General features: G+C 37.5%; 10 protein-coding genes and 1 long non-coding RNA gene across 19 annotated transcripts in view; 4 read left to right on the top strand and 7 right to left on the bottom strand.

Moving 5' to 3' along the window:
* LOC121324541 (protein sprouty homolog 4-like) overlaps positions 1–141 on the top strand; it is a 5,611-nt gene extending 5,470 nt beyond the window's left edge. Inside the window, exon 2 of the mRNA XM_041266559.1 lies at positions 1–141. This exon is cut by the window's left edge and continues 2,491 nt beyond it. The gene's annotated coding sequence lies outside the window, so the exon portion shown is untranslated.
* A 97-nt stretch (positions 142–238) lies between these two features.
* Positions 239–1,908, bottom strand: LOC121324542. The gene is made up of 3 exons (XR_005951246.1): positions 1,807–1,908; positions 1,621–1,668; positions 239–857 (listed from the first exon to the last, which is right to left on the bottom strand). It is a non-coding gene; the product is annotated as an uncharacterized LOC121324542 (long non-coding RNA).
* A 34,032-nt stretch (positions 1,909–35,940) lies between these two features.
* LOC121324302 (NEDD4 family-interacting protein 1-like) lies at positions 35,941–45,059 on the bottom strand. Its single transcript, XM_041266010.1, has 8 exons — positions 44,841–45,059; positions 41,846–41,933; positions 41,332–41,462; positions 39,534–39,621; positions 39,031–39,155; positions 38,853–38,919; positions 38,339–38,444; positions 35,941–37,809 (listed from the first exon to the last, which is right to left on the bottom strand). The coding sequence occupies exons 1-7, from the start codon at positions 44,868–44,870 to the stop codon at positions 38,341–38,343; spliced, it is 633 nt and encodes a 210-aa protein (XP_041121944.1). The 5' UTR covers positions 44,871–45,059; the 3' UTR covers positions 35,941–37,809; positions 38,339–38,340.
* A 5,400-nt stretch (positions 45,060–50,459) lies between these two features.
* On the bottom strand, positions 50,460–55,890 carry LOC121323850 (glucosamine-6-phosphate isomerase 1-like). 2 transcript variants are annotated; one of them, XM_041265130.1, is made up of 6 exons: positions 55,487–55,579; positions 52,782–52,883; positions 52,368–52,550; positions 52,059–52,243; positions 51,275–51,449; positions 50,460–50,677 (listed from the first exon to the last, which is right to left on the bottom strand). In XM_041265130.1, the coding sequence occupies exons 2-6, from the start codon at positions 52,795–52,797 to the stop codon at positions 50,577–50,579; spliced, it is 660 nt and encodes a 219-aa protein (XP_041121064.1). In that variant the 5' UTR covers positions 52,798–52,883; positions 55,487–55,579; the 3' UTR covers positions 50,460–50,576. The 2 variants fall into 2 exon arrangements, with proteins under 2 accessions (XP_041121064.1, XP_041121062.1); XM_041265128.1 differs by lacking the exon at positions 52,782–52,883 and having other exon boundaries at positions 55,487–55,890.
* Positions 55,891–57,372: 1,482 nt separating this feature from the next.
* LOC121325052 (E3 ubiquitin-protein ligase RNF14-like) lies at positions 57,373–62,995 on the bottom strand. Its single transcript, XM_041267365.1, has 8 exons — positions 62,577–62,995; positions 61,444–61,605; positions 60,778–60,929; positions 60,008–60,499; positions 59,236–59,464; positions 58,929–59,101; positions 58,406–58,536; positions 57,373–58,051 (listed from the first exon to the last, which is right to left on the bottom strand). The coding sequence occupies exons 2-8, from the start codon at positions 61,595–61,597 to the stop codon at positions 57,985–57,987; spliced, it is 1,398 nt and encodes a 465-aa protein (XP_041123299.1). The 5' UTR covers positions 61,598–61,605; positions 62,577–62,995; the 3' UTR covers positions 57,373–57,984.
* A 695-nt stretch (positions 62,996–63,690) lies between these two features.
* LOC121324400 (heat shock 70 kDa protein 4-like) lies at positions 63,691–75,468 on the bottom strand. Its single transcript, XM_041266230.1, has 19 exons — positions 75,168–75,468; positions 73,924–73,981; positions 73,307–73,447; positions 72,917–73,039; positions 72,526–72,625; positions 70,860–70,993; positions 70,470–70,714; positions 70,226–70,302; positions 69,951–70,102; positions 69,636–69,742; positions 69,407–69,540; positions 68,914–69,095; positions 67,276–67,371; positions 66,934–67,089; positions 66,506–66,631; positions 66,225–66,332; positions 65,966–66,085; positions 65,604–65,765; positions 63,691–65,226 (listed from the first exon to the last, which is right to left on the bottom strand). Exons 1-19 carry the CDS (start codon positions 75,272–75,274, stop codon positions 65,008–65,010), a joined length of 2,547 nt encoding a protein of 848 aa, XP_041122164.1. The 5' UTR covers positions 75,275–75,468; the 3' UTR covers positions 63,691–65,007.
* Positions 75,469–77,683: 2,215 nt separating this feature from the next.
* On the top strand, positions 77,684–80,912 carry LOC121324012 (zinc finger CCHC domain-containing protein 10-like). The gene is made up of 4 exons (XM_041265390.1): positions 77,684–77,764; positions 78,196–78,357; positions 79,540–79,590; positions 79,836–80,912. The coding sequence occupies exons 1-4, from the start codon at positions 77,694–77,696 to the stop codon at positions 80,044–80,046; spliced, it is 495 nt and encodes a 164-aa protein (XP_041121324.1). The 5' UTR covers positions 77,684–77,693; the 3' UTR covers positions 80,047–80,912.
* A 514-nt stretch (positions 80,913–81,426) lies between these two features.
* Positions 81,427–103,170, top strand: LOC121324011 (AF4/FMR2 family member 4-like). Of its 5 annotated transcripts, none has more exons than XM_041265387.1 (22): positions 81,427–82,173; positions 91,115–91,241; positions 93,912–94,643; positions 94,969–95,013; positions 95,168–95,254; positions 95,600–95,636; positions 95,731–95,779; positions 96,216–96,236; positions 96,544–96,598; positions 96,687–96,724; positions 96,819–96,993; positions 97,222–98,121; positions 98,356–98,441; positions 98,810–99,056; positions 99,364–99,461; positions 100,238–100,301; positions 100,547–100,683; positions 101,110–101,181; positions 101,393–101,486; positions 101,655–101,695; positions 101,821–102,038; positions 102,175–103,170. In XM_041265387.1, exons 2-22 carry the CDS (start codon positions 91,119–91,121, stop codon positions 102,300–102,302), a joined length of 3,447 nt encoding a protein of 1,148 aa, XP_041121321.1. In that variant the 5' UTR covers positions 81,427–82,173; positions 91,115–91,118; the 3' UTR covers positions 102,303–103,170. The 5 variants fall into 5 exon arrangements, with proteins under 5 accessions (XP_041121321.1, XP_041121323.1, XP_041121320.1 ...); XM_041265386.1 differs by lacking the exon at positions 81,427–82,173 and adding an exon at positions 85,962–86,148 and having other exon boundaries at positions 96,819–96,981; XM_041265385.1 differs by lacking the exon at positions 81,427–82,173 and adding an exon at positions 85,962–86,148.
* Positions 103,171–107,000: 3,830 nt separating this feature from the next.
* On the bottom strand, positions 107,001–108,807 carry LOC121324725 (cytochrome b-c1 complex subunit 8-like). The gene is made up of 3 exons (XM_041266864.1): positions 108,717–108,807; positions 107,813–107,986; positions 107,001–107,188 (listed from the first exon to the last, which is right to left on the bottom strand). The coding sequence occupies exons 2-3, from the start codon at positions 107,964–107,966 to the stop codon at positions 107,094–107,096; spliced, it is 249 nt and encodes an 82-aa protein (XP_041122798.1). The 5' UTR covers positions 107,967–107,986; positions 108,717–108,807; the 3' UTR covers positions 107,001–107,093.
* Positions 108,808–113,928: 5,121 nt separating this feature from the next.
* Positions 113,929–116,208, bottom strand: LOC121325032 (growth/differentiation factor 9-like). Its single transcript, XM_041267330.1, has 2 exons — positions 115,832–116,208; positions 113,929–114,855 (listed from the first exon to the last, which is right to left on the bottom strand). The coding sequence occupies exons 1-2, from the start codon at positions 116,199–116,201 to the stop codon at positions 114,008–114,010; spliced, it is 1,218 nt and encodes a 405-aa protein (XP_041123264.1). The 5' UTR covers positions 116,202–116,208; the 3' UTR covers positions 113,929–114,007.
* Positions 116,209–119,895: 3,687 nt separating this feature from the next.
* Positions 119,896–142,725, top strand: LOC121324452 (protein Shroom1-like). Of its 4 annotated transcripts, none has more exons than XM_041266347.1 (8): positions 119,896–120,062; positions 132,413–135,180; positions 135,447–135,499; positions 136,334–136,990; positions 137,438–138,037; positions 138,532–138,664; positions 139,484–139,753; positions 140,845–142,725. In XM_041266347.1, exons 2-8 carry the CDS (start codon positions 132,595–132,597, stop codon positions 141,100–141,102), a joined length of 4,557 nt encoding a protein of 1,518 aa, XP_041122281.1. In that variant the 5' UTR covers positions 119,896–120,062; positions 132,413–132,594; the 3' UTR covers positions 141,103–142,725. The 4 variants fall into 4 exon arrangements, with proteins under 4 accessions (XP_041122281.1, XP_041122278.1, XP_041122280.1 ...); XM_041266344.1 differs by having other exon boundaries at positions 139,481–139,753; XM_041266346.1 differs by lacking the exon at positions 119,896–120,062 and adding an exon at positions 124,517–124,615 and having other exon boundaries at positions 139,481–139,753.
* Positions 142,726–143,088: the final 363 nt, after the last annotated feature.

Genomic DNA, 143,088 nt, shown 5'->3' with positions numbered 1-143,088 from the left:
GTAGTGTTTTTGTTGTATATAATTTAAAGACAGATTTTTTTTTAAAAAATAAAATACTATAAGCTTATTTTTAACATAGTAATTTAATGTACTGTAAGATCGCATGGTACAGTGCAATGAGTATTTTGGCTCGGTGGTACGCTTTGGGGAAAAAACATTACCGGTCTTTCCCTCTCCAGCAGCACTTGCATAAAAACTGTGCTCGATCATAAAAATACTTAGTTGTTTATGTTTTCCATGCCTCATTACCTAGGAAGAAGCATGCCTAATCCCCTCCTCGGAAACCTAATATTCACGGAAACTGCTAAACAAATAAAAAATCAGCTTTCTCGGATCAACTGATTTCCAGACCTCTTTGCCTTTATTGTTGCATACTTTTCCAGTGCAGTTCAACAAGTACTTCAGGCTTGATTGACAAAACACAGCTGCATTAAATAACTTCTTAAAATCGGAAAAGTCTTAGGCTGACCCAAAAAAGGAAGAATCCATTAAAAGAGGTCCTTTCATCTTTTGTAATAGGAAGGTTGTGTATTCCCCTTCCTGGATTCAAAGGAAGCAACAGTGAACTTTGAGCTATCCCCACCCCTCCATTTTCCAAAGCAGTGGGTTTACAGGAGAGCACTGATGAGAGTACATATCTTCTGTGTACCAGTTAGTAACATGTTACAACGACTGTGACAAAAATACAGTTTGCATCACCCACCAGAATACTCTGTACTGTACGGCATTTCAGGTCTTTAAAAATCATTGTATAACACAGCTAATTCACACTACTCTAATTAGCAAGTGGCATATGATATTCCATGTGTGTCTTGGCAAATTAAATGTTGAGAAAGAAGCTATGCTGTGTTCTTGTCCTGTAATAAAAAAACAAAACAAACAAAAAAAACCTGTCACATAAAGTTTTCCTTTATAGATATATTTATTTTGAAGTTCTATTTTATATAGTATTTATTTAGAATTCTACTGTTGTTTGTTTGTGAAGAAAATCTAAAAAGCTAATGTCAAAAACAGAATGTACATTGAAATTATATATATATTGTTAAATATATATATATATATATATATTAAATATAAAAACGTGTGTTGTGTCTTTTTTCAATGAGTGATTAACTAAAGATATGCATTCTTCTATTGACTCAAACATTTATTTACCCAAACTTTATTTTTATTTGTAGTGTTTAATTTGTGTTCAGAAATTCACAAAACTGTATCACACATACATCAGCTTCTTCAGTCAAGTGAAAATGTTAGGTTAGAATATCATGTTTAACGTGACATTTCAGCTCAGTATTAAGTATGTGTCTTTTTGATGTTAGCCTCAGCATAAGGGATCACAGATTAAAAATCAATTTTCATATTCAGTCATAAAAGCTATGTAGATTGTGTACTCCCGATTCTGTACTGCCAAAAATATATTAGTCTCACTAGTAATTACAAAAACATAAGGTTGTTACGGACTTTTTGGCAGAAATGCTTTAGCTGCTTTTCTTCTGGGAGAACTTATGTAAGATTTGCTATAGAATATTTCTGGCAAATTCCTCAGAATCAGCTCTGGACAGTTCAATTCACTGGAGAAGCACTAACATATTTACAGAGCATCTTAAGTAAATAACACACCCCTTCAGTGGAGTCTGGAAATCATCCGGAATCATCTTGGGACTGGTACTGTATGTGAGAAACCAGCAGTTGTGAGATCAACTATTGTGGATTAACGAGACAAGGCTCAGAAATGAAGATGATATATATATATATATATATGCATATACACACACAAAACAGAGGTGAAATTCTGCCAGTACTTACCTGTACTATGTACTGGGTCTTATTTTGATGCCGGTACTGGGTACAAGGACTTATTTAATCTGCTTTTCATCTAATGCAGATGCATTCCATCCACTCACACAAAGTCCACTAGCACAACTTTTTTCAACAGTTCATGCTGCTTGCATTCTGTCTCCTCTTACTTCTTCTGTTAACAGCTATTGGCCACCATCAACGTCAGTATAATCACTGCCCGTTGATTGGCCGAGATTTCATTCTGATCATATTTCATTTTGGCATGAGTTACAAATCTCGCTTTTTGTCAGAGCTCATTTGTTGATCAATGAGAGAAGACCATAGCAGTGAAACGTGAAAACAGCGGTATGGAGTAATTTTGATTATGAAGTAATAATTATTTTTTTTAGTGTGAAAGAGAAACTATCTATCTAAAGAACATTGCTGCACATGAATTTGAATCAAAAAGCCATATCAGTGTTCTCCATAAATGACATAGTTAATAATTATTAGAAATAATTATCATAACGCGTTTTTCCTCGCACTGATTTACCACATTGCCAGCATTTGCATGAAAGTTTCTAAAATGGTAGGTAATGTGGGGGACAGTAGGGATTAACATTATAAAAAACAGGATTAAAGTACAGCTTCAGATTTTGGTAAGCGAGTCAGAATCAGGATACAGGTGTAGGTGTGCTTCACACTTTTCAAACACGGGCCCAACGTGCAAGGTACACGTTAAGTATAGCGATCAACGTTTTGTTTTGATCCTAGTATGAGTTATGAGGACTGTAATCAATGAAAACCAAAACAGTGAGGTGTTTTTTTTTCCCCTTTTTACAATGCCCCCTTTTCTTTTGAATAGTTTAAGTTACACAGGAGTTTTCACTTGCATGCAGGTACCACAATAATGGTATTACTTTATGAAAATGTGTCTTTTGCCACTTTGTTTATTGTGCAAGAAACACAATACCAGGGATACATTTTTTTTGTTTGTTTTATAAAGTCTACTTTTATACTGTTTCTGCCTGGAAAATATTTTAATGGAATAGATCATGGTAATTAATCTACGCAGACACACAGAATATATTATTGTAGGATAAGTAATAAGTAAAAAATGCATAAAACAAACAGGGATATATGTTCTAATCCAAGGCTGTTATTGTAGCAAGGCCAGGTCCTGCTGTAGGTGAGTACCCAGGGTCTGGAAAGTATGGGGATGATTGCTAAGAATACTACTGAGATTAAAATGGCCAAATCAAGTACATCATTAGTTATAGTCATACTTGTTACATAAAACATTTGACTTAAACCTTTCTGTATCATTTTTTTTTATAGCACTTTTTTTTTTTTATACCATTTTGTATAACATCCCTTTTTTTTTTTTAGGATATCTTGAAACAAAACTCCCTCTCTGCAGCATTTAGTACATAGTGTAATATTTCTTAATGCTTGTCATTTGAGGTTTAACTTAAGTGTTATATTACAGTACATGACTGAATGATACATGCAGAGGGTACAAAGCTTTCAGTAGTTTCAGCTTCTTTGTTTATGGTGAATTCGTTATATAAGAAATCTCAAAGAATTGACAGGCTAATGGTAGCATGATCATATTGTAACACTCTCAAGCTTGTAATTACAAGGTGCACGCATCGTAAGTGGTCTCAAAAGGGTATGCAGCTCCTCTTTGGTAATCTGTTCAAATAAATCAGATTTTCCTTTTGTTCCTATTATTCGTACAGAGCGGAACAGCATTAAAAAAAAAAGGGAAAAAGATTATCATCTTTCCTCGCCATTATTTTTGCATTTTCCCCTTTCAATATGTCCCCAAGTTATTACTGCATTCAACTGTCTCAATGAAAAATCTCTGAATACCACCAACATGTCAAATTGTCCCGCTCAATGGAAGCAGAGTAAACAGAACATTTCTTAGGATGGCCTTTTGTTCCAGTTTAATACACAACTCCAGTTGTTTTTAAAGGCAAGCCAAATACATTAGATTGGGTCTCTTATCAGAACTGTTTTTGTAATGGTTCAGAATATTGAACCCACACTGCACTAACCTGAGCTTCATTGGGTATACAGGGTCTAGACTGGGTTGGCCCGGCTCCAGATCTGAATCCACTATAGAACATTAACAGGATGACCTTGGGAAATGGGACCTCTCCCCACCCTCACACCAAGGAATAAACTTAAAAAGTGACAAGTTGTTAAAGAGAACGCTGTTCCCTGCAGGACCAGATGTACTTGCTAAATTTGGGAACAAAATGCAATGTTGTGGAACAGAAATGGAAACGCAACTACTGAATAAAACAAGTGAAGCTGTTTTTCTCAACTGATTTGATACTATTTGTTTCGGCTTGTTTATAGCCTTATGTCTAAAAGCCTTTGAAAAGGGAGTAAGGAAGAGATGTTACTATTTATTACTAAAAGAGAGATCTGCTTTAACCCACGGCAAGTCTCCCCTTATTTACCAGTTAACAAAACTGTAAAAACTGCATTTAAGGCTTCTATTGATTTCCGGTCATTGTAGGTTAGGGTATGAATATGCATGACAAGCCAATGCATTTGTTTTTCCTCTGTAGAGTGTGTTCGTGCAGAAATATCAGTACATTGCCCAATCACAGAGTAACTCATTTCCTCCCAACTTAACCCTTCCATTCCTGTATACATTTGCATGGCGATTCCTTTTTAATGTGCATGCCTATAATATAAATTTATCATGCTCTATTTTTTATTTTACTATATATGATTGTCTGTGATCCACTTTGCTATTACTATGCTTTACTACACTATCATGGTATACCGCTGTGTTTTTGTTTATCTGTCTAAGACTATAGCAAAAGAGTTTGTCTGTGCAACTTTCAGGGTACCATTTTAAAAACAACAAAAAAAATCAAAATATTCTTTTTAATGCACCTCATTCTTTAAATACTCTCATGGTTTAAAATAGGTTTAAGAATAGCATTCTCTAGGTGTGCACCACAGGAAGGACTTTGAAGTTGATCCATCTACACACACACACCACAACCTATATTTATATTATATATATATAATATAGATATCTATTATATATATAGATAATATATATATATATATATATGAACTTGCAGCTCGCCACACAGGCTCACATGGGTTCTTTTTCCTTCAAAGTAACAACCCAACACACAGGATTGAAAGGAACAGCACTCACAGGCACTTTTAATAAACAAAATGAAATAAACAAAAACAAACACATAGCTCCTATTTGGAGCACTAACTAAACATATGCAGGTACCTGACTAATGCACAGGACAGCTAAGCAGGTTACCTGACATATAGCACGAAAACAAACACTAATACAGATTTTTATAAAACCAAATATATATTTTACACAAACCTTTACTACTTCCAGTCGGGCTCTACACTCCACAGCAGCAGCCCAGAGCAGCCCGACTGCTTTCCTTTTATATCCTGCACCTGGCTCTAATTTTTAGTAATTGCCAAATGCAGGTGATAATTAGACAATTAAACAAAACAATTACCTTGGCAGGGAGGCTTTAACTCTGTCCCTGCCATAAACAAACCATTTTTCGGTTTGCAGGCCCCCTGTCCTGTTACATCCTGTTACTATATATAATCAATTAATCGGTATAATTAATCCCATACTGTGTGGATATATATATAAGATATATATATATAATATATATATATATAGATATATATATATATATATGCCTTCAAGCCTATTTTACAGCGGTTGTGGCAACTTTTTCAGAATGCTTACTGTAGACTTTAAACAGCCGGTGTGTTGCATTAAAATTTCATTAATAACTGACTCCACCTACTTAGTATATATATCCACACAGTATGGGATGAACTAAGTAGGTGGAGTCAATAATGAGATTTAAATGCAACACATGGCTGTTAAATTCTACAGCAGCATTCTGAAAAAGAAGCCACAACCGCTGTAAAATAGGCTTGAAGGCATGCGTGAAGAGCTGTATGATGGCGTTTCCCACAGAAAGTAACATTCCAAATGTCTTGAAGATTCTTCAGAGCTCTACCTGGTAGTAATGCAAGACTCTCCCTCCTTTATTTATTTTTCTTTAGCCCACCTGCACTTGTCGCCCCAAGGCAAGTTGTAATTGTAAATCCATCTGTAACTGTTAAATAGGAGATGATTGAACAAGTTAGCTTATTTCCTAATGTTATTAGAAGAATAGGCTTCTGGCACAGACTGCACAGGATTTTAATACAGGTGAGATTTGCAAGGACCTGCTTGCCTGCCTGCCTGCATGTCTGTTTTATTCTTGGAAATGGTGCTGTACAACACTCGATACAGATTCCCAAGTAATAGCAGGGTACCCGGGCACATTATCGTCTTGTTTTTCAAATGCCCATATCAGGGTACAGGAATACATGTCAGTGAGAAACCTAGTCAAACGCATTTTTTGATTAAGGGTGTTTGTTTTGGCGTTGGATGTATTGGAACACTTCCAGGCTTGACAGAGGCTTGTAAACTTTTCTTTTTTTAAAGACAAAGTACAAACATCATAAAAAATACAGTTAGGAATGGCAATTCACAGAACATCTGACTGAACATCTGAAGTTTGAAAAATGTATCTTGTGTTTTTTGTCTTCGTTCCGAGATCAAAATCCAGTTTGATTATGCTAACTCAACTCTCTCCCTCCCCTAAAGCTGGAAGACATATGGAATCAGACCAACTTGGCAGAAAATCACCTTTCAGTGATAAAGAAACTTCAGCCTGCTTAACTTTAGCACATTCCTGGTAATTGTGGAAGTAAATATTCCTCTTTTGTTTACTATATGCACTTTCTAATCTAATCTACCTGGGGATCTCTCTCTCTCTGGTGTTATCTGAGGTACAACTAATCAAAGGGCAGATCTTATACATAACACAGGGATAAACTGACAACTATTTTCTACCTAACTATGGAAGTAAATCTTAAGTTTAGAGTGTAAACCCTCCCAGTGCTTTTACCACAGTTCACAACATGGGTTTATCTTGTTTTGCCCCATGCTTTAATTCCATTTTACGAGACTGCTATACCACTGATGGTATATCGCAATGCACACTTAGACCATGAAGAAACAACATGAAGAAACAGAAAAGCCTTTACATTGTTTACTCCCCTCCCCCTTACCCCCCTCTTAGACACATGCTGCTCAGCTGCAAAGGGAAGTCCAGTAGGCACAAACAATTGCAGGAACCCAATTTTAACTACTCTGAGTAGCCTGTCTGGGTGGGAAGTGGGCAATAAATAGCAGCCTTGTTGTTATCAAGAGGATGTGATCTATTAATATAACACAGAACCGCCTTAAATGCCTTTTACAGACAGGCGTGCTTTGCTTCTGCCAGCACTAACTAGGCTCGATTTTCTACTAAATAACTAAAAGATGATATTTCTACTATATAATTTATATATATTATATATATATATATATATATATATATATATATATATATATATATATATATATATATATATATATATCTTCAGCAGTTGCTTGGTTACACAATATTTTGTAAAGCAGTACAAAGGTGAGGATTCTTGAGAGGAGAAAGGACTAAAGCATTACAGTTTCTTTTCTTGCTCTTAGGACTCAGGTTTATAAATTCAGCCCCTTACACTGTAGTGACAGAGTGCAAAGTATTTACATTTATCTGCTCTGCAGCTGTTCTGCTATAGTTTGACCAGCTAAGGCCTGGAATAAATCAAGCTGTTTATCAAAGCGTTTTACTTTTTAGTGACCATTTTATAAAACTAGTGAGAATAAAAACTGCAAAGGTTTAATTTAAAGAACTTTGAAATCAACAGTTTCTTCCTGTGTGTTTTCCATCCAATGGTTTAGATTGTATGGTCAATACAGACTCACACCAGTCAAACAGAAGAAAGAGTCAACTAACAGCTGTATTGCAAAATGTAAAACAATGTTAAACAGTAAATTATTTACCTGTTTCTTATTTATTTTTTGTAATCTTGGCCTGCCTCAGCATTATGGGTGGGGCCGTTTTATAAGATATTATTTATTAGGCCTTTGAATTGACCCAGCTGTAACAACAATTATGATTGGTTTAAAACAGCAGGGTTGTCTTGGAAACCCTAGAATTCGAAGCATCGGTCCATTTGATAAATGAGAATTGGAGCTGCTGCCATTACATGATTTTGTTTTAATGAAGTTTGCCTCCACTCAGTGAATGTTTTAGTTGGTTAGTTCATTGCACAGTATTGTCTTTGTTCTCATTCAAAAGCAAAGGTCATAGCTGATGAATTCCTTTTTCTTTTTTTTTTAATAATCTCTCACAGTGTTTCGAGGTTGTTGTGATTTCTTGGGTTTTCCCAAAGCTGCATTCCAGCGTGAGCACAAACAATATTGCTGGTAAGATCAAAGCTCGTTTAAACAGGAAAACCATGGACTTGTTACAAAATACTTTAAAGTCAATACTCCATCATATCAGGCACATACTCCAATATCCAAGAACAATGGTACAAAGGTACAACCTTTAGATGAGATAGAGGTCCCATGTATGCGCTGCAATGGACACACAATACAGATCCACAAAGTATGGGATGAACAGTACAAATAGTTAGATGGAGTTGATAATGAAGTTTAAATGCAACATGTGGCTGTTAAATTCTACACCAGAATTCGGTGTTACAAACAGATGGCAGGAATTGAACTGCAAATTCCAACCCGTATTCCTATAAACTGTGACGTGTGGACAAATGCATTTGTTTAAAAGAAGTCCAGCTGAATTAACCCTATGAAAAAGAAGCCACAACCACGGCAACCGATGAAAACAATATTACTGCTGCTTTTATACATTAATTAGTAAATGTTAATGAAAAGTAGCTGTATGCAAAGGGTTAAAAAAAGAACATTGGTCTATTTGTGGACTGGAATTTACACCCCATGAAAATAAAATACAATTCATCATAGAGGACCTTCTGAAGTATTATCTACTACTCCAGCTTCGTGCAAAATGATTCACCTTTAAAATATATAAAATACTCCAAAAGCAATAGATTAGTCAAAGCTGTAGAGATATGTAAGTGCTGGTTGCCACTTAAATAAAATGAGAGGAAGTATACCCTATAGACCAATTTCTAGGATGACCCCAGATTAACAGTGGGGTTCAAAACCTTAATAGGACCATCAAAGCAGTTTAATAAAGTCAGGTTCATTCGCACAGAGGATTTCCTTTTCTTATAAGGGCTGGATCAATACTGTCCTTCCTGGCTGCTGAATAAAAGGTTCCTCTCAGGGGAGACAGGGGCCAGCTGGGACAGAGTACACATCCGCTTGCATCCGCAGGTACTTCCTCCCCTCCACTCAGTACCGGAGCACGCGGCTGTCTGTAGAGAACAACACACCTGCCAGACCTCAGTGCTGGAACAAAGGCAGCTCTGTATTGCCACACAATGTTCTAATACTTGTCACCTGCTTAGATTGATTGGTTTATTTTTTTTTACATTCCAAGGATGTCTTATGTAACCTTAGTCTGCTATTAACTAGATTTTATTTGGCTTGAATTGATGTTTACATTTGATCTTCATCTAACCTAACCGGATGAGCAGTGTATATAAACCATGTAATAATTGCTCTGGACTGTTTACATTGAGTAAGGAACACGTTCATTGTCTTCAAAATAAAACACAATCACGCGTTAAACAATACACACATTTCTTACAATACATTACAAAGGCCCATGGCTTCAGGCCAGTACACATACATTTGTGATGTCACAGTTGCAATGAACAATGGGCCAAATTCCATCATCTTTAGTTGAATTCAGACTGTTGGAAAGCCCCTGGGTTCATAACCCACTTTAAGAAGCAGCTAGAGTTCTATTAAAGAACACCCTAAAAATATCCACTGCTGAGATTCAATTAAATCATTTGATAGAAGCTACACTAGGAATTGATTTCTTGCCATTGGATATGGTTCTTGACCTCTGTGTAATCTATATACCAGCAGTAGCTGCTAATAATGCATGAAGGAATTTTCACTCTGAAGAGGACTTCCACTCTGTCTGGTTCCTGTTTCAGGTTACAGTGACATTCCTCATGCCCCCCTGCCTGCCCCCTCTCTCTCGTCCTCTCTCGCCCTCTGCAAGAACTGGGCTGTAATGACACGATGAAGAATTCCTGCCTCATACATCTAGTACCTTTATAATCTTGTTAATAAATCTACTGTACAAACCAAAAAGCAATGTCAAATGTTATTCTCTTTTGTCTCCAAACCCCACATTTGCTTAGGGGTAGAAACATAGCTGTTCTTAGTCCAGTCATTATATCTACAGCCCTGTGTCTAATTAAGTAGATCAAATATTAATAAAGAAGACACATTAAATGGATGTCAGCTTTTATGATCCACAATAATTGATATAATGTCTTTATACATTTAAAGTGCTAGAAGCTTGCACAGCCAAATGCGACTGCTTTTTCTGAAACCAGCAGGAAATACAGTACTGCTTGCATGTGTATGGAAACAGTGGTTTCTATATGTAAAGCATTGACTGTCGGCATTGAATGTTCTAGCTCCTGAACACTGTAGCACATTTCTCAATGAGTGAATGGAATCACTTGTTTCACTTAGAGATCTAAATTAGAAAAGAATGGGGGGGTGGGGTCATTCAGGCAGAAAACAGTACAAAGGATCGTCTGTCTATCAAAACAATCCTCTGTTTTACAGTATAATTGTAAGTATTTAACCGGCACAGAGCTTAGTTCAATATTGATACAGGATGTTTTTATACTGACACAAATGATTAGGCTAGAAGGAAGCAAGTTCCAGCTTACAGGTGCAGAATTTATTTATTTTTTAACAGCATTTATGTACTGCGTATCAATTTTTGTTTTCAAGGGTGAAGTTTCCTACCTACCAACCTAGAACAATAGCCACGAATCCATATTCATTTCTTATGATATTCAATTGGATTTATCAGGAATGTTTGGCTGTCATTTTAAAGTCAAGGACATTCTCTTAAAATAAACATTAAAACATGTCTTTGATATCACCGTTGTTGTTTGATTTTATGGTTCAACTGAAAACTATGGATTCAACCCTTTTCATCGCTTAAGTCTGATTTATTCCATAATGTATGCATTGCACTGCTATTATTGCATACTGTATGTGTCCTTTCCTGGTATTGCCTTTCTGAGTGGGCCTAGTTTGCTTGCAGAATTCTGCAGACCTGAGGAACCATTGGGAACATCTGGCTCTCCATTCATTTCACCTGACTTCCTGTGCCTTGGGCCCTGCAATCCAGTAACCATGGTTTCTGCTCTGCCCTTGCCTTGTGCAGGCCTGTGTGAATTGTTATTTGAGGAATATCAGGAACTGGGATTTGTATTTTAATAGGTATGGATATGCCTCTAGGCTCAGGTAAAGCTGAAAGACTTATTCATGGGAATTCAAAACCACTGTACAGCTAAAAAAAAAAAAAAAAAAAAAAGAACAGTATGAAAATAATGTAGATATTTTATTTAACATCATGTAATCAAAAAAAAAATAATATGGTAATAGCATTGTATTCCGTGTGCATCAATTAACCTGTCCAGACATGTACAAAAACAAACCCGGCGACGCCAGAGTCATGGTGCCTATGACGGCCGGCGAACAAACTGGGCGCTAGTACATTAAAAAGTTTCCCTAAGACCCCTTAGAAGGCTAGTAATACCCTGTACACCACCTGTAAAAAAAAAAAAAAAAAAAAAAAACGTATGAAAATAATGTAGATATTTTATTTAACATCATGTAATCAAAAAAATTACAAAATAATATCGTAAAAGTCTACCGGAAGCTATAATAGTGGCACAGTATTAGATTTTAAAATGTCACATTTAAAAAAAAAATGTTTGTTGGAAAACTACAAAGCAGTATGTAATTCAATATGTTAAAGTAACATTATTCAGCAGGTTTCATTCAACATTATGAAGCAAAATAACTTTTGGCCATTGCTTTATTAACAGTACAAACTCTGACAGGACAAGAAGTTTCTATTCAGATAGCACATTCAGATAGCAAAAGATAATTAGCCATATTGGGACACTTAATATATGAAAAAGGCATAAGCGAGTGAAAGAAAGAGACCAAAATAGGTGTTTAGTATTGATAACAGCATGGTAAGAAGACAAAATCAGTTAATAATACATTTAAAAAATATAAAAAATGATGCTAAATCCCCAATCCATAGACTTTTGTAGTTGTGAACATAATCCTAACCATAAATCAGAAATGTACCCCAAACCTTTAACTTAATCCTAACGTTAAAGTCCCTACATCTCAATATTGCTATTACATCCCCCAGTAAGATTGAATGACCATTCCCTATACAACAGCCATTCAAAGTGTGGATGTTCTAGGTGTATTTAGCACCTGTGTCACCCACTACAATAGAGCAAACCAGATACAAGGAAATGATCAAACAGTGATATACTGCTCTTAAACAGATAAAGATAAAGTACTTGTGTCAATGGAAAATTAAAAGGAACAGCTAAAGTCAAACAACAATATGTCTACCCTGTATGTTAACGCTCACTCCTTAAATTAAATGGCCTACTTTTAAAGTACTGATTGTCATTGTTTGTTAATTCAGTCTGCCATTTTTTTTTTCTGAATCCATTAAAAGATATATCTCCCTCTTGCTCCACTACTTCTGAGGTTTTGTGAATAGTGAGCACAAGCTGGAAATATCTTAAGAGTTTGTCTCACAATCCTTTGGGTACCAACAGAAATAAAGGTGATGTTACATGAACCGATAAAATATTTAAGTAAATATCATTTGATGGTGAGATTCATTAATTAATTATGACCAAATCAAATGCAGAAGAAGGACTGGAAAATAACAAAAGAGAAAGAGGAAGTGTTGTCAATACAATAATACACACCGATTGGCCCCAATGAGCGGAGGCATAAACAATGTGATGATTGCTAATAGGAGGGGTCCCTTTCTTTAAACAAACCATGTTTGATCCCGGCAGCTTACCTGGATGCTTGCTACACATTGTCTTCTACTGACGCTCTACAATGCAAGGGGACTGGGACAGACACACACACACGCACGCATGAACAAGCCATTAGCATCGTTAGCATGCTCTTTCCAGGAATACGTGGTCCACTGGGATTAATGGCAGCTCTCTGTGGTACCTTGCTCTCTCCTTTCTTTTGTTAATGGCACTCACTTTATCTAAAGTCAACATGCTGCTGATTATCTCTGCAGGAGAGAAAGTGAAAGCCCCCCCCATGTAGGGGTTCATTAAAGGGAAGTTCCTCATTCTCTTATGTCTCATGTGTACAGATTTCCTGAACCCCTCCTCCTCCTTAACATCCCACCCCCTCCTTCTATTACTGTCAGCCTGTAACCCCTGAAATATTGTTAACTAATAACAAAGCAAGGGCAAAGAAATGGAATCAATCTCCCGAGCCTCATGCGTCTACTTTTCTCAGTTCTGTACGAAAATATGACATGCCCCAGGGGTGGCCAAAGTTAGCAACTCCTGATCTTTGTTCCAACCCTGTTCTAAATTGTTTAATGGAATCAATTAAATCTCCATCCAGACCCTGAAGTAGGTCTTTATATAATTTTACCTGTTAAACCTGGAGTGGAATGGCCCTCCAGGAGCGTGATTGGAGATCTCTGCTCTAACCCAACAGTTTAGATATGTGTCCAATATTCTATTTAAAGGGCAGATGTGAATATTAAGTAATAAATAAAAGGGGACAATCTGTAGTTAGGTTCTTTATTTTTTATTTTTTATTTGACTACTAAATGTGTGAAAACCAGGCCCAAGCCCTGTTTACCTGGACCATTTCTACACTGATGTTAAAGGTTAAAGCTAATGTTATTCTCCCACTGCCTGGCTCATTATTCTCGACAGTATTCAGTTGACTCTACAGGCAGCAACAGCATGTGTGCTAATAACACCTAGGGCAATAACACTTTTTTTTTTTCTGCAGTGCTTAATGTGAGGAAACAGGGCTGATGTCTGCATAGTCAGTCCTGCTCTAGCACACTAATTAGTCCAATCCACTCAGAGAATGCAAACCCTTTGTTAAGCAAACAGACAGCCATCTGTAACTGCTCCGCGTTCAATACTGTAATACCACATCAGGGACAGAGTGTTTCAAGGGCTTTCCTGTTGGATATGTGTTTGAATGATGCATTTCCAGTGATGGGCACGCTGTGTGGATGTGTTCCTTTCCAATCATGATACAGAGCAAGAAAAGCATAGTACGTGACTTAGGGACTCTCAGGAGAACTAGCAGGATTCTAAAGTGTATTATAATAATAATAATAATAATAATAATAATAATAATAATAATAATAATAATAATAATCAGGTCCACAAATGTGCAGTCCTGGAGCATGGTCAAGCTCAACTACAGCTTAACAGCAGATCGATAGGAGCATTGTGCAACCCTGAAGAGTATCCTGGGAGCTTTCCCAACTTAGTATGCAGACTGGAGTACCTATATCACAGCTCCGGGTCACGACATGTCATCTGGTTTATCTCTGTACCCATCAGCTTGTCTGCGTGTCTATTTGTGTCTTCAGGGGAGGAAATTGAAGGAAACAAGGCCACAAAGTTTGACGCACTGGAGAGAGAGAGAGAGAGAGAGAGAGAGAGAGAGAGAGAGAGAGAGAGAGAGAGAGAGAGAGAGAGAGAGAGAGATTCTTATTTCTTTGGTTGCAGTTTTTTTTTTCCACAGCAGAACGTGCTTGTTTATTCGTTGGATCTGTGTAGGATACAGGAAGGCCCGAGGGCCCGGCCTCTCACTGTTTGTTATAGAGTGAGGAGGAAGCTGTTAGTGGTCTCTGTCCTCCATTAACAGCAGGATGGAGTCAAGCTGGAGCCGGCAGGCTGCAATGTCGGCCTTGTTTTTAAAACACACTCGGCAGGGCCGGGCCTTTTAACCCTCCAGCATCCCAAGGGAGACTAAACACAACTGGCTTTAAGGAAACACTGTATATATCAGAAAAAGGATATAACTTTTTTTTTTTCCTTTCTTGGAAACTAATCTGACAGAAGTTGTTGTTCCAACTGGCATTAATGAAACAACTTAATAAAAAAAATTGGACTGTAGTGTGAAAGATATTTTTCAAAGGTTTATTTAAGTTTCCTCATGCAATTTGTCAATTTACCACATTCACTTAGTTTGTACTGGTTTCTGGTTCATTGCTGCCGAGTTTGTGGAACATTTTAACCCTTTTGGCCATCGTTGATCTGGCTGAAAAAAGCATTGAAAGCATTGAAGCCTGAGCTTGACTGATTACTGTTGCAACAGTCTTTTTGTCTTCAGATTAACCTGATAAAATGACCAGACTGGGAATGTTTCCAGCTGATTCTAGTTTTTCTTTTTAAAAGTATTTGGGTGTGATATTTGTTAAGGTATAACACACAAGAAAAAAATTCAGAATAATAAATGCCAAACAGTATTTTATTCACCAGAACACTCCTGACCTAAAGCTTTGCTAATATGGCCTTACCATATTCCATTTGTATGACATCTTTAAACAAAATCTCAAAGGTGCTGAACGGGGATCTCGTTCTATAGAGCCCCTGCAAGTGAGCTCAGTCGCTGCTTACAACAGAACAATATCTGTAATAAGTACAGTGATACAGAGTAAATTAGTTTCATGCAGCTGTGCTTAGGATAATTAAATACACAGGATTCTGGGTTTGTCATAAGCGAAGAACATATCACTTTATCGGGAAGCTATAACATGTGAGACGGTTTTAGTAGGGCGCCATTCATTTTTGTTGAAAACACAAAGGAAATCAATTGAAAGCAGATCCTGTTGTATCAACCATTTTATAGCGGTATTTATCCTGACGTGCAATTAAAATCAATAAATTACTGAAGTTGTTAATCAGTAAACCCTAGTAAATTTGCATGGTAATTTGTGCACTAGGTATTGGTAACTGTTTTGATGTTTTGCTTCTGTTCGGGTTTTTGTGCTTCACATGTGCTTTACCTTGATCTTGCTGTGCATCACCAGCTATGGTTTTACTGTCGTAATCCTCTGGTCTGTTTTTAAGGCATCGTGTGTTTCTGAATTTTTAATACTATTATCTGCGGTCTTCCAATTCAAATTCTCAGCAAGAACCTAAATAGTACATGGCAGTAAAAGACATTAAAGAAATGGAGGGCAGGAGGGTGCTGGAAGGACACACCCACCCTTATTACCATGACATATAGAAAGCTCTATCATGCTCCCAGCACACTGCCTCTGCTATGCCATGCTTTCACTAAATATCGCTATGATTTTGTCCGTATATAATGGTGGGGAAGGAGTCGACAGCTTCTATCAGTGCTTTATAGATCATATTTCATAAAACAAATCTAACGATTTATTATCCTTTGCAAACAGGGAGAATTGTGGTAACCTATGGTGATTATAGCTTTCTTTTTTTTTCAGTATTTCAGACTGAGCACAGTAAGTTATTGTAAGAGCAATGTGACCCCTGCTCCCTTTACAATTTTAACACAGGGAAATAATTAACCTAATTCCAGGATCGGGCTGTCTATTTTATGGTCACCTAATAAACTCAGCAGGCAGCCAGGCTCCAAGGTGAATATGTACAGCATTGTCACTATTTATTTATTTATGACCTTTCACTGCTCCAACAGTATGACTTTACGTTGTGGAAAGAAATCTAAAATTATAGCTGTGGTAAAAACAGAAGGACAGTTATCACTCTCATAAAAAAAAAAAAAAAACTGTACTGTTTCTTAGTCATTGCTTTGTAAATCTAGCCTTTAAGTTCTCTTAACACATATCTAGTCATTGGCAAAACTGGGAATCCAGACTAATACTTTGTATCTAATCATCATACCTCACTGCCTCTTTATATGCTGTATATACAGTACACTGTAGCTCAAGGGAGAGTTCAAGGTGGGCCTGGTTCTCATTGCCCATGTGAAAAACCTCATTGCTGTACATTGGCACGATCGTTCAAAGACTACAGGCTTACTGCACTAAAGCAGCAGGCAGAATGGTGTGACGGTAACAAGGACACACATATGCACACAGACAGGTACCCAAAACAAACCCCCCAGGGCAGGCAGGCCTATTTATTATTTAAGCCTTTATCACAATAGGGACAAGTGGTCTAGTGTCTCACACTATGCATTTAACCATGCTTGTCTTTCACTTCTTTCTCTTCTTAACAGTTCTGTACATTTTTTTCAGTCCCTCACGTGCCTCTGGTAGAGCTCACACCTGGATGGGACCATGCCTACCAGATGACATTGGAGCCCAGCTCAACCAATATTCACCAGCTATAGATGTGCATTCCAGTGCCCATGCCTACTGGTGGCACAAATTGCTGGGTACCTACAGTCAATCTAAATGAGGGGTCTGGAGCCGTCCTTATGAGCTTTATTGCTTGATGAACCAACAAGGAAAACTAGCCCCCAGGTGGAAAATTATTAACTCCAATATTGCCCTGGTACCCCACCCCTACAAAAGTAATGTTTAAAACAGTAAAAAAAAATTTAAAAGCTCTTGTATGAGGAATCTCAATTTGTAATACAGTTCAGTTACTTTGCCATCTACCCACATTGTGCTGCGGCTTGTGTTGCAACCCCATTTAATCAAAAAATGATAACATAGTATCCACTGCTGTAGGTAAAGTAATGCACGTAGTGCTTTGTATAAAGAAGATGTCTGGAACAGTTGAGTAGCTTGGGTTTGTTGTGCAATTTTACCAGCAACAGTGACATCACCAATGATGTGTATGGAACAGAAAATACATAGTCACATGACAGGATGAGAAAAACATTCTGTTATGGACAGAAGAGTACAAATTATTTATAGTATTGATAAGAGATAAAAAGTTTTTAAAAAAATACTGAAGCAACAGGAAAAGGTGCTTGCAGTGTTGCATGTTCTCATCTCTTCTGTGCTAATTATTAAGGTTTCTGTTGTGAAGATTATGTGTGTTTTTTTTTCTTTTAATATAACAGCTACACTTAACTATGTAGCATAAATTGCACTGTAGTTCTTGGAAACTGTTACGTCATTTTTTGAAGTCAACAATTTCACTTACACTGCAATCATTACACAAGAGGGAAATGATCAAATCATATGAACCCCTTTGGCTCCCCTTCAATGGATAGAGGAAACTAGAAATGAATATTCCTGATACTCGATCAAAGCAGGTCTTTCACAACTTCATATATTGTAGATTATTTAAATCAATGTCCCTCCCTAAAAATGTATGCAGCTCCACAGTAGTAACTACAAAACATGTGGGGGGGGGGGGGGGGGGGAATCAACTTTACTCTACAAACATTTACGTTACACACTCATATTACAGAAGTCACCCAGGTGCTCCTGCAGTGGATCACTATGTTACATACTAAAGGCTGCAGTGCTGGCTTTTCTGATAAACTGGGGGATTAGCTAACTAGAAATAGCAGCAAGTGAGTTTATCAGGAAATAGCAGGGGGACAGCACCTTTTTAATAGGAAGCATGTGGGCTTCCTATTTATAATGTATTTCCTTTTCTAAATAAGCAGAGCTGTGACTGGCTTTAGTTTATATGTGCCCCTAAACTTTCAGATTCAGGAGATACAAAATACAAGATTTATAACCTAGCTTGACTCCTTGACTGTCCACTGTCAGGTTAATTTGTGTTGCACGGTTTAATGCTGAAACGGCCTTTTGTATGTTTTTTTTGTTGTTGTTATGTTCAAAAATCTCCTAATTATGTCCATTGAACATGTTTAAGGGTGGGTGTGGATTGAAGTCTGTGCTCAAGTGATGGGAGGACACCAAGTCAATATAAAAGACTGGTCTGAACTGAGGCAGACATACGTTTGTGTATTTCGGTCACATAAACAAGCTCATGTAATAGAGCCCTCTCTATGAACACTCAGAGGCCAAACGAGCTCTTGTGACTAACAGTTACCATGATGTTAGTTGGCCATGCAGAAAAGACCCCCCCACCACACCCATTAACACGCCATGACCCCTGACCTACACGAATGGATTTTTAATGAACCCCAGACTCCAGTCCAGAGAGAGACGAGCATTTAAACTATAGAGCCGAAAGATCCAGTGCTGTGGCCATTCTAGCACGTTATTTCTGTTTGGAAATTGATCCAAATCTGCAAAAAAAGGTTTTACAACATTTTTTTTAAGGACATTGAGGGGTAAGCTTATTTTTAAAAGCAACGATTGTTAGCTAAAATTAATGAATAAATCCAATTGAAGGCATCCTGTTATTTGTGGCCAGGACTCAGGAAGTTATTTTGTGGTACGCTGATCGTTTCAGTTAGAACACAAAGCTATAAATAACAGCAGCTTGGGTCCTCAACAACTGCTAAATTAAGAACTTCTGCTTAGAATTTTCCCTTTTGAGCTAATTTAAATTAAAACAAAAATTCTTCTCATCTGAAAAAAAAACAACATTCTATAGAATTCGAACATACCACCAAAAATCCTATAATTCCTCTAGTAAAAAAAAGATAAATCAGTTCTATAACTCAGGGGGGAAAAGCAATCTAAATATTTCAGCACTCATTTGTTTTAAAAGGTCTCTGTAAAACAGCACTGCCATGGATCCCATTGTGTCCATATATAGCCTTTTCACTCTGGTTCCTGACTACAGTGTTATAACGAGTGATTCCTGTATTATGGGATTTTAACATGTAGTTTTATATCACAATTCATCTCTCTGAATTAAATTAGGCTACATTTCTGTGATCCTCACCTCTGTACTAGTCAACGTATAAAATCACTGCATTGTTTCTGTACTAGAAGTCCCTTAACACAAGGAGACAGATCTAATGAATTTAGTCATATAACAAGAGACAGCATTTGAGCATCTCTGGTACATGCCAAAGTTAGTTTGGGTTCTTCAGATGCAATTCTATCTCTGCTCATATGCTTTCAATTGGAATGGCTTTAAAAGTTATTCTACTTTAAGACAGTGTATATGAAGATGGCTCCATAATTATTCTCAAATAACCCATCATTAGCCCAGGTCTGGATTTAATTTACTATAATTATGGTAATATATTTTATACATGTGATATGATGTAAAATGTTCTCTGTGCTTGAGATAACGACCAAAACTTTATTGAATTAAAAACAACAACAGCTAAATGACACCGTTTGGTTTTGATTGAAAAACCATGAAGGTTTCAGGTATCGTCTTAGCCTAGGAAAGAAGGATTCTCAGCACTGGAGGCAAACTGAAAAAGTGAAGACTTGGGACAAGTAGACTTCCACTTTTAATCACCCAGCAAAATACTTTTATTTAAAGCTTATCTTTGTTGCCTCCCATGGTCCAGTTATTGCTGGTCTTTTGAAGGTAGAAATTTAACATAAATTCCTGTTTTCTTTTTATGAATTCGGGGACTCTGTCGAAAGTAACATCAGCCCAAGCATAGTGTTAATAAGTTTGATAGGGATTCAAAGCATGACAGAATACAGTTTTTACGGAAGCATCTTACTATTTACTGTTGCTTCCAGTTCTCTGCTTGCTCTAGACGTGTTACTATTTTAATATTTATTTATTTCATGATCCCTTGGTTTGTAAACTCATTATAAACCCCTGTGTTTACCACTTTAATCTGCATGTTCACTTCTTGCAGTTTAATGTGCTTTTACCATGGCTGTGCTCAACCATGCCCTGCCTTTTCTTCAACAAAGAGTTACTGCACTCGGCTATGAGTTTCCATTGTAATCTATTAGAAGGGACTAATCTGCTGGGATCCTCTTTGTTGCTGGTCGACATGGCCCTAAGGGCTCGATTGTGATGCCAAAATGTCCTTTCTGAAGTGTGTGTCTGTGGGTACTGTAGAGATTATTTACACTCCAGGATGTTTTCATGTCATCACTGGGCCTTCCGGGTTGTTAACCAGTCCCTAATAGGATCCAGTCAGAGATTAGCACAGGAAAAATGGCAACAAAAAATGTCAAATAAATATGAAAACAATAACAGAAACAAACCCATGGCAAAACGGTGAATAGTATATTCATAACAAACAAACAAACAAACAAACAAACAAAAAACATGTTATTCTATAACACTTTCAAATAAAACCTTTACAAACAAGTTAAACTGTAAAGTGTGGTTTGGACTATCATTCCAGTTACATCCTACATTTCAAGAATCCCTACCCAGAGAGCCAGACAGGCACATCTGAACTGCTTAAATGGCGCTGAGAGTCAGTCTCCTTGGTAACTGTAAGGCTAGTGTATTGATTGACCTCAGGGGTACAGAAACTAAAGTACATCCTTCCACAGCCTTGCAGTCTGAGTGTGTGTGCTTTAATGTTCACTCCCAGGCATTAGCAAAGGATCAGGAGGTAAAGCTTAGCCCCTCCACGACCGCAGTGCTCCTGGACAGGGAGCCAAGAGACCCTGCTGTGAAACCCCCAGCTCTGTGACAGACCAACAGAGTGTGTCCTCCGAGGGGCAGGTCCCCACACCTCCCTGACTCAGACCTCTGCAATCATGCATTTCTGATACAGAATCACACAGTCTTCCCATACTGCTCACTCACTGGTCCCTTTAAAACTGCAGCATTGATGCTTTAATCTGTGTAAAACCTTTGGTGGGGTTGGAGATGCAGGAGGCTTAGTAGATTGAATTGTCATTGTTAATGCTTAGTTCTGGACAGACAACTGCGTCCAAAAAATAGTAAGAGGTTCAAGGGGTAAACACATTTTGATATAATACATTATGATGTGTACTTAGAATGGGATGATCCAAATGTAATCTCAATTATGAAAATCTAAGCATTTCTAGTTATTGCTGGTGGTATCAGGAGTGCATTGAGGTGCAGGCCTCAGCCCCCCCTCCCCCCCTCTGACCTCTGCCTGCCTGTTGTCGAGGGATACCAGTTGGAGCGGCGAGGCTTGTTTAACCTTTGTTTATGGTTATTAAGGAGGAGGAAGTGCCTGAAGGGATGCCGGTTAGACCTGTCTTGTAGTTAACTTTAGTACCGCTGTTTATTTACTGAAAAAAGAGCTGGGTTTGTCAGTCAAGGGGAAATGGACAAGTGTCTTTTACAAGTCCACCTTGTAAAAGAGGTCGTTCTGATAAGAAGCAGCCCAAAATAGGCTCACAAAGTTAAGAGGTCTCCGCGTCACCTATATGTCAGTTATGCCCAACCCTGCATCTGATAACACATATACACACACACACACACACACACATACACACACACACACACATGCAAAAGGTTTTGACACATCAATAGGGGGGATGTGTCACAAAAGATTTAGATCTCAGTAAAAGTTTTAGTTACTACTTACAAGAACAGCTCTTGTTAATCTGCTTAGACTCATCAAGATTTTATACATGTGTTACCAACTTTCCTAGGGCTGCAGGTTTATTGAACCATGGCTACTGGTGTTCAGTGGACCTTTAATACATTTAACCTTGCAACAGCAGTTTTTACTGTTAGTGCTGCTCCACAATTAATTTTGAGTTTCTTGAAAATCTCTAAAAAATTGACGCTCCCACACCCCAGTCCTGGATTCTGTGTAATATTGAACCCTATGAACATAGTGCTCAGCCTGAAGTGTACTGCAGTGAGTGCGGGCAGTGTTTATGTGATTAGGAAAACTCATGTGACTCACAATCCAAAGAATAAATGCGGGGAAAGATAATGAACTGATACTGTGTTCTTAAAGTTTCCGGTAGTTCTGTTTACCAGCGGATGAAGTGCATGATATCATCAACTTTTTTCTTTACATGTTGGAGGCAACTAGTTCCTCTGATGTAATAAAAAACAGATCAGATTCTGATCTGGCACCCCAAGTTCTGGTTGCTACAGATACCTCCTTGTGGATGGGTTGCTGCCTCCCACATCCACTTTGCAGGAGAACCACCAATTTGGGAATTGGAGGAGAAAAGGGCTTCTGTGTCCATCCTACCTCTCATCAAAGGTAGTTAGACTTCAGTGTCTGCCCTGTGATTCACACAGCATTTGTAAAGCACTTTGAGGTCTGCTGTGGGTGGAATTTGCACTCGAGATGTAAGTTCCATTCAGTTCCCAGCCATTCCCTTTGCTTTACACATTATTCAAACCAACCAACATAGCATGCCTCCTATAGAATTAACTAAATTTGCTTCAGAAAGTCGAATGAAACCTGCTGAATAATCTTACTTTAACAGATTGAATTACATACCGCTTTGTAGTTTTCCATATACTTAATGAAAAAACTGACAAAAAAAAAATTTACATTTCAAAATCTAACACAAAATGCTGTACTAATAATATAGCTTCTGGTAAACTTTTGAAATACTAGTTTGTAGTTTCTTTGATTACATGATGTTAATAAAAATTATTATTATTTTTTTTTGTTTGTTTTTTTTTAAATTATGTCTCAATCCTAAAAGTCTAAGAGATGCAAAACGTTTTGGCCATAACTGAAGGTTCCCCATACAGATAAGCCATTCTTAAGAAAAGTACATACCATCCTGAATCCTCTGACATTTAGAAAACGTGCTATTGGCAGAAAGGTTTAGTATCAGAAATCTATGGGTAAAAGAGACAGACATCACAAGAAGTTTTTATAATCCCTGGCGGAAAGCTGTTAATCCCTCATGGCCACTAAGAGGGAAAAGAAGAGAAAGAGACCGAATACAAGCTTTAAGTTTCCTAATCAGGAGGGTCTTGCAAACTTAGGCTGTGTACAAGAGGCAATAAAGGACCCTACTTCTAGCCAGCAGCACTTCCAAAACCTCTCTCACTGTGTCTACAATTCTGTCAGCCCCAGTGCAGTTAAGAAACAGGACAGCTTTAATCAAACAAAAGTCCATTATAATCAGCTATTGTTGCTGCAGGCGTGGAAGGTGTTTCTCAAGGACTACGTCCTGTAATTTGTGTCTCTGAACACCTGGTTGTTATCCAGGGAACACCATCTCCCAGGAAGCTGCAATCTGTTGTGTTGTTGGAGCTTTCCTGCCTGGGGGCGGAGCGGCACAACTAGACTACACTCTAGCACTACACTGAATGTATTGGCTGGGTGCAGTGGGCTAATGATACAATTCATTTACTTCCCCGGGGTCTGGTTACATAAAGCACATTGGAAAGATTTTAACTAATTCCATCTGGCTTGGCTATTCAACACCCAAAGATAATTACAGTGTCCCCAACTGGAGAAACAGCTTCCTCCCACATAGCGCTGTGATCAGAAAACAGCAGGGCCGAAGACAAAATAAACAAAGAAAAACATAGACAAACCATGAAAGTCAAGAGTGCAATTGGAAAAAGTGATTGTTGCATTTACAGGAACAGTGACAATGTTAACGCAATAAATATACTACCACACAATTCAAAGATAATAATACCTGTGTTGATTGAGTGATTCACTTTATTACATGTCTTGTCCTTGGTGTGAATGTGGACAGAGGTTCATCAGGACTTTCCACAGGCCTCCAGCAGCAATGAGAGATGATCATGACTTCTAATCAATGTCATCCTGGGCAGCAATCACAGCAAGACTCAGATTCCCAAACACATGAACCTTTTAAACAGTTTTACAATCAAGCTCAGGCCTGGGATCACTGATCTATTTGTAACACACTGGTAGTTACATCATCAAGCTTTACCTGTATATAGATTTAATACACCACCAGTGTGGCCAGCAATATAATTTCTTATCATTCCCTGCAATACAAGCTTAGCAATAATTCCTTCCAAGGATCAGAAAAGTATGGTGGAAGCGTGGTAAAGGCATGTTAAGTCTGCAAAATCAGGAATAGAAAGCATGCTAGTTTACCACAGCACTCTATTTACCTGCAGAAACATACACACACACACACACTCACACACACACACACACACACACACACACATGCTGTGTGTTATTTGACAGGGGGCCCCATTCACAAAGCTTTAATTCTCTATTTGTTGGGTCTTATTGCTGCATTAGTATTACCTGGACAGTTTCTGAAAAAAATGAGTTGTTTTGAAGCAGGAAGAAAACAACACAGGTATCCTGTCTGCAACCCAATATCTCACTGTGCACATGGCCTTGTGCACCATGCACTTTCTGACAACTGGATACTTGTTCTGTCAGTAAGTCCTTCTGTGAGCCAGAAGGATCGAAGGGATGTTTTGTTCAATCCTGCAATTCATGTTCTAGCCTACAAAAGGTCAAAGACCTTACCTCTCCTAATAAAGAATCCCATCACAGCCACCTGCCACAGTCACCAGGAAGGGAAAGCCCATTGGAAGAAGCCATTGTGCAACACCAGTGGCTCAAAGTGCCTCTAAACCCATGACACTAAAGCTAGTACGCTTGACTTGGTTATTTTAAACAGGAAACGACAGGCTGCCATGTGGTGGAGAACAAAACTCATAATCTTCTTGCCAAGGCTTCTCACCTGCCTTTGCTATTAGATAACAGACCTTTCCAACATGTCTATGGTTACGTTAGGGAGTTCATCTGCTGTATATAGGACTTGGACATTTAAAAGAACAGGTCTAACAGGCATCCCTTTCAGCATGCCAGACAGAATCTTTATTGACATTTAAAAGATTTCTTTAAAAGTTGCATGCAGTTTTGATTTATTTCTCATCCTTATAATTGTACACTGTCTTGTGTTCCTGCCATCAAACACAGATAGTTTAATCGATAAAGAAAAACTTGTACCATCCTATGCCAGCAGTGCCAATTTGGTCCCTCCACAAATCAAGCAGCGGCATTTAATTTCTCATTGACTCTGTAACATAACAGAGTTCGCTGCTTGTAGGAATCCCATTGTAGTCGTTTATAATGAGTGCTGTCTTTATTTAAAGGATGTCCCCAGATGTGAGGCTATGTCTCGCTCTCACTGACACCATGTCTGCACTTACAAGGTTACAATAAACATGCAGACATGACAAAAGCTCAACACATTAACATCTATGGCTCTGTCCTTTCCAAGGGAATAAGGATAGTGGGTCTTGCTAAACTATTTTATAAGATTGCTTAAAGTGGATAAAACCATTTGCTTTAGCAATCCACCTTTCTCCTCATAAAGAAATATGGAAAAAGGTTAATTGCTACTCCAATTGAAGAAAAACAGAAAATAAATTGATTGTACTGGATAAAAGGGTGCTTTGTATCAACAAGGCCATATTAAAAGTATTGTTTTATAACCAGAAAACAAGAAAAAAAATATTGCATTTTGTGTTTGTTGTTTCCTATAATATAACATGTGACTGGAAATCATAAAAAATAGCTCTATGGTTATTATTATTATTATTATTATTATTATTATTATTATTATTATTATTAAGGGATTCATATCCTGTAGAAAACAATATTAGCTCAGCATCACCATCAATGTAAGGTGTTCTTTCACAGGTTGTGTTCCAGGACATTAATTAGGAGATTCAAACAAAGTGATGGTCAGCGCAACATGTAAATATTCACTTCCATCTGTTACACAGAATGAGGAATCATTCAGGAAATCATTCATGTGGACTGAACGTGTTGTTTTGCTTATTTTATAGTAATGATTCCTACTATTACATCTATTGTTTTTAATGTGAGCAGCATCTTAAAACAACTTCCGTTTTCAGTACGTTGTTTAGAGTTCTGATATGAGATCAATATTAAACGATAGTATTCTTTAACAACCTTAAAATTATTACAATTACACAAGTGGGCCTACATTGAAGAACGTGGAAAAAACACGGTGGTTTCATTAAAGATGAAACAACTTCCATAGGAAATATTTTATTTTTGGCCATCACATGAAGGTAAAAGTGCTGCAACTGATTATGTGTGTTCCCAAGTCTCATTGCTCAGCTGACCTGGTTTGCCCCCAGTGTCACCTGCAGTTACTGACTAAAGTGTGATCCTGCATCTCCCACCCAGTTCTAGCTACTGCTAGAGAACACTGATCCCAATCTTCTCTCTCACTTGCTTAAATCTAGTTTCTTTATCCTGAATTTAATTTGCCCCATTCAGATTTTACCCGCTCAGATTAGAACTTCTTGTAGTTAACATCTTTGTTCTAAAGATCAAGGGATAGAGCACCCCCCTCCCTTTCTACCTCCCTTCCCCTCCTTTTGTAAAGAGGACCAACGTAATCACCATCTTTTCAAGTGGGGTCATTGGCAATTAGTAGCAATCTTTTCAATGAATGAAGACCCTCACGAGGGAGGAATAAAAGAACAAAGGGTCCCATTTCACACAGCGCTCCATGACAAGGCCCCTCTATTATTTGGAAATAGCCTCCATTTCCTTAAGCTCAGTGGGTTCTCCTGCTCCTCCTCTTCCTCTCCCTCCACTCCTGTGGCTGGGCTTGCTGGCAGCAGCACCTGGTGCAATTTTAGAAAGGAAGCTTCAAGAGAAAGCACTTCAAACTAGACAATTTATAGAAATTAACCCTTTCAGTCCCGGAGGGATCTCAAAAGGGCAGGACTGAAAGCCCTTTTGACTAATTTGAAGGTGAATACTTTGATTAACAGTAACAGGTTTTGAACACTGTGTAGTTTAAAGGAGTGTTCAAAGTGCCTGGAAGTATGTGTAACAGTCAAAGGTCAGATTTTAAAAATAATTTCCCCAAAAAGAAGGGTTAAAAAAAACATTGAAACATTCACGTATTACTTCTAGCATGGGCTTTCAATGGAGATTAGCCAACAAGCACTGTTTCACTAGCCTGCTCACAATTCTTGACAATAAGACAGTATAATAGATGTGCCAGAGCTTTGATGTTTTTGTTTTCTAAATTTCATTTACAGCATTATGACATTTAGCCATGATTGGTTTTCAGGTGCATACAATGAATCTGAGCCTGGGCTGCACCCTAGGTGTATATCAGCTTTTTGTATGCATTATGCAAAAACATTTAAAACATGTGTATCTGCCTAGCAAATTGACTTGAGGTCCACAGGCTGATAGTTGAAGACTAAATCTACATTGTGCAGGTAGGCACTCTTGAAACTGAGATTAATGGCTAAACAAACAACCTCTCTCTACACTCTGTATGGTAGAATCCAACAGAGGTCCCCATAACATACTGGCTACCAATCATACCCAAATGAAACAATTCTGTAGCATCATCTGAAAACAGAGACAGTCACTGCCTGTATAGGTTTGAAAGAATCAGATTGCTCACGATTCACCCCAAGAATTAACAGAGGTGCAGTGAACCACCTGGAACAGAGAATGTCTCTTTCTGTCACTATAAACGTGGGTCTAAAAATGTAAAGTTACCTCATGCATTTGAAAAGCTGGAGGTTAAGAAAGATTTGTTTACAATTCCCCTCACAAAACCACAGCCACAATGGCTCTACACTAAAACACGTGAAAGATGACAGTTTGTGGCAAGCTTGTTAAGGGTTAATTTATAAAGAGCACAGTTCCACAAAAATGCAGGACAGTCCAGGACTCCCCGAGCTGTGCAAGTCATCTGCTGAACAGCAGTATTTACCATATGGAGAATTTGGAAGGTTTATTGTGATCCACTATTTGTGACGTTCTTTGAAAGCCTTTTTTTGATTATTATTCAAAGAAAGGAAAAAAAAAAAACTTTGTTTATGATGTGGTGAGTGCATTTGAGAGTGTACAGTATATATAACTCTTACCTCACAGCCCAGAGCATTATCCTTTAATTAGAACCCTCTGTTCTACAAAGAGAGGCTCCAAATCCCTGCATCCAGAGGGACGCTCCTCAAACCATGAGTGGCGCTCTTGCTGTTGCTAGCCTTTCATAATGCAGGATTACCAGTCCGTGCCATTCTGAACAGACGGCCTAAAGGTACAAGACAAGGGGCCCAGTGCCTCCATATGTGTACATGCATGCATTCATCCATTTAGATATTGTTTTAGGAAAATTTCACTTAAATCATTTACAAAGTTTGGATTCAGACTTTTAACCTCTTGCTTGCTGTGCTTTGACTATGCCTGCCGTGTATTTATGTTTTAAATGAACATAGGGCAAGTAAACTGCGGTTCATATGCATGCACCAAATATTGAAAAATACTTTATAGCTGAAACATCAACACGTTCCCTTTGTATTGGGATGTGTGAGAAATGAACTGTCTATCTTCCTCTAGCACACAGCATTAGTTTACAGTTCAGCTGTTTTGAGTGAATTTATCTTTCCTAGACCTCAATTCAGGTCTGCAGCATTGGGTGGTTTAAAGCTAATTTGTTTATTTCATTTCCTTGGCTTATATTTTGTATTTCATAGTAATTCTTTTGACATCCATTTGGAATCCAGTTTGAACGTAAAAAACTTAAAAAGTGCTACATTGCATGCCATAAGTGTATTGCGTACAAAATATTGTATCATACTGCAGTTTATTGTAGTAACTCAACATAAAAAATATGGGCTCTGATTTTAATTTCCCAAGGCAATATAGCACATTAGAAAGCTACAGAGAAGGTGACTTTTACAGCTCCACACCACTAGGCCCACAGGAGGAATGAAAGGGGAAATCGCCAATCCAAGAGAATTAAGGCAGTTGATGGCTCGAGAGGATTAGACAGCAGCAAGATGACAACTTCTGACCCAGCCACAACTGAAGTTTAAACTGTAGAATTAGGCAACTTTCACAGGCAATATATTTTTCACTTCAGGTTAACATCAACCCAGACCATAACTGAGCGTGCAATGTCTTGAAGTAATTATGAGGAGAAGACGTGTTTTAGTGTAGACACTAATGTAGTGTATAGAAAAGATCTCTGGAGACAAGTAGGCAAATACAACACAACAGTTAGATTAGATCAATAGACACACATTAGACATAATTTTATTCTTACATTATAGGCAGGGAGATAGTAAAATCACAAAGCTTCCTAAAAATTGCAGTAGTCTACCCTGATAGGCTAAAACTTCAGATCACATGGAAAGTCCCATGGCTAGGACACAATTTTGTGAGACCTTCGGACCTCTCACAGCCTGTTTATCACTGTTGCTGGTGTTTTCAGGTAACTTGGACAAGGTGTGCTAAGCAGAGATACTAAAGTTCAAATCTGTGCTGAGATCCATGTAAGGTGCATTGTGAAATTCCTGCACACAGGCACACAAAACGTATTTCTAATATACTAGGATAATACGCACTCAGATAATTAGGTAATGAGCCAGGTCCCTTTAAGACAAATTGCATAACTTATCCTAAAGACAAAGTTCACATTATCCTGTATAATATAGTGGGAGCAGGGGTGAGCAAACAGATTCTTCTCATCTGAAAGCCTGTCCCATCTCACTGGTAATGCAAATGCGTACCATGCCGGGAAGTGAAGAGCAAATGTGGTGTGTAAGGGGGTTATCTTTCCACACTCTTAAAACTGTGACCTTTTGGGCCAGAAGTAAGTGTGCACATAACGAGACACCTATAAATACGTTTATTCTGTTTCCCCCTGATGTGTGATCTTCATGAGGCTTTCGCAGCCGGGATGAGAAGGAGATCAATAAGAAGGGTGGCAAATTCTGAAAGGAATTCGAAATGCATTTGTGTGTGTTCACAAGCACCCTCTGTGCAAAAGCACCGTTAATGTGGCAGACTAGCTCCAGCGCTGTAAAGCTCTTATTGTAACTTTGTAATATACAGCCTGAATCACATTCAAATGCCTTTGACATGACAACAGACACTAATAACTTGTCAAATACCAATCTGAATCTCAGTTTTTCTGGGGAAATAGTCAATTTAAAAACAAATCTTATTCATGTTGACCACTATTTGGCAGACTTAAGAGAACAAATTGATTGCAAGTAATAGATAAGCTATTTCCAACATTGTTTTTTTCCTGTTGAGTAAGCTCTGTGTAACTCCTCTCACACCCCCTATAATCCAGCTCAGTCTTACTCATAAATAGAGACCCGGTGCTCCTCTTACTGGTGTCCCTGATCATTACAAAACAATAAACTATGCAAACAGCTAAGTATACTATCAGCTATGGAAATGAGCACAGGATATGGCAGCATTAACCATGTGCATGTTTTATTTGGCAAGTTTTTCCAAGCTAAGAGTTCAGCTTGAGGTCGTTTCTAAACAGAAGAACTTCGTCTGAGATCACTAACTGTAATAACCTTCACTACAAGAACTTTGTGAGTGGTGTTCCCTCTTTATTTCACTATCTGACTTGAAATACTAAAAACAGAAAAAAGGTCTTTTAGAATGTACTGTCAGCTTGGCCTAACAGCGAATTGACCAAATTAGTGAATTATAAGTGATTGAATCAAGTACTATACATATTAAATAGATTTGTATCAGCGTAATACACTTATTCAAATGCGCTCCAGTCCCGGAGCAAACAAAGGGTTGTGTCTACATACACTTCAGAGGAGTTCATTGACCTGATTCAATGCCTATATCTCTAGCGGACACCTCCATGGACCGCGAGCCCATGACTGCTTTGGTCTGTGTGTATGACAAAGGATGAGATCATCCCCATTGGTCGCTTCCAAGCTATTCGAACCAGCTGCTCCATGAGAAAGGCACAGAGTAAACTACAGCTCCTCAGAGAAATTACTCATTCAGCCAAGACAGGGAGAGAGAAGCTCAAACAGCTCTGATGAGGTCATTTGCATTACGATGCTATGTGGTGCACGCTGCAGAAGACAGATTGGTACAAGATGCCCACACGCAGTGTGTGCCCACCCTCGTTTAATCTGGTTCCCTTGATGGCTGTGAGTCAGACTCGTCTGTTGAAATAGGCTGCTTCCCTCGGTGCATGTTGCAAATGACGACTGAATGCCTGAGCATTGCACAACCTTTTAGCCATCTGCTCCACTGGGGGAAAAGGCTTGGGTTGGAGATTGCATTTTATTCCCCTTAATAGCTTGACGCCTTAAAATAATTTGAAACATGAGATATGGATTTTTTTTTATTATTGTTATTCGGGACATACTGTGTCAGCAGGCAAGCTGTAAAATGACCACAGCTAGGAACAGATGGCCAGAAATTGGACTCACTGGACAGCTGCTTTTAAGGAGTATTCTGTATCTTGGCTCTATCTGACATGCTACTAAAGAATTATTTTGCACACATATTGGTAAATACAGGATACATCTCATTGGTTGCAATCCTCTGTTCTGTTGAAAATTACAAGAACATCACCCTTCAGATCAGATGGTAGTTCTGCTGCGTATATCCCATGTAAGTTATCAACAATGGTTAGCTCTTTAATGCTGACTGCTCTCTTCACAGGGTAATCACATTGTGTGCTTGTGCTCAGCATAGGTGAGCAGCACAGTTATCATCTGAATGAAAGTCACAACACAACACTATCAGTGGGTAGACAAGTCACCTCACTATGTGTGTATGTAAATGTATGAAAACTATGTCACTTGGTTTACAAGCTTGGACTCCAGAATCCACACATAGCATACTCTGCCATTAGATTTTCCTTTCCTCTTAACATCACAAAACTAAATATATGTATAAATAAGCAGGTTGGTTAAAATGAAGTACCAGTCTACAGGAATGAGGAAAGATGGAGAAATAGAGCGAGGGTTCTGTATGCGCTCTGGTGTGGTGCTGCCCTAGAAGCCTCCTGTGTTCCATGATTCACTTCCTTCCTTTTTCATCAGTCGCCTCCAATCCCCAATGCAGCACCTGGCAGAGGTGTCAGCTCACTCCCCCAGCAGGAGTAAATGGAACACACATGCCAGTGCAAAAGGTGAATCACAGCCCAGGAAATGACAGCAGTGCTTAACCATGCTCCCCCCTGCCGGGATCGGAATGTCATTTAAACCTCGCCCCTACAGCTCGGCTGAAGTGAAAACATTGTCACTTCTCCCACCTCTCTTAATTTATACACTGCCTGGCCGCTACCTGCAATCTGTCCCAATACAACGCTAAGTGGCTTACAGAGGGGGGGTTATACAATTCAGAAAAAAACAAAAGATTATATCTTTGATATCATTTAAAGCAGGTCTTTTTAAAAAAGAGACAAAGGAACCCTTGTGTGCTCCTTTTAAAGACCAAACAAGAGTGTGAAACACCAGGGGTCATTTTAATGAAGCATCTGCACCAGAGAAATGTCACCCGCAATAACATCTTGCGTTTCTTGCTTTAATGCATACTTAAATGGTTGGCAACAATCTAGCCTCATAAACACTGCTCTGGACACCGAATCAGTGCAGGAGTTCAGTGGCTTACGTCCATGGGGTTTAGAGGGCTGAGAGCCAAAGTCTTTTTCTAGCAAGAGCTATGGGACAAAGTGACCTGTGATCCCCACAGCATTTATATCCTGTGTTTAAGACAGATGGCAGACATGTCCTGGAATCCCCATTTTAGGCTTGCGCTGGAGAGTACTCACACACACATGCACACACAACTGTAGATTAAATTAGGTAAGCTAAAATAAACAGCATGTAAAACAAGTGATAACTTGTAGACCACTGGATTGTGTTTAAAAATCTGATTTGCTCTCACTGTGCTGAATTCTATTGAGAAGTCTCATACTAACTGCAGTTGATCATATTAATTTAATAAATTCTTAATTGCTTGTTTTTGCTGTTTTGGTCTGCTTTTGAATTGTTTCGTATTCCATTATGCACTGATACTGGGCAAACTGTCACAAAATGTACACAAGCAAAGAACACAAAGATGCTTTGATTAAACTGTAAAATTTGCGGTAATAAAATTCAGTAACATTTATTCCCCCACAAAGGTAGTAAACACAAAATCAGCATCATGAAAAAGTAAGTCACCATGACCTACAATGACCACACATGGAAAAAGTGACGTTTGATATACAGACAGACAGCTCTATATGACCTAAATTCTGATACTCTACTACAAAACCTGCATAGGTCAGCTTACCATTAATTTCAAACCAGAAGCTGTCTTCTGGAATTTTTCAAAACATTTTCTAAAAGATTCACCCATGGTTTTTAACTGGATTCGAAACTGATGCTACAAGGACATTCAAAATATATGCGTTAACCTTAAATGAACAGATATACAATACCAACTAATTGATCATCATGTGGATACAAGACGCTTGAATAAATATATTTGATACACGGTAGAAAAATAATCAACTTTAATTCTGTAATGAATCCAGAAATGACAAACCGCGAATGGTAGAGAACTGCAAAAGGAATGTATTCTGAATCAAAACTGCAATCATATTTAGTGTATGTGGTCTGCAAACCCGGTAAAATTGGCATTTAATCATAGGGGGGCATTCCTGGCTCCGTGGGTACCAATATTTGACATTCCGTTGTTTGTAAATGTGAAGTAAAATGTTCTTGGGGATGCTTTCAGCCTCCTGGTCTTTTAAAATAATTTATTTGTCCTTTATGTCAACCACTGACATGTGGACAATACACGTAGTTAATAAACATAGCTAGGTAAACTAGCTGTTGAATGGGAGAAGTTGTAGATGCAAAATACTGCTTGACAAAAGAAGTTGCTAAAACATAATATAATGCCAATGTTGTAGTCCTTTCATCAACTGATCCTGCCTATAGCACTTAAGAATCAACCCTTTGAGTCATTATTTTAAGATCCCATTTTCTTCATGTGTTCAATCAGCTCAGACAGTTGCATGTTTGCTACTCCTGCCAAGTTAAGTTACGCATTACAGGTATCAGTATCATGTAGGTCACAGTGACACATTTACAAGATGAAGAATAGTACGGGAGGTTTAACGAAAACTGTCCAACTTGTGCTTAGGAACCCCTTATATGTTTTATCACAACTGGATGAGCTTTCCACAAGAACCTGCATTCCTAAAATGGAAGTAAGTGCATTAGTATTATTTCCACAAAAGCATTCATTGAAAGTCATTAACTATCCTGTAACCAATATAATATTTTGGTGTAGTTTGAGCACAACTGGAGGATCTAAAATAATACATCCAAAGTATAAACAAATGACATTTCAGTGACCTAAACCTTTAACAAAGACTTGCTGTTTTAGTACATCAGACTCTATTAGAGAAATTCAGTTTGTAAAAAAGATGATATTTTATTTATTTTTCTTATTTTTGTTAATGGGAACAAAATGTGTTTAATGGTTTTCAGTTTAACAGCTGGGTGCGTCTGAGGCATAGCGCTGTTCAAGCAATTGGCCCCAGGGAATAAGTTACCAACATTAAGTCAAAAAGTTCATTTTAGTAATACTTGCTTTTATAGCTTTTTTGTTTGTTGTACTTAAATTGTAAATTAATTCACGAGGCCTAGACAAACACTCTGTACATTATCTTACTCAAAACAGAAAAAGAAGTGAATGCTTTTGGAAAGCTGATGTTGATATTAATTAAGTGCTATGTTTCACCAGTAGCACATTCTCGATCCCACATCACGTATTTCAAGACATGTAAGGGACAGAAAAGCTCAAGGCATATAATAATCTGTTGACGCTTTCAACCCCCAAGTTAAAAACTTTCTTCTCAATTCAGTTAGGCTGCTAGTTTATACTTGCAATCTTACAGTTGAAAAGGATTTACTCATCTGTGCCATGTATGCACATACATCTGGTAAAAGCATATTCTGATGGTTAATACTTCACACACAGACTACCTGAATAAAGGCACACTTTACAAGACAATAAACACCTTAGCATAAATACTTGTCCCTTTACTAAGTTTTCAATATTTTATATAGCACAAAAAGATAGCTAATGTGAGAGAACTGTAAAACGTGGTGCAACGACCCAGTTAAGAAAAAGTGTGACTTCTTAAGTCTTGAAGATAAATACATTTATAACATAGTTTGTGCCTTTTAGTGGTTCAAACTTTGCAAATAAATCTGTCTGACATTTATTGCCACTGTTGTGTGTTTGATTCTTTTTAACTGCAGCAGAGTACAGTCCTTTCTAGGCGATAATTGTTCAAGGTGTCAGAAAAAGGACACTAGTAGTAAAATAAAGGTTAGAGTTGCATTTCATTAAAAGAAAAATGCAGGGCTGCAGGTTGTTATGTAACTAAAGCCTAGGCTGAACAGTATTAAATGATGCATGTTGGTTTATTAACTGGGGGTATTTGAAAAGCAAGTTTAGCATGGGCACATGAACTAACTAATAAATATGTTTTCAAGACTTTACAGAGAAAAAAAAAAAGCTGCTAAAGCTACACATTTCTATAAAACCTCAAAACTGCCATGTTTAAGTGGTTTATAGGACACACCACAGTCCTGATCAGGAACCCTGGGTTCCATAGCCCTTGGTTTATTAACGTACAGGTTACAGATTTTTAAAAAAAGACAAAACTCCAGCACCAGTGCTATATAAGTGACATTTATTAGATGTTTTGCTATATTTACAGTCTGTCTTATTGTTTTAACAATAAAAAAAACAAAAACAAGGTGCAGTACTACTCAGCAGAAAGCACACAAATAATGAATCCATCTATTCTTACAATGAGCAGAACGGTTCTGCTTACACACAACATTACATCACATTATTAAAAGCAAATTGTACATGAATCTCGGGGATCATCTCAAAAGTTCTCAAGTCGGCTCATTTTTAAACACATTATGATCTACAGAACTGTTTTGTGAAAGGGAGGAAATATTTCTATTGCCCTAATAAATTTTAAAAACGTGCCTGGCATTGATTTCTGCCTCATATTGAATGAATAAAAAAACTCATATGGTCAGCTGATGCACATACATAAGGATTATGGTAAAGGTAGAAGTGTTGTCTATATAGTTTTCTCCAAGAGGAGCTGCATTTTTGTTCTGATTGCAGATCATTCTTTGTCAAATCACCGGGTACTGTAGATGGCATAATCCGCTGAATTTCATTATATCCAATCCACAGGGTCTTTATGATCAAATCATCAAACAAGAAAGGTCAAGGTAAACATCACTGCTAGCCTGAGGGGTGTACATAATTGTACAAAAATAAACTATATCTCAAATGCTTTTTAAGACATGGTTAAAACTAATGTGACCAAATTATTATTGTAGACTAAATTTGAATCCAATGTCTAAAAAGCCACCTAGCCATTACTTGAGATCTACGCTGTGCTCTCCAAGACATTGTTGTCTGATGATTTTAAATAACCTTGCATTTTTTTTTTCCTTAAAATGAGTCAAAAGGCAAGCCGAGTCCACCTAAATTTTCAATTTCAACAAAACCTTTGACCGATGGGTCCAAATGCACCCTGGAAAATCATTATTTTGATCAGAGACCTAATAGGTGACTATGCCATGCAAGCTATTAAAAAACAAATGATGTGACATAAAATAATCCCAGAGTACATGTAAAGTTTGAAGGATGCCTTGAGAATTAAGTTCAAATGAACGGACCCAACAACTACTTCCTGCTTCATATCCGTACTTCTGTTTAAATACATTTTTTTAACAAAACTACAGAAATTGGCAGGGTAGTAGCCAGAGCATTAAAATGACAATGGAAACTGAAAGCCTTAGTACTGCCTTGGTTCTTCTAGTTATTTATTGACTTATTTTCTTTTCTTTTTTTGCATACTCAGCTAATTACTGAGAAGGAATCCTCAAACTGTATTGTGTGTTTCTGCCATTTCCATTAATTACATATATTTAAAGTTATACATGTGTGAAATAAGATTAAAAGCACTATACCTATTTTTTTGTACAATTTTCTAGGTACATTATCAAATAAACACTGCATTAAAATGTTTCAAGATATTGAAAACCACTATCTGAACTACTGAGAACCCCCATTACTGTAAATCATGACCAGCATCTTAACACTAAATGTTGTTTCCAAATCAAGTAGCAGAGAAAAGATAAAGCAAGACTGCCCTCTACTGGCTAAAAGGGCACAGTGCATGCCACTTTACAAACAGATATATAAGGCGTTATTCGTACATCACAGACTTAATTGCAATAGCACTTAAACTTAAACATTAGCCATTAATGATTGGTTACAGAATTCTCAGCATCCACTGGTAAAATTGTACATCTAGGACACATATAGAAAGAAATGTCTCATTCTTAAACAGTATTGAAGTATTTAAAGCAGTGATTTCTTTTTGTCTTTGAAGTCTTCAATGATCAAGGTCCTGGTACACTTCCTGCAGGGGGCAGTTGATTTGTGAAGGAGATTTTTCTTCCAGAACTCATAAGTGCAGGAAGGCTTTTTTTTTTTTTTTTAGAACACAGCTGTGGGAGAAGGGCACAAACTATATAACTCAATGTAATTCTATTGTCAGAAAACGGATGAGACTCCTACAGTAAAGAATGCAGGATACCTTCAAGTACAGAACCTGTGCAAGTACTTTTTGCTCCAGTGCAAAGTTAACAGGCCTGTATGGAGATGTTAAGAATAAACAGACCCGTGAAAAGTATATCAAGCCTGCGCACCAGTAGAAAGAGTTAACGCCTCAGTAGAGCCATGCAATCAGTCACATTGGTTTATGTGGCTTTTGTGAGAAAGCTTGCATTCACATGAAAATGGCTGCAGAAATCCATCATGCACTGTTGAAGCACGAGCAATCACATAGCTTTACAGCTACAAATGTGTTAAATCAACAGCCTTATGATCACCTTTTACTCTGAATCAAAGAGGTTGTACCCATATACAACCTATGCTCAAAGTTTTGGTAGGTGCACCTTTCCTTCCTGAACCTGCCTGAAAGCATGCAACTAGAGTCTTTACATTTTATTGCAATTGTTTATTATTGTAATATACCTTTAGTAAATGAACAGGACTCTGGTTCTGGGGAGAGTGGAAAAAGAATCAGACATTTTCCGAACCTTGGCGTAGTTGATGAAGCCTCTGAGGAACAGAAGGAACCCTGCAAAAACAAAACACAAGCACGTTGTGATTCATTCAACTGCTCTACTATTACAGTAAACTACTCCAGAAGAATTCAAATATGCTAACCTGACGTGCACTACAACTTTATCCCAAGTGGATGCAATAGTCTTTCCTGCATTGTTCACATCTGCACTGTCACCGAACTTACTGCAACTGCCTGCTGTGCTTTTTGTTTAGTTTTGGAACTAACAGGCGTTTCTCTCTTTATGAACACCTTAATTTACTCTTTGGAGTAAAAGGCTTTGCAAATCAGCCTTTTTTATTTTTTGACAATTAACTTTTTGTTCATCCGTTTCCAGTCATGCTGCGCTCCATCACTCCAGAATACCTACAACAGTGTCAGGCTTGTATACTTATACATACAGAAATAAAACAGGCCACTTACCCAGTACAAGGAACACCCACCACAGCCAGTACTGACCATCAAAGTATCCAGGAAAATAGGTGGAAAACTATGAAGTTAAAACAGATTCGATGTCAAATTCAAGGTTCAATGTACAGCACCTTTCACATATACACACATTACTTTTGACTCTAATGCTATAGGCTGCGGTGTTGCTTACCCGGACAATAAGGATCCACTTGATGAGCGACAGACCAAATCCAGAGATAGCCCCGTATCGACCCGCAGCCGAGGTGGTCAGGCAGAAGGACAAGAAGAACCCAATCCAATTGAAGAGGAATGCCACTGGAAATTAAAAAAATATATACATAACATGAAGAAATTCATCAGTCTGGTACCTTCTCCCTTGGCAACAAAAGGCATAGAGTACACCTTCCTGCACAGTCAGGAAGGCTGAGGGAAGGGGACATGATTGATCCCAGATTCTTTGGTAACACTTTAGTTTGAAGATCTGTTAGAAGTGCTTATACCCAATCGCTAAACATTTTATTAATTATGCTTATAGCAGTTATATATTATGATTTGAAACAACATTGAATGGAAATACTTTCACAGCATATCAGTTTCAATGCAATTAAATACCGATCCACTAGGTGGCATCATTTTTGCAGTAAATGCAGTCTTGACATGAACTGAAACCTAGCCAAAACAAGCACGACTTACTGAAGAAAGTCAGCATGAAAATGCCATCATTTCCTATCCTTAACTGGTCAGCATCGTCAAAGTCGTCCCGGGCCACAAAATCCTCCTCCTAGAGAAAAGGCAAAACTGTAATTATCTTTAAAAACTGTGAACTCTCAGGAGTACTACATCATAACCCAGCAAAGAAAACTGGATTCGGATTCTTGCTGGAATGGAAACATTCATAATTCATTATCACATTTAAGGCTACTGAAAACAAGGTTTAATGAAGAACAATATAAACTGCAATGCTGCCCTTGTCCAACAGTGAATGCAACTTTGCTAAGAGTCTCTCAGGATCAGGGGAAGATTTGGATAGAGGTCTGTAAGAGTCAAGCCTTATAAAAGATCTTCCATATGCTGTTCTGATTAGTGTTTTTCGTGTGTATTTTTTATGTATATATAATTGTATTAGTATTGTCTGATATTTCTCTTTAATGCACATTATTTGTGCATAAGTGAGCATTTATGCATATTAGTAAAATATGTTATAATTTCTAAAGGCACTGAAAATTAAAATACCTCTATTCCTTAAGCAAACATAAGCTACTTATTTAAATCATGTATTTCCTGTCTAAACACCTGTTGAAGAAGGAACTGCATGGCTGTTTGTAGGTTTTGTTGCCTGCAGGGGGGACAAATAGGACTTTCGCTTAGAAAGCAACACTATTTTTCACCAAATACTTCTAATCGGTATCAGTTTCACACCCACACTTTGTCTATTACTGTACCTCCAGAGAACTTCGAGTCACATCATCCAATGTGTCCAGTCGTTCCCTGTGCTGTACGTATGCAGTACATGGCAAAGACACAAACCGATACAAGGGGGATGGAAAAAATCAAACACGTAAAACAGACTTCAGTCCTTTCAGTTGTTTAACAAACAACCATAATAAATTCCAAGTTGTTATTCCTCAAGGGTTAAAATAACTAGTATTGAGAAAGAATTTAATTCAATGTTTTCTCTTACAGAAAGACTGTTCACAGCAGAGTAGTGCTGTATCAATTAAAAGATGTACTAAATGATGCAGGAGTTCTGTAGTCTTAGCTGTATTTTTTATTATGTTATGCAAGAAAATTCCTGGAACGTGGCTTTTCAAGTAACAAACAGAAGTCCTTTTCTTTAAGCCACACACCGAGCAACACCATCATCACTGGATTCAGGTGTCATTTAGGATTGAATCCAGAAATAAAGATCATCTTTTTTTTTTTACCTAATTTTATGCAGGCAAATCTCCATGTGCCAAGAATGATAAAGTGAAGAAAGGGCAATGATCAGAGACAGGAATGCATTTTTTCAGTTGCTTATAGATGGGTACGTTGCACTGTAGAGTAAGTATTTATAACCATGTATTCTGGATAATAATGTCTACAGAAACTGTAGGTCATCTTTGGCTGTTTTAGCCAGATGTCCCTATTCAGATCTGGAACTTAGCAGACTACATTGTCAGACCTGTTCTATTTTGGCTGAAATATTCTATGTGGTCTTTACGATCTATCTCATATATAAACAATTTCCCTTCAATTAAAAGGCATGTCGACATGTTTCACATGTTCCCTGTTTTTCTCCCAAGGAAGTATTTTGTCCCATCCTTTTTTCATTTACTACCATAAATTTATGAAAAAGATCTTAACAGCCTTCTGTAATTTTTGGAACAGTTTCAGAAATGCTTAAAACTACTACGATTAAGACTACATTACATTCACAATGCACATATGCATGAACACCTGAAATAAGAAACTGGGTTTCTAAAATGTATAAATTAAAATGAAAACTCACCCTTCCAGAAACAAGAGGAATAGTTGCTTCTGCCTTAGTTCTTTCAGCTTCATCGTAAGATGGGAGCGTTGTGGCAACATTATACGAAGGGGGGTTTGGAAAACCAGATTCATCTTTATAATCAAAGTAAGCTGAATTAAGGGGGAAAAAATACAAACTGGAATGAACTTGAAAACACAATGGTATGAAGATGATACATCAGCCATTTCATCTCTTTGTTTTACTTATTTCAAACATTTTTTCAAAAGCACACTAGTTGCTTAGATTCCATATACTGCATTTGTGGTGTAAAACCTGAACATTATGGAAGCAGACACAAAGAACATAATGCCATTTAGTAAATAGCTTTGTCTTTGTGGACTTCTACTTTAGGTCACCACAAAAAGCATGCATCTCAGAAAGAGCAACCAGTAAACAAGGTTGAACTCAAAACTGAAAACACAAAGAAAAGAACTGCGGCACCAAATGGCACTAAGACACTTAAATCCTTGGTGCTTTATTGTTGTTCCCTTACCTGCATTGTCCGCTGCAAGGCTGCTGTAGGATGGAGGAGCATCTGGGACAACCTGGGAGCTTTCTCCTAGTTCCTCCTCATTTTGCAACTAGGTACCAATAAATGTCAATATCAATAAATGCAATCAGTGCACATTTTGTATTTTGCCCAAGTTGCAAGTATCTTTTGGATATTTATATTCCTTTTTAAAAGTGGAATCAGCAAATACTGCAAGGTACAATTCAAACACACATGCTATCACACCTTACCCTTTCAAAGATTCTATAAACGACAACTGCTGGGTTAGAGTATCGTGTTCTATGAACTGCACTGTGACCCACAGGTTTCACTTTGCTTTGACTCCTCAGGCCCATGCTGAGCTCGTAGCAACAGCGGTAATTAACATAACTGACAGTAGTATAAGGCTAAATGTGGAAAAACTACAAATATTACTCTGCAGTACCTTTCACTCCACCCCACAGCAATCAGATGTTTGATGACATTTTGAATAAAAGTAGCGAAAACTAAATCGTATTTTATTACCTTTACCTGATCTGTGTCATACGAAAACTTGTACTAATCAGAAACTTGCTTCTCCCATCTATATGAGGAGAGGCTATCCTTTGTCTCAAATAACACACAAACTGCTGACTCAACTGAAGTTGTGATTGGCACAGGAAAACACGCCATGTCTGGTCTAATGCAGGTCTACTGGGCCTTGGTGGAAGTTTATTTGTTTCAATTCAACAATTTATAACATATTTGGAGTAACATATTGGTATATATTATATATATATATATATATATATTATATAATATTATATATTATATTATATAGGATACGAAGAGACTGCACAATTGGTGATACACCAACTTGATAAATGACAATGTGTTAAAACAGATACAACTTCTTAAAAACATTGTTTCTACTTCAGAAACCAAAATCAAGTCAACAACTGGAGGATGGGAATCAAAATCTCACAGAAATGCATGATGAAAGGTTGAATAATGAAACAAAATAGCTTAAAAAAGAGTATCAAACAGACAAAAGTGGACGAGGAAGCCTGGTGAAATATATTACAATAATGACCAAATGAAACATCAACTCCTGTACAGCTTGTGCATTTATTCTGATCATAGCGCAATGTTCATGTTTTTCTCTGCTGACAACTGGGGTTTGTTTTCATTACTAACTGTAAACTAACAACCCAACTGGAATGGGACCTGGATGTGTGGAATTGCATCATTCCCGTTACTAAACAAGCATGTCCTTCAATCTGGAGTGGTAATTAAGTATTCAAAAACACCCATCCCAATGCAAAACTCACCCACCACAGACAACGTCTACAAAAAACGTTAATTTCCTCCTGCCATATTGCCTCAATTTCAAACCTGGATCTTACAACTCCGCTGGCGAGATGTATTATTTATTTTGATGTAGCTTGCACTAGTCCTGACACATACTCAACGCCCAAAGCCCTCTTCAAACCACTGCCATGGTTACAGCCGCAGCTGAAGCAGCACTATGCAGTTCCAAAAGACACACAGACTAGTTTACTGAAAAATAAAAACGAACAACATGTTTATAAACTGCTGGGGTTTTTTGTTTTGTTTTGTTTTTTTGTTTTTTTGTCTTTTGCAAATGCATTATCTAAGCCAACTGAACAGACAATAAACCAAATTATGTCATTTTAACAAATCACAAGCGTTAAATTAGATTACAGCTGGTCACAATAGGTTCAAGAGATTTCACAAAAGTTAGTCAGTGGCTTTCAAACCATTACAGAAGTATGTATGTACGCTTGTGATCTGTGGTGCTGGTCACATGTATGTGGTTTAAGGCAAGGTAAATTAGAGTTTTGTTCCAGCTAGGCATATTTCAATATGCATTGTAACCCTACCCTTTAATTCTTAACGCATCTGTTAATTTTGTATATTTTTTGCAAGACAAAAAAGTAACAATAATAATAATAATAATAATAATAATAATAATAATGGTGTAAAATGTATTTCCTACCTTACTGTACTATACTGGCGACTGTTGTGCTGACGCGTAGGCAAAACTACTGTTGCCTGGGGACAGCAGTTCCGTTTGCAAGAGTCATGGAAAAAAAAAAAACTCTCCCGTTTCTTCCATGAAATAAAATGTCTCACAACCGCATTCTCGGCCTCGCTCTTAAGTTGTTTTCCTGAAGCTCAATACATTTTCTCAGATACATCTAAAAAATTGTAAGCTTTTGAAAAACGAAATGTCATCCCTATTGTTATACCATCAACCTCCCATTTTATTGAATTTTGGAAACCACACTGTGCCAAATATTCTTAATATATTTATGCCCGATTCCTTTAGATAGATCATTACAGAAGTTGATTTTAATAAATTTCTTTCTAATAGTTTTCAGAAACCGGGCAAAAAGAAAACTAGATTTCCCTCAAATTAGCTCAAGCAGATAGCTAACCGTGCTCCTTTTTATATGTTGCTGTTAAATCAGTCTTAATCCGATTTCTGTTTTCACCACAAATCAGAATGCCATTTAACAATCAACAGGCCTCAAATATTGTATGTCCATTTTAATCAAGCTTCTGTCAATATATATATATATATATATATATATATATATATATATATATATATATATATATATATATTTTTTTTTTTTTTTTTTTTTTTTTTAAGGGCAAAAAAAACTCCTTGAGTACACATGAAGCTAATCTACACCACTGAAGGTCGAAAGTCATCTGTCCGTTATCAACTCGGGATATTTTATGAGAAATATCAGCTAAAACAATCTTAATTTTTTTTTTAAACACACACAAAAAGCCAAACACATCTAATCTACTTAATGAAATGTAGCTGTACATACTGAAAAATGTTATTTAGACGTTGGAAAATAAGAAGGCCCGTCAACAATATTTTATCCCCGGTGTTTCCACTCCACCCGCCCGTTCTCCCTCGAACCAGTCGTCGGCTCACTCTGCCTACTTAAGCACGCAAGTTCAACACACTTCCGCTCACCTGCTGATATCCGTTGTTTTGTTCAGCCATTGTGCTTCCCAGCAAAGACCTTTTACTTCTGGTTATGAAATTTAAAAAATCGATATATATTTTCTATTTTAAACGTAGTATACAGTGAAATAAGCGCGTCTTATAAGCTACGACTGTGGTCCCGGCATTTGGTTTCAACAGCCCTTCGTGTTACAATTGCCGTAATGGCACTGTCAGCCTGTACACAAAACAAGGTCGAATACCGCCACCCCAAACCATAAGCAACTGCAAGCAAAAATGTTCCATTTCTTGTAGCAAAGATTTTTTAAAACCCAATGACTGTAAGCTATATGTTCACTCAATTGTCAACTTTCCATTCCATACTCTATCAAGTTTATGTTTACCCTGTCTTTTAACTATGCCCTTTTCCAATCATAATGTTCAGTTCATTGTTTTTCAATGTGATTGTGAATTTAAGGGGTTTTCTGGCTGGAAGATGGTAGATATTAGAAATGGTAGATATTGTCTGATGAAATAATTCTGGTCGCTCTTCTTTGCATTCTTTATAGAGCAGCAATATCCTTTTTGTAGTGAGATGACCAGAACTGAACACAATATTCAAGATGAGGTCTTACTAATGCACTGTACAGTTTTAACATTACTTCCCTTGATTTAAATTCAACACTTTTCACAATGTATCCGAGCAACTTGTTAGCCTTTTTTATAGCTTCCCCACATTGTCTAGATGAAGACATTTCTGAGTCAACAAAAACTCCTAGGTCTTTTTCATAGATTCCTTCTTCAATTTCAGTATCTTCCATATGATATTTATAATGCACATTTTTATTTCCTGCGTGCAGTACCTTACACTTTTCTCTATTAAATATCACTTCCCATGTGTCTGCCCAGTTCTGAATCTTGTCTAGATCATTTTGAATGACCTTTGCTGCTGGAACAGTGTTTGCCACTCCTCCTATTTTTGTGTCGTCTGCAAATTTAACAAGTTTGCTTACTATACCATAATCTAAATCATGAATGCAGATTAGGAATAGCAGAGGACCTAACACTGATCCCTGTGGTACTCAACTGGTTACCTCACGCCATTCTGAGGCTTCTCCTCTAATCAGTACTTTCTGTTTTCTACATGTTAACCACTCCCTAATCCATGTACATGTGTTTCCTTGAATCCCAACTGCGTTCAGTTTGAGAATTAATCTTTTTTGCGGGACTTTGTCAAAAAAGTTTTCTGGAAATCTAAATAAACCATGTCACATGCTTTGCAATTATCCATTATCGATGTTGCATCCTCAAAAAATTCAAGCAGTTAGTTAGACACGATCTCCCTTTCCTAAAACCATGTTGACTGTCTCCTAGGATACTGTTACCATATAGGTCATTTTCCATTTTGGATCTTATTATAGTTTCCATATGTCTGCATATAATAGAAGTCAGGCTTATTGGTCTGTAGTTACCTGGTTCAGTTTTGTTTCCCTTTTTGTGGATCGGTATTATTTTTGCTATTTTCCAGTCTGTCAGTACAACCCCTGTGTCAAAAGACTGTTGCATGATCTTTGTTAGCAGTTTGTAAATAACTTCTTTCATTTCTTTGAGTACTATTGGGAGGATCTCATTTGGCCCAGGGGATTTGTTTATTTTAAGAGCTCCTAGTCCCTTTAACATTTCTACTTCTAAAGTTATTTAAAACTGGATAGGAACAGGTTGACAATGTCAGCCCCCTTAGCAATGTTCATTTCTATTTCTCTCTTTGCCTTTCTAACTTCCTTTTTGACTTGCGTTTGCAGTTCCGTGTACTCTTTCTGTGTACTTTGGTTTTGGTCCCTTTTAAACTCTCTGTAAAGTGCCTTTTTTCACTGATTTTATTTTATTTTTTTTATTGATCTATTAAACCATTTTGCCAATTTAGTTTTACATTTAGATTAGTTTACTTTAGGGATGTAATTGTTTTGCGCCTCTAACATTTTTGAAGAACAGCCATCCTTTTTCTGTGGATGTTTTCTCTATTTTACTCCAATCTACTTCTGTTAGTCTTTGTTCCATACCTTCATAGTTTGCTTTTCTAAAATTGTAAACCTTAGCTTTAGTCATTACTTGGGGGTTTTAAAAAGCAAAGTTTCAACTGAGACCATCTTGTGGTCTGAGTTTGCCAGTGGTTCTCTGACCTCTGTTTTAGTTAGTCTGTTTTCGTTATTTGAAAAGACTAAATCAAGGCATGCCTCCCCTCTAGTCAGTGTCTCAGCTGTGGCGAAGAGGTCGACTTGTGCTATACGAAACCTCTCCCAAATTTGTTTCACATCCTGAGGGTGCAGTCTCCATTCCGAGCTGTCTGGAGCTCCTCTGGACAGGAGGTCTGCTTCTCTGCTCAGAAGGAACGCAAGTTTCTGTGCATCCAAGACAGGAGTCGCAGGCCACCTTGATGGTTTTTGTAGGCTACCACTGTCGTGTTGTCCATCTGGACCAGCACTTGTTTGTGCGCTAATTGCTGGCGAAAATGAAATAACGCCTGGGCTACTGCTTGCATTGCTTGGGCATTTATATGCGTTTGCTGCCAAGGTAACTTCCACTGACCTCGTATTCCCTTCCCATTCCAGACCACTCCCCAGCCCAGGCTGGAGGCACCCGTAGTGACAACTTCCCTTCTGTGAGGTGAGCTGAGGGGGTTTTAATGCATTTTAATTCCAGGCTATAAGGCAACAAAAGGTGAATATATTGAAATGGCGTGTAGACTTTCTAGGCACTGTATGTATATATATACTAGAAACATTTACACAGGCCTTTAACATTACAATATAAATAGACGTGTCAAAGCCTAATACAAGTTTCATTCTGAGCAGAGAAAAAAACACATTGAAGTTATCACTTAACTGTCGCTTAATGTCAGGGCTCTAATAGCTGTTCATTGATAGTTTTATAGCACTGACAGGTGCTTTTTCCTCTTTCCAACTGGGAATATGACAAAGGCTTTTTACCCCTTTGACAAAAAGAGAACAAAACTCAACCCACTTAAACTGTCTTAAATGAATACCTGCTGGATTTATTTCTAGCTTTGTAACTTTGTAATAGTTTTACTCTGGAGAACAAGGCTTTGAATATGGCTCATTTGTGAGTGTCTCATGAACTCCTGGGTGTTGCTTAGTACACTATCAGTATGAAATCTGGGCACCTCCAATTTAAGTTTTAGCTTTACAGACACAGTGTTTATAAATATATTACAACTTAAAGCTTACGAATCAAATGCCTTTTCTCGACAATGTTATTCTAAAGAAAAAAGTTTTAGGTCGCCTACTTTGGTAAAAAAAATAATAAAATTATATATATTGCACTGACTTGCACATAAACTTAAAATTGCATCACTTAGTGTATGTGCTTTACAACGTATCTAGCATGTGTCATGAAAGTATTCCAGTCCATTTTGTCACTGTGATTTGCCTGCCACTGTCTAAAGTTATGGAGCTGTGCACAAGCCCAAACCAATTCAGTGTTTTTCAGATAACTGGGCTACTAATACAGCAGAAACCACAAGTTTATACTAACAATCACATGATTAGGTAACAGTGTTGGTTATGAAACATTACTCAGTAGAACACATCACTGAATAACAAGCACAGCATCCAAGAATCCATTCTTTTATTGTCGGAATTTTTTTAGCTTTAGAACTAAACCGGCAAATGCACAGGCACACACTCACCTTTTTCAGTCTGCAGCAAGCCTGTATATCTGGCTGCATTGCCAGTAAGATTGAACAGTGAAACCTTCCTGTGAAACGGTGTACCTTTGCTAATGTACAGGAGAAAGACAAAGTGACGTTTCTAAAGCATGAGGCAGGAAAGGGACCATTTTAAAGGGTTGTCCAGAGTCAACAACTCTAGCCAAAGGGATTAAACTGCATGTATTGCTTTTGAATCTCTTACAATTGAATGTCTGTTTTCTTTAGTACGGTATTGTTCTTTTCAGTCTCTACACACAATAACCCACCCCCAATTTCGTCAGTGTTCATTAAACATTATTTATGTCCACGTCCCAAACTTTGTGCATTATCAGTACAAGTCTTGCCTTAGATTTTGGTTTGTATGAGGTAAATACCCCTCCTAATCTGAAAGGTGCACACAGTTTCATTAACACCACCACTATAGCCTTTTTACCTCCAAAGCAGAAATTCAGCTCATTGACCAGTCTCTTCAACCTTGTATCATCCAGATTTTGGGAAAGAATGAATGGATGAATTTGAATGTAAAGGATAAATCACCACCACAATGCGTTAGAAAAATTAAGTTTATTGAATGCTCATAAAATATCAGCATCTTGTATTAAAGTTTTCCAAAACATTAATGCAATTGGGAAGCCGGGAACACTGGCAGTTTTTAGGTTTTTAAATATGAAAATGATCTATTTAAAGTGAAATCATCAAAAGCCATCTCTTCTCTCAGTCTCAGACACACACACACACACACCTATTATACACTGCTGTGCAAAAGTCTTAGACATGTTGCATTTTTCTACTCCGATGCAGTATAAGCATCAACAATTTACTCAAATGTCCATCCATCAACTAGTATAAAGACACCTTTGATCACTTGATTGTGTCCATAACAAGTACAAAGAAACATCATCTGTAATTGACAAACCCAGGACTGTTCTTGTGCATATTTTAGCCTATTAGTCTTGTTCCCCTTTCATAACAGAGGTATTCTTACTGCAACACATCCTTTAAGTCTTGATTTCAAGAGTGACCTTCATACTGTTGATTTGATGGATCACGACACCTGGCAACTTTGCAAGAGCTACAGACTGGTCAAAGTGCGCATGTGACAACAATATCCCAGGCACTCCACAAATCTGGCCTGTATTTTACTAAAGAAAGCCCACCTTGAATCCCATTTGAAATATGCAAAAAACACTCAGGGGATTCTGTAGCCATCTGGCAAAAAGTTTTGTGGTCTGACAATACTAAAATATAACTTTTTGGCCTAAATGCAAAGCGTTATGTTTGGCGCAAACCCAACACACCGCATCACCCACAGAACACCATCTCTACTGTGAAGCATGGTGGTGGCAGCATCATGTTATGGGGATGTTTCTCATTGGCAGGGACTGGGGCACTTGTCAGGATAGAAGGGAAAATGAATGGAGCAAAGTACAGAAAAGTCCTTGAGCTGTGCAAGAAAGCTGAAACTGGGATGGAAGTTCACCGTTCAACATGACAATGACCCAAAGCACACAGCCAAATCTACACTGGAGTGGCTAAGAAACAAAAAGGTAAATGTTCTTGAGTGACCCCAGTCAGAGCCCCAACCTAAATCCAATTGAAAATTTGTGGCATGACTTGAAGATTGCTGCCCATCAATGCTCCCCTAGGAATTTGACAGAGCTTGAACAGTTTTGTAAAGATGAATGGTCAAATATTGTGAAATCTAGGGGTAGAAAGTTGGTAGAGACCTATCCCAACAGACTTACAGCTGTAATTGCTACCAAAGGTGCTTCCAGTAAGTATTAACTCAAGGGGTGAAGACTTATCCAATTATGAAATTTCAGTTTTGTATTTTTTATAGATAATCTTTTTCTCAAAAACTTTTTTTTCCCTTAACAGTGTGGAGTATGGTGTGTAGATAAGTGGAAAAAAAAATCCTCATTTAAATGCATGAAACTCTGAGGCACTGACACAACAAAATGTGAAAAAGTTCAAGGGGGTGTAGACTTTCTATAGGGACTGTATATAAGTGCTTAATCAACTGAGCTCTTCCAAGGGCTTCAGTCGCTGTAGGGTTTCCCTGCCGATGGCTTGACGTCAGTACTCTTCACATCAGTGCTGGACAAAGGCTCAACAAGTTTGTTGTGAACCTGCATCATACCTGAAAACAACAGAAAGGACTTAAATCTGAATAAACGACCACTGTGATAATGGTAATACAGATTAGATTAAACTAAAGCGATACTATCTCCATCATCATCTTATTTAATTTCTTATATGTTTGGTATCATGGTATGTGTGTTCTCTATCTGTCTCTATTGTCATTGTTTTAGACCATTATTTACCAGGCCTACAGGCTTGTCCCCTTCTCCTGTTTCTGAAAACACTCAAAAAAAAAAAAAAAAAAAAAAAAAAAAAAAAAAAAACCTGAAAACGAGGTGGCAAATTACCACTATAGGTGTGCAGTTCTAATTTGGGTCCCCTCTGAAACTGTGATTTTGTATAGAGATTGTACATTTTCTCAGTTTCCAGTTGCAGAGGGGGCGAAAATTGCAGTTGCTCACCCCTAGTGTTTATTTCTAAAAGCATCTCACATTTTAGATATTCACGTGCCAATCTCAAGTGTTATTTCTATGGTAACTTATTTTTAAGTTTCAATAGTTGCATTTGAAAACACTTTTAGACATGTTCCAATGAGGTGGGACAGATAATTTGGCAGAATTCTGAATAGGGTGGTAGGAGTCCTCCTCTTACTTACCTTTGAAATACTTGACCGTTTTAACTTTCAGCTCTAGTGTGCCGTCCTCGTCACACACAAACAGTGTCTGAGGATGCTGCTGAAAGGCAGACGCGGTCCACAAGTGGTTAACGCCTTCCTCGATCGCCTTGTAAAGTGCGAGTGATTTGTGTGCCCCAGTGATGAGGAACATCACCTGAAATGGGAAGATAACAGAGCATCCAGAAGCATTTTCAATCTGTGCGGGTCATCCAAATCAGTTTATGTTGATTTTGCTTCCATGTCTTGCAATGCAGCAGACAATGTCCCAAAAGCATGTTCAATTTCTTGCAAAACTAGATTTTTGTTGTGAACAGAAATATAGCATCCCCGGGTGCACTAGGTAATGGTAAAGGCACCTTTGATGGAATAGTTTGTAAATATTAAGTAAAATGGATATGTGAAAAAAGAACTACATCATTGATATGACCAGTGGTTAAAACAACGTGGCAGTGAAACAGTTATTTTTAACTGGACAATATCTTTTATGGTACTTAGAAAACATGGAAAACAGCTTTGTACCAACATCGGGGTCTATTTAATTGATCTGAAGAGTGGTGGATTTAAACATTAAAACAAGTAGAAGTACTGCTTTCAGTGTCATTTCTAGTTCGGCCAAATTCATTGCTCTCCCTATCAGTGGGGAGATTGCTTTGTTAGGGTCATTTAGGACACAACATTTTTGTATTTGCTATGGCTCACCCTGATCCCATCTCATGGCCCCCGTTCTAGAACACACTTGCTCCTGTTTGGCGTGTCCACCTACTTCTCTGGCATCCATGACTGTTCCAACCCCAACCGTCAGAGCCATAGTGGGAACTTTGGTGAGGTCCCCTTCAAAGAACCTGGCATTGGCTAGGATGGTATCTAGGGCCAATGTTTTGACCCGTGTCCGGGACACCAGGCTGGAGCCAGGTTCATTGAAGGCAATGTGTCCTTCGGGTCCAATCCCTAAACAAGAAGACACCTTTTAACCACTAGCCAGGCATTCAAGGTGAAATAGGATATTTCAGAGGTTACAGATTTCGCTTATTTAAAATTAGAAAAGCTTGCGTTGAGTGTGGAGGAAGGATACCTCCCACAAAGAGATCTATCCCTCTGGCAGCTCTGATCTGCTCCTCATAGGCCTCACACTCTGCCTGCAGGTCAGGTGCATTCCCATCCAGGATGTGGGTGTTCTCAGCCAGGATGTCAGTGTGTTTGAAAAAATTGTTCCACATGAAGGAATGGTAGCTCTCAGGGTGATCTCTTGGAAGCCCTGTGAATTTGAAAATAAACAGATAAAGTTATTTTTTTAGATGGCACTACTTCCACTTCAACTACATCGTTGTATGGCTTGAATTCCTTTGTAAATGAAAAAACATGGTCACACTGATATAAAAATAACATTGTGGGATGAGAGAGTAAATATACTATAGCAGAAAGGAACTGTCACTTAAAATAAAGACATTCTCCAGGGTTTTCTATGATTAAATTAAAGCAGACTCACCCACATATTCATCCATGTTAAAGGTCTTAACATACTTGAAAGAGAGTTCCCCCTTCTTAAAGTACTCTATCAGCTTCTTATAGCAGCCCAGAGGGGTACTACCTGAGCAAGACAAAAGGGGCAAGCCTTTTTAACCTTAAAAACACAGACGAAGATTCCTGCAGACAATTTAAAGAGGTGCATAGAAAAGTCACATTTTCCTTTGCCTGATTATATCAAATGTATAGCACGGACAAAGCCATTGATGCAGAAATATACAGGCATGGCAACGACAAAAACTCTGGCCTAAGTGAAACACTGAAATTATGACGATCAGCTACAAAATGGTAGGGTACCAAAAAAAATCCTCGAATGACATTAGTAGCTATGTCCTTTAAGAAAGAGGCTGGTTTACCTCAGAAAACCTACCAGTCGGGAGGCCCAAGGTGAAGTACCTGTCTGGGCCCGGGTTGAACTGAAGGATTCTGTTTCTGATGTATTTGGCAGCCCATTCACTTGCCTGCTTGTAGTCATCAAGAATGATAAGCTTCATTGTAACAAAAAATCTACAGTCACAAAGCTACAGTCAAGCTTGTATCAAAAATACATTTCCTGAGAATTTTGGAATAGTTTAAATATTAACCTGCAGCTGTATGACATTTAATTATAGCGATCACATATTCGATTTAAAAAAAAAAAAAGATGCACCCGCACAAGCCAGTTCGTCTTGGGAGTAACGTTAAATCAACAACAGTCTAGCAAAATCGCAGATAGATAGATTCGATATAGTATAGACAGATATATATATATACACACACATACACATACTATTGACTTTCAGCCCCCAAAGAAATCGGCTGCCAGATGGCCTCTTCCAGAAACTTGTTTTGCTGAAGGAGAACGGATAGAGAACTATACAGTGCCACACATTAGTCTAGTACATCAATGTGTACTGAAAACTACATTAATGTTAGACATTAAATAATACAAGATTTGTCCTTGCTAAGGAATCTTGGAGAACTAATCACAGTTGTTCTGTGGATTTAGGCAGCCTCAGTTGCTTCTCTCTCTTCATGTAATCCCAGACAGACTCAATGATGTTGAGATCAGGGCTCTGTGGGGGCCATACCATCACTTCCAGGACTCCTTGTTCTTCTTCACGCTGAAGATAGTTCTTAATGATTTTCGCTGTATGTTTGGGGTCATTGTCATGCTGCAGAATAAATTTGGGGCCAATCAGATGCCTCCCTGATGGTATTGCATGATGGATAAGTATCTGCCTGTACTTCTCAGCATTGAGGAGACCATTAATTATGATCAAATCCCCAACTCCATTTGCAGAAATGCAGCCCCAAACTTGCAAGGAACCTCCACCATTCTTCACTGTTGCCTGCAGACGCTCATTCGTGTACCGCTCTCCAGCCCTTCGGCAAACAAACTGCCTTCTGCTACAGCCAAATATTTCAAATTTTGACTCATCAGTCCAGAGCGCCTGCTGCCATTTTTCTGCACCCCAGTCCCTGTCTTTTCGTGCATAGTTGAGTCGCTTAGCCTTGTTTCAACGTCGGAGGTATGGCTTTTCCGGATAGTAGATGGGTGTACCAGGGTCCCACTGTTTTCTGCCAATTCTGAGCTGATGGCATTGCTGGACATCTTCTGATTGCGAAGGTAAGTAAGCATGATGCGTCTTTTATCTGCTTCAGTAAGTTTCCTTGGCCGACCACTGCATCTACGGTCCTCAGTGTTGCCCGTTTCTTTGTGCTTCTTCAATAGAGCTTGGACAGCACATCTGGAATCCCCTGTCTGCCTTGAAATTTCTGCCTGGGAGAGACCTTGCTGATGCAGTATAACTACCTTGTGTCTTGTTGCTGTGCTCAGTCTTGCCACGGTGTATGACTTTTGACAGTAAACTGTCCTCAGCAACCTCACCTTGTTAGCTGAGTTTGGCTGTTCCTCACCCAGTTTTATTCCTCCTACACAACTGTTTCAACCTACATACTGAATTGATGATCATTAGCACCTATTTGGTATAATTGTTTAATCATACACCTGACTATATGCCTACAAAATCCCTGACTTTGTGCAAGTGTACCTAGAAGAATTGATGCTGTTTTGAAGGCAAAGGGTGGTCACACCAAATATGGATTTGATGTAGATTTTTCTTCTGTTCACTCACTATTCATTTAGTTAATTGATAAATACAATCTATTAACATGTCTATTTTTGAAAGCATTCTTACTTTACAGCATTTTTTCACACCTGCCTAAAACATTTCCTGGGTATTTTGCTACAACCCTGGCTACAGTAAAGGCAAACCAAGACATTAAACTTTATTGGAGCAGCCCAACCTAAAAAGTAGTAAATACTGTAGTTATAAACCATAAACAGTTTACAGCTACCTGTAACAACACAACAAGTGCAACATCCCCAGTAATGCACTTCTGTTTATTGGATTTATTTTCTCTCTTTTTAGCTACTAATCTTTGCAAAAATAAAGAAATTACGAAAAACCCTCCACGAATACCATTAAATTGGCATTGTTCTCGATAACGGTATATAATACTTATTTCACGTCATTTTTTTTTTTTTTTTTTTTTTTAAAGCATGATACAAAATGCACTAGACCGTATTTTTTAATGAAAAATCGAATAATCTATATTAATAACTTACAGTATCGCACGGACTAATTATTGTTAGAATTATTATTTTTTCCAAATAAATCTTACCAGTAGTGAAACATGCCGTTTCATTCGCTTCTTTGATTCCTTCTGAAATCTCATAACCAGAACAGCTTCTAAGCAGCAAAGTACATGCAGGTGGTCATATGACTTGGGATCGTCACGTTAGAGGCCAAACAGGATAATTCGATAAGGTGGTCCTGAGTCTGCCATAGCCAGGAAGTTGTTAAAGACTTTTACACAATTTTACACTATTCTGTTCGAGTATCGTGTTTTTTCGCCTTTGACCTCCAATTCGGTATTCGTTTTTTTTTAAAAAAACCAAAAAACGAAACGTCATCCTCATTTTACTTTCTTTTCAGTCAGGAAACCATTACTTTATAAATGGTTTTTCAGTACAGTTTTGTGTGTGTTTAATTAGACAAGACCTTTCACTGGTGCAGTTTTACATTTCCTCCAATCAGGTGGCTGGACTGTGGAAAAAGCCCATGTGATGTATGTGTCCTCTAACCTCCTGTTTTTAACGCCCATTCAATGATTCATGACGTTGGAATAAACAGTTTTGATGATGCACGCTTTATTTTCCCACCAATCACAGGCCACGATACATTAGCAGGTAACTATGATTCTAGATTCCAGATTCTAACGGCCTTAAGAGGAAGGAACCGTTTTATAATTACATCACAACTGGGCGAGTTCCTTCTCAAGATCTTGCTTAAAAAAAACAACGTAATGCATAATAATCACATGAAAGAAATGAGCGCATGTTCAAGAAACAGATACACAAACAAAGATTAGTCTTGAAATAAACCATTTATTTTAGCGCACAATATAATATCGCGTGTATATATTATATATAATATATCTATATTATATAATTATATATATATATATATATATATATATATATATATATAAAATCAAATAATAAACAAAGGCTGTGTGGTAGACCATTGCTATACATGTTAGAAAAAAGCTCCTCTATAATATGTAAAGGTCCGAAATGATAAGCAGCAATAATGTAATATTTCTTCATGTATGTCTTAAAGAAATGCATTACTTCCATGTGTTAAACAGAGGTAATGATAGCACAACCACACACAAGGCAGCTAGATTACTGAACTGTCAGTCACTGCATGAACACTTTTTTCCTTATTTGTTTCACGATTTTAAATTTATACTTAAAGAAAGGGCCATGTTTATTCTGCAGTTCTAAAATTACAAAAAAATCTATGTTTACAGGGTCACACTACTTTATGTCATTCTGGTGTTTTGATTAACTTGCCTTGTTTTTAAAATGGAATAGACTAATTTAAAAAAAAATTAACAAGTGATTTCTAACTTGCACAAAAAACACAGACTTTCTATTCTTTTGACTGCAGTCATGTTGAAAGTACCCAAGACAGGACTATGCTGTTCATTAATTTCACCGTGTAACAATTTTTTATTTTTTTTTTTTGTTCCTGGGTAGTAAGTGTTATTTCCTAATTGCTTATGCCTCAAAAGTATAGAAAATGGCTATTATTCCCCACAAACTTTGCTTTTGTGACCAGGACAGGTAAATTTCAAAATATCACTATTTCCAATGAGTAAACGGGCGAATTTGTGTCTTTTCGTTCACATAAAGTCAGAAAAAAACAACATATGAATCCAAATTCACAAATTCGCCCGTTTTCTCATTGGAAATAGTGATATTTTGAAATATCACTGTCCTGGTCACAAAAGCAAAGTTTGTGGGGAATAATAGCCATTTTCTATACTTTTGAGGCACAAGCAATTAGGAAATAACACTTACTACCCAGGAACAAAAATTTTGTTACATAGTGTTTTCATCCAGCAAATATTTATTTTAAATATGCATTGTTTTCCAGTGCACATCACCAGACTGCAATACAAAAAAAAAAGGCCTTATGGTGATCATCTCATTTTAAGTGTTTTTCATTTTTAAAGTTACAAATATTTCATGTAAATGTTCATTAAAAAAACGAGTCATTTTGTTTTAAACAGGCGTGATTGCATTTAAAGGAAGAACACGACCCAAGGTGTACCAGATGATATCGCTGTCAGTTATTGTATATGAGTGTTACTTAAATAAGGATTGACAATTAAATACCTTATTTGTGTTCATTTTCATTCTTAAAAAATGAGCCAATGCAGACAGCTAAGCTGAGGTGCACCACAATATGTTTTAAGCCTCTTTTATGCCCCTTGTACATAGTGTCAGAACAGTGCAGTTTTTAATTTGCAAATACCTAAAAAAAAACAAAAAAAAACAATAGACCTTCAAAGTGTCACATTTTGGAAAGATAAATTTAAATTCCACTTCCAGCAGTTTCACATTTTGTAACATAATGTTTTACCTAAAACAATACAAAATGCAAGTGGTTCAAGCTCCAAAGTATAAGCTTTGATGACACCCGGTGTGTTTTTCCCTTAGACTACGGGAGCTATTGTTCCATTGTTTAAATTTTACACCATGTAAAGGCATGTCGCATCAGGACAGAATGGGCAGATTTCTGTGATTGCAATCCCCTTTAACTTTCATATTAGTCGTCGTCATCTTCTTCATCGCTCCAGAATGCATCATCCTCAATATCGACACCTTGAAACAACCTGACAAAGCATAAAACGTGTGTGAGCTTCACCTTCCACAGATAATCTTCTTCTGTTGAAGTTTACATTGATAGGAATATACGGCTCATAATTCCAACCTCCCTAACCACACAAAAAACAAAACAATGTTTACTGTATGGAAATAAAGCTGTATTTGTGACCAGTTAAAAAAAAAAAAAAATACACAAAAAAATGACCTAAAACTACAACAGACCATTACAAAAACAAATTAAATTGTTCTTCCAAAAAAAAAAAAAAAAAAAAAAAAAAAAGCCTTTAATGTGCGGTACAGATATTGTATTAAAAGGGCCGACATTAAAACAAATTTAAAATAAAATTCAATTATCGACTTACTGGTTAAAGCAGGGCATAGCACTATTGTTGAAATGCCCATAGGGGTTGGCCCGTGACAGCTGACACATACAAAGCCAGCAGAAGTACTGGTGGCAGTTGATGCAGGTCATCTTGTTGCAGCCATCCACCTTCTACAAAGCAAGAAGCACTTGTGAATATTAATGAACTGAACAGCACACCACTGACTGCTTTACCTGTATGGGGGACTGTGCTACCTGTGGACCTCGTCAGAGTTTGGACAACACAGTTTTACCTGGATGTGGGTACCACAGCTCTTTAACAAGTCAATTACGTGGGTGTCCGTGTCACTAAGTGAGACTGTATTACCTGTCTTACACATTTTTTAATGTATGAAAATGAAGACTAATCAGGTATTGTATTGTAGATTCCTGTTTAAATTTCCCTCCTATACAGTAGCAGACAGTAATGTATCTGGGGCTTGCAGTTGGACTGCTCCGTGCGACTTTTGCTACACAATCAGTAAAAGTGTTTCGTGTACAGATGGGGTTGGACCCTTTCTTACCTGTATGTGAGTGCCACAACGTGGACAGGCCTTGGAGTTCTTCTCAAGCCAGTCCTGGCTGTGGGACTCCTCCACTGCCTTCTGAATGACCCTCTTCCCAAAGCGTTGCTCAAGGAATTTCTTCCCCTCGTCCGTTGACCCCAGGTACTCATCACGTAGGCCGCGTAGCTGCTCTATAATACAACAGGAAACTCATAGGGGTTACCCGGGAAACCAGGCCAAAATCAGAATCTACACTACCACTGTGTACGGAAAGTCATGCTCCAGTGCATTTCAATATTATTAAAATAAAGAGACTTCCCCTGACCTGCAGTTGTGCTGCAGGGTGACACCCCATGGTAGGCCAGTTTACAGAGGGTACAGAATGCATACTGGCAACCAGAACAAATGCCCATGGTACAGCCGGGCTCCAGCATCACTGCCGTCTCGCAGACTCTCCGAGGACAGTACACCACATCCGCCATCATGTCCAAGCTGGACTGCAGTAGCAGCCGGTCGTAGCGAGCGAAGAGCTCTTCCCCTACGAGGCCCTTAACCTGAAGAGGAAGGATATTATACAGGATACCAAATACTACTGAAGCAAACCAATGGAATTTAATTTAGAAAAAAAAAAACGCATTGCAAGTTTTACTAGGAATTCTCTATTTGATACTAGTAGTGTGTACAACTGATCCACTTTTGTGGTCCATGTACACACACACACATTATATATACGTGTGTGTATATATATATATATATATATATATATATATATATATATATATATATATATATATATATATATACACACACACACACACACACACATATATATATATATATATATATATATACACACACACACACACATATATATATATATGTATATATATATATATATATATATATATATATATATGTATATATATATATATATATATATATATATATATATATATATATATATATATATATATATATATATATATATATATATATATATATATATATATATATATATATATATATATATATATATATTTTTATTTATTTTTATTTTATTTTTTTTTTTTTTAAAGCAACAATAAGAATAAGCTTACCTGTGCAGGTGTAGCCAATGAGGTGCATTTAGGCTCTGGACAGTTAAGGCACTGGACATTCCCGTCTCTGATCTGGATCTGGAAATACTCCTTGAGACAGGCCTTGCAGTACACATGCTTGCACTCTTTAAAATCCAGGCACTCAGCTCCCATCTTCTCTGAAAAGCAGATGCCACAGACATATGCCTTATTGTCGAAGGCCTTCTGCTGTTGAGTCTGATCGAAATCTAGGATCTGAGGGAGGATGCTGATCCTGGAATCTGAGTCCTGGATGGCTCTTGGGTCCAGTGATTCTTCCTTGGCATTGCTGTGAATGTCGTCAAGCTCGTTCTTTTTCTGCCTGCCTTTGGAGGGATTTTTAATTTCTAGCGGGGACTTTATATTCAGGAAAGTGAGAAGGTCTTCTTTCAGGAACTGCATCCATGAGAACAGGACCACACTTCCAACACTCTCCTGCCAGAGATCATCCAAACGCTTGCAAACGGCACTAAGCTAAAGAGAACACCATAAATCAGTCATCCCCGATTTCTATTTCTATTATAAGATCTTGTCTCTACTCCATCACTGATACAGTGTTCCTCCTTTCTTTTACATCTATCCTCAGGCATCCTTGCTTTATTTGTCAACCCATAAACACTTTTGCCTGGTTTTGCAGTTATATTTAAAAGGACTCAAGTAAGTTATTTACTGAACTAATCTGAAAAAATACAACAAACAAATCAGCAGTTTTAATTATTCCTCAGTTTAGAAAAAAATAAATAAATCCAAACCTGAATTTTGGGAAGCCATTTGCAGCTCAAGGTGAATATGGGGGAAGAGGTTGATGGATAATCTGAAGGTAACTCAAAGTTCAACACGACTGGAGGTAGAAATGACACACTGTGTTCTATCCTGTCCTTTTTCTGGGCATGCTGGTCTTCTCCTGCAATAAAGCAGAAATAAGTGAGCTCAGAGAGAGCTGTAGGCTGGAGAGTTGAGAAAACACTTCACCTTTACAACGAGCAATCGGGAATAAGGCACGCTCAAGTTGTACAAATTGCTCTTGAAAATATCAGTTAAAAAAAATAAATTCTCTCTCATCTTTGACTGAGATTACAAATATGCAGGGGTCTAACAAAGACTCAGACTGTTGATGGTTCTGGCGGACTGAAAAGGCGTGCATCTCTCCTAATATTTAGGTGAACTTTTTAATTCCCAAAATGATCATGTATCCAACTAAGTTAAATAAACAGGGTGTCATTTAATTTTGCATAGCAGTTTGAACCGTTCCAGAGCTTACTCAGACAAAGCAAACACTAAGTAACTTAGAGGAAAGGCCCAAAAAGGTGCAATGCAATAGGAGTCCATAATTATTCCAAGGTAACCAAATAAAACGCTATATCTCGCTAAAGATCCATACAATGACTAAGTAAGTACTGTACACAAGAGTAACTTACCGCTGACGAATATGATAAAGTCCTTAGGCAGCTGCAGACAGACCTGAATCTCCCCCCCTTGAGAAGACTCGGCCCTCCTAAATTCCTCCTCATGGTAGATACTCGCTAGAGCCAGAAGCTCATCCTCTTGGGCTTCTTGATCTTCCGAGGACATTTACATTCCTAAAGCCACCACAATACCAGCTCAGTTACATTCCTAAAGATACTACAATACCAGGTAAGGCTTCAGAAACATGGCAATTCCAGAAACCAACTAGATTCCATGTTTGCCTTAACAGTTCTGAGACTCTCTATTGGAAGTTGCATAGTAATTCCCTTGTACTCTGTAGAACTGTTAAACAAAGACTTTTACCGATTTTTTTGTATAAATGTGCAATTTACTAAATTTTGTATAAATGTTATCTTTTTCATAAATGTTCCTTCCACGGAGCAACATTGCCTTGAATCACTTCTCATATTTATTTTATAAACATATGTCATCACATACTGTCAGATCTTGTTGACTTAAGATTATTGAAACAAAAATTTAAACATCTGTTTGTATTTTTCCTCCAAAATGCTTAACTTGCAACTGAACACTGTGGTTCTGAACTAAAACAGTAAACCTATCTATAAAACTATATACACGTTAACTACTTACTTCCCGTCTAGAATTCGCCTCCCTAGCTATTGTAGCAGCGAGACGTTTTTACTTAGGGCAACATGTGTCTTCATTTTTATTCTGGTGTCAACACATGCATTTCAATGCACAGGAATAAAACAAATGACGGACATGCAGCAACGCTTCACAGCCAGATCAATCAAAATATATTTTACCAGATGTTAATTTTGTTTAGATTGGATTTTGAAAGGCACATCACAATACTTATGGGTCCTGTTTTGTGATAGGAATAACATTATGTAAATTAAGGAGAGGAGGGGTGCTGTCAAAAGTAAACAAAAATAAATATACCGGTGTTTATTTAAGCAACTTGAAACACTATCCATGCGGCTACCCGTACTGAACACCCTTTTTTAAAATCTGGAAAACTTAAAACAGTTTCTTGTTTTGCCCACATGCCGAACTAAATGCAGATATGATATATTATAAAAAATATTGTGAAAATGTTTTTTTTTTTTTTTTCTACTCTTACCTTGAACTTCCTCACCGAGAAGACGTGATGAACACACTGCAGTAAGGGGAGGAGCCTGCACGCTGCAAATTGGTCAAAAAAGTTGCAACACCCTCTGCAGGACTGGTCTGTGCAATTCACCGTTCTATTTCTACTGTAATGTACGCGTATTGCTGCTCAGCTCCGTCCTTGTCCAAGCTGTTCTGTGTGTCCGCTACATATTCGTCTACAACCTCTACCAATCTCCGATTAGCAGTGTATGCTCAGTTTTTTTTTCATATATATGTGCTGTTTGTATGTGGCTGCTGAAAATATTTCCATGCCCTAGTGGAAACGTATTCGACAACAAAGGTGGTTGTTTTTAACAGAAGTTGTATTTTGATTGATCATTAGGTGCCATATTGTTCCTCTCAAATTATTATACATTTCCATAACTTTGACCTGGCGACGTCGCATAATACAGGTCACATAATCTCTCACCATACTATGACAGCAAGCAAATGACGTAATAATTTGGGACAAATATAAATCAACCCTCGTTGCTATTAAGTTTTTTTTTTTTTTTAAAGCAACACACGGTGCTGAGCACGATTTTTTATTTTTATTTATTTATTTTTTTACAGAAGGAAAGTATGTAATTCTACAAGCAACATACTACTGTTTGTCGAACTTCTGTAAATCCGGTGGTGGAGACGACACGTTTCCTAGAAACTACCTATGCATAAAGTCTCAGAGCCAAGTGCTCAAATGCCCCTAATGAAATAAAACATGTTAAATGATTACATTAAACTACACATACAAACCGCCATGTACCACTGTCAATCGAATTGCTTCTTGCCCAATCTCTTCTTACATTATAACACACAATTCAATATGCCATTCTTCCTGAGGCACTGAACAAATGCAGTTTAAACGTTTTATTTTTACTACATTTTCATTGTTTGTTCAGTGTTGTAGGTCTGTGTATTTTATTTATTTATTTTTTAATATTGTGAATTTTAAACTCTGTTGATCCAATGAGAAAAAAACAATCAATAGCCCCAAAACAACACATTTTAGCTCAAGCGATTCTCCTTTCTGTGGAAAAGCAGCTCAGCATAATACAGCATTAATCAGGTAATGTGTCCATTCTGAATTGTTGTAATGATGCACTTTTATTTGAAGGGAATGATCAGTGGTACAATATAAACAATAGCACCTCTATGCTGGTTCACACTTCAAATGATGAGGGGGCAGTAGATTTAATGAAAGATTTTAACTTCAATTTCTAGAAGGATTTGTTTTTATTATACTTCACATTTGTGAAATACAAAAGCATAAATACACTGACAATAGCAAACCAGAAGCCTCAGTGAAATATCAAGAAACACTTCCACAGCTGCCATCAATCCAATGTGTTCCTCTGCAATCAAGATGAAACAGCATTCAATTCTGCAGAAAATAACCCTACAACCCCTGGATCACCCATCAAGAAGTAATCGTCAGAAAATTAAGGTTTCATATTTTAAACATTTAGGTTTAACAACATCAGTTAATCTATATGCTTGCCACAAAGAAGTATAGCCTTTACTTAGTAAATACTGTTTTACAGTAACTCATTGTTTTATAACGTATTGATTGAACAAAATCTATCTGGAAGGGACAAATCAGGCACTCAATTTTTGGACAGTAACAATACTTCCATTTCTGAGCTCAACATTGTGTCTGTGTGTGTCCAAAATAACTTGTTTTTATTCTTAAAATGCAGTTTTTGGGGTCTTACATTTTTCTACTGCTGCACTGTGTTCAGAAAATTGTATCTGCAAAACATGTCTAAAATGTATGAACCACAACAGGAATACAGCATTCAAATTATGTAACCTTTAAAATTGCAAAAGTAACTGGTTCAATATTTTTAGTAGAACAGTCAGTACTCTAAGCAGTCTTGTTTTAACTAGTATTCCTTATTTTAAATATTGTTACAAATAACAATCCCCTGTATTTAGGGGTCATTTCTGTATAGCCCACAGTGGTTATGGTTTTATAGATCTGTAAAATATTAGTGGTTTGACAATCATTAACAATTGGATTTCAAAATACTTTTAAACTGTTCCAGTTTTAAAAGGATAAAACAGAGAGTTTACATTTGTTTTATGAATTTAACGTCTGCTTGCCCAAGCCCTGCTCACACCTGTTCAACTACAATTAAAAGCACAAATACTGAAGATTACTTTTGCATATTTGAAAAAAATCAACCCTTAATTTTTAGGCAATTAGATGGACAACCTCAAATCAAACTCGTAACAAGTCAATGAGGTGATATACTGTTTGTATGTATATATGTATTTAATAAATAAATCATGCCATGATGGCAGATGACAGTATTTATTATAAAAATCAACTGCCCAAGTTATGTCAAATGATGGTCAAAAGGCTATTTCTGATGCTTGTACAATTTGGATGGTTGCAGTAGTTAGTCAATGTCCATCTCGGGCAGCTTGTTGTCTGTAGTTTCGGGGGCAGCAGGCTGGCCTTTGCTCTCTGGTGCTTTCTCATTGGAAGCTGGCGGAGTCTCTGTGTTTTCCTGTCCATTAACTGGGCCATTCTGTTCAGCTTCCTTCTGCTCCTCCTTTGGGGCCTCTACCTTTGGTTTGGGCTTCGAGACTATTGGGTTGCAGGCAGAAACCAGTTCCTGCAAGTAAGAAAAAATAAAAATAAAATGCAGCGTTGGCATAGGGATTTGGGATTACACCTAATATTAACAGACTGCAGTTGACAGAATTAATCCTACAATATCCAAGTTAATTTCCTCAAGTTATTTATGATGAAAATCAAACATTTGGTAAGGAAAGAAACAGTAGTTTAACAAGATACTTTCCATACAATAAAATTCTTCTGACATTGCAGAGAAAAAAATACATGTAATCGAAATGCAATATATGTTCCTTAATACAGCTATTATTTTTGAGCACTGGACTCCATTGCCAATATACACATACATCTACTCCCTCCTGCTACATTTTCAATATGGTACACATGTACAGATTCTGGAAGATCTTCAGTTTTTACCTTTGTTTTTCCTTGAATTTCTTTCACTTTGATGACAGGATCCTGAGTAAGACTCTGCTTGCTTTGCTGGTTCATTTTATTGTTCATCCAAGCCATAGCCTCATTTACCAACTTTTCCACTTTCTCCATATCAACTGCATCCAAGTGTTCATATTGCTCATCCTAAAATTCAGAAGTACATATAATAGTTTAATAAACCAAACAGATCTGATCAATCTATTTCAACTTATGAGCACTACTGTTTAAGCTTCATTTGAAAGAGAAGCCTATTACACATGCTACAAAAACATACATTTAGCAAGTGTTCAACCTGTTGTCTCATACTTGTCATTAGTCTGTTCTATGCAGCAACTATACCATACCTGGTTTTTGTAGGCACCAACTACTTTCAAATAATGTTGGACTCTATTTCCAAGATCATCAAAAGCCTTTGGTCTCTCTTCAGCCTCTTGACATCTCTCCTGAATTGGCTGGCCTAGTTTCTGGGGGGAGGGGGAATAAAGAAAGAAAAACAATGTAAATTAATTATTCTTTAGCTTTTTATAAGAGAGTAAAATGAAATAGTAAAAAGTTTGCATTCCCAAGACACACAACCTATCTTCTGGACAGAACCAATATTACCTTCAGTTCAGCTAGTTTGTCAATGTAAACTTGCTTCGACTGGTCTTCCCCATCTTCATACAGCCAATTTTCTGTGTCTTCCAGCTTCAAAGACAGCAAGTCCCTATCCTGAATTTACAGAAACAATTTTTAGTTCTTTCAAAAACAATACATAAGAACATAAGAATTGAATCCCATTGCATTTAGTTAAACTACTCCTTTTGGGATAGTACAGCACGGTAGTAGCAAAAGAATGAACTATGGGAGTTTGTGGAAGAAACAAAAGAAAATACAGTACTTACATCATCACTAACAAACTTCTCCAGAAGACCACTCAGCTTGTCTCTCATTTCATAGACATACTCCTCTACATTATTCTTTGCATCATTTCGTTCCTTTTCAAGTTTATCTTGCATTATCATCTTACCCTGGGGTAAACAAACCGCAGACAATTATATGAACCGTTACATAAAATTGAGCCATCGTGTCTAACCACATTAGCAGCCAGAATTTCAAGTCATGTAATTGATAAAAACTGATTGAGTATGTAGCAGAGAAATACTGATGGTTAAAAGAAGCTCCTGCAGTACTGAGTATCAGAGACTTGTCAATTACACTTTAAATAGTTGAACAACTGCCCTTTAATCTTGGTTGTTTAAAAGCTGGTTACCCCTCCAGGTAGGCTCAAACTGAATAATTCATATACAAGTATGGACTGTGAAGAAATTACCTCGTTTTCAACAAACAAGTTCAGCGTATCGTTGCTTAGTTGCCACTGTAAACTGTGTTCAATGGGAAGATCCACAGTCTTTGTTTTTACTTTCGGTTTCTTCGCTTGTGGGGGCTGATCATTTTTCTTTTCCTGTTTTGCCTCTTCTGCAGAAGTCTGAACACAAAAATAAAACACTTAGTATTTATTCTTCAGTTCAATGACTAAATGTTGAACAAATACAAAACACCACCTGAACCTACAAACTCGTAATTAACTTAATATAATATAATCTTGGTATGAACTAAACAGTTCAGAAACACACGCAGAGAGGACTAACAATGCATTGTTTTTCATAGTTACCTCCATTTCGTCGGGCTCGTTCTTTTTTTCAGTTTCTTTTTGCGGGCTTGCATCACCTTGAGATTTTTGATCCTCTTGATCTACATGCATTTTATTCTGTAACAGGCAACAGCAATCCAATATTATGGGAATCCATAAGAGCACTACATAAGTCTTTCTTCTAGATTGCTGCAAAATCTGACAGGACTTCAAAATCAAACCTGCAGTGTAATACTGGATGTAATTTTAGTAAACTCAGACCTTGTTTGTAGCACCTACTATTTCTTACCTTCAGCCTAGATTATAGGATTATCTTTAACCTTTAGTTTTATAAAATAAACTTATATCCAGTCCTGTAAAATATGATACCCTCTACTAACCAATGTACCTCTGGCATGTGTCATTTGCACATGATGCTACCAACTGAAAGGTACCAATATAAAATGATCAATACACATTTTATTACGGGTGTATGTGGCAATGTGCCCGCCCCTGTGTGTATTACATGTTGTGTGTTAATGTTGGTGTACAGTCATTGGTACACGGGATATAAATGGGTCTGTGTAACAAGTGTTTAAAATGTACATTTGTATTTAGGCACGAGGATTGCACAGCACTTCACATGCAAGTAAAAAGTCATAATATGCAAGCACGGGGAATTGCACTTTATTAATTCACGTGCAGTTGTACTGCGACTCCAAGTGAATGATTGATTAGCAGTCGAGTCTCGGTACAGCTGCATAAAAGCAGCATGTTTTCACACACTCGGGGTTGTGTGTTCGGTGAGTGGAGAACGGGATTGGAGACGGAAGTAATACGAATAGTAGTCGTAGTAAAATATCTGCTCACCGTGTTTTGTTTGGTCTGTTTTGTTTGTCTGTTTATTTTGGCGAATGTGCCGTGTACTGTTTTTGTTTGTTACAACCGTTTATTTTCTGTCTGTTCATTCATTAAATGCTGAGCGAGACCATTTGCTCAGCTCCAACAAACTCCACCTCTCTTGTTGTTTATTTCCTGTTTCTGGTCTGACGTCACCCACTCCGGCCGTCTTTGTGACAGTGTAAAACATTAAATTCAGCTCTTTAGCTTTTGGGAATTCAGTTTCACTTTTTACATGCTGTCACTTCATATAACTACCCAGTTTAACCTTGTCAAGTAAAAGAAAATCAAGGGACCATTAAAAAGCTGAAAACAACTTTCGCCAGCCTCCGAATCCAGTTTATGTTTGCGTGCGCGCTTTCTTGTTGTTTGTTTCAGGTTAACACACATGGTACAGAAAAAAAATAAATAAAATGTGCGATTACTTTAGAATAGACAGAGCAAGGTAAGAACTGTTTTTGGAATGCTAATTTAGTAAAACTGTCAAATACTGTATTAGCGCTTTCTTTCACAATTCAGATTTTCTTTGCATAGTATACAGTACCATACTTTGGTGTTTTAGACACATTGATGTACCTGCCATTGTTGATTTATAATGCCCAGACTAATAAAGCAGCTACTGTAGTAAAACTACTCCCTCTGAGAGTATCTTTTTTCATATCCGATGGACCCCTGGAACCAATTAAATTGGATATGACAGTACTATAGTTAGTATATCACAGCCCACAGAAGTACTGTTTAACAGTTAAGACAGTGCCTGTTGCCAGCAATATCAATTACCTCCTCCTCCTTTGTTTCTTGCTCAGTTTCCATTGGCTCTTCACCTTCCTCTAATTTTTGTACCTCCACAAGAGAGGCAGTTGACACACTAAACACGCCGTGTATGTTCACTCGGACTTTAACTTTAATTTTGGAGCTCTCCCCGTTAGCCTGAGGAACCACCTTCTGAATCACAAACTGACCTACACAGAAAATACATGATTAAATAGAAATGTTAATTACCACAATACATTTTTTACTTACATACTGAGATGCATCCATTAACGCCATTAGATACCAATAGTTAGAGCTATCATTTCTAATACATATTTCAAATGCATTTACATAATGCCCAAGGGGCATGTTCATTACTTTATATTTCATGTCACCCCAACACCTTTTCTTCCCTTATCCTGGGTATGGCAATAAAACAGATATGATAATTCTTAGTGGCTGAAAATGATATAGATTGGAGGATGGAAATAGAATCCTCTTCAAAAGGTTCAAACCTCACCTATAGAGGGATCTGGATAAGGCAGATCTTTAGGACAGTTGTAATACGCTTCCAAAGAAAAAGCTTCCTTTCTGTAGAAAGTTAGAACTTTGGAGAATGGTGCTGCATGATTCTTCTGGAATACTTCACAGTCACTAAAAAATAGACAGTATCAAAATCTGCCAAACCGACAACACTTTCACAAGAAAACAACATTGCAAGACTTGGTCAACGATGAGCGAGGTCCCACCTTAGTCCTTCTTCTGATGCAGAATTCCATTTCAGGGAGATTGGATAAGGAACCAGATCCGTAATGGAAAACTCTCTCACTTTGAAAGCAGGGGACAGAATTGCACACTGAATGAAAAAATAATATACAAACATTACCATACGACATACAAACAAAATTAATCTAAACTTTGTGAAACTACATAATTGACTTGGGATTTGGATATACCAATTCTGTTAAATGATGTGAAGCCCACTTAGCTCAAAACTGTAAATGGTCTCCCAAGTAACAAGGACAGGACCACCAAACTATTAACTGATACATAATACAGCCTACCTGAAGGGCACAGCCTCGAGCAACAGCCTCATCCGCGTTTAAGGTTGTACAGATTTCTTTACCAAAGAATTTGCCAATTCTTTCTTTCACAGCTGGGATTCTTGTAGCCCCGCCCACAATTTCAACAGCATAAATATCTTCTTTCTTTAGCCCTTTACATTTGGGAGGGACAAACAATACATGACTTAATATTGCTTCCATGACCTGCTTGACTTTTATACTTCCATTGACACGTTTATTAATTGCTTTAATACTCTTTTAAAAGATTAACTTACTTGTTTGTTCCAAAATGCTGCGGAGTGGAGCTTCTACTTTAGCAAAGAGTCCTGCGCACATCTCCTCAAACTGCACTCTAAAAATAAATAAAGGAACTGTAGATTATTTTAACACAAACCCACTACAGTTGTTGTTTGTTCTGAATAGACACCATAGCCTCTTGTCAATGTGTTTGTAGACTTGATTAACATTAACTAAATAATACTTCAAGGGGAGTAGTCTTGGATATCCTAATAACTGTACCTATTCAGTTTTCCAGAAACATCAATGTCATTCATGAAACATTCAATATTCAAGGGTAGATCTGAAGAATTGGCGCTCATCAGCTTCTTCAGTTTCTCACACTCCTGATAAAGCCGCAGAAGTGCTTTGATCTTTGACTTAACATCCAGTTTGTATTTTTTACTGAATTCTACACAGAAGTGATCGACTAAAACGTCATCAAAATCTTTTCCTCCCAAATGTGGATCAAAAGCCGTAGCAAGAACCTAAAAAAAAAATAAGATTTACAGGAATCATGCATTAAGGTTACAATAAACTGTTTTTACATGAAATGGCAACCAGTCTAAGTGCTCTACAACAAAATATCAATCATGCACCAAACTGTTTGCCATATAGCATTAAAATATATACCTTCAGTTTTCCTTTGTTGAAGGCACAGACTGAAACTTGATATGCCGAATGTCCCAAATCAACAAACACAACATTTCTTGGCTTTTCCTCAGGGACAGGAAGATCTTGTTTATAAATTCCATACGCCAGTGCAACTGCAATGAATACAAATCAAGAACTGGGTAAAACTACAATTTAAAACAGATGTAAACAATGAGTTATTCAAACAACCTGTATTACATCTATCTCCAGTGCATACAGAAAGTCTACACCCCCTTGAACTTTTTTCACATTTTGTTGTGTCAGTGCCTCAGTTTCATGTATTTAAATAAGGATTTTTTTCAACTTATCTACACACCATACTCTACACTGTTAAGGGGGAAAAAAGTTTTTATTGAGAAAAAGATTATATATTAAATACAAAACTGAAAGATCATAATTGGAGAAGTCTCTAGCCCCGTGAGTTAATAGTTTTTGGAAGCAGCCTTGGCAGCAATTACAGCTGAGAGTCTGTTGGGATAGGTCTCCACCAACTTTGCACACCTAGATTTGGCAATATTTGACGATTCTTCTTCACAAAACTGTTCAAGCCCTGTCAAGTTCCTTGGGGAGCGTTGATGGACAGCAATCTTCAAGGAATGCCATGAATTTGATTGGTCGGCTTTGACTGGGCCACTCAAGGACATTTACCTTTTTGTTCCTTAGCCACTCCATTGAAAATTTGGCTGTGTGCTTTGGGTCGTTGTCATGCTGAAAGGTGAACTTCCATCCCAGTTTCAGCTTTCTTGCAGAGGGCAGCAGGTTTTCCTCAAGGACTTTTCTGTACTTTGCTCCATTCATTTTACCTTCTATCCTGACAAGTGCCCCAGTCCCTGCTGATGAGAAACGTCTCCATAATGTGATGCTGCCACCACCATGCTTCACAGTAGGGATGGTATTCTTTGGGTGGTGCGCTGTGTTGGGTCTGCGCCAAACATAACGCTTTGCATTTAGGCCAAAAAAAGTTCCATTTTAGTTTCGTCAGACCACAAAACTTACTGCCACATGGCTACAGAATCTCCTGCGAGTTCTTCAAATGGGATTCATGGTGGGCTTTCTTGCATAAAGTACAGGGCAGATTTGTGGAGTGCTTGGGATACTGTTGTCACATCCACACTTTGACCAGTCTCGGTCATAAAAGTCTGTAACTCTTACAAAGTTGCCATTGGCCTCTTGGTAGCCTCTCTGATAAATCTCCTTCTTGCTCGGTCAACCAGTTTGGAGGGACGGCCTGATCTAGGCAGGGTCTTGGTGGTGCCATACACCTTCCACTTCTTAATAATCGTCTTGACTGTGTTCCAAGGGATATTCAAGGCCTTTGATATTTTTTTTGTACCCATCCCGATCTGTGCCTTTCAACAACTTTGTCTTGGAGTTCTTTTGAAAGCTCCTTGGTGCTCATGGTTGAGTCTTTGCTTTGAAAGGCACTACCCAGAAGAGGGACCCTACAGGAACTGCTGAATTTATCCTGAAATCATGTGAATCACTACAATTTAAACACCGGAGGAGGAAACTTGGTGTGCAATATATATATTATACACACACTAAAACAGCTTTCTATTTAATATATTCAATAGTGTATGAATTTATTAAGAAAGCCAGTCACAAAGCTCAGCATGCACACATCTTTTTTCAGCTTTCAGGTTACCTGCTGTGGTTTCATTCATGAGCCTCAGACAATTAAACCCTGCAATCTGAGCAGCATCTATCATCGACCTCCTCTCGGCATCTGTGTAGAAACAGGGAACCTGTGAAATAAAAAGTTACATTTAAAAAAGAAAGCTAATTGATGTTTGTTAAGCACTGCGAAGAAGTGTGGACTAGACAAACTACTTTATCATTGAAATTGGATGAGATAATCTGAAAATGAAGATTGCTAATGCTCTTATGTAAAGCACACCTCTGAAACTGCATGAAAAAAAAGTTTTGATAGTATGGTGTTCACAACATAAAAGTACTGTTAACAGACTACATTTCAATACACATCCATATGGGAGGGGCCTACATTTTAAATCAGCTGGTGAAAATGTTCAACTTACTGATATGACGCAATCTGCCACAGGTTTTTTCATTGCATTTTCTGCCGTCTCCTTTAGTTTGGTCATTAGCATTCCCACCACTTGCTCAGCACTAAAGACTTTCTCCTCCTCCATATACATCAGCTTTATGCACAAAAACAAAGACAGTAAGTCCCATGGCCTGAAAATAACTATTCAAAGGAATGACCAAAACCACCATCTCATATACAAACAGTGATATACAGTTACATTGTAATAGACAAGATTCAAGCATTCCACCTGATCCACCAGGTCACGTGTGTAAAAAACACTGTGGCAGCTCAGCTGTTTATTATTAATTACATTTTACAAAATAATTCCTCCACCTTTCTCCCTATCCCCAAAAAGATATCTTCCCCACTATTTCTTTACCTTGATGCCAGTTGTGCCTGTTGGCATTTGGGCAAGTTCATATGGAAGTTTGGCTTTTTCTGACTGAATAAAAGGGTCAGAATATGCCCGGCCAAGGAACCGTTTAAATCCATGTACTGTGTTTTTAGAATTTGAGACCACCTGGAAGAAAACAAACAATCAGCAAAAATCTAATCTAGTCTATAAACTACTTTAATGCAAAGTAGTAATAAAATATCCATCTCGGTGACTGAACAATTAACCACTTGAGACTTCAATGTTTTACTGTTTGTATGTCTATATAGCTACAGAAGTACACACAGTACCATCAGTGTACCCCAGTCCACAGAGATGTTCTGCTCCATTTAAGGGAATCAGATGTTTTTCTATATTTTAAAATTAGACTAGCTTAAAATTTGACTGAGTTGCTAAATCAATCCATGACGCACAAACACAAAACCTAACAAATCACCCACTGATAACAATTACAACTAAAACAAAAGTTCTGCCACAAGAGCAATTAGTTTTAATATGAAATAAATCAGGCATCAGGTTTGTGCTCTGCCAGCAAAACATACTTGGTGAAATATCAGCAGTAACATTTAAATCATTTAAAGGTTCATTCAATGAAGACATACCTGACTTTTAGCAGCTGCTCCAAACGAACGATTCCGTGGTCCAAATGACACAAAAGAGCTATAAAATAAAATTAAAAAAACCTATTTGAATGTAGTTATCTTTTTATGTCTTCCAGAGGTGAACCTATATAGTAGTTAGTTATTTATGCCCTGTTGTGGCTATTAATGTAGTTAGAGATTACAGCAAAATAAACTAAATCGTGACCAGGGGACCAAAATAATTTCTCCATATTATGCCACTGATCATTACTTATTTGTGTGTTTGAATACAACCATCAAAATATATCAAAACAAAGAAAAAAAAAAAGGAACACGTCAGCCAAAACAAGTTTGTTAGTAACAGGCACACATGAATGTAAAAATAAAGACCAAGACAGAGTTGTAGTCAGAAAGTTTACATACCCCTTTGTGGATGAAGAAAAAAAAAGTTACAAGAAACTAGATGTCTACAATTCTCAGCAATATTTTTGCAAAAACTCAAAAAATGTTTTCAAAAGCATTCATACCCTTTGATGCTATGCTAGTATTGTCTACAAGGTGCTAGAAATTCCAATACGATAATGCATAACCTAATTCTATCTAAAGAAAATACAATCTAGAAGCACAGTACTAAATGTTCCAGTACCAACACTTTTTCTTCTGAATTTCTCTCACTTCAGTCAAAGAGTGCAGAATGAAACCAAAGAGGGCATAAGTGTAGAAAGACGGACCAACGTAAAACGGTACTAGTACATTCTTTCCATTGGGTAAGACCAGAATTCCAATTCCCTCAGCTGACCTGTCTTTCCACACCGATCCACCAACCACTCAGGTGAATAGGCTACCGACTGGACATTAAAAACACGCAAGTCGTTAAATTATATTATCCAAGGTGCAGAAGGCCCCTGGATGTAGTTTGTTTTTTACTAAATCGACCGGTTGTTATAATTAAGCAAAGAAAACGGTGTATTTTTGGTTTACAGTTATCTTTTTTTAAAAATAGACTGTTAGTTTAATAGACTGTTACTTGTACCCTTTATAATGTTATACTAAGTATCTGCAGCGGCGTGACAGGACAGGCTGGCATTATGCACACAGAAAACGCTGCATTCACGTGTGTATTCTTCGTTCTTTCTTCCCTTCCTTATCTCCGACACAGGCCTCATAGATGTCATACATTGACTGTAATACATAACCATTCGGAGTCCCGTTTGAAAACCTAGATTTATTGTACAACAGTAACTGTGTTTTGTGGATATACTCACGGTGTGCTACGATCGCTGTACTCGTTCGCTACGGTCTCAATCCCTCCGGCCCTGGCTACCGCAACACAGCAGCTCTGGTAGCCGACATCAATCCCCACCACTGACATCTTTTAAGAATCGACAAAAAATAACTATCTTAAAACACCAAAACGTTTCTTGGTGTTTATAATAAATTGGTGAGTATAAAAATTAAGCACGGTTTAAACCAGAATTAACAAAAGAACAAAAGTTGATTTATTCCCTCTACCAGTAAATTAACGGCACCTTCTCGCATTGAAAGCCGGCTGGTGAATGTAGTGTGTCTCTCTCACACAACGAAATCTCACCAGGGGTGTCTTGATATCGCGAGTTTTAAATTCTTCCAGACGTCTCTAGATGTTTCTGAACCTTCTAAGCGTGTTCCAGCCGTTTAATAGATATCGCGAGTTTTAAATTCCTCCAGACATCTCTAGGTGTGTCTGAACCTTCTAAGCGTGTTCAAGCCATTTTAATAGGAAGGGGAAGGAGTCTGTTATGTTTTAAATGTCTGCTTTTCTGATGTGTGTGTCTATATATATATATATATATATATATATATATATATATATATATATATATATATATATATATATTAGGGTGTTCAGTTAACAATATGAACTGAGTATATTTAAACGACCACTACTTTTGATGTCCGTACAGGCAGTCCCATTTATAATTAATGACAGATTGTACATGACTACTTTAAGTTCACTGTGTTGTGTGTATGTGTGTGTGTGTGTGTGTGTGTGTGTGTGTGTATGTGTGTATATATATATATATATATATATATATATATATATATATATATATATATATATATATATATGTGTGTGTGTGTGTGTCTATATATATGTGTAGACACACACACACATCAGAAAAAGCTGACATTTAAAACAAAATAGACTACTTTCATAGTGGACCACCATCACAAAGCGTTTTACAGAGGTAGGCTGTGAACAGTGCATTATATGCCGAGTCACTTAGAATAGGACCTCGGTTTTACGTCTCATCTGAAGGACGGTAATTTGCAATTTAGACACTAGAATAGAGCAGAGGTCTACAGCTCTGGGGCCTGATTTATCAAACTTGGCGTAAATTTGATTCTAATTTTGAGCGTACGATCAAACCCATAAATCTCAGTACGCAAGACAAAAATGGGATTTATCAAATTGGCGTACGCCACACCTACGCACGATTAAATTGATAAATCACTCATCCTATAAATGTGCACACATGGGCGCTTCAATTCCCCGCCCTCAATTAGCCTTACATGGTGCATAAATAGTGGTATATTTCGAAGTGACAATGAACATCCTAATAAAGAAAGAAGAAAATGTTCTAAATCAGCAATGGCAGGTGCACAGCTAAGGAAAACCAAGAAATGCAATTTTACAGAGTGAGACTGGGGTTATGTTAAGCGAGGTAGAGGCTCAAAAGTCCTCTCTTTCGTCAGCTTAAGTTGTGGCCTGTCAAACAAACACAAATATGTTGCTTGGCAGGAGGTCACCGCTGCTGTAAACTCAGTGAGTTCTGAGAGCCGGACTCTGACCGAAATAAAAAAGAAATTGTCCAACATGAAGGTTGTGGGTAAAAGGCACATTGTAGCTACAAAAACTAGTATGCGAACTACAGGAGTCAAAACATTAAATGTGTTCATCATGTTATTGTTTGGATGTGCATCGTCGTAATTATATTAACCGTATGCTGTTTATTACAGTCTGGTTATCCACTTGTGCTGATGCAGGTATATGTTAATATGTTTATTCTGACATTAAGAGCAATAAAACAATAGCCCTTGAATAACTATTGTACAAACGCCCAATATTTTATTTTAATTAACAAAAGATGTTTCAAGCAGGCAATATCACATTTCAGCCACTTTAAGTAGCGTAAGGGTGGTCAGAAATTTGCGTAGAGGTACGCTCTTTTCCACGTCAAATTGAAATTTGATAAATCACACAGTTTGCGCACAGATCTGTTGATAAATGAGCCACCTGGTCCTGGAGAGCCCAGATCATGCAGGGTTTTTTTTAGGTGCCTTTACACCATCAATGGCTAAAGATCCAGAACACATGTTAATCTGGACTAATTAACCCAATAATTGGTTCAATTGGGTAACTGAGACAGATCGGTTGAAACAAAAACCAATAGACCCAGTAGAATAGAGCAATAATTAATTTGTACAATAAATTACAACAGATTCAGATACTTAAGAATTCAGCTGAAGAATTTTCTAACTAAGTTCCACATTGGATAAGCAATTATCTATGAAAGTAGCAAATTATGTCTGCTACTGTACTAATTGTTTTTATAAAATACTGTTTGCAGTTCTGTTCTAAAATCCGGTCAGTTATTTAACGATCTATAACAGTTTAATGAATATTTAACTATTTTATTTACACACAAAAAAAACTTAAAAAAAACTAATAGTTTTGTGAAGGGCTCATCTTTTGTTTCCGCTGCTTGGAGATGCTGAAGGAGGGAGAGTGTGGAATACATCAGTATCCCATGTTGCACTGCTTTATCAGGGGTTACAAGATGGCGACGCCCATGCACAGAATAATTGCTCGTAGGCAAGCGTAAGTAAAAAAATGTTTTTACATTTAATTATATGTTGTAATGTATAACATATATATATATATAGTTATATATATATATACGATATATATCCCCTGCAAATAGTTATATCGTTAGCAAAGTATTAATGGAAGAACTACCTGACATCAGGACACCGTCCGAAGGCTGTTGTTGTTTAGTCTGTGGCAGGCTTTGTTGCGCACACGGTTATGTTTTTTTTTTTGCGGATTGTAGTTAACTTATTTTTCAATATGGGCCACACAGTGTTGTCAGGAACAATTAATTTCACACACAGCAAGTACTTATATATACACATACACATAGATAATTTGTTTATACACATGTGTAATGCGGAAGGCCGGGTATAGAGACTCACGAGTTATGTTTACCACATGGAAATTAGAATCGATCTGTGTTTTTCTTTTGTTTTTAGGGAGGCTAACAAACAGTATGTTCGATGTCAAAAATGTTTAGAATTTGGCCATTGGACGTACGAATGTACTGGGAAGAGGAAATATCTACATAGACCCTCCAGAACCGTGGAACTGAAGAAGAAATTAAAGGAGAATGAAAACAACTTGCCATCTATGCCAGTGTAAGATTATTTATTTATTTATTTGTTTGTTTGTTTATTTAGTGCGCGTATGCTGTTTTGGTTTAACATTAATGGATGAGTTTATACCAGGGGTGGCCAATCCTGGTCCTGGAGGGCTGATGTCCTCCTGGCTTTTGCTCCAACTGTACCCTACTTAATTGGACCAATTAAGCTTCTAATAAGTGCTTGATTGTCCAATTTAGGGGACAGCTGGAACAAAAGCCAGGAGAACATAGGCTCTGCAGGACTATATTGGGCACCCCTGGTTTATACCTTTAGTGAGGTCTCGTTCATCTCGCTCTGCACTGCAACATTGGAAAGGATACTGATTCTGCTAATGCTGAACATAAGGAAAGTGAGCCTGAAATGCTCAAGGAAGTTACAGTACTCTGTTAATATCCACAGTTGTAGTTCAGAAGCTAAGTGAGTCTTAATGTCAATGAGAAGTCGTACAGTACTCTGTTAATATCATAGTTGTAGTTCAGAAGCTATATATATATATATAAAAATTAGGCTACACTGGGACGGTCTGAAGCCTACTTTTATGACATCTTGTCCAAGTCCAGTTTCTTTCAATATTACTTTAAGGTACAACTCTTGCGTGTAGGCTGTATAAAAGTGAGCGTATTGATGTCCAAACAGCCAGCCAGAATAAATCTATAATGATTGTTAGACTTGTTGAATACAAATAGCCTTCAAACGCATTCTCCCACTTAGGGATGCATACCGTGGAACTGTATGTATGCGTCTCACACTTGCAGATTTTAGAGAACTGCGCAAGCATGGTGATAAATCTTAGTTTGAGTGTACATATTGTCACAAATGCATAGCTATGCTTGAAAAAAACTGCCTATCCATTTGTGATTTATTACAAGTAGTAGTGACTTTTCAACTGACCTCTGAATGACTGATCTGGTTTTTTTTTTGTGAAGAAATATTGCATTGACATTTTTTACAAGAAATGATTATGCATAGAGTGCATATCGGTCACTGGGACATTTATATGTAATGTTATTGAATGCCTGAGCTATTAAAGGCTTCAATATAAACTATATTGAGAAGCACTGGTGTGTTTTTCATTAAATTGAGCATGAACATTTCTTATGATTTTCTGTTAAGCATATAATCCAGTTGTCTGTATTATATGTATGCCTATGTAATTTTTTTTTGTTATTTTTTTAGACCAGGCAGTGAAGGGGCAAGTGAAAAGAAGACCAAGACAAAAAAGAAAAGGTCATTTTGAGTGTGTGTTTTTTTTCTTGTTTTATTGTTGTGATGAGGCCACAAAGAAGATAGACCTTGATCTTTTCAAGAAGTTTTGTGGATCAGTAGGGTTTCAAAAAATAATTAAAGGTGGGAGAAACATAGTAACCTGTTTTTATGTCCACGCCTACCTATGAATGAGCAAGCTGTCTCTTGAATTCCTGCAGTTTACATGACACCGCTGAAGTTTTTGTCATCCCTGCCCCCCCCCACAGATCCAAGGATTCAAGTAGCTCCAGCAGCAGCAGCTCCAGTAGTTCGTCCAGTGACTCTTCCTCAGACAGTGATTCTTCCTCCAGTTCCTCTTCGGACAGTGACAGCGATGACAGCTCCTCCTCCTCCTCCTCCTCCAGCTCCAGCAGCGACACGGACTCCAGTGACAGCAGCTCCGACAGCGAGCCTCCCAAGAAAAGGAAGAAGAAATAAGATGAATGGTTTTGATCCATTTCAGAGTTCCAGCCCTATTTTACTGCTCTGTTCAGACAGATTTGTATAGGTTTTATCATTTAAATAAAACCTAAAAGAAGTCATGGAGCTTCTAGTGGTAGAAGTTGTAAATAAGAGTTTTCTGAAAAGAGGTATAGACCAGTTACATTTACAAACCTTTACTAGTGTGATGAAGGGCTCTTCCAAAAGGTATATCTTTTAAGAGTAAGAAAGTATTTATACCAGTGTGTTATTTCTTCAACAATATTCCATATTTGACACTGACCTAAAAAAGCTAAACTTTACCTTTGTTAACCATGTTTTACAGCTGTTTTATCTGGACTGTTTCCATTGTGTGTATTTGATCACAGGCCAGATAAGGGGACCAGAGATTTGCATGTTTGGGAACTACAAGTTGGCTATTCAAATTATTTTACATGGAAGAAATTTAAGGTTTAAGAAAATTAACAATTAATAAATAATTTTGTGTGAACTTTTTTTTTTTTATCAGTTCCAGTGTGCATTTGATTTCTGTTTTCTTTTTTTATTGTATATAATAGAAGTGTTAACCTAATTTTTAAACCTATATTTTCACTCTACTCTAATTATTAAATACTAGTTTATACTATCATCACATTTAACCTGGGTCACACTTGCCCCCAAATTAACACAGTTAAAGTTTAATTTGACGTATACAAGATGTTATTGTAATATTTCAGCACCCTTCCTAGTATTATGTTTTGTTTCTATAACAGTAGGATTGTAATGTTTGGCACATGAGGGTAATTTGAAGCATTCGTTTTGTTTAAACATTTTTTGTCGGTTTCTTGTGTTTTTTTTTTTTTTAATAAAGAGGTTTAAGCCTTTTTAATCTTATCTGTGTCAAAATTAACAGTAAGAATAGTAGTTATGTATTGGGTGATGTGAAACTTTTAACCATAGTTGTATGCACCAACTATCAATCTGTCCAAATCTAATGTCTTTGTGAACCTGCAGATTACATATCAGGTATTCATGTTAATAACACATTAACAGGATGTGTTCAGAATAGTAGATTGCCAGCTTGGTGAATATTGGGCAACACCTTCAAAGTGAAGATAATTAATTGTAGCTAACAAAATAGTTCCATAAATGTTCTCGGGCATGCACATCTATTTATTTTAAGGTTTCAAATGTGCAGTTTTGAAAGATGTTATGACAAACATGTACTTTTATTTCAAAACATGATAGTGGGTACAGTACTGAATTAGATTAAAGAACACTAATTACAAGCTATTCTTTTTAGATTGTCTTGTCCTTTTCTGAGCAATTTCAACCGAAGAGTGAAACTGTCCGCATCCCTTCACTGGCTTCTTTCCTGTCAATAACCAATCAGCTGCTTTCCCTACTGACTGACATGCTTTCAGCCGTTAACAAGCTTTGATCCGGAAGACACTGCTGAGAGGAAATGACCCAGAGTGCAAGTGCAAACAGATAAGCTGATGGGGTTTGTTTAAATATGGTTTTATTTGATTATTTATGATAATGTTTATTCTTATAACGAACTGTTCTTGTGTTTTGAATATACTGCAAGTACCTGCCTGAGTTGCCAGATTTGTAAAGAGGTTTAATGGGCACTTAATGGGTTAAATAAATAGACAACAAAAAAAATAAGATTATGCCAATTTTTCTGAGCTCTATGGTGTCTTTTCCAGAGAGTGGTCAGCAAAACACTCAAACAGACACTGTCCACCGACCAAGCGAGAAGTTCCAACCAAGGGTTTCTGGGCAGTACAGATTGGTCACATGACCTGGGACTGCCTGGCTCAATCCCAGAGGCTGTAGTGAGGGCTTTGGTCACGTGACGTACACTGGAACCTGACTCTGGCTCTACTTAGAATGATAGCAGCTGCTTCCTTGTTCGGTGAAGTGTTTTGCTACGTATTTTATCGTAAATAAATAAATAATGGACTGAGAAAAATGAAAGACGAGCCTTTTTTTCGTTAAATATGTAGATTTTTTTTTTTTTTATAGTGAGAAGAAAAACAAATCAGAATTGTAAATTGGGAGCTCTCGTTTTTAAACTGGAAAGTGAAAAAGACAAAAGGCTTTCCATTAGAGATGGTTTGGGCCTAGAAGATACCCGAGGTAAGCGGATTAATTTACCTTTTTTAAATGTAATCACGGAGTACTTATTAAATATATGGTTTAGACAAGTTGTGATGTTTTACATGCATTGTAAGTGTTTATATGTATACAAATAAATTACAAAATATTTGATTTCGTAAAATAAATCTTTGGTGTATCTATTAAATGAAGCTCGACAAATAAAGTATGGTAGTGTGTTTTTTTTTTTTTTTAAAGGCACAGTTTAGTAAACCAAGGTGTATGTTTTGCTGTTCACATAAAAAAAAAAAAAAATCAGTAGTTGCATAAATAAAACTTGAAGTAACACTGACATCTGACAAGGTACAGTTAGTTAGCTGTTTTTGTGTGTGTGTGTGTGTCTGTGTATTTTCCTATTTTAATGCTTGTTGTACAGCAGGTTAAAGTGAAAGAAATACATACAAAACAAAAGAAAATCCCGTATATTCTGATCAGTAGAACCGGGTCGATTCAATATGGACAAAATAAATAATCCCCATTTTCTTTCTTTTTTATATATTATAATTTTAGGTCAAGATGTCTAAGCGCGCATTGATTGTTAACGAAAAACACGAATTTAAATATTCACGTTCTCCTTTAGTCGTTTTGAAATCCTTGGATAGATTAAACTGTGTGTAATTTATTTGCAAAGACGAATTTGTGTTGAATTTGCAGATATTAATAGTGACGTCAAGGCTTTGTTCCAGTCAACGCTACGGCTTGCGAGCAGAGATATGTGCGAGCTGTACTCGAGACGCTTGCGTGCTCTGTGTGTGTATTTAGTGGCTAGCGTCAGTACATATGATTATTGCATTATCAATTTACTAAATACCCAATATTAATTCAAGTAATACAATAGGCTTTCTAGAAACTAATTTGTGTTTTGGAGTTGAAGTTAAATCCATTGGGTTTTGCATTTTCCTCACTTTTTCATGATGTGCAATCCCAAATAGTTTGTCCACCTCTTGCAAGGCTTGTAGTTGTGAATTGCATTGAGTTAATACCAATATCTTATATATCTGATTGTTGCACTGATTTTGGATTCCACATGGTAGTACCCTTTAGAAGTCAAATGTTAAAATACTCAAAAAAACAACAACAACAAAAAAAAACCTGTTATCTATAAAATTTTGCCGAAATAGGAGTTGTTTTTATTGATACGTATATGCCGGGTTGTACGGTATTGCATTTGTATTTCTAAGTGTGGCTTTGGAAAATATATACTTCATATTTGCTGCCTTACACTTTTTTTTTTTTTTTTACACAGTATGTTGTTGAATGCTTAAGTTTTAATTTTACATTTAAGGGCCATTTTGCATTTGGGAATTCTAGTTTGGTGGGTGTGTTCCAACAAGTCCATTACAGTACAGCTGAAATCAGTGAAACAAGATGTAGCTTACCATTTTTGTTCATTATCTGTACTGTTGTGTATCTACTTAAAACTTATTTGGTATTGCCGTTAAACACTGGAACATTAAACAGTGTAGCTGACCTTAGCAATAGGAGAGGAGGCCATTTTAAATGTTAGACAGTGGGGGAGGGGGTGGTTAGCAGAGAATTAGGCTTGCTGCATAATTACACAACACATTGGTGCATGGCTTAGTGCTTTCTTGAAGACAACAGGTTTTAAAACCCATAAACATTGAACAGACAATTATTTAGGCATGAAATAATTGTGACTGTCCTGTCTGTCGCCCTAACTTTAAACTTGCTTAAAATATAGATTGTCAATATTTGTGGTGTTACGGAGAGTTTAACATGATTCATTATCATCCGGGCTTAAGAGACTTTACAGACAGAAGGTGCAAAATTATTTAAAATATTTTGCCCTGTTGTGCCAATCCTATTTTTTTTTTTTTATTTCTTTTTTTTGTATTAGTATTTTAGTATGGTAATAGTGTGGTGCTTGTAAAGCCCTGCGTTTAAAAATTGCACCTGAATGTCTTCAGTAATAGAATGAAGTTGTGAAGTTACTGTACATTTCAAGTGGTTACAGTGAAGGAATGTATTCAGGTCAGATTAAAAGTGGCATCAGGATAACACCATACTGGGAATTTAAGTTTCCCTGTTTTGGAATAATCAGACTGACTATAGACAATTTAATGCTTTGTGTTGGAGGAAAAGCATTTGTTTATTGTTTTTTATATGTAATTAGCCATCTCTGAGTTGACACTAAACTGTAGCCTGTTTTCCCACAGGGGGTGAGCAGGACCTTTGCATCAGTTTTGTATAGTTACATCACCCATCAACATGCATGATGTATACCTGTGTTGTCTTTTTTTTTTTTTTTTTCAATCACAAGGCATGTGATGCAAGTTTTGCTTAAAATTTAGTGGTGGACGGAAGTCAAGGAAATGTTTTTGTTTGTTTCAGGAATTGAGGTAGATTCCTGTAGAGCACATCTTGTCAGGATACTGCTGGAGAAGTAAAAAATAAATAAATCAAATGCATTCAATATAAGGTTAAAGAGTTACGCTATTCAACGTTCAATGGGAAACATTCTAGAAGCATCTTGTGGTTTCTGCTGGCTATACCTTGGGTAGTGTGTGATCATCGGATTCATTGAGAAGTTCTTTGAAGATGATTCAGTGGTAGTTACAGGTGTCCATCTCTGAAAGATGTGGTGTGTTTGATTTTGCTAATTTTTATACCCCTTTTATTTATATGGAATAGAGGAAGCGTTCTACAGTAGTGGCCCCTGCTGAGAGAATGTTGAGCAAGCTCCCTTTCTGCCACTGTCTCAGTGGTTTTTTTTTTCTCAATAGGTTGTGGCACATGATCTTGTGATCTGTGCTTTGTTTTTAATTATTTCTTTAAATTAACAGTTGAACCCCCTGTGGTGTCTCAAGGAGAGCTTTAGCTTTTTCACGCCTGACAGACTGCTCAGTTTGGGTTTCAGTACACAACCAAGCCAAAAAGCACTTGCACCTAAGTAATGTTTTTGTTTTTCTACAGCAGTTGGATTTATTTGTTTGAGATATAGAAATCCCAATTTAAAGTCTTGTAAATATCAATATAAAATAACATTTATAAAGAACTTCCTAGAAATACTGTACTGTTCAGTACTTTTCTACAAGTGTCTGCACAGTGCTGTTTCTTCTGGACTAATAATATCAGTAAGTTGCACTAGCCATAAATACAAAATCTTTTGAAAACCAATACTGTGGCTTTAAGTATCATTTGCTAGTATGCTTTCATACAGTAGTCAGGAGGAAAAAATGAAACTTGCTCTGATTGGTTTGAATGTCTCTAAAGCCCTGACATCATACGGAGGATAGGCTCAGTGGGATAAAATAACATCTCCTTTTATGGACTAGAGCAGTTCAGTTTTTTAGAGGGGTAGTAATTGCCTTCTCTGTTAGTGGCCCATGTTCTGTGTCCAGATACATTTAGTCAAACCAAAAGGAGGACATTTCATTATCTAGCAAGTTATAAAATGAATGTTTCACAGTTGACACCAGGTAGCACTAATCTTGAAATACTTAACATAGAATTGTAGATAAAAAAAAAAAAAAAAATATTGCTAACACAGTTGGGTGCTGTTGAACAACAAATCAAAAAGATGTTGACCCACTTAGCTTTTATTAAAAGTATTATTTTGTTTACAGTAACTAACTAAGATGATTTATTCAGCAATATATTTGGAAAAGGGACCCCAAAACACATGCACATTTAAGTTTGAATGTAGTTTACTTTTACTTGGGCATCCTGAACTTCCACCCCTGTCAGTAATTTTAAAGTGGATTGTCCCATGAACAAGGTGAAACCTCCCATGCCTTAGTTTAGAATTTTCTCAAAGCAAATATGTTTGCAGGTTAATAATAAAATGGTGCTAATGTAAATTCAGTAGAAGTGTACTTTTCAGATGTTAGAAGCCAGTGGAGAAATCTGTGAATTGTCGCTACTGAAACCAAACACCGTGGTGTTCTTGAATCTCTCCAATGAATCACTGTTTTGAGTTATGGCCGCACTGGCTGGGTAAGCAAGCTGTTTTCAGATGTTTGAAACTGAGGAATAATTGTTGTTTGCTTATTTTGTTTGCATATGTTACCATTTTGGAAAGTTTTTTTTTTTTTTTTTTTTTTTTAATTAAGAGGGTGGAACTTTCTTACTTTTAAAGAATGCTTATACTTTGGACATAAATGATCTAATGAATTAACCCACCCCTGTTTTGGTGTAGGTGTTTTGTAGCTTTAAGGCTGAGAACCAGCTGTTCATATTTAATTTCTTTAAATGTTGAAGTTTAAACACTGTGGATGGAAGCCAATAATGAAAAAATAAAATGTACTGTTGTAGTCTACTGCCTGCACCTACCACACTTATACCTTTCATAAATGAGGGACAACACTGATGCAGACTCAACAGAGAGGCCATATTTATTTTATCTTAAAGATCACTGGCAAATGTTTTAACTTGGACATAAATATAATATTGATAGTTAAATTAAGTACACTAATAAATAGTACCACAATTCTTTCTTTTTGTTTTATTAAAGCCAAGATTTAGAATCAGACTTATTGCTGTAATAGTAAGTAAAGCACCTGAAAACACCTGCACTGTAGTTCAATTTACAAATAAAGGTGTTTTGAAAAGATCATCTTAGCTTATTGCTGGCATAACAATAACAATATAACATGTTAAAGTTTACTAACAGTCCAGCAATGTCATGTGAAAGTAATCCTCTCTACAGTACTCCACAACTTGAAGTTTAGTGTTTTACTGGCCTTAGCTGAGATAAAATATGAAACAACTGACTCATTGGAACACAGGTTTACTGCTGTGTATCACTGCATTGAACAGCCCCTTTTAATGTAAGGGCATAATGACTCCTCCTAATTGTTTCTTTGCCAGTTCTGCCTTGTTATTTGTAAATTTAACAAGCAGTGTGTCTCTAATGTTTTTGTGAAACAGTGTGTAGTGTAGTGACTAGGCCTACATCCTTTACACTGTTTCCTTTAAGGAATGTATAGCTTTGAGTTTGTTTCTTTATTGTCAGATAATATAATTAAGAAACGGTCATCGTGTAACATTGCTAATTAACTTTACGTGTTTACGACTGGCAATATGATCTTTAATGGTATCGACTCATTCATGATCAATTGAATGATAGCAAAATTAGCAGAATAGTATTCCAGCATCCTCATATAAATAATGTTTTAGCTCTGTCTTGCTGAAACGTTGTATTTTTTTCTTTGTTGGTGCAGCAGAGACTCATGAGTGAAGTCACATGATGAATTTACTTGGATTGGCAGGGTGTAAAAATAAATAAATAAATAAATAAAATAAATGCTGAAAAATGGAGTTGCAAGGAGAAAAAAAACACTGCAGAATTCCGTTAGCAATTCCGCTATAGCAGAAAATCAGTAGCCCTAAAGAATCCCTGAAAGCATATCTTGTGTTTAGTTTACAAGCAGTTCATCAGTGTTACTGTATCTGTAATCAGATTATACTACATATTTTGCTAAAGAAACTTTCCTGGCCCCTTTTAAATCTTTCCGCCTCCTACAGGAGTTACTGTAGCCCAGATAAGTGCTAAATTACTTGAAACAGACCCTGTTTCAAAAGATGACTGCTGGATTGTATTCGGAGGTTGTATAGAGTCAATACTTGTATGTAATTTCCCCATGTCTTTAAAGCAGGATTATCTCAATCATTTTGCCATGTATACAGATTAACATGGCTTTGATGATGATCTTAAAAGGATTTGGTACGGTATATGCCCTTTTAGCACACCAGTAATCAGTCAGTTCAACAAGATGTGTTCATACATATCCTCCTCCAAGAATGTAAATGCAGTTGCACAATGTATGTGTCCGTAATGTACCAGAGTGACCAACATCCGCATCTTGTGAAATAGAATGTCAGAAGAAATGCCCACATATTGGGAAATTAAAACCAGTCAAGAGGTATCCAAGTTAGTCTTCATAGCTTGAACACATGTTCTACAAAATTCACCAGGCCTACGGTCTACTAGTACCGTGACAAAGTAGGTAATACCCATCAATGGCATGTTTTTACATTGACAAAAAAAAGGATTTAGATTATAAATTGATTTGATTGATTGGCCTATTAAGATTAATAAACCCGATTAATCTCATTCAAGACATTTTGTACAGGTTAATGGCATTCTAAATGTAAATGATACTGTGTATTTCTGAAATATCTGTGCTTAAAGTATTTTTCTGTCGGATCTAAATGATTGAATGTTGAATGATTTAGTTATGCCATGAGTGACACTTTTTTTTTTTTTTTTTTTTTTTTTTTTTAAGGTAGGTAAATTGACTACATAGAAATTGCTTAATAAGCAATTCTAGTAAATACATGATTTCGACAGTTTAGCTGGCAACCTGTGTGCCAGTGACGTGTTTCTTAATATGAAGCTTCTATAAAGTGTAATTTTAAAGGATGTGGTTGTTCAAGAAACATACTGATAAAAGTAATAAAACTTACAATTGACTGCACAATAGCTTCCATTTTAAATAACTTCATCATGGTTTCATTCTGAGCTAGCTGCATTAGCAAATTAATAGCCTGTTTTTTGGGACAAGTGGGCATACGTTTCGGCAGATGCCTATCGGTTTTAATGATAACTTCAATATTATTTCGTCACTAGATTTATAATGAAACGTTGTCTTGTATGTTCATGTCAGATTTAACAGTCTGTAGGAAGTCATAGTTGTGCCACTCTAGTTTTGCTTTGTGTTTAGTGGAATGAATTTGTTAGCTTTGGAAACTTGACCAACCACATTTTCTGTAGATCGCAGTCTGTTGGCAAAGCTCATCATTTAAATACAGATGCAAGTAATCTACTGTACTGTATACTATGTTTGGAATAATATAAAGCAGCCTTTTCGAGTGTTTAATGCAGCATACCTTGCTATGTTTAAATTACAAAAGGTATGCTGCAAGTACACTGTCGAGTGTAGATTACTGTACCCGTACTTTAAAAGCATGGCTGGGACTGATTTAATTTCTGGCAAGCTCTTTACCATCTAGTGCAGAAGTTCATCATAGTCATCATTCATTTTTTTTACTGTGCTAATTGCTTTTCCCTCCCAATACCAGGCAGAGTCATTTTCTTTCTGTAAGTTAGAGCTGGGTGCAGGGTAGTTTTTGTGTTTCTAGTCCTGATTAAAACCAGTACTGCATGTTTTACACAAGATTAAGTCAATCCGTAGATGCCAACTTTTAACTTTATTGACTTAAGATACAACATTTTATATATATGTGACTTAGAGTAAGACTAGACTGGGGCAACCCCTGACACTGTCTTTCCATTTGTAGATTTGAAATTGGTGATATGAATTACAAAAATGATTCATGGTGGCTCACTAGTGCTGTTACCTAGTGTCATTCAATGGCAAGTACAGTGCAAGTGCTGCTTTACAATTACACCTTTTCTGGAAGTGAAAAGCTGTTTTGAAAACACTGAAGCATTTATTTTAGTATTTCTAAATTGAGCACTATTGAGTGTGAACCAGTTCTGAAAGGGATACTTTTGCAGTATGACTTGGATAAAAAGTTTACATTACCACTTGCTGCTGGGGGACTTAAAGTTGTGTAGACGTCTGACAAATGATTTCCCATATTCTGCCAGTATGTACAGTAGTAGGGCTTATTCTGTACCTGCTGTGCTCATTCTTACTCTACCTTCAGTCTTTTAATTGTTAGGCAACAGTAATGCTGTTAATTCCTGATTTACTACTAGTTAGCTACTATAAGTGAAGGATTTAAATGCACCCAGTAGATTTGAATAACGTATTGCAAACTGCAGGTGTATTGTTGTGGCAGTTTTTTTTTTCCTTTCTCCCCAGTAGTGTTTTAGCCATCTACAGACAGTAATTCTAAACATTAATCAAAAACCAGGAATTATGTTAAGGGACCAATTCAGGTTATTGTAAAGTAAACCCCTGTGTTCAGGGGTCTTACAGTCCATCCCTCCTAACTGAAGTGTCCTGACTACAGTGCCCTGGGTTGTGTGGCGGGAACTTTTTGGATCTCAATATTTTTCTTAAGCTGACACTTTTTTTTTTTTTTTTTTTTTTTTTGTTGGTCATATTTTTCAAAAGCAGTTACAGTAGCCGAATTGGCATATAAAAGCTACAGGGGGTTATAATTGTAAGAAAGTGTAGTAAATGCAGTGCATTTATGCATTTAGAAGGTCTTAACTACAGCTTCAGAAGATAACCCATGTAGTTTATACAACAGTATACTGTAGCTACCCCATTACAGTTTATGGTCCAGATTTGCTTGACATTTTTACCATGAAGTGTGCAAATGCTTAGTACTGTAAGTCTTTCCCACTATATCTTCATTGCATCTAGTAAAGTAGGCACTGTGTAGCATGTGTTCCTGCTGCCTTTGTAAACAGCTTGTAGGTTTGTTGCGCAGTATCAAACTACAGTATATTGTTAGATTTACCATTGCTAGTTTTGCTTTGTTTTTGCATGGTCCTGTAGCAATCACATAATAAAACATTGTGCCCTGCTAACGGGATAGGGGTTGGGGGGAGAGGCAAAGCCAGGGAGGAAAAGCTAATTTTGTGTATTTGTTTAGTTTCTTGGTGCAATAAGGACTACGCTATTTACCATTTGTCTTGTACATTCGGGTCCCTACAGTAAGTAGTATCATAGTACCAGATGCTTTTAGATAAAAAATAAACTGCTCATGTTGTGCTATTAATTATTTGGCACTCTGAGATTAATATAGCCATAGAACATTGGCAGTATGCATCTCATTTTCTTAGTGTTTTTGCTTTTATTTAATTTATTTTCTTCCCTAATATTTTTTTTGGGTCAGTGTTTTCAAAGTACAGACTATCTGGTATTTGGCAGCGGTTTTGTTTTCTTTTGTTTCAGATAGACATCCATGTTTTTAATAATTCTAGGAAAAAAAAGTGCTGAAAGTTTTTCTCCACGCTTAGTGACTGTGTCTTTGTTGTTAGCAACATGAACCGTGAAGACCGGAATGTGCTCCGTTTGAAAGAAAGGGAAAGGCGAAATCAAGAAACCCAACAGGGCGGAGAGGCCAATCCAGCTAACTCCCCTCTCTTTGCTGAACCTTATAAAGTTGTAAGTTTTTTTTTTTTTTTTCGTTTTAGTTTTTTATTTTGTTACATAAATTAATCCAGCATTATTTGTATATTCATTTGGGAGATTCAAAACCACAGTATTACAGTCTGGATTGGTTAACACTAGAATAAACATATTGTAGATAATCCTTGATTTTTAGTATTCTATCCAAACAGGATAGTCCTTTTAGCATATATGTCTGTCTCTAAAGAGCCTTTGCCCTTTGAGCGCCTGTCCCGATTGTGTGAAGCCCTGACTCCACGGTGCAGCTGGGAAAGTTAATGTTTAATTTGTCCAGGGCATTGGGGTCAGTACTCCTGCTCTTATTTGACTAGGCCATTGGATCTTCCATGAAGCAGACAAGACTGGTTCTGCAGTAAAGGGATTTGAATCTGAGACCTTCAGGCCCAATGTAAAGTCTGCTGCCAACTGAGCCTAAGATGAGGTGAGTGGTGCTTTCAGGGATAGGAAGGAAAAAACAAAAACATTGGGCTCTGCACTGCCAACCACGTGGTGATCAAGAATGGGCATTGGCAGGTAGGCACTGGGCACTAGGAAGAAGGTGAGCCACCCCCCATTCACTAGTGGATTCACTGGGAAATTGTGAGCTCTTTGAGATATTCCTAAGAACTTGTCAGAATATTTATAGCAAACTCTGTATGTTACAATTGCAGTATTGTCTCAATGGTATGTAAAATATACTTTTTGTTGGGTAAGGGGGATGTGGAAGCATATCATTTCAAAATAATTTGCAAGAGGTTATATGTAGGGCTTCTGATTCAGTTTTAACTGATAAAACAACCCGATACAAAAGCAATGAACTCGGTGTATAGCCAATAAACACCAGAAATGGCTACTCAATTCACATTGACGTCATCCCTTTCCCATTTAAAAAAACTAAAACCTACTACAAAAAAACAAAACAAACTACCTTTCCCAGTGCAGTTGTACTATGTCCCTCCTTCTTGACTTGTGTCTCGCATTGATTCATTCTGAATACTTTTAAACCCACCTCAACTACTGAGTGGCAACAAATTCCTACATTTCAATTGGAGGCTCCGCTTGCAAGATTTAAAACAAGATTACAATTGGAAGGCTTGTTTGTGGGATTTAAAGCTGTATTAGATAGAGAATTTAAATTGTGGCAATGTAAAACAATGCTTAGACACACAAAAAAAAACATAAGAATGTGCCTGTGACCATAAAGATTTTGTTGTAGAAGACAGCAAAGGCAAGAAGGTATGACTTAAGTGTGCAAGTACTGTTGAGTAGAAAAAAAGCACCCATGCATTTTGGAAAGTAACTGAAAACAATTTCATACAGTAGGCTTATATAAAAGGTGAAAGACCCCAAAAAAACCCTATTTAAATAACTCTTTCAGTAAAGGGGATTGGATTTTTCAGTCATACCAACTTTTATTTTGCCTTTTTCAAAGTTCTGGCTTTGTCTGAGGAACTAAAAACAAATAATAAAGTTAAATGAAAATGTTGCTAGACCATCATTGTAACAATTCTTGTCCGTGAACTACAGACTTGGATAAGCAAAGTCTTGGTGTAGTTGAAGGCTATGGCTTCTTGCTTTGGTTAGATAAAGTTTCCATATGGAAGCTATTCTTTGTAGCTTGATTTAAACAAAAAGTCTGTTCCTTATCTAATGTTTTATTTATTTATTTTTGTTACCCTCAAGATGTCACTAAGATGAATTGTGATTAGTATACTGTAGCTGTGTTCTCAAGTAGGTATTTTTTTTGTGTTTGTTTTGTTTTCAAAGACGTATTGTAACTACCCTCTGAAAGGTATAACCATAGTTAATTTAGAATTATTAACCAAGTCCAAACTATTTGTTACCATTGTCTTTTAAAATGTGAGAAACAAAATACAAGTGGTGTTTTCCTAGGAAATCACATATTACTTTAGTGTGCTGCATTTCTCTTTTGTAATGTAAAGAAGCTTTAAATACTGTATAGTTTATGTTAAAACCTTTTTGGCTGTACTGATGGGAGAAATGCAGAAACAGTGCGTATGTAGGTCTGATGGGAGAAGTAGCGTTTGCTACATTGTAGGTAGGCTATTATCAGTAGCGTTGGTCCCCCAGTTATTCGTGTGTGTATTGTTTACACCTCTAGAGTATTGGGGCATTCTTTCATTGTATGTCATGTATATTTTGCAAACAATTAGTATTTAACTTTATTTGTTTGGTAGGAAGGAAAATAAACTATTACTATGAAGATGCTGAAGATCAGTTAGATTCAGTCAAATATTCAATTGGGTGTCAGCATATTCTGTTTCTTGTTCCCCTAACTACTGTACCTTTTTCTTATGTGCCTATCTGATGATTGCTTCTCAAGTTAATAATTTAACACTTTGATTCCCAAAAAAGCTAATGATGGTTTGTATAAAGTTTTGCTATTTACTTTTTTTTAAATGTATGTATTTTTTTTTAACAATTGTTTTAGGATCAACGCCGGACCATTTTAGAACCCCAATCAAAGGGTTAATCGCCTGAAAAGCTTTATATGTAAAAGCTCAGTAAAGAGGTTTTTCTTTTTCTTAGATTTTATCTTTAGGTTCATTACTTTTTGTGGCTGATTCAAGTTACTCTGAAATTACAGACAACTGAACTGTCTTTCAGCATTTAAAATAAATAAATAATAATAATTGTTTCTTTTAGTCTAGCAAAGAAGATAAACTATCCAGCCGCATCCAGAGTATGCTCGGTAATTACGACGAAATGAAGGACCTGATCGGAGACAAATCTCTTCAAAAGCTTGTTGGAATCCCCAAATCTACTGTACCCTCTAACCCAGAGGAGAAATCTTTTGGGGAACAACGCTCGAGTCAGAGCAGCAAGTGGACTCCAGTAGGACCTGCACCAAGCACCTCATCTTCCCAGTCACAGAAACGATCCAATTTACAGAGTAGCCACAGTAGTGGCCAGCGGACTACCAGCAGCAGTAGCCAAAGACACGAACGGGACTATAGTGGTAGTAGCCAAAAGAAAAGCAAACATGGATCAGACCACTCTAAATCTCGTACATCCAGCCCTGCCAAGGGATCTTTAAGTTCTAGCCATTCCCGGTCACATGGGAGTGACCACCACGGTAAAGAGCGCCATAGGTCCAAGTCCCCACGTGACCACGACTCTCCTTCTCGTGTTCACACATTTTCATCCAGCGGGCAGCACTCGAGCCAGGCTTTTCCTCCATCGTTGATGTCCAAGCCCAGCTCCATGCTGCAAAAGCCTACTGCCTATGTCCGCCCAATGGATGGCCAGGAGTCACTTGAACCCAAGACATCATCGGAACATTACAGCAGCCAGTCACACAGGAGCAGTATGGGAGAGATGAAGTCCAGTAGCAAAGCATCTCTTGCTAAACTCAAGATCCCTTCCCAACCACTGGAGGTAGGCTAGGATGACTTTGACCACTTTAATTTGTTCAGCAGCAGACAATTGACCGACAGGGCCTTCCTCTAAACAAACAGCTTTGTGCTGTGTAGTATTACTGTTACTCCAGTGGGTTAATAAGGCAAGAAGAAACAATTTACACTGTCAGCAGCAACACTATTTTAAACAAAGACATCTATCAAAGACAACACTTACTGTGTACTGTCAAATAAGCTTTCTTTTAATAAGCATTCTACTCAATGTTTTTATATAGATCTAAAGATATTGATTTTTATTTTATTTATTTATTTATTTATTGGATAAACAGTATTCTGTCTTGCAGGCATCAATGTCGGGTGATGCCAGTTGCGTGGATGAAATTTTAAAGGTAAGAATTCAAAGGATATGACAACATATAGGAATGTGAGCCTTGCATTTGAACTCAATCACAAAAACTAAACTGACATTGAAAACCTGTAATTCGGTCTTTGATACACTGTCAGAAAATAGATTATATTTTACTGTCTTTCTCTTTTCTTTAGGAAATGACTCAGTCATGGCCGCCTCCTTTGACAGCAATTCATACGCCATGTAAAACGGAGCCTTCAAAGTTTCCATTCCCAACCAAGGTTAAACGTTCACTAGATTCATACATTTGAGTAATACATTTTAAACTGTAACTACCTTTCGCTGCATAATCAACTACACATTATCCAGGCAGTCTGTCAAGTGCAGATAGGTTTTGCTTTTGTTTTAGCATTCTTGAAACTTATGTGGAACTTGTAAACTGTGACTTTTGTATGACTTGTACACAATCATAATTCTGCCATACAGGCTTGGTATTTCCTTGGATTCATCATGTACACAAACATGTTTTGAGCCAAACACTGAACATAATAAGAGCGTTAAGTATCTAGTTTAAAACATTTTCTCAAACTATCCCTTTTTAATAACATTTATCTTTTAACTTCCAGGATAATCAGCAAGCTAGTTTTGGCAGTGGTGGTCAGAGTAAGTATTAACCTACTGGAGCTTCATTATTTTGTGTGTGTGTAATTTTTTTTTTTTTTTTTTTTTTTAAATACATTTATAATTGTATCTACAGAGAGATGTGTCACATCCAAAATGTCTTCAAGTGGTCATCAGTCAAAAGTGTAAGTGTTTTTATATGAATATTACAAAAATACTTTTTGCCTTGTAAAATAAAACTAATTAAGGAGATTATTTACTGTAGAGTTGACCTATACATAAGCACTTGGCTGCCACAGGGTCAGGTGACCTGGGACGTGTGCGTTTTGGACAAGATTTGCTACACCATAGTAAACAAAAGAAACGTTTTTGTCTGGTAGACAAAAATGAGAAATGTTTACTGTCATTTTCTTCCAATACTTATTTGATATTCATAAGTGTTGTTCGATTCACAGTGCTTGTCAATTTAACTGAACATTTTTAGTCAAACTGATACCAAAGCAACACCCCAGCAAGGCACCCATGTGATGTCTGTTGCCAACCTGATCTGGTTCTCAGAAAATTTAAACTAGACCAAATTTGCAAAACGTAACTTTTTTTTTTTTTTCCTGCTCCATTTAGGCCTGATGGTGATCAAGCAAAGTAAGTTGTGCAAAATAATTGTTTTATTTTACTCCAATCAAACTGTATTTGATATTTAGCATGAGCTGGAGTTGTTGTTTTTTTTTTTTTTTTTTTTTTGTTCAGTTCCAAATTGAACATACAGGAATACGTTTATATAAGTGCATAGGGAAGTGTAAACTGTCTGGTAACTTATTTCTGTTAAGTGTGTATTTTTGTGATGGGTAATTGTTAAATATGTTACTTTTAAGTACAAGTGTGTAGGGGAGGGGGGAGATGGGGGAGTAAAAACAATGTTTTCTATATTATTTTCCTAATTTATTTCAAGTATGCTGGAAGATGACCTGAAACTCAGCAGCAGTGAAGATAGTGATGGGGAACAGGTAAGGTTTTTATAATGAGTTGGTATCCATTTTTAAATATGTAGCTATATTGATTTGTCAGTAATCCACACCCTTTTTGTCTCTATAGGAGTCTGCAAAGACTGCACCTAGAAACCATTCAGCTAGGTAGGCAGGAGTATCTCTAATCAAGCTCAGACCAGTTCAATATGAATTGTTTGCAACAATAACCTGTTGAACTACTTTTAATTTTGTTCCTTAGTACTTCAGAGCCTTCACAACACAACAGTGAAGGAGCAGAGCATTCGCGAGATGATTCGAGCAGCCACAGTGGCTCAGAGAGCAGCTCGGGGTCCGATTCTGAAAGCGAGAGCAGCTCCAGTGACAGTGAAGCCAATGAGCCAACACGGATCCCATCCCCTGAGGTGGGGTTTAAAGTTAAGGGAGTTTAAACCTTTAAACTATATCATGTCTATTAACATAACATTAGAAGGTAGTTTTTTCAATTACTCTCAAAGAAAGTAAATTACATTGACCAAGTATTATTGAGTATTGTATTGTAAACTTGAGGTTGGGACCTGCATACAGTACATTAGTGTATTGGATTGGTTTTGAGTTTACATTTCTAAAACTGCTGTCATTTTTTTCTATTTTTTTTTTCTTAGCCTGAACCACCACCTACAAACAAGTGGCAACTTGACAACTGGCTTAAACAAAATAAGGTCTCGCCAGCCTCTTCTGTGGATAGTAACGTCCCAGTGAATTACAAGAACGAGAACCGGGAGCAGAGCTCAGGCAGGGGATATGCAGGCCAGGGTGGATCCAAAGATTCTAGCTCTTCTGCTCCCGGCAGAGACTCACGGACTTCCCAGAAAGGGTCGGAAAGTGGCCGCAGCCGGCAGAAATCCCCAGCTCAGAGCGAGAGCAGCAACACCCCACGACGGACTGTGGGTAAAAAACAGCCTAAAAAATCAGAGAAGACGCCTGTGGTTGAGGAGCCCAAGGGAGGACTGAAAGTTGAAAGCGAAACCCCTCTTGAAATAAACCGTCCCAAAGCTCCAACAAAAGGTTCACGAAAGCCTAACATTAAAAAAGAGCCCAAATCTTCATCACCCCGGCCCGCGATGGAAAAGCGGAAAAGCAAGACTCCTAACAAGCCTTCACAGAAATCCAGGGAATTTATAGAAACTGACTCTTCATCCTCTGATTCAGAGGAAAACGAGAGCATTCCTTCCTCCTCACAAACTCCTAAGTACTCTGAGAGCGTCAGGACTCCTGCTAGTAAACCTTGCATTGAGGAGGATGACAGCTTTTTTAGACAACGAATCTTCTCTCTTATGGAAGAGAAAGAACTGCTTTCGCCCCTGAGCGATCCAGATGACCGGTACCCTGTTATACAGTCTCTGATTGTTAAAATAGACTTAACTCTGCTGACCAGAATCCCTGGGAGACCTTACAATGAAATTCAGCAGCCCAAGGTAGAAATTGATAGCGTGGTAGAGAGGGAAAATAAAGAATTTCAGAAGCAACCTAATGAGAAGAATAAAGGTAAAAGGAAACACAAGGTAAGGGTAAGACTTTTTTTTTCAGTCCCTTTTCAGTCCCTATAATTACATATTCGTATTTTGATAATAAATTTTGCTGATGGTTTAATGATTTTTGTCAGTGACATGTACTTTTACCTTTTTAATATATTTTATCATGAAGTGAAATATACGCCAAATTGCATGCAAGTAGTCCAGAATAAAAAATAAATTAAATGCTAGTTTTAATAAATATTTATATTATATTTCTTGTAGACCGAGAATGACGGCATCAAAAGTGAAAGCAAGAAGCCTAAACTGGAAGACAGAAACACTTTGAACCACAAATCTAGCACTAAAGAGTAAGTAAGACTGGTGGTAAGAATGACATTCCCTAGAAGTACTATTTATTTATTTTTTTTAAACAATGCTAAAAGTACCACATCTGAGTGTGTTCCCAATTTTTAAAAAAATGTAAAAATTGGCTGAGTAATGGAGAAAACGTTAAATTTTTCTGTATATCCATCACGTCCCTTTTATGTCTATCACAGATATTATTCTCTATATTTTTGTTCACAAAAATGTATCTGTTGTAATTCCTTTCTTTGGAGAGTTAGGGTTATCTTAAAAACATAAAATAACAATTATCTAAAATAAGTCAGCTATTTTATATGGCCTCATTCTTTTTTTGTTTTGAAACTTTTCCAAGTAATCAATTCTGCTTACCCAGGTCATCCAAAAGGGTTTCTGAAAAGGAGAAAGAACATGCTCCCTCTCCGTCTGTGGCTATGCCACTGAAAACCCCAAAAGCAGACCACCAGAGTCGTAAAAGGACAGTCAGCCAGTCGTCCACCTCCATCTCCAGCAGCACCAGCAGTAACAAGGAGAGTGGCAGGAGCAGCAGCAAGAGCAGCTCCTCATCCTCCAAGCACAGGAAGATGGAAGAGAAACAGGCAGGGAGTGCCAAGGAGAGCAAGGTACTTCCCTGGATGAAAAGTTGTAGTCTGACCTGCGTAACTACTAAGCATTCACAGATTCAATTGTGTACTGAACATTGGATTAGTAGTTGCTCTTTTTACAATTTCAAACAAGTGTTAAAAGTAGATTTAACTAAATAAAAATAAAAAGTAACACAAACAACACAGCATTTCAACATGCATGTTAGATCTGTCGTGACTGAAACAGTATTCACATCTGGGATGCCAGTTGCTTGTCCAGTCTCTGTACAGTAGTTTTGGTTAGTTTACTTTATCTCTTGAAGTTAACAATTAATTCTTTTTATAGGACAAAGCTCAGAAAAGTTCTGAAAACAATCCTCATCATCCTGCATCATCATTCGAAAACTCTAAGTCTAGAAAATCAAAACTCACATTTGAAGACCGGTAAGGATAATAAGATGTGAACATCACAGTGAATAATTTCCTGCTCACAAACGGGTCATATTTTCCTGGTACAAAATCTAGACTTTTACATATTACTAGATTGGTTTAATAGAAGTATGTAGATAGCTCAGAAGTTCTGAGCCTCATTTACAAGCATCAAATCCAACTCAACTTTGTTTGTTTTTTGAAGAATTGTTAGGTATAGTATATTCCTCCCAAGTCTGGAACGCAAAGGCTGTTTTGTTTTCAGATTCCTTGTGCATATAAACTAATTGATCTACAGCTTGTAAAAACATCAAAAATGCAACCTTTGTTTTCCTACATTACACACAGACAATCGTAAATCTAGTATTAATTCTTGCCTATATTTGTTTCTTAGTAGACGTCCTTATCCAGGGCAACCTTTAAAATTGTTACAAAATATCACAGTACAAAGTATTGCATTGTGATAAGTTGTAATGTGATATTTTATAAAATATCACATTACAGAATATCAACACAGATAAAAGCAGTTATGAAAGTACAATAAGATCACATTTAAGAGCAAGATAAAGCAGAGTCAATTATAAGAGCAGTTAAAACTTATAGTAAATTGCTTATACAAGTCCAGTAAGAACACGTAGCAAGTATGATAAATGGATGAGAATGATTTCAAATAAGAGCAATTACAAAGAGACAACTGACAAAATCCTATAAGATCTGTTAATGTGAATACAGTATTGTGAATTTCAACAACTGTCTTATTGCCTTTCACTAAATATGAAAATCTTTTGCAGAATACAGTCTGCAGATCACTATTTGCAAGATGCCAAGAAGCTGAAGCACAATGCAGATGCACTGGTAAGGCAGACTGAAGCATGCTGTACAATGTTGTGCTGCTGTTTTTTTTTTTTATTTTGGTGCATGTACTGCTACTTTGCTACAGTCCTATTTAGTATTTTTATGTTCTTTGTGATAACCTACCAATGGATCTTTTATTAGTATTGTGCTTTGAACTTTCAGCTGTGTGTGTGCGTGCGTGTATGCATATACATACACATACATATGCATTCTGGTGTTTAACAATGATTTCAATATCTCCAAAGATGGACAGGTTTGAAAAAGCTGTGTATTACCTGGATGCTGTTGTATCTTTCATTGAATGTGGAAATGCTTTGGAGAAAAGTGCTCAGGAAGCAAAGTCTCCATTTCCTATGTATGCAGAAACTGTGGAACTGATCAAGTAAGTGCTTTTGTTTTGTTTTGCATCTAGACCCTCTTACCCAATTGTGATGTAACTTACGAGGGGCATTCTTTTCTACAAATTATTGAGTGTGTCATATTGTGGTGGTATATGGAGGTGCCCTGACAAACTTGCAGTATCACATGTGCATTTGGTGGATGGAGGTTATGATCTTTGTGTATTTACAGTAATGATGATACATGCATGATGCTGGCTTATTTGTTTTATTTTTTTAAAGTACTGAAGCTCTGCTGTTAACATTTTATCTCTCTCTTGTATGTGCTTTTTCATTTAAAGACCACTGCATCCATCATAAGTCAGCAAAAAACTATTCACAATCCTGAGGGATGCCTGCAAACTTAGCATCATTACTAGCAATACAATACATGATAATTGTGCTCTTAATGTCTTTGATCTGCATTTTAGATACACTATGAAGTTAAAGAGTTACTTGGCTCCCGATGCTACATCGGCTGATAAGAGGCTTGCGATACTATGGTATGTGTGTGTGTGCGATTTTGCTTCAGTCCCCCCCATTGTTTAGGACTACTGGTAATTTGTTTAGTGAAGGAATAAACATTTAAAAAGGCCAAGTTATTGGCTTGAGTAAAGTATTCAAAGAATTTGCTCATTTACATATAACTACACTGCTAAGTTACTGCTGCCATCTTATTCGTGACTATTCAGTGCTTATTTGCTGTTTCTCTAGTCTCAGATGCCAATCGCTTCTCTATCTGAGGCTGTTTAAACTGAGGAAAGAAAGCGCACTGAAATATTCCAAAACGCTAACTGAACACTTGAAGGTAAGCTGGTAGTATTGAAGCTGTAAGTTTTAGTTGGGCATGTATTGTCGTCTGCGTTTCCTCTGTTTACTGCAATTTATAATTTCATATTTTTCTGCTTTTAGTAGAGTTCACTGCTTTAACAGTAGTAATTTCAACATGTTAGCTCTTTCTGTTTTTGTTTATTAGAATTCCTACAGCAATTCTCAAGCTCCTTCACCTGGAATGAGGTACGAGTACTTAAATAACATTATTATTATTATTATTATTATTATTATTATTATTATTATTATTATTATTATTATTATATTACCTTAGCTCTCAAGTGTATATCAGATCTTTTCTTATTTCACAGCAAAGCAGGAATGCCTTCCCCAGTATCGCCCAAGCTATCCCCAGGCAATGCTGGGAGCTACTCTTCAGGGAGTTCGAATTCTTCGGGAGGCAGTTCTTTAGTCACTATCCCACAGAGAATCCACCAAATGGCAGCCAGCTATGTCCAGGTTACATCCAACTTCCTTTATGCCACAGAAGTATGGGACCAAGCTGAACAACTATCTAAAGAACAAAAAGGTATGCTTTTATAAGATGATTACACCTGCAATCCTTCAAACATGAAACGTAAATAGAAGTTTTCTAATTAACTTTTTTTTTTTTTTTAGGTAATCAGTCATATAATTTCTGTTAACACAATTCTCCCCTCTCTCAGATTTTTTCACAGAGCTCGATAAAGTTATGCCCCCTTTGATCTTCAATACCAGCACTATGACGGAGTTGGTGCGCTACACGCGACAGGGATTACATTGGCTTCGACTTGACGCAAAGTTGTTACCGTAGAGGCTGGAAACAAGACTTGTATTTTAAATATAATCTTAACTGCCTCAGATTTCTCTTCAACACTGTGTTCATTTTTATATCCGATCTTGCCAAAAAAAATCCCAAAGAATTGAAATGGGGTAATCTTAACTTTACAAAATCTGTGGTTTGGGAAAGACATTTGTATTGAGGCCTGAAGCCCTTTCTTCCACTGAACTTGTGTGTAAACAGATGCATTTTCTGTGCTTCTTTTAAAAGCCATTTGTATTAAAGGACAGGCTGTCTTTAGGTAGCTCATTACTTTGTTTAACATGAGATATATAGATTGTATTTACCCTGTGATTTTATTGTATAGACCCAATTATTTATTTTGTTGTTTTGTGGTCTCTAATTTTAAGTAGTGATTTTCCATGTATCTTGTTGGACTTAAGATAGTAATGTCAAGTCACAAAACCTAAAATGCTTGTGGTCTAGGTGTGAACAGGTGTTTTGTTTTATTTAATATGTTTTTAACCTTAGTTTATTTTAAGTGTAAAAAAAATCAAACACCTGAAATTTCATAAAGGGACACATACAGGCTTTGATGAAATGAAGAACTTATTTAAGAGTAAAATATTGGCAAGTTTTGAAATGGCATGAGTCATGCTGTTTTGAAATGGCATGAGTCATGTATGTGCAAAAATAAAAAGGCACTAATTTAAAAATAATAATTCACAATTCTTCACACTATATGGGTACTTTATATTGATTTTTTAAAGGTACAATATTATAAGAATTTAGAGGAGTGGAGCAAAGTATAGATTTAACAAAAGGAGTCCTTTTTTTAAATTACACTTAATTCATATGCATTAAAAAGATTTTAAAGCGCTGCTTTTCATTTTTTTTTTTTTTTAACAAGTACCTCTTTTTTTTTTTTTTTTTAAACCAAAGGTGCTTTTAAATAAAGAATTGTCCTTGCTTTTATATTAAATTGTGTGCCTTGTATTTAATATACAGTAAGGTAAAAGTGTCTTGCTTTGTTTTGATCTGGCATTTATACAGCATGTGTATATAACTAACCTTCATAGTACACACATCAATAAAATTATTTGAATATTAACATTTGAGTCCGGAAGGCGGATTTGGTTTTGTTTATTAAAACTAAAAATGCATGGTTAGGCTTTGTTATTATTCAGTGTGTTTCACTTTCTTAACATGTGCTTGTACATTAAGTTGCTTTTGTTTTTCCTGGAGGATCATTTTCATATTTCTGTGTTTTTTGCTTGTACAGTTCTGGCATGAGACATGTTATTGCTTGGTTTTAAAAAGACAAAATAATGTCGCTGGAATGTCAAAAGGTTTAGCTTTCCCCAAAATAACTAATATTGATATATGTCTCTCTTTTACTGACCATTAAATCCTGGCATAACATAACTCCTTGAAAAGTTTAATTACGTATGTATTCTTATTACATCATAATAAGGAACTGAAGCATAGTTCCAGTGGCAGTCTGCCATTCTAACTCCGGTCAGGCCTTAATCATATTTATTTTACATTTATATTGCTTTTATTAATCTGACTGTAATGCACCAGAATTGGAATTCTCCCAGGTTTAATGGATTTTGCTACATGGAATTAACATTGATGTACTGGTTTAGTATTCCAGAATATTTTGGATATGTCAACAGTGCAAAGTAGCAAATATGTGACAGAATCAAGGAGATTCTTGCTTTCTCCCCAAACATGCACCTTTTTGCCACTTTCCCTGGTATAACACATACACTGGTATAACAACACAGCCCTAGTCATCTGAAAACTTAGTTACAAGAATGTTTCTTGTAATGTGATTTGAATATTTCTTCCAATTATAGTATACCATCCTATACCAGTGCGGGAAATGTCTTTAGGGATATATGTATGTAATGCTATACAAAATCACTTTACAGTGAAATGCATCGATCAATACAAGTAAACTGGCATTTCTAATTCAATAAGTAAATTGCACAATGTTTATCTGTTGCATTGTGCAATCAAATGCTGAGAGTGGTCAAAGGGATTATACTAAAGACATTCTTACAAAAAAATTAGATCCAACATTTTGTGGGATATTTATGTACATCCTTAAATAAAACTTATTTACACAACAGCTGCAGTAGTAGTTGCATTTTACAATTCTCCAAAATTTGCATACATTGACTAGATTATGTACCTTATTTTTATTTATTTTTTTAATTATAAGTTTGTTCATATTATGTAGTTTGAAGTCCCCCAGAGTATAAATGGTTTATTAAACATTATTTGATCCTTTTTATTTTATAGTAGACTTTATATGTGATTTAAAGTATTTATTTTATCCCTCACACCTTTTTGTTGTTATTTATAATGAGTCATTAGTTTTAGATGACCTTATTGTATCATGCACATTTATAAAGTAGTTGACACAGATTTTGTTTTGTTTACATGCTAATTTAAAAGCCAGGGTAAACACATTTGTTCCAACTTTCCCTGGCTGTTTAACTTAGTTTTATGTCTTTTCAATAATTTCACCTCGTCATATCTGTTGAGAATAACACATTGTAAATCAAAATACTTTTAAAATTTTTTTTAATAGAATCCATGTGTTTTGTTGAGTCATATACAAAATGCAGCAGCATTTAACAACTTTTGTAACTAGTTTTTTTTGACCTTGTATCCCAGTTCTGTCATGTCTGCATTGAAGGAAAGTGAAAAGGTGCATATAATTCCTATTTGAGAGGTATTTACAGGTTTGAAACTGCATTTAATGGATGCTTTGATATAACGGTGGCACATGATCAGAAAAGTTGGCAAAATGTAATAGATTTTATATCCAACTACCATGATTTCAGGTCTTGTGTTAAATTTGTGATATAAATAAATAAAAACAAAGATAGTTTTATAGCTTTATTTCATAGTGGTTAGCTCAATTGTCTTGAGCCACCAACAGCATCAGTTTTATAAAATTGGACTGTTTAAAGAGAATTTTTTTTAAAAAAACATATGGATGCAATAGGATTCATCAAAGGTTCATATTCAATAACTCTATATTGAAGATTTGTAATTAAAAAAATGAAGTTGTTTTATTGTTAAGAGTATTATATAACTGTCTGTCCTGTATATTCTTTGTATTTTTGTTGTATTTAAATTATAGTAACATTTTAGAATATCTATCTTTTGTTTGTGTATTTTTAATAAAAATAAAATAGCACAAGTAAAATATTTGGTAAAAGTTATCACATTGTAATATGTAAAAAAATCAGCTTTATATTAACTGCCATACAAAATGTTTTGTATAATGCAGAACTGTAACTTCATGTAAGTTCAATAACTGAAGTAGATTTTCTGTATTAATAAACTTTATAATTTTTAGGTTATCCTTATTCTTGTGTGTTCCGTTTGATGTAAAATATACCAGTTACACTGTTTACAGACATCTGAGAACCCCTTATGCAAATTTGATCGAGAAATACTTGTACAATTACTATAAACAAGGAAAAGTTGTTTTCAATCTGTAAGTAAAGTAACTGTTAATACGCAAATCGAGAGCACTTTGAAGCCAGGTACTATATGGTTTTCCTAACCTGTGTACAACAGTAACATTCTAAATATCCTGTTGGTAAAAATTTATGTTTCTGTATAACTGTCCAATACCAAAAGCATTAATTAAGTAGTTTAATGTTCAATTCAGTTTATGGCATTTTTGGTTTTTATTGTGTTAGCTATATCTTGAACAGGATGCTCTAATTTCAGTAACAACTCTCCATGGGGATAAAAATCCCAATACTCAATTTGATTAAATGCCAACATGTACACAGTTTAAATTTTGACTATGCCATAAAATATTTAGCTTGTGTTAAAAAAAATAAATCAATGCCAATATAAATAACTCCTCGTTGCCAGCTGTTGTCAAGGGTCCTGTTTTAGACTGTTCTGTTGGCATGACAGTGAAGCTGTACAAGAAGCCTAAAAATGTAATTCTGATTAAAAAAACCGACATGTATACAAAAGCACTTCTGTGGTCATTTTTTTAACACATTGATATTTAGGGCAAGTCAAGTTAACAAACATTTGAGCATGTGCCTTCATCATACACAGGATTTATATTATTTTTGATTGAGCATTATGAAGTTATGGGTGTATTCTACTTTCAATATAATATCCAAACCCAATATTGGGTTTTGCAAATCTACCATTTCTAAACATTTGATTCATCAATATGGGATTTTAGATGATTTCTTTTACATGAATTTAATACATACTACTCCATGATATGTCTTATAAAGGCTAATTATTATTAGATATGTATATATGTCTTAAATATGTTGTACAAACTACAACTTACTGAATACATATGAATTTATTAAATAAAACCTTTATGGTGTTACTAGTTAAGCTCTGCAGGTGTTTTCACTGGATTAAGACCATATCAGTTAAATGGCTTTTTCCCCCCCTTTTAAACAGATGCTTGGTTGGCCTCTAGTGGCAGTAAGAAATAACTGCTTTAGACCAATTTCAAACTGGGGACAAAGCATTGGTGCATCCCATACGATCAGAAAGCCTGTACCTTGGGTCAGTTTGTACAGTAAATATCGTGTCAATGTGTGCCACTATCTAGATACGTTAACTCAAGAAGGCAGCTTATTACATTTAACAGATCCATTGATGAATTCCATCAGTTAACGTGACAGTTTGCCAGACAAAACCTGCAAAATACTTGTCAAATAGTTAATAAATATGGTCTTTTATTTGCATGAGGTACAGGTCAAAAACAAGAAACAGTACAATTGAGCTCAAGTGTGTGAAGACAATGGTTTTTTATACATCATTTTCATAGTCTGCTGCAACCTTCCTCTTGCCTTGCTGGTGCACATGGTTTCCCCAGGTGTAGGTTACATACGTCACAATAAACGCTTTAAAAACAAGAAATATTTAATCAAAAAAAGCAATTCAAAACTCAATCCCAATTCAAATGATCTATCCTAATGTTCTATATTGTAGAATACTGTATTTGAGTTACTAGGCAACTGGCACCTCAGGTTACATTCCTGAGTGAAGACTAAGTGGCGACCTAATTCAAGCATTCAAAATTCTAAAAGGTATTGACAGTGTCGACCCAAGGGACTTTTTCAGCCTGAAAAAAGAAACAAGGACCAGGGGTCACAAATGGAGTTTAGAAAAAGGGGTATTCAGAACAGAAAATAGGAGACACTTTTTTACACAGAGAATTGTGAGGGTCTGGAATCAACTCCCCAGTAATGTTGTTGAAGCTGACACCCTGGGATCCTTCAAGAAGCTGCTTGATGAGATTTTGGGATCAATAAGCTACTAACAACCAAACGAGCAAGATGGGCCGAATGGCCTCCTCTCGTTTGTAAACTTTCTTATGTTCTTATGACTGTTACAGGCCTTTGTACAATTTTAGATGAATATTGATTATTAATAATCCAAAGCTATTCTACTACTAAAGACTTATGTTGCGTGGTTATTAGCGTCCACGCCACTGAAAATGGTCTTGTAGAGCGTGAGATACTTACGAGGTGCCACTTTAAAGACTTGAGAACTGAACCGTCTCCACACGTTTGGGATGCCTTTTGAGAAGTAGTTTGCGAACGCCTTCTGCTCAAAGGGGGACAGGCTATAGGTGATGATGTGCCTGACCTTGGCCAAGTCTCCAAAGTGACGGCCCATTTTCTTTTTTTGGGAATGATCTGTAAACAAACAAACAAAAAACCCAGGAGAGTTACAATATTATTTAATTTCAGTCTAATGATCTGTATACAGTTCAGTATTACCATGTTAAGCAAAACAATAAATACAAAATAAGAATCTGATGGATAAAACAAATATACTACTTTGTAGCTTGGAACCTGATTTCAGGAGACTAGTTTTCAGGCTACTGCATGGCACACCTGGGGAAACTTGGGGTTTGAAACAGCAAATTTGCCTCAAACTAGGTCGGACCCAGATTTCAAACCACCGTTCCTGAAAATGTATATGTGTTTCCTCAGCTTTAGGTGCTGTACAGTTCTTAAGTATCAAATTCACTGCAATGATAAATGCTTAACTAACTTCCAAGAACAAACACACAGTACGGGGTATGATTTAAAAAAAATAATAAAAAGAAAATGTAAGCGGTTAACGACACCATTGAAAAGCACCTGCAATTATTTTCAGACTAACCTATCCAGCCAAGAAGGCGAGGGAGAAGCAGCGATAGCAAAAAGACCTTGGCTAATACGCTTTGACTTTCACCATAGACATTCAAAATATCTTACTAGTATAACGATACATGGCTGACGTTTAACATAACGCTTATAGTTTTCCACAAGTTATCATCTACGTCACATTATTCGGCAACATATTTCACAAAAAAAAAGAAAAACCCAAAACAACAATGACAGCTGTTAAAACACATAAAGCAGTTATAACACTACCTACCACCAAATCAGTGACTCTCTGAAATGGCGGCTGTACAGACACAGCCACACTTTCATAACAATCAGGAACTCTTCTGGCACAAGGGTCTAAACGTCATATCCTGTCAAGGTCATTTGTTAAAAAAAAAAAAAAAAAAATAATAATAATAATAAATAAAAAAATGGTTGACTTTATTTGTAACATTTATTCTTTCATATAACGGCTTTTTCACTACCTTCAATTTTTACACTGGAAAAAACAAACAAAAACAAAAACATTTGTTGTAGTGATAAGTGAAGTCGCATCCCCGCCATACACACGACTCTCAGGTTACGGTACACATGCACTGCAGTTGGCTCGAAAACGTTAGGTTATTACCATAACCCTGGTTCCTTGAAAAGAATGACAACCACTACCGAATTGGAAAAGCCTCTTGACCCGTCAATCACTGAGCATATTTATAAAAAGCTGCCCTATCAGGGCCCTGTTGTGAGAAGGAAGAGGGTCGTTCTCACAGCAGCATACCGCCATTTTCGAAATCGAAGGTCAGCTGGGGACACGACCTCGAAGGGTAATAGTTGTCATTCTTTTCAGGGAACCAGGGTTATGGTAATAACCTAACGTTCCGTTTCAAGTGGAATGACAACCATTACAGAATGGAAAGCTGTACCAAAGCTGTCGTGGCTCCAGATTACCGACAGTACAGCCTCACGGCGATAACTTCAGAGCCCTCATGACACCTAAGGGCATGCCGCCTGCAACACCCTAGAGCCCAGAGAGGGCCTCACATGGTTTGCAACATCAAGGCGGTAAAAACACACAAATGTCTGACTACCTTTCCATGTAGCTGCATTGCAAAGCTCATCCAAGGAGGCGCCATGAGAGAGAGTCCACAAAGTTGCTTGGACCCTGGTAGAATGGGCCGTAATGTCCCCCGGCATGGGGGAGTCCGTCTGTTCATACGCCAAGCGTGTGCCATCTGCCACCCAGTGCTTTAGATGTTTCTTCGACAGGGCTTGACCTCTAGAGCGGGAGAAAGAGCTGGTTGGACTGTCTCCAGGATGCTGTCCTATCCGGATAACAATGCATAGCCCGGCCCGGGCAAAGCGTGTGCTGTCTACGATCCTCCTCTGACTCATGCGGAGAAGGTCTGAGAGCTTACAAAACCACTGGTTGGTTAATATGGAATGAGGAGACCACCTTTGGCAAAAAGGCTGGGTTCGTTCTTAATGTTACCCGCTAGTCATTACCAGTGAAAGCCATACATGTGTCATCGTTGGACAGCTCATTGAACTCACTTACTCTTCTGGCAGTCGTAATAGCTAATAAAAATGCCACTTTGAGGGAAACAGGGTGCAGCTCTGCTGAGGCCATGAGCTCAAATGTGGGACCCGTAAAGACCGCCAGCACCAGCTCCAGATCCCACTTAGGGACCATACTTTTTGTCGGAGGACGTAGCCTCTGAGCGCCTTTAAGAAATTCCACTGCCAGGAAGTGTGCCCCAGGGGATAGAGAGTCAATTTTATCGTAGCACACCAATATTACTGCCAAGTAAACCTTCAGAGTGGATGCTTATTTTCCCGTATCAAACAGGTGCTGTAAGAAGGTTAGAATTGTCTCAATAGGGCAAGTCACAGGATCATGACCCTCAGCAATGCACCAGTCTTGGAAAAGCTTCCATTTGTATGAATACTGGGCTTTAGTGCTAGGCACCCTAGCAGACTATAGTGTCTCTACCACTGCATCTGGCAAACCTCGTCTGGATAGATGGCGCCATTCAACGGCCAGACCCAAAGTTGAAGTTGGGCTGGGTTCGGGTGCCATAATAACCCCTCCGCTTTGCTCAGGAGGTCCTTGCGGAACAGGAGCTGCCGCGGTTGGCCCAACAACATGTTGGAGAGGAGAGCAAACCAGGGGCACCTCGGCCATCTGGGTGCAACCAGCAAAACCTGGGCTCTCTCCACCCTGATCCTCTCTATTGTCAGGGATTAAAGCAGCAGCAGAGGGAACACATACAAGAGCTCCTGTGGCAGGGGTAAGCTAGCGGGTTTACTCCCAGGGGGCGCCTGTCTCTCTTCATAGAGAACCATAGGGGGCAATGAGTGGACCCGGCTGTGGCGAAGAGGTCGACTTGTACTGTACGAAACCTCTCCCAAATCTGTTTCACAACCTGAGGGTGCAGTCTTTACTCTGAGCTGTCTGGAGCTCCTCAGGACAGGAGGTCTGGTGCTCTGTTGTCCACACCGGGGAGGTGAACCGCCCTGATGGAATGCAAGTTTCTGTGGGTTAAAGACAGGAGTCTGCGCTGCGTGGTGAAGGCCCGGTGAGCGCAGGCCGCCTTGGTGGTTTATTTAGGCTACCACTGTCGTGTTATCCTTCCGGACCAGCACGTGTTTGTGTGCTAACTACTGGTGAAAATGAGATAACGCCAGGGCTACTGCTTGCAGTTCTTGTGAATTTATATGCACTTGCTGCCAATGTTCCTTCCACTGACCTCTTATTCCCCTCCCATTCCAGACCGCACCCCAGCCCAGGCTGGAGGTGTCCGTAATGACAACTTCCCTTCTGTGAGGGGAGCCGAGGGGAGATCCAAAGCGCAGATTGCCGGGGTGGAGCCACCACTCCAATGTCTTCTGGCATTTTCTGGACCCTCGCACCAGCCCGTATCGATCGCAGACCGGGTGCAACTTGCTTGGGAGCTTGGCTGCACACTGGTCAAAACCTGCTGAGGACCCTGCCGAGCGCACTGACATGGCGTGGGGGTGTCGGTGCCGCGCAATATGCTTCAGTGCTGAGCTGTCGATGCCAAGTAATCGGCGTCAGAGTCGAGGTGGACGCACCAATCGGTGTCGGTGCCGAATTGAGCGTGGACGGTGCCGGGCTGTTGTAATCAGTGCCAAGTCAATCTGCGTCGGGGTCGGCACCGAGGAAGAGTGCGGTCGATGCCAGGCTGTTATAGTCAAGTCAATCGGCGTCGAAGAGGAGCATGGTAAGTGCTAGGAGACCCCCGAGGCTGAGAAGGGCGCATAGGCCCGAGCTGGATGGTAGCTGGAGTCAAGTCCATCGGTGTAGGGGACGGCATTGCGGGCCCGAGGGGTCATCCTACAGCACCACAATGGCTCACTTGACTTAAAAAAACGGTACTTAAACTACATGAGGTAATAGCAGAGAATAAATGCTTAGCGCCAATCTCTGTAGAGGCGTTGAAACCAACTCTAATCAGTAGAGTCTACCAAAGCGAGACTAAGGCAACTAGCAATCTCAAAAACACTCGTAATAATGTAGCTTACCGTTAGGAATCCAATTTGTAGGTCAAAACTGTACAAATGAGCCAATTCCCAGCACTATACGTGTTGTCTCAGTGAGGCGAGACAGAAAATGGCGATATGCTACTGTGAGGGCACAGCAGGGCCTTGATAGGGCAGCTTCTTTATATATGCTCAGTGATTGACAGGTCAGAGAGGCTCTTCCCATTCTGTAATGGTTGTCATTCCACTTGAAAGGGAACTGTATTTACAAACTGCACTCGCTGTTGTTGTCTGTTGCAGACAGACACCATCATTATTGTACTCCCTGTTTAAACAAACCACCGAACTCGGGCCATCCTTACGCAAGAACACGTATTGCTTGTTATAACACAGTTCGTAAGAATAAGTTTAGTCTCCTAAAACAGATTTAATATCCGATTTGGATAGTGTGTGCCATTTAGAGTTACCATACGACTCCATGTACACTACGACAGTTTGAAACTGTTCAGGCTTTTCAACTCACATCGCAATGCATTCTGGTATTTTTCACTTGTCTCAGGTACCTTTCACAGCAGGACTACACTTACCAGAACACATTGGGGTGCAAGTTGAAAAGCCTGAACAGTTTCAAACTGTACTAGTGCACATGGAGTCATATGGTAACCCAACACAGTCTTATTGAACGGTGCAGTGGGTTAATGTCCCGTTATTTGACTTCTGGAGGCTTTGAACTACATGACAAATTGAATGGTAGGCGGACACAGTATTCTATATGACAAAAACAACAGACCAGCTGGATAAGGCAAACCAGTCAAACTAAAAGTAGATAAACATTTGAAAGAGAAAATTAAAAAGCTTGCAGGATGTATAACAAAGGTTCTTTTTAGTACTTCTGAAACTGCATTACAACCCTCTGCAGCTGTTGTCTTCCCTCATCAGATCAAATGTAGCATTAAACTAGACATAGGATTAGAGCCAAAGTTTATGTTCCAGTCCTGGTCTTTATTCCAATCCTGTTCTAGATAGTTCAATCAAACCAGTTAAACTGCTGTCCAGACCCTGAAGTAGTTACTGTAATAATGATCTAATTTTACCTTTTAAACCTGGAATGGTATGGCCCTATGTCTTATATATGACACCGTGATCCTTGATCTCCTGGCTGCTGGTACAGTTTGGTGTTTAAAGTTTATACCCATTTTACAGCAAACAGCTATTTGCTCCAAGCCTGTTGAATTGACCATTACAAATTTGAGTTTGCTTCTGAAATTAGCTTTTGCTTATAACAACAAAAAATAAACTGGTACAGACATAGGCAAAACTGCTTGCAATATATATATATATATTTGTTGATCAGAATTTAACCATCTTTGAACCATTTTCAAAATCCAAAACAAAATCAGCCAAAAATCAGTTGTTACAAACAACTATATATTATTCACTATACAAAAATGATTTTGAGTTTACCCCTTTTAAATACTTTTACCGTATTTACAGTAATTTCGTAGAATATTAAATGCAGATTGACATATCTTGACGTCCATATTTTAGGACAACTTTCTGTGTGGACATAATGAATAGTTGTCCATGAGACAATGGCTTATATCCTCAGATATAAAACCACAGTAACATTTTTTGTAATAGTTAAGAGGACTAAAATCTCACTTTGGTGTCCAGAACATGCTCACATCATTTAGCCTTTCACATGCTAACAACATTTAGTTAATGGGAAAGGCATAGACTTTGAAAGAAAACTTTTTTTTTTTTTTTTTGCTTTTGTAATTATCAACATTGATAATGGCTTTATATTTTACAAATCTTGATGTCCCATCATACATTTGAACCTTAATGCAAGATATAGTAAAACTATTTGGATAGTTCTTCAAAAAGTCACTCAAAGAGTTCTTCATAATGCGATCAAAAAATGGCACATTCACTAGTACACATTTCCCATCTGTGTTGTTCTGCTCAATGGTTCAGCGACAGGTACACTTAGTAGCTATCATGTCTTCATATTCCTTGTACACAATGGGACCATCGTTTTCGATTGTTAAAAGACTTAGGGGGTCATATTGAGACGGGACATGACAGCCTTGGCACATGGGAGTCCAGCTTTTCAAAGATGATATTCTGAACCATGGTGTGAACTGGAGACCCATATCGATAACCAATAGCCCTTGGACAAATCCCTTTGCAATAGCGAGGGTTGTAGTTGTGGGGTGCAATTATCCAGTGTTCCCACCTAAGCTGATTGAAACTCACCCTGAAATCATGGAGCTCACATTCATCTGTGGGGAACTCAAAATGTTTATAGTGTTCGTCCAGACTAAAAGTCTCAGGCGTTGATTTTTGTTTATCTAGCTCTTTGTCAGTTGCATTTCTTCTGTTTCGCAAGGATCTTTTCTCCACATTCACTGGACTTTGCAAATGAGCAGGATCCGATACTGGTCTTGGATTTCCCGAGCTCAGCATCTTTATCCGTGGTGTCCCCCTCTGATAGGCTTGTTCACTAGTATCGTTCAGGTACAGCACAAGGGAAGGAGTCTTGAGGGTGTGGTTCAGCTGATCTTGCTCCTGGGCACTGCTCTTTTGTCTTCTGTCTTCCACATAGGTGAAATTCACAAGGATGTGGATATTCTTTCTATAAGAGCCCAGTAGAGGCTTTAGAAAAGATGTGACATCAACCTCTACCCATTTGTGCCTGGTCCTCCTCTCCATTTGGATGTGGAAGAAGTCGTGGGCACTCAAACAGACTTGCTCATCAGGACCCACTTGCTCACTGAGATGCACATGGCAGACAGATGCAACAGGAACCATGGGTGCTCTCTCAAATGAATAGAGGAGAACAGACTTCAGCAGGTGCTCCTGGGCAGTTACGCGATCCAAGCTGTAAGAAAGAGCTTGTGTGAAAACCGCTACAAGAAACAGAAAAATAAAAGTAGAATATATATTTAGAATATTATTTTCAGGCTGAAATGTGATTTGTTTGAACATGTATTACAAAAAAAATCATTAACATGCTGGCAAATACATATGTGGCATTCTAATGCTTTATGAATGCAATATCCTCTAATATTTAATAGAGGATTTATGTATGAAACTGAATATTGTGGGCCACACAAATAATGGCGATGGCTTTAGTTGCATCCTACTTTAGTCAAAAGATGTAGTGCACACTTTATAGGACATGCTCTTCAGGGATGGCAATAAGCCCCCCCATTGCATAGCAGATTAATCCATTCCTGGTTTTCCAATAAGTTTAATAAAACATACACTGTGGTGAACCAAGCTGGTACTAAAACCAGGAATGGGTGAAACTCCTATGCAATATGACATTTCTACCCCACCATGATTACAATTGAATTTCTATAACAATACAACATTTATATATAAGCGTGTCATTAATATAAGGGTTACTCATGAAAAATGTACATTTTGTAAACATGTCCAATGGTAAACTAGGCTTTGTTATTCATTTAAATGTCATGAAGTGTTGTACTTATTAGTCTGATACAGAAAATTATCCAATGTAACAGTTTCAACATCTTACATCAGCCTAGCTGCTAGATGATATTTATTAACAGTACTATATAACCTGCAGTGTACCAAACAAGCATAGTACTGGTACAGCAGAAAGATGCTGCCCAAGGAACACAAAATACATTTAAACAAAACCAACACCATTTAGAACTTTCACCATGGCTTCATAATGCAAGTTGCTACATTTCTAAAAAAAAATAATAATAAATTCAAAATATGTATAAACAATTTGAAACCGTTGGGGCACTACATTTAAAAGACAAACATAACAAATCTGACAAAATTGCAACTGGAATAAAGCATGCATGATAATATAATCGAACTGACCTATGTAATGTAACGTCACCTCACCTTTGATCTGCTGGAGGCACTCTGCTTGCGGGGTAAACAATCTTACTGTGTTATAGAGGTGACTTGTATTCAGCTTTGGCACTCCTTCGTTAGTGGCAGACATTCTGTACAATCTTTTCATGTACCGGAGATACTTTGAATCGGGTCTGAACCGCGGGGTAGGGTCTTCCCAGGCGTCTTTGTTAGAAAGTGCTTTTAGCAAAGAAGACATCAGTATAATGCCGTGATAATTGTCTTCAAATTTCGGTGGCTCCTTATCAGGGATTACCGCGAAATTTCGTTTTGCTCTACAAAGATAACCACATACATTAGGTAAGACGAGCCAAGCAGTGTAACACAAACAAAAGCACATTGTTATTGCAGCCCCCATTACAAGCTGCCGGTGAATGAAGCTTCATTGAGAAATCTAAGGCTTTGACTCTGTGCATGCTCCGCTTTAAAGTTTCAGGTGTCATCAATCAGAGCTTAACTAATCATAAGTAAAGGGAGCATCAGTGAGTTTGTTTTATGCATCACGCATACGGTGATGTTATGTTGCAAGATGAAAACAGGAATACTAATATAATGTTCTTTCACAGTATTACACATTTCCGCCTTTTCAGTTGTTATTTATTTATTTCTGCAGTATGAGGCTGCAGCCTCGTTTGAAATTCCAATGCAATGTATGTTTGTTCAAGAATGTATTTATTTATTTAGGAATTAATTTTGAGTTGGTGGTTTCTGCCACATAAAAGTTTAAAATTATTCGGCGACGAACATTGTGTAGCCTACACCCCCCATAACGTACAGCACACGATGCATCTCCCTTAAACCACAACAGAATTACGTTCTTTGGGATGCAGCCAACCTCTTACTGGGGTAAAGGAAAACCTTAACTGTTTAAACTAGTTATGATTTTACACTGTGTTATGAATATCCAAGAGCTTCAAGGGACAGTTGCTACAACTGTTTCAATAAAGTACCTCTCATTTTTCTTTTCATTGTTAACATCCTGTTTCAAAGGTCTTTTCAAAAGGGCCGCTCTACTACACTGGGGTTTGAGGTGTCCTCCAAATCACTGCAGGAAGAGCGATATAAAAAAACAAACAAACAAAAAAAAAGAAAAACATAGCTTTTCTCTTCCGTACCACAGCATGGATCGTAATCGCCGTCTAACCTGTTTGATAACACCGTGTAACATTTTTTTTTTTGTTCCTGGGTAGTAAGTGTTATTTCCTAATTGCTTATGCCTCAAAAGTATAGAAAGTATAGTAAATACAGTATAATCGTAAATCTCGAAAAACTACTCACTTCTAAATCTTTTGTAGTCATTTTTGTATTACTTTAGTATAAATACATGTTAATTTGGATTCATATGTTGTTTTTTTCTGACTTTATGTGAGCGAACAGACACACATTTGCCCGTTTTCCCATTGGAAATAGTGATATTTTGAAATATCACTGTCCTGGTCACAAAAGCAAAGTTTGTGGGGAATAATAGCCATTTTCTATACTTTTGAGGCATAAGCAATTAGGAAATAACACTTACTACCCAGGAACAAAAATTGTGTTACAGTAAGTTACTCTTTGAGCTAAGTAGCCCTGCCCCTGTTACTAGGTGCAGCAGCTGAAAGCTATAAACAACAATCCAAGCTCTCTTTCATCTCAAGAAGCAATGCAACAATGTGAACATTTACCTCCGTTCTGTATCCTGAATTATAACAGGGTTGGCAGATGTTGTTTCTAATTACCTAGCTGGTATAAAAAACAAACACAAAGTTTTTAAGCTGTAACAACACCCCTTAAGGAGTCCACAAATACAGTTCCTGGCTTTTTAAAACCCTTTTTTGTAACCCCTTTGACACAAAAATACCAATAAGTATGTACCATCCCAGTATCCTTCAAGAACACTCCATTATAAAAAGGAAGTTAATTAAATTTGAAAATGTCAAGCCAAAGTATTTTCTCTCATAATAAAGGTAATTAAAAGCTCAGTAGCACTTAAACTTTGGCAGGGTGCCTATACTCTGAAATAAAGCTGCATTATCTAGTTGGCCTTCCTAAGACTGGGATGAACTTTACTTTGCTATATATGACATTTCCAATGGTGAAACTCCAGCAAATCCTCTCTTTTAAAATATCCTCCTGCTTTAGCAAGTGATCCATTCACTTTCTACCCAGCAAGACCTGAGACCGTGTGTATATATATATATATATATATATATATATATATATATATATACAAGGTTTGTGCTGTGGTATTATAATTTAACATGGACTTACTGGTAGAATGGTGTGTAACAAATATTAATCAGAACATTTAAGTTTGTATTTTGCTCTGTCATGACTGGACACCCCCTGCCATTCAATATATGTGTGTGTGTGTGTGTGTGTGTGTGTGTGTGTGTGTGTGTGTGTGTGTGTGTGTGTGTGTGTGTGTAATCAGCATTTACACGAAACTACCACTGCAGTGCTTCATTTATCTTTCTTTGTCTGAGAAACAAATACCTAATTATATTTAAATATTCAGCATAATCTTTGAGGTATCTATTGATGTATTTGCATAAAACAAAGGGCAGTCTAATATTCAGTCTTGTCAATGATAGAGTCATTTTCTTGTCATTGTGGCTACTTAAATTATTGCTTAGACCATGTGCCACTCGCTAGCTGAATGTTAGCAGAGATGTAGATGTCCGTCAAGCCAGAAACTGTCAGTAGTTTAAAAATAGTAGTTAATTATTCATTTAAACGGACTGTCTTACTTGAACCCAGAAGCCCTTCTGCAAGTTTCTGGTGAGCTGGAGTTTCCATTCCTGCTGTGTATGGCAGTGTCAGAACAGTGAGCTGGGTAAAGATTCCTCTATGACAGGCCTATCTATCAGCCCCCGAAAATGCAAAGTTAAATCCTAGTAGATATTTTCCTGTGGAAACCACAGCAGCTCCTGTAATACAGGTCTGTGCAACAAGCGTAAGTTAAACATGTACAGTCTATTGATAACAATGTAGTGAAAGGCTGCATCAGGATCATGAGTGTCCCAGTTTGTCCCAGAGGACTGCTTTAGACCAGCTAGGCTAGTCATTGTGTCACACACACACACACACACACACACACACACACACACACACACACACACATATATATATATATATATATATATATATATATATATATATATATATATATATATATATATATATATATATATATATATATATATATATTTATATATTTGTAATAAATTTTGGCAGTGCTTATAAAAAAAAAAAAAAAAAAAAAAAAAAAAAAAATATATATATATAATATTATTATTAATCCATAATCTAGGTATTAGACCAAAATATATAGGATCTTGAAAACTCAGTTTTTTTTTTTTTTTTTTTAAGTTGCTTCTCTGTAGTTCCAAAAGGCCTTGAAGACGTTCTGAGGAATTTATAACAATGCCTATTTTTGTAACTTTGGCTTTTTTATCGTGAAATCGGTTCCGCAGTGTTTAGCGGTAAAGTGCTGGGTGAGGGGAGACGAAACTGTAAACACCCGCAGAGAGCCGTTATGAAAACACGAGGAAATGTCCTTTTACAACCTGTTTAATGACCTTCTACAACTTCGTGACATCGGGTAGTTCGACAGGGAATTTATAATTGCTGTACATGCACTATTCATATGCTCTCTCAGATGTCAATTGAATGAATATATCTATCTATCTATATCTATCTATCTATCTATCTATCTATCTATCTATATATCTATATATATATATATATATATATATATATATATATATATATATATATATATATATATATATATATCCTAGTACTTCAATTTGATAATTTTAAATGTTGTAGTTTCAAAGTTTCAAACACAGCTTTTCCTGCAGTTCAAATGAACATTTTCTCCATGTTGCGGTGTGCTACTCACATTTTTGCATAAGGAAACCTGGATTAGAGGAAAATAATTTTTTTTTTTTTGTGGCCAGACACCAGCAGCGCGCAGACTGCAGCAAACCCTGCCCATCTCAACGTTCATTGGCCTTTTCGTAACTCGTACCTTGGTAAGTTTCAATTCTGACAGAGGTGTGGTGAAAGCTGATCTGAGAAACAGCAAGTAAAGGCAAGTTTTTTCGTTGTGTAGTTTTTTAAGAATCTTCTGCAAGCTACATTAATATATAATCAATAAGATTTATGAAAACCGATTAGAGATTTTGTGTCAACAGAATAAGGAACCGGAGGAACATGTTTGTGGAGACTTCAGGTATGTGTACGGAATTACTGGTCAGGTGTTTTTGTGTTGCTAGTCTCTTGATCACGTATCTGAGTGTTTCGGGGTTAAATGAGTTGGTGCTGGTAGAACATGTACGGTTCTCTTATTGTATATTAGTATAGGGGTAGGTTTCTATTACTTTTTCGTATGGTTAGAATAATGCTCAAGTTTTGCTTTTATACAATTCACAGTTATACAAAGAATGTCTTTTGTTATACATTAGTTTAATGAATTAGCACAACCGATACACAAAGAACGCACCAAAATATTTCTAAAGCAAATTAAAATTTAACTAATGACAGATTATTTCCTAGTACCGTACATCTACCAATATAAAGACATAAATAAAACTGTTACATTTGAAACAAAGTGACAGAATGTGTATTGATTTGAGCCTAAAAATGGCTATTTTCAAGTTAAGATGTAATCGCAGTTATGATCAATTTTGAGCTCAAACTCCTCAATGTAAAATGTAAAACAGTTGTAGAGAAAGTAACAAAACAATGTATTGTATGGTGGAACGGCATGGTAAGGTTTTTTCTTAAGGTGTTGTATTTTTGGAAGGATAATGTGTGGTTAACATGATATCTAACAGTGTTGCCTTTTTAATTTAAGTTATAGCATATTTATAATACTTTAGTCGAAGTGAGGAAAAAGTTGAAATTGTATTGCATAACTTTTATATTAGAAATGATGGCCATTACTATTAAACACTATGGTAAAGTGCTACATGTGGAATACTAAAGTAAAATCTATTGAATGTATTACATTTGTTTTAGTGGGCCTGTTTCAAAATATTATAAAGTGCCACAACTTCTATGGCTACGAATACAGGTACATGTGAATGCAGTTTTTCACAGCATTAAATAATAAGAATTTATTATTCCCATCCTAAATCCTAATGCGATGGTAAAAAAATAAATAAAAACAGAGAAGCCGGAGTAGTCAGACTTGACTTGTCTCTATATATATCCTGTTTGTAGGGGGGTGGAGGTTAAATATTCATTTTGTCACATGATTTCAATGGAACACGGAAGCTTGTTGGGCAGTTAGAATCGCCAGGCAAGTTCAAAGTGCTCAAACAATAAGGAAGCGATTTCAGTGAGCTTAGAAACATTCCACGTATAACAACAGCATAAGGTGTTAAAATGGAATGAATTCTTATGAATTCTGCAGATCATGAATCCAAAAGATGTTACCTGGGAAACAGGGATCTGGGTATAGAGACCAATTTTAAAAGAATGCAGAGCATGCTAAATAATTCAGAATCTTTTTTAGACTAATGACTTTTGTATGTTTAATTTAAAGTGGGAGTAAAAAAAAAAAAAAAAAAAAAACCTACACTATTGTTCTGGCTAGTCTCGGAGGAAACCGAACACTGAGTTTTTGTCCTGACCCTGAAACTGTATCGCTCGCTAGCTGCAGCGCAGACACTGCCTCTCTGTGCTGCAGCGGACTGACTGTCGCTTACGTCACAACAGGAGCAGAAACACTACCGTGCCTCTGCTTTGCTTACTGTCCAAGGCTGAAACCTTATGCATTGTCTTCTAAATGCAACCACAAACCCCTGGCTTTGTTACAACCTTCGATTGTATTTTAAAAGCCATCTTCAGGGCAAACCTTGGGAACCTTTCAAACCTGGCGATTGTATTGAGATTTGACCACTGTTTAGATCATCAAAATTAAACTAATAAATACGAATTACAGAATGAGACTATGGAACAGTAAAGGGGGGGGGGATATATATATATATATATATATATATATATATTCTGTTTAAATCCCAGAATTTCAGAGCTTCCAGTTGATGACAGTCTTGTACCTTTCACATCAGTTTGACAGGAAGATATTGTCTCATGTGGTAGATTGCATGCAGTGAGCATCTTTGCTGTTGCCTGGCGACCAGTTGTGCATCAGCAACACTTTAAATGATACTGACTGTAGGGCCATAAAATGTTAACTTTAAAACTGAGTGCAGTAAATAGCTGTGTTCTTTCTGCATTCAAGCTGATTTTTAATTTATACTGTGCTTAAAAAGGCATTGCGTAATGGAGACATGAGGGGATCATTACTCATATCTATGCAAATGAAATGTAAAAAGAAAAGAAAAGAAATTCCATAGTTCACACCCTTTATAAAGAATCAATATCTGCACAGTTGAGACCTTTGTTTGTCTATGAACAGAATTGCTTTGTTGCTAATGATTGGTGAAAAAAACCCTTAAAACAGCGATTCAGGACATAGGCAATGTGTCCATAGCAGGCAGATGTTACTGATTAAGCTCATGGTTAAGCCTGGAATGTCTTCCCTGTCATTCTGTAAATTTATACAGTAGCTGTTGTTTTAAAGCAGACTTTTTATAATGCAGCATACTGCGTTAGCTATGTTTAAGGGGCCAACATAAGCTACAGCAGTGAGGTAGATTTTGCAAGGTGGTTTTAGTGCATTGGGACTGACATGATAGGTGTAGGATCAGTTACTTACCTGCACAAATACTGCTGGGGTAGAAGTGGGTCGTTCTGAACTGTACCATTTAATGGAAGTTGTTGAATTTGCAAAAGGCCATATTTTGCTTCAGTGCAAGGGTCGCTATTTTATTTTTCAAAATTTAAAACTAAGTGAGGACATTTCAAAATGAACACTAAACCATTTTGGTGTCTTGGATGTGTTTAAGTGAAGTAAAGAATCAATTATTTTTCTGTGAAGATTACAAACTAAATCATTAAAATGCTAGACAGCAGGTAGTGGGTGGGTTTGGCTCATGATGACTGGATAAGATTCTGGGTTTTGTATACAGCTGGACAATGTTGAATTTAAACCCGTGTGACAGGTTCTGGTGCTGAAAGTGATTAAAAATGACATTTAGAATTTAAGCAGCACGGAGGACCTGGTGCTCCAGTGTGCAGAACACTACTTCTTTACTTTGAAATCCTGTGAGGCAGGAGGACAGCTGTTTCCAAGCTCTCTCAAGTTTTCACAGGGTTACGGTGTGCAGGGTCTACCAGTACCTACATTTGAAGTGGGTTCAGTATAAAGCTTGACTTTTAGTGGATGTGTGAAAACACGTGTGTGTGTGTATATAAAAAAAAAAAAATAAAAATATAAATATAATATATATATATATATATATATATATATATATATATATATATATATATATATATATATAATATATATATATATTGCATGTACACAAAAGGTTTAAATGATTAAAATAATCTTTTATTTCAAGGCCTAACCGGCAAAAGCCCATTTTTCAGCTGTGTAGAAAGAAAATTAAATACAGTGCACTAAATGTTTTACCAGGAGAACCTTGTGCTGTAAGTTTGGACCACTATGCAGGGTTAATGTAAACACTCTCAAATGCAACATTTCCATTACCTTTGGAGCAAAAGCTTTAAAAGCGGATTCCTATCCCGTCCACTGCCTTATACAACTGTGCCTCCAACTTGTTTAAACCAATAAAAGAATCAGTAAGTGTTTGATGGTGAGCCCTGATGTTCTGGCTTGGATGGAGACGTAGCTATTTAACGGGTCTCCTAGCTGTGAAAATATGCAGTGTCTGACAGTGAAATGTTTCAATGGTGGAGGAGAATCTTATTTAAGAGATGAGATCATGGCTCAGGAATGAAAAAGTTTCCAGGGTTAACACTTTTCCCATTGCCAAGGGAGGGAAGGTATGAAAGAAACATCCCAGCTGTTTGCTCACCAGTATTCCTAGTCAAAGGAAGTGTGGCTTTGCTAGTAAGTGTGAGTGCGTACAGTAGGTTGGAGTCACATACCACCAATACAGCTGCCAAACAATTTCTGATTCATTTAACGAAGAAATGACTACTGAACTGAGACAGACCTGCACCTGTTAATCCACTGTGTCTGCATGAACACTGTTTCCTGACAAAAATGTTTATCTCCTGTTACTAAAAAGTATCTGTGCTGGCAACAGTAGACCAATCCACTCCATAATGCCTAGACAGTAATGGGCATAGAAATTGGAAAATGATGTGAGTGATGTGTCCTTTGGTGTGGAACTGGAAAACTCAGATGCAATAGGATTAGTTGGTACAGACTGTAAATGCCTAAAAAGCAACATTGATGTAGTCAAAGTTTTAGAGACTTTGTTGGCCTGTCTGGTGAAGGACAAAATCCTAAATAATACTAAACTAAAACAAAAATCCAATTAACAAAATCATGCTGTAATGCTGTAGAAAATGTATAGCTATCTTATTTATTAAAAACATAAAATCAAATGCATATTCCCTGTGAAAAGGGTTAAGATGTGCTTACGAGCTGTTATCAGCAGCACAGGCTTCTCAATACCCTCTGGTGGAAAGATGAAAGCAAACAACGTCAACAAATATTTTATTATCTCCCTGGTCAACCATTAACCTGACCAAGGAAAGAATGATAGTTTCTGCTGAGCGCAGGGTTGGCTGCTGCAAGCTTGCTAAGAGACACTGGGCTGAAGTGTCTGATTGAGGGAATATCGATGAAAGGTAACATGAAATTTGAGAACTGAGGAACCAGCTTCTCTGTAGATTGCTCCTGTAAGTATACCAAGTAGGTGATATTGATTTGCAACTGTGTGTCGCAGCTAATGTAAAGCTTGAAACTTGAATACTGGAACTTGGTTCATTTTAGAGCTTTTCATTAAGAGTTGCTTTTTTCCTGTTCTTAATGTAATTCAGATTACAATGTAATGTAATTTTACTGCAGATTAAAAAAGAAAGAACCGAGAGAAAAGGTGAAACAGTTCTGGTTTACAAGGCAGAGTGCTTCTTTGTTGGCTCGAGACTGCTGTGTACACATACTGGTGGGTTCAGTTTAAAGCTGTACATGTTGTGCTTAGTCAGATTATTTATTTTGAGTAACAACACCAAAGTTTTAGTTCATGATCCAAACAGAAGGTAATTATCTCCAGTGAAAATACCTCAGCTAGACCAATGCGTTTTCAGAGGTATAACAAATGCCTGGTAAAGCATATATGGGAAGACTGTTATGAATGGTACTGTATATAGATAAACCACTTAAGTTCTAGGCTGTCCAACTCTGGTCTGTGTCTGTGTAAAACTAATGGATCCTTAAAATGACCAGTTTGGTTACATTGCTGGTTTGATTTCCATTTAACAAAAACGGTCCGTCCCATTGTTGTCTCTCGTTCTTTGTAAGTAATTAAAAAAACAACAACAACATAGTTGGCTTTTTTTTTAACAAGAGGAACAGTGGAAATATACCAACTAATGCAACATGTTGCAGACTTACACATGCTACCAAATGTTAAACTGATGTTAAATCCTCTTTTACCATACACCACACCAATGTGCTAATCTTTATTCACAGTACTTGTCCATGTTTAGTGTAAGTAGAGTGGTTTGTTCAGTCTGAAAACCCAGGTCCTTGTACCCTTGTTCACAGTGGAGCTCAACTGGAATGTTTAGAATTCAGATAAATATTTGCTTTTGGTCCCCAAACTCTGATAAGTAGCTCTCCTGTCTTGCACATGTGCATGACATCATACAGTATGTACTGATATTATTTGCTTTAGATTGGGGCCCTAATATTTGGCATTCCTGCATAATGGCCAGCGCTTTGACTTCTCAAAATAGTGCTGAGTTAGTGATCTGGGTGCTGCTGCAGACTATAGACTTAAAGGTCAAGTGCTGCTTTTGGTACGCTTGTGAGAAAATGTCAGAAAGCTCACAAATTCCTTTCCACTCTGCATTATGCACATAAAGCTTTAATAAACAGGGTCATAGATTATCACCAAGATAAAAAAAATATAAAGGGATAAGCTATACATTATTTAAATTTACTGTGCTGTCCTTGCAGGGAGGAAGCAGAATTTGTCCTAATTTTTCAATGCTGTATTAAAGTATGGAACTGAGTGAATTATTAGTACGAGTGTTACCCCTAACACACCTGTTAGAAGTTTGGAATGACTGGAGCAAACTTTGGTGCACTTAAGAGCATGCTGGTTTAAGTGGTTCTACATGTTATCTCTATTGCTTAATTGCAATATTTCTGTGAAAGGTGCTACACAATGTAAATTGAGGTTGGCATTATTTATTTTCTTAAATTGCTGCCGTTTGGAAAGTGTTTATAAGCTGAAAATCAGCTGCATGAAAGGAGATTATCCTTGCGTGCTTTTGTAAGAATGGAATGAAGACAAATGTTTGTGATAATAGCTGACCCACTTCCAGTCTGGCACTAGCTTGAGAGCAGTATGTGTCATTTACAAGCACTGGCCTCTCTGTCTGTCAGGTGTTGCTTGCAACTCAACGGTTACATGGGGTAGATTTAGTTACCAGTTAGTTACGATCCCTGTATTCAAATAAAGCATGGGTTCGATGACTTAAAAGGAGGCACTTTAGTTTTTCACCAGGGCAGAACGTCAGCCACAGACTAACATCTTGTCTAATGCCTGTTTTACGGGTTTTGATTCGTGGCAGAGGGTTTCATTGGGTGTGTGCTTCATTGGGTGAGTGTTAGGTGTAATAATAAGGCAGAGGTTTCCGTGACTGAATGTTGTATGAGTTGAGGTCTTGGTATGTGTGCAGGGATGGGGTTGTGAGTCTTAATAATCGTTACATTTATTAGCTGATAGGCGTATCATCTCGGTGGCAGTCAGGCAGTTTTCCTGCTTGTAAATGTATTGTAAAAGCTGCCTTACTGGTTTTCTGTCAGCTGGAAACACGTGCAGTGCATGTCTTGTAGTGTCGAGCAAGTCCTTTGCTGCTGTCTTAGTTTGTGAGGATGAAGCTCACTGCTGGCACTGATCGTGCTGGGCCGTGAGATTTCTGGACAAGACATGCAGGGCATAAGCAAGCCCATGATGTGTTGGGCTTTTATTTTGGTGAGAAGTGTAATAAATATATTGTATGGGCTAAAGTGTGTGTGTGGGGGAGAAAGGGAACAGTACCTGTCATCAGTATTCATTTGTTGATTTTTTTATTTCTTTTTTTAATTCAAGCAAATGACAGTTTTGTAGCTGAAAATGTATTAATACAGTACACTTTACAAAAAGACTTCCATACTGTAACTCCTTTTCTCATTAGTTTAAGTGTCTTATAATTATATAGGGCCATAATAAAACCGGGACTGCTTAATCAGAGACCTCTTTAGAAACATCTTGTTTTTAACTTTATGTTTGAGGCCCTGTGCAGCAGGATACTTTGCTTTGCAATGGAATAATTTTACCTAGTGTTAGGCAGGATTAAAACATAATCCAAACTTGTTAATTACGTATTAAACAAATTGCTACTTGCAGTTTATGCTATTAAATTAAAGGGCTAAAGTACGATACAAAGCACTTGATAACAAAATCACTTTTTAGTACAATGCCAGCAAGTTCAGTTTACAGTATATTTTTATATAAGTAGATACCAAAAGCTAATTTTAGGAGTTTCATTAGTTACATTACTTGTGGAATTCATCAGAAAAGGTGTAGAGTATGCACATATTATACCTGGAGCAGCCTCCTTTATTTCAAATGCAGGAAGTGGAGGAGGACTTTGTAAAACTTTGCTTTTCTTTCGTCAGTTGACATTGAATGACCTTTTTTATTGCCTGTGTATTCTAACCAGATTTCCATTCCCACTGCCTGTGTTGCTTTTAACGCCTGAGGTTTACCGAGGGAGCAGTTTGTAATTAGCACTAAAACAAATGCCCTTACAGTAGATCTGGCAGATTGAAACACCGTACATTAAAATCATTGTAATTTACAGGGTGATTTAGAAACCACATCAGTATGCTAAGTAACCAGAACATTGTGTTTTATTTATTTATATTTATTCATTCATATTTGGAAGACATAGTTTGCATCATAGTATGAAGATTATGATCATTTTTCTTTCCCTGGTTATAAAGATCATATTGCTTAGAACCTCCTGCCAGTGCTTCTCCTTCTGTCCACATGCCCTGTTTATTGTGTTCTTTGATTTCTGTGTGCCGTTGATGAAATTTGAAGCTCCCGTGTTTATATTGTGTTGCTGGCACTTGTGATTGTCTTTTATTGTTTTCCAGGACCCCCTTGTAAACAAGGCCCCGGTGTTAATAGGTACATTTCCTGGTTAAATAAACAAATAAATCCACAAAATAAGATACATTTTCATTGGAGCAATGCACACAAGTTTTCAGAACTACATACAGTATTTCCATTCATTAAATGTAGTCCCAAAAGCTTGTGAACAAGCTGTCAGAAAAAAAGGTGTCACAAAAAACCTGGAAAAACTTAAATGGATTAAAATCTCTTAACATATTAAAACAGTTTAAACAAAACTGACAAAAAACAGGACTAATCTTTAACAAGGACCCTTGTTTCAGCACAACACCAACTTGAACCGTATTACAAAGTACAAGAACTAGGGTTTTTGGTGCATTCCACTGGCGTATCACCAGCTGTTTTTTGGTCATAGATCTGTGGAGGAAATCCTATATTCTAGACCATCAATAATGCACACAGGGGGTCCTGGAGGGCACTGTATGTTTAGTTGAGCTGCCCATTCAGTGCCAGTAACTTTGTACCAGATGTTCAAAATAATAGCCTGTAAAAGCTGGTATGGTTCATGCTAAATAGACAGATACTTGGTCTGTGGCTAAGTCTGTTAATGTTTTACTTGGGCTTGCTTTACCAGGGTGACTGAAGGTTTAATCTAGGCTGTTTACAGTGTAGTTATTTGCTAGATAAGAATTTCTAATCATTTTCTTGCATGTAGCACAGGTTTATGTGAGTAGAAACATGTCCTGTGACTTCATTACACTTATCTCCTACTTTTATGATTCTACAGTTGATATGTTGCTGCGTTTACCATTTTTGAAAGAAACGGACAAATACACAAGTAGCTTGTTTTGATGTGTTTAGTTAAAGGAAGAACATAATGCTAAATCTCTTACTGTTTGATCCTGATTTCACCGAGTTCTGTGTGCTGGATGTGCAAAAAACCTGTCATGCTTTTAATAGGTATAACTTTACTGTTGCAATGTGAATTTTTACTAGCAAGATATATATATATATATATATCTTTTTTTTTTAAAGTGTCTACACAATGAAATATACTAAATATGTATTGCAGAGATTTTGAAACTACCAAAACTCTGCAGTATATATATAGGGTGATTAGAAAGTTTACCACATCAGTGATATGGTGTGTCCTTGTGAAATGAATATATAATGATGTATCAATATTTTACATTTTTATCGTATGTTAGAAGCAATACAGTATTTATATATTGCAACACAGTACTTTTTTTGCTGACAAACCTTTTCAAATGTGTCTTTTTTTTATTTAACCCCCCCCCCCCCCCCCCCCAAAAAAAAAAAAAAAAAAAAAACATTTCAATGACAGCAGTACCTTTCTGGCTGGAATGTATGGCTTGTCACAGAGCTGTGTGCTGTAAGAAAGCCAAGACTTCCATATGGCTGCTTAACACACCCAGCAGCTTAGGAGTACAAAGGCATTGTTTTACATGGATCGGCTCTCAGGTGAACCAACACGTATCCTTAGCTTTTTTGGCACAAATGTTACTGAGGTTTACAGTAACAAAAAGAGCACATTTTTAAAGAATTCAAATTCCTAACAGATTGTAAGGCCAGCAGTGACAGCAGAACTGTAGCTGCCTTGCTGTTTGTGTTACAGTCATAAGAATCTTAGACAGTAGAGTGTTTAAAAGAAAGCTTTTCCATTCAGTTTGTATATTTTGTGAATAATGTTATTGGCACATTTCATTATTGTCTAAGGGTGTGCAAACCTGGGCAAAGGCCACATTGCACAGGCTGTTACAGTTTCGATTGATAATAGCAATGCCAAAATAAACAGTCAAACCAGGTGACTGTCAGGGTCGGGTTAAGTTAGTTTCACTGCACTCAAGTTCCCAGGCATGTGATGCCAGACTGTAATCATATGACTAGACAGATTTTCCCAATTTACTTAATCAATGATTTCAATGAGTTATACCCAGTGCTTTAAAACCATGATCTTAATAGCATTAGCTACATTCTCTGCATTCTCTACATGTTCCCACTATCATTAAAGATGCTTAACAGCCTTTGTTTTGATCCTTACATGAGATGACCACGTGTAACAAGGTTATGAAAGCCAATATCTCTCATACATGTCTGAGTCTCAGGTGAAACACTCTTTGAGTGATCCTATTTTTAGATAAATTTGATCCCTTAAAATTGAATAATGTGGTTTTAAATTTCACCTGGGATAGTGGGAATAAGATGTACTGTATTCAAGGGCAGGCCAATATTATCCGATGATGGTGAATGCAGAATCGGATTTGTTTCCATTGTGAATATACTGAGGGAAAGTCCCAGGCTTGTTTTCTCCTGCACTGAAACACATCAGGGCTGTGCGGGGTAAATGGAAAATGTTGAAATGCACTCCTGAATTCCTGATGAGCCTGGTGGTAAGGTTTCTTTGAACTTGAACACCTCCAAATTGAAACTGGTGCAATCCAGCGCTTTCTAAAAGGTGTCTCCGTGTTGTTTGAAGGCAGGGTATTACTGTAAAACTTTTGATGACCACATTTATTGAATTGTCAACATGGTCATCCGTTTCACATAACATGCTGCAGGGCTTGGGCCAGGTGGCAAGATGTTTTTATACAAAGTGAAAATGGATTAGCATTTTCCCAAACAGCAGAAATATTTATTTGATCAGTGCAGAACCACTGAGGATTTTAAACTCTTTTTCTTACTGGTATTTTTTCTTTAGACCGATCTGGAATTCAGACGGCATGTTTACAGGAGGAAGCGGCAGTGATGCTTTCCATTAATGACCCATCGACTGAAAGAGGCTCATGTGTCTTTAACTGCATCTCTTTGCAAATTTCAAGGCTGGGGCTTCTGTTCCTGCTGCTTGGCTGGTCTCCATCTGTACCCTGGCCTTCAATGAATAGGACCAGGCCTGTCTTTCTTTGAAGCAGGCCAGGAATGCAGGGTTTTTTTTTTGTTCGGGCAACAGCATCAGCAGTGAAATATGCCTTCTGCAGCTTTCTTTGTACATGTGAGGGCGGACGTCACAGGCTTGCCACTGTAGTTTCCACTTGTCTCTCACAAGGCTTGCCGGTGAGTTCTTGCTCTTTGTATCGAAAAGCTTAAAATAATAATAACAAAAAAAAAAACAGTACTGTAAAACCAGCTTTAATATATTAGTAAATCTTAATAGAACTTTTCTGAGTGTGTCCAACAGTGGGTTCATTTTATTAAGTGTTGCACAAGGAAAGTTTAAAAATCTGTAAGGACCCTATTTGTCAAAGCTTTGTTTTTATTCCAGTGTGCACCCTGAAAGTTGGTTAGTATTGTAACTTTGAAGGGGTCAGCAAATATGTTTTTCCCCCTGATTTAGAAACAACAGCTGTGCTTGTCTTTACATAACCAAGTCAAGTAATTGTTTGTGATTGATCCTTTTTAACATTTGTAGACTACTTGTAGATACCTGTGAATATTTATGTTATTAAATAGATAATTGCACAGACACCACCGTAAATTCTTTAGTTGTTTTGACAGTTCAAACCGTTTGAAGAAATGTTTCTCCAAGTTGTGGAAGAGTATAGGTTCTGTGCGTTCAGTTTCTTGTTCATGGAAATCGACATGATGATATCTGTGCAAAACTTAAGTATTCACAAACATATGTATTTTTTTCTTTTTTAAATTGGAAGCGGTGTCTTTTTTGAGCTGTGTCTGCAGTTTCCACTCCACTGCATACACCTCATGCAGCTTGTATCTGACAAGCAGAGAGAGGTTGCTTTCTCCTTGCACATGTGTTGAAATATGTGGCACAGTGACATGCACATCTAGGCAGAAAATGTTGGGTGATCAGGGTGATACCGTGAAGGTACAAATCTAATGAATATCAGCTGTTTTTTTTTTAATCTTCCTAAAACCACCTACTCTTTCTTGCATAAACATAATTTATGACATTGATGGGGGTGTAATGGAAACCATGCTTGTTTTCAGACACCATTATGAACGTTACTTATGATGAGTTTAAACATTTATAAGTCTGGCTACCTTGCACTAGACTACAGCTCATTAATCAAACTGTATATATGTTTCTTGACTGATGAGTGCTCATTACTCTGGAATGTATTTTGTACATATCCAACAGTTCATTGGGGGGGGGGGGGGGGGAGAGTATGGTGACACCAAGAATTTTTTTTTGGACAATTAAAGCTTGAAGGCTTTTTAAAGCAGGTGTTCCTGCTCTGGTATATTATTTGGGATTTGTCACTGAAATCAAATCTTGATATTCTTAATGTAGAATAAAAGGACATCCACAATGAGATTTTAATTTTTTTTTTAAGTAACAATAATTTTTTCTGTCTTTGATTTTATACAGACAGAAGAAAGGAAAAGACGTTTGTTTAAAATGTGTGATAATTTATGCTGAACATCAGGGCAGAACATGATAATGCTAGGAGAAGAGGGGACTTCAATTCTGCAAGAAGACACCACTGCTATCCATTCTGGGACTAACAGCAACCTCTTCCTTTCGCTGAAAACCAGTGAATCCCTTCGATCATGACTTCAAGCATGAACAATGTGGATCAGAACCCCTTGAACTGCCAGTCTAGTAGCAGAATTTCTCCTTCAAGGTCCACCAGCAGCATTGACCAGTTTTCTCACCATCATGGCAAAGGAGATTCCGCCTACAGCTCTTTCTCAGGGGGCTCCAATGCTCCAGACTACTCCTCTCCATGTCTGCCTGAGGAAACGCACTCTCACAGTTTGCAGTATGTTGACCATAAGTACGTGAGAGCAGTCTTTAACCCTAATGTTTTAAACCCTGACCCCAAAGGCATGGATCATCTTTACAAATCGATGGAAACATTGAACATGCAATGCCATCAAGACTTTAATACCCAGTCTGCCACCAATCAGGGTTACAAGGAACCTCCGCAACCACCGGCACGCATTGATAGTTTTATAACAATCAGAAACCTGGAAAATACCAAGCTCTGTCAGAGTCCTGAGGGACAGCTGCAGCAGAGGACTCGGACAGTTTCTAGTCCTGATATTGTTTATTGTAAACCTGACTCTGGCTCTGCTCGGAGGGTATCCCAGGCAAACCAGAACTTGCCTGTCAAGGACTATGTCCCCTGGGAGGGTGCAGATCAGGACTCCTCCCAAAAGCTAGAAATGAAAAAATTCACAAATATTTTAAGCAGATCACCTCCGTCATTTAGCCTGCAGGAATGTTTAAGGAATTACACCGGGAGTGTGGCCAGCGGTTCAGAAAAGCAACAACGGAGTCCTCTGTATGCCCAGACGTTTGAACAGACCGGTTCACAATCAAGGAACTCAACGCAAGCAACCCAGAACATGGTTAATGGAAACATCCAACACAAAGGGCAATATTATTTTGTTACTGGCATGTGTAAACCTTCAGAACCCAGTCTTAATGATAGTCTTTCTGCTGTTAATGCAAGGGAGAGTAAGGGCCGTTCAAAAGAGGATCATGGACATATGAAACATAAAGAAGTGTCATTTCATTTCAGGAACGATCTTCCAAGTCAATCTCGACATAAACGGCAGAGCAGTTATGAGATCCCAGGTGTACATGGCCTGAAGGTTTACAATGAAAGCCAGTGTATGCAGGCTTGGAACAGAGATCAAGGCTGTAGGAATGAATGTGCACATAGCTCATCACAAATGTCACCCCCGAAAATATCAAAGGTGCCTCGGTCTCATAGCTCAGAAGTCCCAGAGCCAAACCCGAAGGCTCAGAGTCGAGAGATCGGCTATGGATTTTGCCGGCACCACAGCAGCAGTCATCATATTTTTTACTGCAGACCCGAGGAGGGTGACCAGTCATCAGAACTTCCCAGACAGAAGGAGCCCGTAACCAGCAAGAATGGGAGCTCTGTTCGGTGTGTGGGGCTCATTAGTAACAAAGGGGACAGGGGGAAACGGCAGCCTTTGTGTGACGTAGCCAATGATAAAATCAACAAAGAAACGACTCCTATGCTTTACCATTTAACCGGGGAGAGTGGTGGTACCTTCACATACAAAACCAGAAATGAAAATGAGCCGGGAAATTGGAAATCGGCAATGCGGAGCAGTGGCCCCTTTTCAAAGCACAAAGAAGCATCTGTGTTCAAGCCGCCGCATCCCATTTCCAGGAGCTTCCATCTGTCTGAAGGAGCAGAGGATGAAAACCAAGACCAGGGCGACACTCTCTGTAGCTCGGGCTCTTCGGTGGACGACTCCTACAACAAATATTACAAAGAAAAAATAAAAAATGCCCAGACCAAGGTCTTACGGGAGACCTCTTTCAAGAGGAAAGACCTTCAACTTAGTTGGCCCCACAGGATCAAGCAAAAACCATCAGTGAGACCCTCCGTGATACACTCTAGGGCAAGCTCTGTATCCAGTGCCTCGGACGTTGGAAATAACAACCCCATGCACGCAGGACCAGAAGCCAAGGATAAGAAGGAAACAAAAAAGTCCCAAGATTCTCAACCCCAGCCAGCGCGTATTGGAGCGAGAAAGCGACTTAAACCGGAGCAAAAGAAACTATGCTACTCTGAACCCGAGAGGCTCAATCAGCTGCAGGATTTACTTGGCCAGTCGGAGCACATTCCTGCAGGGAATGAAGAAGAGTCTTCCCAGGAAGATTTTAACGAGCAGGGCACGTTTGCTTCCAGGAAAAAGGTGTTTGAAGAAAGAGGACGAACCCTTTCAGTATCAAGCATCTCGAAGAACGAGCTGAAGCAGATCCAGCATAATGCACTTGTTGAGTACATGGAACGCAAGAGCGGGCAGAAACCTGCTGGTCTCCAACAAGTGCCTTCTCAAAACCCTCAGAGACTCTCCACACCCGAGAGACTCGCAGACTTGGGGGTGACTTCCTCTATAGGGAGTGGCACCCAGAAACAGAAGCGGCCTAGACCTCTTTCTGCAGGAAGAGTGCTGGATTCTTCCTTGAGCTCCATTCGATATGCACACTCACAAGGCTTCCAGTCCATCGAATTCCACAAACAGCCCAATAGAAGACAATCTGCCACACAAGCTCCCGGAAAGTCAGCCTCCATGGAAAGTCTGCTTGACCAACTGAAGCGAATCAGATGGACGGCAAGGTCAAAGTCTTCATCTTCACCAGTTCAGGTTTGTGTGTGCAACTGAAATGAATATACTTTTAATAAGAAGAATAAGTGAAGCGATAAGTGACGGGAGGCAAGAGCTCAAGATTAGCTCCTATAATGGAATACCTAATGATACTTTACAAGTAATGTAGTCCAAGATTACTGCTAAACTAGGTGATAGCATTAAAACAATCATTAATAAATAAATACATAGACCAGATTCATATTCTAGACTGCTATGTAGTACTGGAAAGTACTATATTATATTCTTTATATCTTTACTTCTAGATTGACAAGAACACACCTGATACTTCACCTCTCCCTAACAGTACCAGCTACAAGTGAGTATGGCATACATTGTGTGGTGCAAGGTTAAAATAGGACAGCATTTGTTAGTCAAATAAGTTGACCAGCAGAGAGGGAACATCAAGTTTGCTTCCACAGGCGCCAAAGGCTTTGAAGTAATTGGGTCGTTCCACTTCAAGTGGACACAGTTCTGGGGAGGCGTTTATTCCACATGTGATGGAGAAAAGGGGTTCCAGGGTCCTGTAGTTGTTGTGTGCATGCAGTGGAAGAGTTGCTTATCGCATGCCCAGTGGGTCTGAGAAATGACCAATCTGACATCCTTTGTCTACATGTCAGGGGTGACCTAAACTAGAGGTTCTCAAACATAGACAAGTAATGTTTGTGTCATTTTAGAGCTTGTTACATAGGCTTTCAAACAAACAAACAAACAAAAGTGGTTGAGCAAACCCCACTGATCATCTTGAGCAGGAATGATCCAATATAAATCTATTAAAATAATAACTGGCTTTGAAAATACGGTTTCCTGCTTTAAACTCCTGAAGATGTGAAAGCAAAAACACTTTTTGGATTATTTCCATGTCCATTTGTATAGATATTACATAGTGTCTCTCTGTCCAGCCACACCCTTAGTAGAAGGTGTGAAATTCTTCCCTGGGCACAGATTAAGCTTACTCGCTATCTTCAATCAGTGTGTGTGTAAGATCCTATGTATTAATTGAAGCCTTTCAGATGTCACAATCCTCTGTAGCTGTCATATTCCCATATTGGTAACCAGTTGTTACCAGATATAATTTGTAAGTCAATACAACATCTTATCTAATGCACCTGTGAAATGAGTCGGGTTTAACAAATACAGTAATTCATTTCAGCCACCAACACAAGAACGGAGGCGACATCGTAAAAAAACCTGTGGGCACCAGCCATGAAGAAGTCCGAACTGTGAGGGAAAGAAGGGGAAAGTCTATGGAGGAGCTTGGCATCTCCGCAACCTCAGGGCCTGCAGTACTGAGCAAAAGCTCTGAACAGCTTGACCAAATATGGAGCGGAGAGATGCCCAGACAACCTCCGAAGAGTCGGGGATGGGAACAGAATAACCAAAGCAGCAGGGTAAAGGTACCGGAAACAACCAGAAAATCCGAAAGTGAAGTGCCTCGTTTTAAAAAAGACTTGATTGAACCGAGGAGCGAGGAGGAGCCGGGCCTGGTTAAAGCATCAAGTGCTTTTGAAATACACCCAAATGCCTTGAAGACCCTCAGCTTTCAGGGTGTACCATGCAAGACCCCCTCCCCGCCCCAGGGAAGGTCTCCCTTGGGCCCCCCTGTGTCTGGATCACCCATTTCTGGTCCTTCATGCAAAGCCCCTATGGAAGACAGCGTGTTCTTCAACGATCATCTCTCACCACAGTCACTTGATTGCATGGGGCTTCCTGAGATTGAACCTGGCTTGGAGAACACAGGACCATCATTGACTGAACTCCTGCACACAAGGTCTGAGAAGGGACCTGATGAGAATGAACCAAGGGGCAGGTACAGTAACTGTGATCATGCATAGGAGTGGAGCTCACTACACCCTCTATTAGGAGATTATACAAAATTCTATTGAGAGTAGTAGTAGTAGTAGTAGTAGTAGTAGTAGTAGTAGTAGTAGTAGTAGTAGTAATGTTGCACCAAAACTTTGGGAAGCTGTCTCTTCAAGGCATAATGGTAATATTTAGAAAAGAATAATTATAAAATGACTTCCATGCTGATTCCTTACCTTTGTATCCTGATCAGCTTAGTACATACAAAAATGATTAAATCTCAAGTTAAAGATCACAACACATTCGTCCCCATTGTGCACAAGCTGAATAGATAACGATCTGTTTATTGTTGGCAGATGGTACTGCTCTTGATGTAGGGTAAGAAATGAAATGTTATTTTTTAAATGCACTTTCTTTTTCATTAATGTATCTGCTATTGCTGTTGCTTCTCTAGGTTGAAGACAGCTCAGCCAGTGCAGTGCTTGGAATCGGGCAGTGTGGGGGATCACCACCAGGGCAGTTTGCATTGGGATTCCACTCAGGCATCCACTCCTGCCAGCGGCAGTGGAGTTAGGACTGAATCGAGCACATCCTCCCCTGCACAGCATGCAGAGAGCAGAGGACCTGAGACATGCAGCAAAGGAGCAAAGCCACCATTGGACAGTAGTACCAATGCAAAGGACTCTGCCACCCAACTGCCAGTGCCCCCGACTGGGGAGATGCCATCGGTTGTCCCCACAACAGCCCCAGCGGGGGAACCTGTACAGGATAACAGCATTACAAACAAAGCAAAACCAGAAAATGAGATGGAAGATCAGACAGGTTCACTCAATCCTTCCTCCACCAAACCCCCCTCCAAATCGACAGTGGAGCAGAGATGGGAGGAGATGGCTACAGCAATAGTCGCCAAGGATCTGTCACTGGCTGATGTCCTGGTCCCGGAATCCAACAGGAAAACAACTTTGAAGCTGATGGAACAGCTTTTGTCAGATGACACGCTGCTGATGGAGGAATATTACAAGAGGAAGGAAGCAAGGAGACATTCAAAGGAAAGGTAATTCATTTATTACTTTAAGAGTTCAAAGAAAGATTGCTATTCTCTAGCAAACAGAATCTGATTTAACTGACGTGACCTAGGTACGATGCCGGTTTCATCAAGACTTAAATGGAGTTGTGTGTTTAGTCATATCCTTTCTCTATGCTTTTAAAGTTTATTGGTACAATACACAATAAACAGATTTTATTTTGGGAGTAGCTGTACCGTACTAGATTTGTTTTGTAAGAAAGTTTTGCTGTTATTAGTCCTGTTCATGTTACATATAATATTCTGTGTAAAGAAAAAATGAATCCAGCTCTATTTTAAGCAATTCTTTCGTTGTGGAGAAGAGATGACAAATTCAAGGAAAGTTAAAGAAGCATAATGCTCAACACTGTCTAACTCTGCAGTATGTTTATAACATATCGTCTGCTTGCCTTTCCTGATGTAACCATACTGGGTATTCTTCAAATACAGTCCAGATCTATAACAGTTATATATTTTTCTTGAAGCGATGAAAACCCTGAGAAGTGTGATTCAATCCCCCTTGACACCCCTGGGATAGAATTACTGGCCAATACAAGCACAGAACAGAAAACAACCAAGGACACCCAAGGAGATCCCAGTGACGTAATAGAGAAGAAAGTAAGTTAGCTCCAGCTTCAAATTGTTAACCTTGGTGCTGTCCAGTAAAGTAAAAGCTCCCGTTTGCCAGCAAATCACATACTGTGTAACATCATGATTTAGAGACGGGACTAGTTACATTGCCCTGGGTTGACTTTATTTTAGAAACACAGAGAATCAAGAACAAACCAGTATATGGTGATTTTTTTGGGTGAGAATGACAGATTAGAGCAGATGGATTTACAAAGAAAATCCAATATTTTAATCAAGTGCCACCTGGTTGCTAAAATCAGTTTTGTAGTACTTTTCTATTTTATTTTTTATTTTTTTAATGAGATTTTAGTATAGACCGCAGTGCCACCTGGCTAGGATAAAAAAATGGAAGGAGTTGCAGCAAGAACACCTTTGTAGCTGTCTCTCTTTCTAATATAATATGAGGAGTTACACTTGTGTTAAGTTTTGTGTATTTAAAATGGAATTAACAGGCAATCCTTGTCAGTAATCATCTAAACGTGTGACCTATGGGTATGTGAAGGGGTTAAATTAAGTGAACCAGGGACTTGGTATAACTTGGCGAGTGTAACTAACAATTGGAAAAGAAACGTATGTTTTTGTATGCAATACATGATGACTATACCAAAAATCTCTGTTTACAAACCATTCAGGTGCGTGTCGGGTACTACACAACTTAATGCTGTAGCAGATCTCATGTTTTAAAATAAAAATTAAAAAAAATCTATTTTCTAGAACACATGTTTCAGAACTGCAATTTTGAGACCAACGTCACTCACGGAATTGCACAAATCGGTCCGTTTTTACAGTCATTGTTCTTCTCAGAAGGTGCTGATTGAGAATATCAAGTGGAAGCTGCAGGGCCTGGAAGAGCAGAAGGAGGAGCTTGAGGCTGATCTCCGGAGGAACAGTGTGCTGGGTGTCTCTGTGGAGACAGCGGTCAGGAGCAGCTGCAAACCCAATGAGTACGAGAGGTACACGCTGTTCATCGGGGACCTGGAGAAGGTGGTCAACCTGCTGCTCTGTCTCTCCTCCCGGCTGGCCAGGGTGGAGAACGCTCTGAGCAAAGTGAACCAAGCCACAGACCCCGACGACAAGGTGGGCTTTCATTGCTGGTTCAGTGCACGTGGGCCAGTGCTCTGAATACTTCAATACTAGACACCTAGTTGTATTCATTTACTACTGCAAGTATTTCAAAGGCCATCGGAAAGGTTTAGAATACACTCTAGGTCCAGTTTAGTTAGTTTACAGGAAAATTAACAAGAGATGGTTTATTCAGTGACTTCCACTACCTTAGTTTCAACACAAGAGGGCTTCTAAATTACATCTGATATTAGCAGAGGAAATCAGGCAGAAATTACATTTTGTTTGTGTTCACTGATAAGCGTTTTGCTATTATTTTTACTTTATGAAAAAAAAACCTAATAATAATAATTATTGTGAATAGCATTAAGAAAATGTGCTGCTCTTTGTCTTAAACTGTAATTGAACACAATTAACACACACATGATATCGTACTGTAATCATTTCCCCTATAAAGTCGTTTGCATGTACCGATTTAGAAACAAATTCTAATCCACAATTTATTTGCCCCTTTGAAAGTACCTTACTCCAAACCTTTTAGGCACTGTTCTTTCAAACGCGGTGCCTTTGTGGTGTCTGAAAATAGAATGTATAATTGGCGAGGGTAAAACTAGGACAGCAACTTCCCAGGGGATCCTTTCTCACCCAAATTTCTCCAGGCTTCTCTCACAGAGGTACATTGAAGGATCCAAATAACAAATGCCTGTGTTTATATATATATATATATATATATATATATATATATATATATATATATATATATATATATATATATATATATATATATATATTGATCATAAGTATATTCAACGTATTCAACATATGCTGACAAACATTGCAGAACTGTCACGTAAATTGTGGCTTTGAGTGTTTCAGTAGCGCCAAAGTAACTTTTTTTAATGATTTGTTTTGTTACTTTAAAAAAAAAAAAAATGTAATACATAGTTTGTACGTTTCATAATTTCCAGTGACATCCTTTGAAACAAAATCATATAATTTCTTTGTGAACTTTTGGTATAAATCTAGAAATGGTTACATTCTAATTTTGGTATTCATCTAATAAACGTGTTTTTATCCCTCTTTCGTTTCTTCTTTTTGTTTGTTAGCAATCCCTGATTGAAAGGCACAGGCTGCTGTGCAAGCAGCATGAAGATGCAAAGGACTTGAAGGAAAACCTGCTTCGGAGGGAGCGTGTTGTTTCGGAGATCCTCTTGAAGTATCTCAACCAGCAGCAGCTCCAGGACTATAAGCACTTTGTCAAAGTAAAGGCGTCCTTATTAATCGAGCAGAGAGACCTTGACGAGAGGGTTCGGGTCCGTGAAGAACAGCTTGAGAGTCTTCAGAATAGCATCCCCCCTGAATGAGCAACCTGAGTCCTCGCCGGTCCAACATAATATTGAGCTGGTTCACTTATTCATGCTCAACCTCATATACAATAAGAAAGCTAACATTGGGTGCTTGCTTTTGGGTGTAGAAATACGAGAATTTGACTGGTTAGTTTTGTTGGCCCTTTTTATGTTTTTGGCTATTAGTGGTCACAGATCCTGATAGCTTTGAGTGAACCATCCAAGTTCTGGAAAGATGGCACAAGGGCACGCTGTCTTCAAAATACATACACTGCAAAAAAAAAAAAAAAGTGCATTTGCTGTTTAAACTACGTTAAAGTCTTGTTTGATAATGCTTTGCACCACAGCTTAATGCAAACGCTGTCATGCATGCAAACAATCCATTCAGATATTCTGCAGAATAATGTCTGTGGGAATTATTTATACAAAATTGGGTTTTACTACATAACTCAAAACACACCAGCACAGTTAATCGTGTTAAAGGGTGTTTAAAAAAAAAAACAATCTTGTTTCAATTCCCACCTCACAGAGCAAGTAATATATATATATAATAGGAGTCTGACCTTAAAATGAGCTTGCACTGTTTTGGAATAAAACACAGTTTATCCAAGTGTAGCTGCAGAAAATGAAGATCACTTTTAGAAACTGCGATCTGAATAATAAACTGTTAACTGTTTAATCCTGCGGTATGAAATTATGGAACCGTAATCGATATATTCACTAATTCCAATGCTTTTAATTTCTGTAATCATATGCATCAGTTTATCGTCTGAATCCAAAACACAAATGACAAACTCAACATGGGGAGCATAAGATGGCAGACGTTTTGTTCTTTCATATTTTACCGTTGCTTATGTATTTTGTAAAATAAAAGTATGTATTGCTGTATATATAGTATTTTATTGTTAAAAAAAAAAAAAACCTGTTGCATGGTTTAGTTTTTTTTGTGTGTGTGTGTGTGTGAATTTGAACCGCTGTGTTCTTTGAGGTGTGCGTATTTTCTATTACCATTTGGTGGAAGTACATATTCTCTGAAGGACCATACAGTAAATGAAGACGACAAGCACAGTTGCACGTATGTAGACCTTTACAGCCTTCACTTGCTATGCATGTCTGCTTTGGTCTGGATGGCCTGTCAATGTAAAAGACACTTGCTTTGCCTCTGACACCCAGGTCCAATCTTGAGGCTTGCCAGAGAACTATATTCACTGAGTGTTTATGGTTTCAGCCTGGATCTGACACAACACAAAAAACACCAGCACCACTGCCACCAAGTTGGCCAGCTGCAGTCACACTTGCCTTCTAAAGCACTTGAGATAATTCTGTGCATATAAGAATGTTCTCTGACAATATGGGTATATTAAACTTGATTTTCTCAGCCAGGGAAACCTGCTTGCTTTCCTCTTTTGAAGATTTGCATGCATATTTATAGGAAACACACAAAAAAAGAGAAGAAACATATTTTGGAAACATTGTGAAAGTATTTCTTACAAAATGCACTTCAGCTGTGTTCTGATCATTCAGCTGCTGTTTGTCTGAACCTTTGGCATGCTGGGTTTGTGAATCTGTATCATACGGATGTACCTGTTTTTGAAGAGCAGTTACATACATTTATGTATACCTATAAATAAAGTCCTAGAGTTCAGATTGCTTAACAGTTAAGCGTGTGTGTGTGTTTTACTAAACATGTCATGCTTCCTTTAAAAAACATATGGTCTAGATAAACAAGACGCAAACGGAATTAGCTTTGTGGATAGATTGAGTATTCCTGACCCGTTGTTTTAGATCATAAATAAATATATGCAATTGAGAATAAGTGGACCAGCAAAACAGCTAAGTGAGTATGACAACATGTACAATAAACTCTCCCAAGATACACTGGCCATCTGTTCAACTCCACCGTTGCAAACAAAACAAAAAAATGCTTGGGAACTACAGACAAGCACTGAGGGCCAATTCAGTAAACTTTGTAGAGAGGAAAATATTTGGGGGAAATTACAAATG

Source organism: Polyodon spathula, chromosome 12, assembly GCF_017654505.1.
Source record: "Polyodon spathula isolate WHYD16114869_AA chromosome 12, ASM1765450v1, whole genome shotgun sequence".
In the NCBI taxonomy this organism is placed as follows: Eukaryota; Metazoa; Chordata; class Actinopteri; order Acipenseriformes; family Polyodontidae; genus Polyodon; species Polyodon spathula.
This window is presented reverse-complemented; position numbering and strand designations above follow the sequence as displayed.

Bases quoted from the DNA above. Each gene is read 5' to 3' on its own strand.
- LOC121324302 (XM_041266010.1), bottom strand. From the start codon at position 44,870: ATGGCTGAACAAAACAACGGATATCAGCAG. The intron at 41,934-44,840 runs GTGAGCGGAAGT...ATTGGTACCTAG, and splicing joins AAAACAACGGATATCAGCAG to TTGCAAAATGAGGAGGAACT. The intron at 39,156-39,533 runs GTAAGTCGTGCT...TTTAATTTCCAG, and splicing joins TTTCATGCTGACTTTCTTCA to TGGCATTCCTCTTCAATTGG.
- LOC121323850 (XM_041265130.1), bottom strand. The intron at 52,244-52,367 runs GTATCCTTCCTC...CTTCTTGTTTAG, and splicing joins GATAGATCTCTTTGTGGGAG to GGATTGGACCCGAAGGACAC. The intron at 50,678-51,274 runs GTAAGTAAGAGG...TGTTGTTTTCAG, and splicing joins AACGGTCAAGTATTTCAAAG to GTATGATGCAGGTTCACAAC.
- LOC121325052 (XM_041267365.1), bottom strand. From the start codon at position 61,597: ATGTCCTCGGAAGATCAAGAAGCCCAAGAGGATGAGCTTCTGGCTCTA. The intron at 60,500-60,777 runs GTTTGGATTTAT...TGTTCTCTTTAG, and splicing joins AATGGCTTCCCAAAATTCAG to CTTAGTGCCGTTTGCAAGCG. The intron at 59,465-60,007 runs GTAAGCTTATTC...CTTCCTCTTCAG, and splicing joins CATTGGCTACACCTGCACAG to GTTAAGGGCCTCGTAGGGGA.
- LOC121324400 (XM_041266230.1), bottom strand. From the start codon at position 75,274: ATGTCAGTGGTGGGGATTGATGTCGGCTACCAGAGCTGCTGTGTTGCG. The intron at 67,372-68,913 runs GTAATTGATATT...TGCCTGTTACAG, and splicing joins AAGAAACAAAGGAGGAGGAG to AATAAAATGCATGTAGATCA. The intron at 66,333-66,505 runs GTAAGTACTGTA...CTGTAAATTCAG, and splicing joins AGAAGTTTGTTAGTGATGAT to GATAGGGACTTGCTGTCTTT.
- LOC121324012 (XM_041265390.1), top strand. From the start codon at position 77,694: ATGTTGCACTGCTTTATCAGGGGTTACAAGATGGCGACGCCCATGCAC. The intron at 77,765-78,195 runs GTAAGTAAAAAA...TTTTGTTTTTAG, and splicing joins ATAATTGCTCGTAGGCAAGC to GGAGGCTAACAAACAGTATG. The intron at 79,591-79,835 runs GTCATTTTGAGT...CCCCCCCCACAG, and splicing joins ACCAAGACAAAAAAGAAAAG to ATCCAAGGATTCAAGTAGCT.
- LOC121324011 (XM_041265385.1), top strand. The intron at 101,487-101,654 runs GTAAGCTGGTAG...TTTGTTTATTAG, and splicing joins CGCTAACTGAACACTTGAAG to AATTCCTACAGCAATTCTCA. The intron at 102,039-102,174 runs GTATGCTTTTAT...CCCCTCTCTCAG, and splicing joins ACTATCTAAAGAACAAAAAG to ATTTTTTCACAGAGCTCGAT.
- LOC121324725 (XM_041266864.1), bottom strand. From the start codon at position 107,966: ATGGGCCGTCACTTTGGAGACTTGGCCAAGGTCAGGCACATCATCACC. The intron at 107,189-107,812 runs GTAAGTATCTCA...TTGTTTTTAAAG, and splicing joins AGTCTTTAAAGTGGCACCTC to CGTTTATTGTGACGTATGTA.
- LOC121325032 (XM_041267330.1), bottom strand. From the start codon at position 116,201: ATGGGGGCTGCAATAACAATGTGCTTTTGTTTGTGTTACACTGCTTGG. The intron at 114,856-115,831 runs GTGAGGTGACGT...TGTTTCTTGTAG, and splicing joins GTGCCTCCAGCAGATCAAAG to CGGTTTTCACACAAGCTCTT.
- LOC121324452 (XM_041266344.1), top strand. From the start codon at position 132,595: ATGACTTCAAGCATGAACAATGTGGATCAGAACCCCTTGAACTGCCAG. The intron at 135,500-136,333 runs GTGAGTATGGCA...AATTCATTTCAG, and splicing joins CCTAACAGTACCAGCTACAA to CCACCAACACAAGAACGGAG. The intron at 138,038-138,531 runs GTAATTCATTTA...TTTTTCTTGAAG, and splicing joins AGGAGACATTCAAAGGAAAG to CGATGAAAACCCTGAGAAGT.